The sequence below is a fragment of the Pyrus communis genome, chromosome 9 (genome assembly GCF_041283825.1).
Source record: "Pyrus communis isolate YQ-2024b chromosome 9, ASM4128382v1, whole genome shotgun sequence".
In the NCBI taxonomy this organism is placed as follows: Eukaryota; Viridiplantae; Streptophyta; class Magnoliopsida; order Rosales; family Rosaceae; genus Pyrus; species Pyrus communis.
In genome coordinates, this window is record NC_142573.1 from 518,629 (window position 1) to 628,120 (window position 109,492).

General features: G+C 38.1%; 22 protein-coding genes, 1 long non-coding RNA gene, 1 other non-coding gene and 3 pseudogenes across 32 annotated transcripts; 9 read left to right on the plus strand and 18 right to left on the minus strand.

Moving 5' to 3' along the window:
* Positions 1–614: 614 nt before the first annotated feature.
* LOC137739202 (uncharacterized) lies at positions 615–1,250 on the plus strand. The gene has a single exon (XM_068478748.2). It carries the CDS (start codon positions 712–714, stop codon positions 1,105–1,107), a length of 396 nt encoding a protein of 131 aa, XP_068334849.2. The 5' UTR covers positions 615–711; the 3' UTR covers positions 1,108–1,250.
* Positions 1,251–7,944: 6,694 nt separating this feature from the next.
* On the plus strand, positions 7,945–19,753 carry LOC137740818 (agamous-like MADS-box protein AP1). The gene is made up of 6 exons (XM_068480623.2): positions 7,945–8,562; positions 16,192–16,273; positions 18,115–18,173; positions 18,243–18,342; positions 19,186–19,227; positions 19,350–19,753. The coding sequence occupies exons 1-6, from the start codon at positions 8,378–8,380 to the stop codon at positions 19,509–19,511; spliced, it is 630 nt and encodes a 209-aa protein (XP_068336724.2). The 5' UTR covers positions 7,945–8,377; the 3' UTR covers positions 19,512–19,753.
* On the minus strand, positions 17,316–18,167 carry LOC148693976 (uncharacterized). The gene is made up of 2 exons (XR_015966486.1): positions 18,075–18,167; positions 17,316–17,735 (listed from the first exon to the last, which is right to left on the minus strand). It is a non-coding gene; the product is annotated as an uncharacterized LOC148693976 (long non-coding RNA).
* Positions 19,754–21,189: 1,436 nt separating the features above from the next.
* On the minus strand, positions 21,190–21,434 carry LOC137738819 (uncharacterized). Its single transcript, XM_068478292.2, has one exon. The coding sequence runs from the start codon at positions 21,397–21,399 to the stop codon at positions 21,190–21,192; it is 210 nt and encodes a 69-aa protein (XP_068334393.1). The 5' UTR covers positions 21,400–21,434.
* A 1,275-nt stretch (positions 21,435–22,709) lies between these two features.
* LOC137739485 (uncharacterized) lies at positions 22,710–23,570 on the plus strand. The gene has a single exon (XM_068479069.2). The coding sequence runs from the start codon at positions 23,031–23,033 to the stop codon at positions 23,241–23,243; it is 213 nt and encodes a 70-aa protein (XP_068335170.1). The 5' UTR covers positions 22,710–23,030; the 3' UTR covers positions 23,244–23,570.
* Positions 23,571–23,970: 400 nt separating this feature from the next.
* On the minus strand, positions 23,971–24,673 carry LOC148693977 (uncharacterized). Its single transcript, XM_088699920.1, has one exon. The coding sequence runs from the start codon at positions 24,418–24,420 to the stop codon at positions 24,211–24,213; it is 210 nt and encodes a 69-aa protein (XP_088556046.1). The 5' UTR covers positions 24,421–24,673; the 3' UTR covers positions 23,971–24,210.
* Positions 24,674–25,368: 695 nt separating this feature from the next.
* LOC137738772 (uncharacterized) lies at positions 25,369–25,814 on the plus strand. Its single transcript, XM_068478244.2, has one exon. It carries the CDS (start codon positions 25,459–25,461, stop codon positions 25,663–25,665), a length of 207 nt encoding a protein of 68 aa, XP_068334345.2. The 5' UTR covers positions 25,369–25,458; the 3' UTR covers positions 25,666–25,814.
* Positions 25,815–26,310: 496 nt separating this feature from the next.
* LOC137739486 (uncharacterized) lies at positions 26,311–27,044 on the minus strand. The gene has a single exon (XM_088699918.1). The coding sequence runs from the start codon at positions 26,705–26,707 to the stop codon at positions 26,495–26,497; it is 213 nt and encodes a 70-aa protein (XP_088556044.1). The 5' UTR covers positions 26,708–27,044; the 3' UTR covers positions 26,311–26,494.
* Positions 27,045–28,438: 1,394 nt separating this feature from the next.
* Positions 28,439–28,520, minus strand: TRNAS-UGA (transfer RNA serine (anticodon UGA)). The gene has a single exon. It is a non-coding gene; the product is annotated as a tRNA-Ser (tRNA).
* Positions 28,521–30,069: 1,549 nt separating this feature from the next.
* LOC137740071 (protein NUCLEAR FUSION DEFECTIVE 4) lies at positions 30,070–33,090 on the plus strand. Its single transcript, XM_068479868.2, has 3 exons — positions 30,070–30,767; positions 31,188–32,119; positions 32,219–33,090. Exons 1-3 carry the CDS (start codon positions 30,432–30,434, stop codon positions 32,736–32,738), a joined length of 1,788 nt encoding a protein of 595 aa, XP_068335969.2. The 5' UTR covers positions 30,070–30,431; the 3' UTR covers positions 32,739–33,090.
* A 51-nt stretch (positions 33,091–33,141) lies between these two features.
* Positions 33,142–34,720, minus strand: LOC148693978 (peroxidase 55-like; annotated as a pseudogene). The gene is made up of 4 exons (XR_015966594.1): positions 34,602–34,720; positions 34,265–34,507; positions 33,981–34,171; positions 33,142–33,893 (listed from the first exon to the last, which is right to left on the minus strand). The product of XR_015966594.1 is annotated as a peroxidase 55-like (transcript).
* A 1,388-nt stretch (positions 34,721–36,108) lies between these two features.
* LOC137741035 (peroxidase 55) lies at positions 36,109–37,393 on the minus strand. Its single transcript, XM_068480843.2, has 3 exons — positions 37,161–37,393; positions 36,882–37,073; positions 36,109–36,795 (listed from the first exon to the last, which is right to left on the minus strand). Exons 1-3 carry the CDS (start codon positions 37,371–37,373, stop codon positions 36,220–36,222), a joined length of 981 nt encoding a protein of 326 aa, XP_068336944.2. The 5' UTR covers positions 37,374–37,393; the 3' UTR covers positions 36,109–36,219.
* A 1,933-nt stretch (positions 37,394–39,326) lies between these two features.
* Positions 39,327–45,021, minus strand: LOC137740288 (large ribosomal subunit protein bL27c-like; annotated as a pseudogene). The gene is made up of 4 exons (XR_015966160.1): positions 44,549–45,021; positions 44,149–44,247; positions 44,006–44,054; positions 39,327–39,479 (listed from the first exon to the last, which is right to left on the minus strand). The product of XR_015966160.1 is annotated as a large ribosomal subunit protein bL27c-like (transcript).
* Positions 41,560–43,729, plus strand: LOC137740286 (nucleic acid binding / zinc ion binding protein). Its single transcript, XM_068480145.2, has 4 exons — positions 41,560–41,844; positions 42,060–42,124; positions 42,230–42,428; positions 43,180–43,729. Exons 1-4 carry the CDS (start codon positions 41,716–41,718, stop codon positions 43,528–43,530), a joined length of 744 nt encoding a protein of 247 aa, XP_068336246.1. The 5' UTR covers positions 41,560–41,715; the 3' UTR covers positions 43,531–43,729.
* Positions 45,022–45,389: 368 nt separating the features above from the next.
* On the minus strand, positions 45,390–47,445 carry LOC137739203 (melianol synthase CYP71BQ5-like; annotated as a pseudogene). Its single transcript, XR_015966891.1, has 2 exons — positions 46,384–47,445; positions 45,390–46,186 (listed from the first exon to the last, which is right to left on the minus strand). The product of XR_015966891.1 is annotated as a melianol synthase CYP71BQ5-like (transcript).
* Positions 47,446–49,954: 2,509 nt separating this feature from the next.
* On the minus strand, positions 49,955–52,393 carry LOC137740384 (plant/protein). Its single transcript, XM_068480260.2, has 7 exons — positions 52,220–52,393; positions 52,077–52,117; positions 51,754–51,811; positions 51,076–51,169; positions 50,498–50,582; positions 50,352–50,417; positions 49,955–50,157 (listed from the first exon to the last, which is right to left on the minus strand). The coding sequence occupies exons 1-7, from the start codon at positions 52,281–52,283 to the stop codon at positions 50,044–50,046; spliced, it is 522 nt and encodes a 173-aa protein (XP_068336361.1). The 5' UTR covers positions 52,284–52,393; the 3' UTR covers positions 49,955–50,043.
* A 424-nt stretch (positions 52,394–52,817) lies between these two features.
* Positions 52,818–54,528, minus strand: TSO2 (Ferritin/ribonucleotide reductase-like family protein). Its single transcript, XM_068479759.2, has one exon. The coding sequence runs from the start codon at positions 53,941–53,943 to the stop codon at positions 52,954–52,956; it is 990 nt and encodes a 329-aa protein (XP_068335860.2). The 5' UTR covers positions 53,944–54,528; the 3' UTR covers positions 52,818–52,953.
* A 3,142-nt stretch (positions 54,529–57,670) lies between these two features.
* On the minus strand, positions 57,671–61,509 carry LOC137739204 (F-box/FBD/LRR-repeat protein At5g22660-like). Its single transcript, XM_088700071.1, has 2 exons — positions 61,467–61,509; positions 57,671–58,992 (listed from the first exon to the last, which is right to left on the minus strand). The coding sequence occupies exons 1-2, from the start codon at positions 61,507–61,509 to the stop codon at positions 57,671–57,673; spliced, it is 1,365 nt and encodes a 454-aa protein (XP_088556197.1).
* A 2,905-nt stretch (positions 61,510–64,414) lies between these two features.
* LOC137739232 (DNA replication licensing factor MCM2-like) lies at positions 64,415–66,761 on the minus strand. Of its 2 annotated transcripts, none has more exons than XM_068478784.2 (6): positions 66,594–66,761; positions 65,825–66,193; positions 65,500–65,719; positions 65,280–65,358; positions 64,965–65,105; positions 64,415–64,813 (listed from the first exon to the last, which is right to left on the minus strand). In XM_068478784.2, exons 2-6 carry the CDS (start codon positions 66,189–66,191, stop codon positions 64,694–64,696), a joined length of 927 nt encoding a protein of 308 aa, XP_068334885.2. In that variant the 5' UTR covers positions 66,192–66,193; positions 66,594–66,761; the 3' UTR covers positions 64,415–64,693. The 2 variants fall into 2 exon arrangements, with proteins under 2 accessions (XP_068334885.2, XP_088555550.1); XM_088699424.1 differs by having other exon boundaries at positions 65,825–66,196.
* A 9,766-nt stretch (positions 66,762–76,527) lies between these two features.
* On the plus strand, positions 76,528–77,616 carry LOC137739235 (putative fasciclin-like arabinogalactan protein 20). Its single transcript, XM_068478787.2, has one exon. The coding sequence runs from the start codon at positions 76,528–76,530 to the stop codon at positions 77,614–77,616; it is 1,089 nt and encodes a 362-aa protein (XP_068334888.2).
* A 268-nt stretch (positions 77,617–77,884) lies between these two features.
* On the minus strand, positions 77,885–82,835 carry LOC148693979 (uncharacterized). The gene is made up of 13 exons (XM_088699325.1): positions 82,502–82,835; positions 82,180–82,321; positions 81,945–82,081; positions 81,588–81,789; positions 81,257–81,495; positions 81,059–81,170; positions 80,825–80,969; positions 80,570–80,715; positions 80,238–80,407; positions 79,784–80,128; positions 79,649–79,704; positions 79,345–79,547; positions 77,885–79,256 (listed from the first exon to the last, which is right to left on the minus strand). Exons 1-13 carry the CDS (start codon positions 82,721–82,723, stop codon positions 78,010–78,012), a joined length of 3,366 nt encoding a protein of 1,121 aa, XP_088555451.1. The 5' UTR covers positions 82,724–82,835; the 3' UTR covers positions 77,885–78,009.
* A 789-nt stretch (positions 82,836–83,624) lies between these two features.
* Positions 83,625–86,141, minus strand: LOC137740157 (DHBP synthase RibB-like alpha/beta domain-containing protein). Its single transcript, XM_068479975.2, has 9 exons — positions 85,828–86,141; positions 85,602–85,723; positions 85,436–85,489; positions 85,320–85,344; positions 85,102–85,224; positions 84,793–84,959; positions 84,491–84,560; positions 84,301–84,399; positions 83,625–84,059 (listed from the first exon to the last, which is right to left on the minus strand). The coding sequence occupies exons 1-9, from the start codon at positions 86,035–86,037 to the stop codon at positions 84,003–84,005; spliced, it is 927 nt and encodes a 308-aa protein (XP_068336076.2). The 5' UTR covers positions 86,038–86,141; the 3' UTR covers positions 83,625–84,002.
* Positions 86,142–86,684: 543 nt separating this feature from the next.
* Positions 86,685–88,730, minus strand: LOC137741076 (mitochondrial import receptor subunit TOM20). Its single transcript, XM_068480881.2, has 6 exons — positions 88,545–88,730; positions 88,312–88,390; positions 87,963–88,132; positions 87,831–87,878; positions 87,449–87,553; positions 86,685–86,967 (listed from the first exon to the last, which is right to left on the minus strand). Exons 1-6 carry the CDS (start codon positions 88,641–88,643, stop codon positions 86,839–86,841), a joined length of 630 nt encoding a protein of 209 aa, XP_068336982.2. The 5' UTR covers positions 88,644–88,730; the 3' UTR covers positions 86,685–86,838.
* Positions 88,731–93,114: 4,384 nt separating this feature from the next.
* LOC137739566 (DCD (Development and Cell Death) domain protein) lies at positions 93,115–96,965 on the plus strand. 3 transcript variants are annotated; one of them, XM_068479182.2, is made up of 6 exons: positions 93,115–93,222; positions 94,817–95,383; positions 95,808–95,908; positions 96,080–96,163; positions 96,268–96,378; positions 96,470–96,965. In XM_068479182.2, exons 2-6 carry the CDS (start codon positions 94,846–94,848, stop codon positions 96,515–96,517), a joined length of 882 nt encoding a protein of 293 aa, XP_068335283.1. In that variant the 5' UTR covers positions 93,115–93,222; positions 94,817–94,845; the 3' UTR covers positions 96,518–96,965. The 3 variants fall into 3 exon arrangements, with proteins under 3 accessions (XP_068335283.1, XP_068335282.1, XP_068335284.1); XM_068479181.2 differs by having other exon boundaries at positions 93,187–93,372; XM_068479183.2 differs by having other exon boundaries at positions 93,209–93,383.
* Positions 96,966–97,342: 377 nt separating this feature from the next.
* Positions 97,343–98,879, minus strand: LOC137739236 (uncharacterized). Its single transcript, XM_088699477.1, has 2 exons — positions 98,373–98,879; positions 97,343–97,985 (listed from the first exon to the last, which is right to left on the minus strand). The coding sequence occupies exons 1-2, from the start codon at positions 98,877–98,879 to the stop codon at positions 97,491–97,493; spliced, it is 1,002 nt and encodes a 333-aa protein (XP_088555603.1). The 3' UTR covers positions 97,343–97,490.
* A 478-nt stretch (positions 98,880–99,357) lies between these two features.
* LOC137740847 (transcription/mRNA export factor) lies at positions 99,358–102,114 on the minus strand. The gene is made up of 5 exons (XM_068480652.2): positions 101,975–102,114; positions 101,663–101,750; positions 101,436–101,530; positions 100,667–100,743; positions 99,358–99,747 (listed from the first exon to the last, which is right to left on the minus strand). Coding segments are annotated over exons 1-5 (336 nt in total). The 5' UTR covers positions 101,977–102,114; the 3' UTR covers positions 99,358–99,673.
* On the plus strand, positions 102,095–105,640 carry LOC137739774 (Peptidase family M48 family protein). 3 transcript variants are annotated; one of them, XR_015966212.1, is made up of 11 exons: positions 102,309–102,697; positions 103,069–103,126; positions 103,218–103,285; positions 103,396–103,575; positions 103,682–103,778; positions 103,872–103,981; positions 104,080–104,213; positions 104,302–104,483; positions 104,666–104,790; positions 105,127–105,224; positions 105,403–105,640. XR_015966212.1 is itself a non-coding variant. In XM_068479478.2 (9 exons), the coding sequence occupies exons 1-8, from the start codon at positions 102,464–102,466 to the stop codon at positions 104,477–104,479; spliced, it is 1,059 nt and encodes a 352-aa protein (XP_068335579.2). In that variant the 5' UTR covers positions 102,095–102,463; the 3' UTR covers positions 104,480–104,483; positions 104,666–105,008. The 3 variants fall into 3 exon arrangements, 2 of the variants coding, with proteins under 2 accessions (XP_068335579.2, XP_088555648.1); XM_068479478.2 differs by lacking the exons at positions 105,127–105,224; positions 105,403–105,640 and having other exon boundaries at positions 102,095–102,697; positions 104,666–105,008; XM_088699522.1 differs by lacking the exons at positions 104,302–104,483; positions 104,666–104,790; positions 105,127–105,224; positions 105,403–105,640 and having other exon boundaries at positions 104,080–104,217.
* Positions 105,641–109,492: the final 3,852 nt, after the last annotated feature.

The window sequence follows — 109,492 nt, forward strand, 5'->3', positions numbered from 1 at the left end:
ATTGGTTTTAGAAGAATAATTGTTGAAACTTCCACATGGAAAAATTGACAATACAAATTGCAATAGATAATATATGGTGTTATTTTTAAGGGTGTGCTATCCACACATCTCATTTTACTTCTCACACACCCCTTGATAATTTCTGTCCGTTGATCTTCTTTAATTCATCCAATATGACGGTCGAAAATTAAAAAGATGTGTGAGAAGTAAAATGGGATGTGTGGATATCACACCCCTATTTTTATTGCACCGGAAACTCTTATGATAAAACTCAGCTCCAACTGAGCTAGCAGCTGGGTAAGTTGTGAATGATATTGTGTTGTAAAATTAGTTCGTTTCTCTGAAATTTGGCAATAGTTAAAAAACAAATTCTCATATCTTATAAAGTATTTGTTAACTAATTAGCTGATAGTGATGATCCATACATCGGGATAAATGGAACACGTACATAATTAAAGATGATTCTTCCAGATATTTAGTAGAAGGACCACGATATATACTGTTCGACCATGTCCATCTGCTGCACCCATTTCAACTTGATCAGCAACTTTTTCGAAAGAAAAAGAAAATGCGTACCGCAACAAAAAATGTTACACATACATATATATATATATATATATATATAGACTCCTCAGTCGTTGCACTACAACATATTTGCTCTAACACATTTGATATAGAGCTACATAGAAAAAAGGGACTCAGATTACGAAAATGGAGTCGAATCGCAAACGCGGAGGTTTCATGAAGGGGAAGTTGATGCCGTTCTGCCGAGCTGCAAAACCTAATTCGGAAACCAGTACGCAATATAGTAGCATCGCCATAGCAACAAGCCAGGTGAAGCCGAGCCAGGCTACTAATTCACCAGCTTACTCAGTTGGGTATACAGTCCACGGCCAGGATTACGTGATTGCAGCAGCTCAGCCAAAGCAGAAGGTTTCGTTTATAGTTCCGGCAGGCGCTGCAGATCATCATACCAAAAACAGCCTCATCAAGCAGCAGTACTTTGATCATTATGGCGGTGCTGGTGACGAGGGTGTCGATACGAAGGCTGCCAGCTACATTTCCTCGGTTCAAGAACGTTTCAAGCTCGAACGGATCAACTCTTGATCACAAGGAGGGATAATCAAATAGTGACCAATACACGTACGATCCATCACACAATATGTATAATTACTATGTTCGATCTCATAATAAAAATCCCTAAACATGATTTAATATTTGTGCAGAGAGATCGAATTTCATTTGTTTAATTATGTGTATCACTAAATTTAAAAGTTACAAGTATGGCATCATTTGAGTCAGTATTGCATGCTTGCATGATTAATACGATGTTCGAATCAACGATCAATTGTTAATAATTCATTACATCTGTGCACCTGATCTTAATTAGTTATCACAGTCTTCATCACATGGCCCGAAATCAATGGATATGCACAGCCCAAATTTAGATGAATACTGCTGTGTATAATTTCGAATTTGGTGATTAATCGATGTGTACTGCTATTGATTTCCTGGAGAGTTGATCAACTGCAGAACAAAAGAAAATTAGTGTAAGCATTTTTATATTGGAGGATTTCAAACCCTAAATCAGTGTACGTTTTCCTATAACACATGCATGTCAGAAAAAACCTGAAAATTTATGTTTACTTTAAATAAATATGATATACGTCAACCAGGAACTAGAATTGAAAAACTTATTAGGAATGTATAATTAACAACCAGACCACATTAATTTTCATGATTGATTTCATTTTAATATTTTAATCTCACTACTAAATCACTCATATTGGAGGTTTAGAGTATAGACTAGTTTTTTTTCCGTTGCTTGTTGGTTTATTTGGTGTTGGAGAAATACATTTGTTTTAGCTAGATTTTGAATGACTGACAAACCTACAATTTCTATTTGTACTTACCTTCGTAAATGGTTGAATGCTAAGACTCACAAGATTAACAAAACCTATAGTATTGAATCTTTGCTCTGTTGGGAAGCTCCTTCTTCGGATTGGTTTAAGCTTAATGTTGATGGTTGCAATAAGGAAAATAATATTCTACTGGATTAGGTAGTGTTTTAAGAGATTCTTATGGTTAATGGATTTTTGAGTTTTGCGCCAATTTGGACACAAGTAAGATTCTCACTGTTGAGTTATCAGGACATTATTTGGATTACCATTGGCATGAAGATTACATATTGATAAATTACTAGTGGAATCAGACTCTAACCTTAAAGTTCATCAGGTGTTGCAAGTTGTGTCAATAATTATTCTTTGGTCCCCTTGTTTTGTCCTATCGGGTTTGCTTCAAGATCTTGGCGCCTATCTACTTGAAAAAAATTTGTGGCGGATAGTTTAGCGACTTATAGTCTTGATTTAAATTTAGGCAACTTTTACTTTGATAATTCTTCTTTCAGTTAATTTTGTTTGTGAAGATTAACTTGGGATTTTCATATCTAGATTTATTATTAACAAACTTTGTTTTTATTCTTTTATTCTTTTTTTTTTTTTTTGGGTAAAAGTTTCACTTTATTACCAACCAACTGAAACATTTACAAGCTAACTAAAGGCAGCCCAAAGTACACATATAAACAGCAAAAGATGGGCCAGAAACAAAATAAAACACAACAGGAGCCAATCAACAGATAGGCCCAAACCAAAGCTGCACAACAGAATCTGGAAACTTCTACAGTATTCACGACCTCCCTTGTTCCACAAGATCCATCCAATTCCTCTCCCACCACCAAGCGTTGCCTCATTGGATGCACCTTCCAACTCCGATCCGCTCCTCGAGCACTTCCATAAAAATAGGATAGCCGACCACTAAACAAGAGAAGCCAACTATTAGGATGAAGTTCGTGGAAACCCACGAACGACACTGCCTGTAAAAGTAGACAACATAGAGAAAATGATGGTGTTGGAAACACCTGAGCTGGTGTAAACACCGAAACTCTATGCACGATCTCAACAGTATGCATGACAAAAGTTCGGACTAGGAATTATTTAGGAGAAAGGGATACCCACAAGGGCAGAGGAATTGAAGACATTAGTAAAGCAATAAGAGGGACAACACTGTAGAAACCAAGAAGAAAGAAGAGGAAGAAAGAAAGGGAGGAAAGGCGACCGAACCCGGCCGAAGCTAGGATCGGCGCCATTGTAAATTTCTGAAGATTAAAACCCTCACACTAAAGTGAGAAAAACTCTCACCACTGAGAGAAAGGGATTATGTTAACCATTAAATAGCTTTGTTTGGGCTATTATTATTTAGCCCCCTTTTTCAAACCCAAAAAAATAATAATAATAATAAAAAAGGTTTGAAAACTTTGAGTTTTAACAATAAGGATAAAATAAAGAGTAAAACGAATAATACCAAAATTCACTTTTTAATGTAAAAATAAGATTTTTCATTTGAGTGAACAGTACCAGGTGTTTTTTATTACAGTTAAAATAAAAAAAAAAGCTTATTCGGAATTTAGGACAACTTTGAATTCAATTTCGTGATAACTTAATATGCGAAAATGAAAAATATGGAGCTCGACAAAATAATTTCTATTAAAGTTTTTAAATTCTTAGTTGAAAAGTTAATGGGTGAAAATGAAACATCGTAATGATTTATTTTCTTTACTTTTGCTTTTTCTTTCTAAAGTGGAATTAAGAATCGTACATTATCCTCTCCTTTTACTCTTTAGGCTGTGGATCTTACGGTCCTACCTTACAATTTTAGGTAAAAAAATATTTTCGGTACTACTTGGTTTTCAGTTCGTTCTTCAGGTTAATTATTTTTTATTAATTTGATCATTGTGTCTCATCTATTGGTAATAATGATTGTTTTTCCCTAAGTTGACCTTATTTATTTTAATGTGTGCTCATTTATGTGCGGCACATGAACACATTAATATTACTGAATTTGGACAAACGATCAAAACAGGAATATGTACACTAAAACACAAGGATTAAATTGACGGTTTTTCAAGTTAAAAATTCGATCAAACCACAAAGATCACGGTGGCCCAATAAGCTGCTAGAACATGCAACTTATTACGATTCAAGCTTATTGTAATTTGCAGCTACGTTGATACTCCAAGTTGATGTTAAATTATTGCCTTATTGGTTCACTTTCTAAATACTAGGGGCTACCTCTCTTACCACTTCTGTGAAAGCATATATTCGTGTCAAACATACTATATTAGCCCAAGGATGGATTAATTAAAAGGATATAAAGCCACAACCATCAAAACTAATTAGCAATGGAAAGTAACCCAATATTCTTGTAAAGTTACACTATGTTTGGAATTTCTGCGTGAAAAAAAAACTTAGAATTTGGGACCTCCAATTCTTAAGTTTAAATTTCATGTAAATATATGTCATTTTTTAATTTCTATGAATGAAAGTTTAAAAATAACAAATTCCGTATTCAATTTCATTGTTCTTTTAAGTTTACCAAACAAGAAAATTCGTAAATTCTAAATAAAAAAAAAATCTTGTCGTTTCAATTTCCGTCATTGTACGATTTATACATTTTATCTCTTTAAACGTTTAATCATCATCAAATTGATGAGTTTTTCTATCAATACAATGCAACACGTAACTAACATAATATCCCATATAAGAGTCTCAAAGTTCACAATACCATCCGAATCATCACAGAGTCAATTAGACGGCGTGCACAAAATGATATGCAATGTCAATTAAACCAAACATTTTTTCTTCTATGACCTATTGGGCTGTGAATCCGGCCACTGAGATGGAAGGCAATAGGCCCAAATTGACCATGGGGTCCAAAAAACAATCATGCCTTGGTATACGCCAGCGCCAAATGTTGGGCTAACCCTAAAATACACCGACCGCACTTGACATCACCGGTGTCAGTCCAATTCAACAAAAACCGGAGTCATGGAATTTTGTCCTACCGCCTTCTCTCTTGACATAACTTCAGGAATACGTTGCCCCTTTCTCTTTCTTCCTTATCGATTCATTCCAAGATCACATGCCGTCCACCCCCAGTCGAACGCCAAGTGTACATACTACAAACCGGTATATATTTTGGCTATCTGGAACACCATAGAAAACCTCGTGTACAGGGTATTTTTATCTGTATTTTATGCATATAAGTAACGATTGTCCATGCGAAAGAACATTTTTACAAATAACTTATGAACTATGACAACCATAACATAATTGGATTTTAGGCCTTTAAACTCTTACACATCTGTAGTAGACGATAAATTCTACATAATTAAATTTTATAGTTGAAATTTTTACGCATCTGTATTAGACGATAAATTTTATATAATTAAATTTTATAATCTCAATTTAGTCAATCAAACACCATATTATATTCGTTACAAATAGTTAAAGTAAGTAAGAATATATCTCGTTTGACCACCAAAATAGAAAAATATCTAAGCTCAGGAATTCAAGGCCAATTTTAAGTGGGGTTTCCACCCTGATAGGGATGGACTAGGAAAGCAGCAAAAGATATTTGCTGTGCACCGTGCAGATCGAGTTGGGAGAGTAAGGAGAGAGGATGTCGTGGAAAGAGGCACACCAGGGTGGGCAGAGGGTCTTTGGGCACAGCAGATCTGGACTCCATGCTCACCACCACGACAACCTACGGCCAATCCCAAAACGGGATAAAATTTGGTACACGTAAATACGGAAAAGGATGAGGACGTGGTTGATGCGACAAAAGCTTGTTTAAAATATCGAATAAATGAAAATATCATTATGTAAATTTATGAATATATTAATATTAGTTACTTTCGATTAAAATTGTAAAAATTTGCAATAGGTAGTATATCAATTTATTGAATTTAGTATAAGATTTCAGAATGAATTTCGAGAATAATGAGTTCGCAACTAATTTATTTTTTCACCTGTTTAGCATAATCATCTCATTCTGTAAAAATAATAATTTTAAGCAATATCAAACATAGAGTTAAAAAAACGCTTGAATAAACTAAAATTACACCTTTCTTTATATCATGTGAACTTATTTTAAGCCATTTAAAATGAGTCTTAAATTAACCGGCTCAACCCATGCCAAACTAATCCAAGCTAATCTATACAATTAGTCCAAGTCAAGTCAATCTTATGTATCAAATGCATGTATTCAAAAAGATTTGTAGCTTTGCTCATTTAGAATATTCACATTTGAACCGGTAGTTTGAGTTTAATTCCCCTTTCCTGTTTATTATCGCTTGAAAGAATAAAAAGCAGTAATAAACGAAAAGTAAACAAGGCACAATATAAAAGGTTTATTAGACGGCTAGATATGCACAAATGATGTTTGTGAATTCTAATCTAACTATTCAAACATATACATTTAATACTTCGGTGTAATCCTAGTAGTATATTTATAAATTTTTAGAACCGATTGAACATGTAATTGATCAACACTCACATAAGATTGAAATTTTTTTGGTGAACTGGAAATCGCATTACCAAGGCAAAGATGCTAAAAATTTACAAACGAGGCCTACATAGAGGCAAGCAACTACTAGCTAAAAAATAAAGTCGGGCAATGCAAGGGGATGCAGATTGAAAGGACGTTGCAACCTATGCTAACACGTCACCCCTTGCATTACCAATACAAAAGTTTAAGGAGGGCATGTAAGCCTATCGTTGTTAAGTACATGAACAAGGGAAATGGGGGCCGATCGACCCAGGTGTAATCGCACATCTCTCGACATTGTCGCGATGCAAGATGGTCTGTTGCCTTATTGACTGATCTTGGGATCCAAGACCAGCGACAGTCTTGAAATGACTCTCCAAGCTTCTTGCTCTTGATCAAAGCAGGAAAGGCCTCCTAACTGCCATTTGTCAGAACATTCCTCATCCAAGAGAAAGATTCTAGTGAGTCGAACTCAATAATCACCAAATTTAAGCCCAAGGGAATGCCCAGCTCAGACCCCTTTAGAACTGCCACCGCTTCTGCAATTGCTACAGAAGAAGCATGGAGAATATACGCTCATGTTGTCACAAACATACCATCAGAATCCCTTACAACCGCTCTAACAAACCCCGAGGCGGAAGAAGGCGCCCAGCTCGCATCCACATTGTACATTATCAAATACTACTTAATTCAAAAAAATAAAAATAAAAAACTATTTGACCAATCACGTGATCAGACTACCTTTATTTTTATTGCACAATGCTGAAACCAAATAGAAAGTTTACCTTTTAATAAAATAACGGATTCGGATCCAAATTGTGGAGATCCTAGGGACCCTCATATATGAGTTATTCATCGTACATCGAGCAGTCATAAATCATTTGAATTTTATTATTTTAAATACAAATAGTACCTAACGAAAATTGGTCGTACGATGTACGATGAACGTTTGGACAAAGTCTGGTGAATGTATGACTAAAAGAACAAAGTCTAGACAAACTAAACTTTCTATTTTCTTTCTTGTCTGAGAGTAAAGTGAGATGTATTTTGATTGATTAGTTGAGTGTTATTGTCTTTGGGATCCCTTTCTGCTTTTATAGACATTTTAGCCTGCCTGTCCAAGCTTTGCCTTTTGATGATGTCCTTCGAAACGTGGTGAGTCACCACTTTATTTACCCATCCATACAAGTACTTTTTGCTGGGATGAGCTGCCCTCTGTCACCCATCACTTCTAACATAAGCTTGTTACCTATTTATTAACAAAAATAATTTTTAATTCTTCTTGGACTGTTACCTTATCCGAGCCCAATCCTCCCTTTGCTTTTTATATTCTTAGGCCTTCACTCTCACCAAGACACATTAAATATCCACTCAAACACCAAAAACATAGCTTTCCTATTTTGCCATGGTACATTTCCAATTTTGTCCTAGAAACCAAAATAGTAATATTTTACATTAATTCAGCTTTAGTTGTTGTTTCGAATAAAGACACGTTATATAGTACGACTGCCAATATCTCCGAGAGTATCTATCCTCTGCTTCTCCCACTATATATATAATATCTCTCTCTCTCTCTTTCTTTCTTTTGAGTAGTATCCTCCATTCAAAATATCTCAACTGAGTCGAACCGAGTCGACACAGCCGAGTTGAATAAGCTACAGAAAGGAGAAGAGAGACGGGGTCGGTCAGTTTTGATGTTAAAACGGTAAATTCCTTGAATGGAAATGGTATCCAACAACACAAGTACAACAAGAAGCAAGAAGCAACGGCTGGGAGGAGTTACCGACTGACTGACTGACTGAGCTATCAGAGATAGAGCAAGCCGGTGGGGATTCTAATTTCTGTGTAATTAGTAGAAACCCCTCTTTCCTTTTCTTTTCTTTCGAATCCGCTGCTGCTTCTAGGGTTAGGGGTTTTACATTTCGCTCCCGGAAACTAGAGAGAAACAAGAGAGAGAGACAGAAATTGAGATCAAGCAAAGAGCAAGTAATTAATGGGGCGAGGGAAGGTGCAGCTGAAGCCAATCGCCGACAAGATCAGGCGGCAAGTGACGTTTTCCAAGCGGAGGAGCGGGCTTATCAAGAAGGCTCGTGAGCTGTCCGTGCTCTGCAGCGTGGAGGTCGGCCTCGTCATCTTCTCCGCCAAGGGGAGGCTCTACGAGTTCTGTAGCGCCGAGAGGTACGCACCCTTTAATTTCTTCTTCCTTCCAAGTTTCCACCGCCATAATTCTTTAGCAAATAGGAACGTGCCAGCTGGCTCTCGAATTATCTTTTCTTCCTTCTTCTGTATGTATCCATCTGTAGTGCTAGGCTGCTATGTAATTAAAAATTTTACCAATCAATGGATCCATTTATTTTATTTTATTATTTTCTGTTGTTGTTTGTGTCATCTGTTCACAAGCTTCTGTATAATTTTAGTTTGTGTATATCCTCGTCCTTTTGGGGATATGGATGGAAATTTGAAAGAACAAATATCGTTCCCGTATATCTTTAGCTTTCGATATTCTTTGTCTTTGCTTACATATATACTTTGTCCTTTGGTTACAAGTGAGGGTTTCGGATTCTGAATTTCCAGCCTTCTCCTATCCTACGCATCCAATGGTCGCCATTGGACCAAATATCCCACTGGCTTAGCTTTCAGTATTATTATTATTATTATTATTATCATCATCATCATCATCTGTTACCTCATCCCATGCATGCATGTACAACACTATGGTGTGTGTAGTATACAACAGAATAACTGGAGCATCCATCGTCAACCGTTGATAACTTGAACATCTTTACCTAATATATATACATTGAGATTGAAGCGATCGAAAGATGGTCATCATTAAAGTAATTAAAGTAAGTATTAAAATATGGGTTAGCAGAACCGCCACTACTCTATAATATGTTTGCATGTCACTATACTACCGACAGTAGTGTCGTTAGAGTAGGACATAGCAGCACTCTCTTCCAGGGGCCTGTGGAGGACCCGAATTGCTGTTATATGAGTACTGTAGATATAGTTAACAAGATAGTGAAGACGCGTGCTATGTATATCTATCTAATATTATCCTTTTCTTTGTATCGAGTTCTTACCTAAATAATGTGTGATTCAAATTTACAGTTTGATTATTGACTCCAATAGGACAATAGAACATTGCCCTCTATCGCATACCTCATCTTATCATCCACTACTTATCACGTACCTCAACCTTTCATAGATTGTCTAATCACATCTAATTTGTGAACACGATGTGATATGGAATCCAAAATGTGGAAAAGGAAGTAATACTAGCTCTCATAGGTATCTAAAATAGCGAATATTCAATATAATCAACATTTGATCCGAAAGGACGTTGTTGTGTGTGATAATTGTATTGTATGTCGAGATTATGGTACACACTCCTGTATTAATTGTTGTATGTATTGTAAGTAGAATTAGTTTGTGAGTGAATTTATAACACCACGTCAACATGTCAAGTAGTATTTTCAGTGCATGAAAGAATTCATTCGATAATTCACTGAAATAGTATAGGACGATATGTTGAGATGATAAGGAAAAGTTTACATACATGCACGTCGTGAGCATGTCTGAGTTGAAGTTTGTTTCGCGGCATGACGTGAGTTGGCGAAGCACGTAGTAGAATGGACCATCAGAGCAGTCAATGTCTACTTTTAAGCATATCTGATATCGTATTATAGGGTTAATAGGAGGCGAAGGTCTACGTCTATTCGTTCGATTTGCACGATTATAGGTGATTTTTGCGTCTTTTAGCTTTCTCGGGTTTGTTAACCATCTTGAACTTAAAAATAAAAAATAAAAAAAAATATTAAAGTTGCCCTGTAGTAAAGATATTTGTATAATGATGTTACCTACGAGAATTTAAACATCAACTCTTTCTGCAGAAAGAAGAAAGATGTAGTCAATTCTATGAAGGGCGAAGGTACATAAGTTTATAAAGTTCAATAAAATCTTACGTAGTGTTATAAATATATACCTAGGAAAGAAAGGACGAAGATCAAAATCTACTTCTATATATCGTAATAATATACCCAAGACAAAGGACGAAGATCAAAATCTACTTGTATGTTCTTATAATATATGTTGATGCACAAAATCGAGTTGACTTTAGAACAGCGTAAAGTATCAGGGTATGATATTTGCAAGGTTGCTTCAGTCACCAAGTATGTAAAAAGATAGATAGGGAAGCAAACACAAGATATACGTGGTGCATCCTAAGTTAGGCTACGTCCACGAGGGTAGAGCAGTTTTCTCTAGTAATATAGAATTTACATGATACAAAGGTTCAAGCACAATCATCATTCATGAGTTCTAACAATGAATTAAGTACGATAATAGCATTATAATTAATTGTAAGATAATGATCTCCTTTTATAGTTGAGGAGAGACGCATGCTTCCATCCGCAGTCATTGTGGACTTTAGGAGTTGTATTCTCATGTTAACACGTTTCGCATTGTGATTAGTTTCCTGGTTGGAGAAAAACTCTTGTACTTCGGCGACACCCCCTTAACATGAATCCTTCAGTGGGTCTCTGAATGTATAAAGTTGACCGGTGCTCGGTAGTTTCGAGATTGGTGAAGTATGGTACAAATAGTACTCTCGAAATTACCGACATCGATCAACTTTATACCTTCAGAGACCCATTGAAGGATTCGTGTTGAGGGGGTGTCGCCAAAGCACAAGAGTTTCTCTCCAACCAAAAGGCCAACCACAACGCAACACGTGTCAACATGAGAATAAAAATCCTAGAGTCTCACATCAACAGCGGACATGTGACTCTCCTCAGCTATGAAAGGAGACTATTGTCCTATAAATTAATCCCTAATGCTATTATTCTACTTAATTCATTATTAGAACTCACCAATGGTGATTGTGCTTGAATATTAATGAAAACTCCTCTACGGCTCTACCCTCGTGGACGTAGCCCAACTTAGGATAAACTACATATATCTTGCGTTTGCTTTCCTATCTCTATTTACATAATACTTACACTTGGTGACAGAAGTAACCTTTCAAAGATCATATATCTTGACACTTTACGTTGTTCCAAAATCAATTCGATTTTTTGCATTAACAACATACCTAAAAGAAAGGATCAAAATCAATGGCATCATTGTTTTTGAGAAGAGATCCTCTCCGAAACTCTTCCACCAAGGCCACCGGATCAAGTGATCCGGACCTTTCAAATTTCATCGAACGGTCAAAATTATAATAGCTTTTAAGGGATCAAAACAAGTAGGCCGTAGGATGTAATTTGAAAGGTCCATATCACTTGATTCGGTGGCCTTGGTGGAAGAGATCCGGAGAGGATGTCTTCTTATTGTTTTTTATGTTGGATATGGCATCATCATTAAAAAAATAATAATAAAATAAAATCTACTATAAAGATGACAATCTAATTAATTTTCTATAAAAAAAAATGCTTTTATAAATCCTTCTAATTTTTTTTTTTTTTTAAAAAAAAACCAGTCCTTTTAAAAAAAAAAAAATTCGTCTATTACATATGATCTGACTATAAATGTGAAATTAACTAGTATTTATAGGAAAGAACTTTAAGCGTATACTTCATAAAATACAATATATATGTAGATAAGTTATGCATGCATCTAAATAATGTGTATGATGATAATCCACTGACATAGTTAGCGTCCTAGCTTGACCTCATACCTCATGGTTTGCGATCTGGCGTCGAGTAAAACCAAAACAAATAGTAATTGAGGAATAAATCAACTCCTCACACACTTACTGATGTGTTCGCAAATTTTCAAGCTTAAAACATAGACAATGTAATTAATGACATGGAGCATAGAGAATTGTGAGGCTTCACACATGATTAACTTGCTTTAATACTATGAAAGAAGTTGACGTTCCACCTTAAAACAACTAATTAGAGGGATCAACTTAGCTCCTTATAAACCCTTGCATGGCAAGAAGGTTTTTACATATCCTTATGTGATATAATTGTTCACAATGTCACACATACAGTAACATGTGACTACACTCAAACCAAATACGTGGCAACACATATTAAATGAGTGAGCACATGTGACTGTTGACAACACATAGGTAATATATAGTATGTGTGACCGTTGTTTTCACACGTGAGCCAAAGTATTACGATACAATTAAGAAAATTTGAAGAATAGTCCAATTCCTTCGAAAGCCCTTACAAGGTTTATTAACTTTATGATGTGAGACAATATTCTCCAAACCAAGTACTCGATTGCATACCACGTCGTGAATGTCCTTTGGTCTACTATTTACATTATTGTTGCCCCAAACTTAGAGCCCATTTAAAAATATTCCTTCAGAAAGTACTTTTGCTCATAAATACTTTTATTAGAAGCAAATAAAAAGTTCTATCAAATTCAAGTGCTTCTTAAAAATGCAGTTGGAACTCTTGAAGAAGCACTTGCTAGGTGTTTTTTTCATAAAAGCATTTGTAAGTGGTTTTAAAATGTAAAAGCATTAGCTTTTCATGTCACACATTATTAAAACTTCACTTATCATCTGAAAGCGATTTTAGATATTCCTAAAACACTCAAAATATGCATTTAACTGCAATGTGAAGTTTAGATTTGATGTTTATGTCCAGTGGTGCAATATAGGGATTAGGCCCAACTATTTGATCCATCAGTTCTCCCTTGAATCAAGTTTTCATCCTTGGCCCGTCTATCTTGAAGTGTTGCCGTAATGGTCATGGCATTCACATTACTATGAGAATATTATCGCACATGTCACTTATTATAACCTTCTTGGGGGATTTACCATATGCATGGAATGGTGAAATACCAACAACAAAGTATTATTCTACTAAGTGGGGATAGTTGTATGAATTCTAAAACGTCAGTGCGCTCGATTTTACGCCAAGTCGTCAATTAGCTCCAAATACTTCATGTCTTTTCTTAAAGTCTATTTCCAAATCTTCCTAGATCTTCTTTCTCTATCCCTTTTACCTTGGGCATCTGTCTCATAATGCATGCAATGGTGAATACCTAAAATTCGTATTCTTCCAATAGTTACATGTATAGGCTTTGTAGGCACTGTCTTTCTTGGACACTCCTAGGGAAATGTCTAATATATAGGTCTCATAATCGAGACAGAGAGAGAGCAGTCCTCATGAGTTTTTAATTTTTTTTTTTTTTTTAATAAACGATATTATTTATACTAGAAAGGGGGTGTGTTTAGCCTCACAATGGACTAGCAATAATATGAAAACTTACAAGTGAAGAAGAATATTATTAGACCTGTAATACTAAGTGGCTACACGAGGTTTTATGAAAACACTAGTCGCATAAATTAGTCGGACAACTTTAAACCTACAACAAGGATACAAGAAAGAGCTCCCATAAAAATTAAAGAAAATGGATGAAAAGACTAGTTAATAAAGGATTGAGAAAGTAATGAAAAAGACACAAACACATATTGTCATGAAACTCATTTCCTCTTTTCCCAAAGAGCTAAAATCGATCTTTTGAGATTCTTCCAACTCATACGGGTTAACATCCACCAAATGTCATTCTTTGTAGAACAAAATTCTACTTCTATCCCTATTGTTTCAATTTTATTCTGTTTTGGTCCCTATTGTTTCCTATCATGTTTCAATTCAAGGATATCTATTAATTTTAGCTCTGATACCAAGTTAGATTATAAACGCTCGATGCACAATCAATTGGAAATACGTGAAAACGTCAAGTTCTTTTAAGTACCTAATGCAAAAGATACTCCCAGCATGCCACAACTCTCACTTACCTAGGAGCAAGTGTTTTTGTTCGACCTAACATGTGCTTAACCTACTATATATATTATAGTGTAAGCATCTAAAATACAATTGGCAATCGCGACGAGGTCCAAAGGACCTTTTAATACCTAATGCCAAACTTTCATCTCTAAGGTGAGACACTCTCAAGAAGGACACACACAAATGTCAAGGTTCATAGGTTAGAATGTCATATCTATTTGGAACATGGCGAAATTAGAAGGGAATATGGACATGTGTTGGAGAGTGGACCCACCATCAAAAAAGAAGCTTTATCTTCATTACTTATTTATCTTGTACCTTTTTGTTCTTAACAATTGATTTAGGTTGGATACCCACAATCTAATATTGTATCAAAGTTGCTATTCTTAAGTCCAATCATCACTTAATACGTTTTTTACGTGTTAGACTCTTAATCTCCACATGAGAGGGTCTGTGTTTTGAATTTTTCTACAATAGAAAAGGAAGCTTTGACCTCCCTCTTATTTCCATTCGGTTTTCCACAAGTTTGTGAATATTCGTGGTCGAACTCATTCACTAGCTGTCTCGCAACAAATGGAATCGTAGCAATGACAACGCTTGAGATCCGGACTCACTTGAGGGCAATTAGATTTTGGAGTTTAAAGCTTTTGGGCCACGAAGGAGCTGGCATTTAAATTGCGAATGACATTTTGAATTGGGATAGCTAGCTCCAAGCTCGCCATGTGAAGGTTGTGACTTAGGCTATGCTTGGATTAGGAATTTGCAAGTGTCAAGCAATTTAGGTTATATTAGCTAGAAATGCTCTACAACATATTAGACGAAGGATTTTGAATGAGTTAGATACAATGCATTAAGGTTATGTTTGTGTGATGAACTTGCAAGTAATTCTAATTGATCGAGGCCGAATTGTAAGAGAAAGACTATGAAATGGGAGAGGTGGAGGTTTAGAAATATACTTCGTCGGTATTATAAACGTATGTGAGAAGGATTTTCAAATCACTTTTGGAATGGGCATTAGCATACGAGACATGCCTTTGAATGACTACAAAAGATGTACAAATGGTTACTTCATATGAGTCATTTCTTAGTACTTTGTTTATCGTTATAACGATCATATACTGTATTTCAAATTCCTCATACTAATATTAGATAGTGCATTTTTATCTTTTTTTTTGTTCTAAATCCCTTGTTATCTCACATGCATGAACTCCATTATTAGGAACACTAAGCCGATTTCGTTTTTTGTTTTTTTCAAAGATCATTGAAATGCTTGACATGAGTAAGGAGTGGACCCTTTTGGGGCTTCATAATATCATAAAGGTTATCTGATTAGAATTTTAAATTTTCAGTCACTTTAAACTTCTGGTTTTAACGACGAAGTTTGTTTTGGATATACAGAGCATATATATGCATTACATAGCCAGCCCTAGGCCTCCTTTTCTATACAAGTGTGTGTTGAGAGTAATAATTTTATATATAAAAAAAAGAGATATTTTGCATGTGCGTATAAGTAATTGGCCTACTCCTATATTGCCAATTGATTTGTGGTGTAACCTCAACTTCTTCATAGTATCATAGTAGATTGTCTCATGTGTAAAGCTCAACGGCCACACGCTCTTAATGTCATCCTATTTGAAAAACCCACAGCACCTAAGGAGGCATGTTAAGAGTAACAATCCCACATTGAAAAAAGTAAGAACTTTGCATGTGCTTATAAGTAATTGGTCTACTTATCATATCGCCAATTGGATTTATGGTGAAACCTCAACTTACTCAAGATAGGGTTTTGGAGTTGGGGCGTGTGTGTTTGTGCATGCTTCTTGACAATTAGACTTATCTGCGAAATTCCACATTTCTTAATTTACTGTTAATCACTAGCCCTAGATGTTTTATTTCAATTTAATCCTACCTGTTAGATGAATTATATTCGTACAAATGGCATCTTTTGTCGTGTAAGTATATCATGGATTATTTGTTTCTGTCATATTAATCAGTGCATAAAATAATCTGGCTTCTGATATATATATTTTTTCCTTGTGACCCTTATCTACTTCAGTTTTGAAAAGCTTCTGGAGCGTTACCAGACACATAATGATGAGGAGATTGCTGCTTCCAAGACTGCTGATGGTACTGACAAGGTTAGTCAAACGTTTTACCCTGCGTAAAATTAACAGGATTATATCCTAGTAGTTAACAATTCTTGTTATTTTCACTTGTAAGATGTAATCTTCTTTGAAACCTTAGTGTATGAGACACCTGCCAGGAATCAAACACGCAATCACCATCTGAGCAAGATTGGATTAATAAGCATACTTATCAACAGTGTGTTGAATTTGAAATCATAAATTGGATTCACCTATATGTTAATCTACCAAGTTATCGAGCTCAGTGAAAAACTAAGCTTGATATATATTGTTGGTCAATTTTTCATCCATTTAAGCTTTTGTGGTCACTGTCTACATGGTAACACAGCCCTCTGTGCAAGTGTCCTGTATTAGCTCCCCTCCTCAACTTCACTGTTTGTTTGTAAGGTGCAGGTGAAAAAGTAAGCTTGTCCATTGCTTCCCAATTATGTGTAGTTTCACTCCATAACTGTGAGAATCGAAAGATTTGTCCCACAGAGCTTATTAGAAGTTGGGGCCTCTACCCTTATTTCCAATTGATTTCAGGATTAAACTTCCACTTCCTTCATGGTATCGGAGTTTGTTAGTCTATATGCGAAGCCCAAAGATCATACCTGTTCTAGGTCACCCGGTTAACTTGTCCATGCATTGTGCTTAAAGTTTCATCAATGTTAGAAGGTGTGTGAGGATGAGATGAGTTCCTTCTAGTCACAACCTATTTAGGAATAGACAGAGTCTTTGTCGTGGCAGCCTTATTTCGGGAGTCCAACTTGGCTCACATGTAAAACTCTATAATTACATGTGCTCCAAGTCACTTCATATGTGTTGTCCACATGATTAGCTTGACTGCCTCCAGACATTGGAGGCATGTGAGGATATGCGAAAGCTATTTCTTAGAAAGTTAAGGGTGAAGCTCAACTTCTTCCATGATATAAGTGCAACTTAGCCCACTTTTGACCTTACCTAGCCACACGTGCTCAAGCGAGTCCTTCAATTTCAATATGTGATGCTCCTGTGTTTTACTTGATCGTCGTCACACGTGAAGCACATGTGAAGATATAAAAAGGTGTCTCATATTGAAAAGTTTAGAAATCCTAAACATCCTTATAATGAGTTAGACTGTTTCTCCCGTAATCTCAACTTCCATCATAGTATAGAATAAGTTATCCAACATTTGAAGCCATATGGCCACATGTGCTCCAAATTAGATACTGTTCTTATGTATTGTGCGAACCTTGCTACAGGTGAGGAGCATGTGAAGATGTGACACTTTGTAGAGTAAAGAAACCGTGCATAAGCTTATAAGAGGTTGGCCTACTTACCCCCTGCCGTTAGGTTTCCTGATAGAATCTCAAGGCCCGTCATTCCGGTCGCTTCTTAGTCTCCAGATGGTCTCAAGCCCTTGCCCTTGTGTTAGATGGGGAGTACCAATTGCTTCCCAATCATGCCTAATTTCACTCCACCAATGTGGTAAACTCTGCCAAGCCAATGTGGTAAACTCTGTCAAGTCTCAAGACTCTCAACCAACTCTACTAGTCTTCTTAACCTACATCATGCATGATTTTTCCCTTGATCTAATTTCTAGTATGTCTTGTCACTCTAAATTCGATACTTTGCACCTCAATAAATATGAAAAATATCATTTTCCAGTCTTTTTAACAGAAGTCACTCTTAACATTTGTATCAGATCCAGACAACCAATTTACTGTATTTGTTAGGACTTAAAGTTTTGTATCACTGTCAAAATAATTACAAAAGCCAGTAGTAATACTTTCAGCCTATGTTCTCTGGATAAGAATAGAGGTTTATCATTTACCACATCGTCTCTTCTCACATCCTGCTAATCTCGGCTGCAGAACCATAATTCAGAAAGCAGTGGTCTCCGCACTAACCGAGTTCTGAAAATATTTAAAAGGTAAGTATCATGTACAGAAGCTTCATTACATTTCACACACGTGACTTATATCTGATTATGTTCTTGCAGCGATATGGAAACACAAGACATTGATAATCTAGATGTTCCAGAGCTCAACCAGCTTGAGAAGGAATTGGATGCAGTTCTAAGACAAACAAGATCACTAAAGGTTTGTCAACTAGTACATATTCTGGTTTATTGAGACAGAACATGGAAAAAGAACCCAAAAATAGCATTATGGTTTCACTCAGACTGGTTTCAATGGCTCAAGTACCTATTTCCGAATACAAACCTGCATATATAGTTTCTTTTTCTAGCTGGGATTTCGTCGATGATCAATAATGTTTGAAATGTCTGTTCTCTTTTGTTATGCTATTGTCCTTGAGTTTTGGAAGTCGGTAAATCCTGTGAAGAGTATTAATTTCTGGACAATTGTGATGCTGGTAAGTTCTGTTGTTTCCATGATATCCAGGTATTTCTTCAGGTTTTGAGTAAAGTTTGAACTACAAAATATATGATTCATCCATATTAGCGAGATTTTCTCACTCTCCAAAATCTCTTCGTAATCTTCTAGATTAGGTTCACTGAATCTTCTACAATAGGTTCATTGTATGCTGTATCTTTGTGAATGAATGAAACATAAAAGACCTTTTTCTACATAGTATCAGCTTAGATTTAGGCTCTCTCTCATCAGACACCCTAGTCGATCCTCCCTGTTCAATCTTATGGCTAACCTACAATTCTTCCTCATCTTTCTCCCCTGCCCCAGTTCACAGTTCGTGCAGGGACTTGCATTTTTGTTGCTTCATTTTTTTGTGGTGTGTACATTAAGATCGACTATGTTGGTTCACTTAATATTTTTCTTATATTCTCAGTTGTTTGATCACTGAATTTCTGCTGGTGCCATATATATATATATATATATATCCATATTTTCTATGTCACTGAATTTTAATTTGGTGCAATTTATATGTTGGTGTAAATATTTATGCCTGTCTCTAAATCTGAACAGGAAAAACAGATGAAAGAAGAGAAGGTTCGCTTGGAAAATGAGGTATATAAATATAATTATATATTTTTGGAGTTATTGAAGAAATTAAGGTAGAATTTGTGACAGAAAAGCAAGTTAAATATATATACCTAGTACTCAGTCACTTGATGGCTTTAATTTTTCAGATTGCAGCGCTGAAGCTGAAGGAGCAGCAGAGCAAGGACCGAGCTGCCGATGAGGAAGCGGATCGGCAGAGCACTTCCGCCGCTAATAACACCACCACCACCACCAACAACAGCCGCAGCAGCGACGACTATGTTCCGGCCACCATACTACAATTGTTTTGACTACTTTTCCAAGGGTGTAGGCAACTTATGTACTATATTGTACATGTGGCAATAACTCAGGTTGCCCCGTCCACCAACTGTGGTGACATCTGTCGAGACTGAGACGTCCCGCCGAGTGGACCCCGCCGCTCTGTGTTTTAGATTATGTGTGTGATATCGTGTGTGACTTGTATGAGATCCCGACTTGACTTTGTAATGTAAGGCCACTATGTTTTATTATTAATATTTTATTTTAATATTTATGGATTTGGGTACGTATGTATATGTAGTGTTTAAAATATTAATACTCGTCAAGATATCTGTAAATTTGTGAAAATATTGACGGATATATTGATACCGGTTGCTTTTGATGTAAATAATAGGAATTTAAAATGAAAATTTAGAGAATGTCAAACACTGGTTTAGACGAAATATAAGAACTTTTTCTATATTTAACTGACATATCAGAAATATAGACGAAATATGTTGATCTTAGCAAGTATGTCCTATTCAAGTATGATCTATGAATTAAGACTTACAAAATAGACAGTTCAGATTGTTGAAGTTCGTTGTAGAGTGGGTCCCATAACTAATTAAAATGAGAATCTTTTTCTTTAAAGAGTGTATTTTGTAACTACATTACGTGATGGTTGGTAGATAGATTTTATTTACAAATTTTAAAGAAAAAATTTAATCATTAACCATCACATCGTATGGTCTAAAAATGAACCAATAAGAAGGACTGAAAATGAACCACTAAGAAATCGATCACATCATGTTGGTGGAGTTGCTTTGCCACTCAAAAACAAACGTGACCACATATCAGTCCCTGTACATTTGTTCAAAACATATGACGTCAACCCAATAAGATGACTGAATGTGTGGGAATATGAAACCTCTTCGGAGTCGGTCCAACAAAAAAAGGGGAACAAAATACACCTCTCTCGTGTTGGGCTGTTGGGTTACTAACAATTAAAGGCAAAATTGATGAGACTTGTATGGCCCAACATAATTTAGACGTGAAATCTTCTATATGTGGGCCCAGATCAAGATCTAGCCTAGCCCTCCCAAGATTGAATTGATTTTTTTATGACGAGGAATAACGATATTTTATTAATCAACAAGACACGAATACAACATTGATATATTGTTTTCAGTGACCAATATACTGATATAGGGATAATTTGTATAAACAGATGTAATGAGTAAGCTTGTACACGGTTACCAAAGCCAAATGTGCCTCAAAAATGAAAAACATAACGCCTTGTATAGAGATACGTACAATGTTATCGCGATTATAACAAAACCATCGTTGATTGGGGATACCATATCACTCTAATCGAGACAACAATTGCAGAGAATATTACGAGCAGCAAAAGGTCATATCGTGTTGAATTTTTATTTTGGTGCACAAAATATGTGTTAACGTTTTATTCATCTTGCTTTGGCTTATGTGAATTCATTTTTGAAGAACCAGTTCCGCGAGTGAACCAAACACGCACTTAATTAGTGAGACTGATCCAAGTAGCTTGCTTTCAAGTTTTCAAACATGTAACATTCATAGACAGCAGGTGCTGATAAATTTAATCAAACACACTCAACTCTTACTAAAATCACAAAACAATTCTTTCATGCATCCCCTTGCATGCGCGCGGATCGGAAAAATGTAAATGTTGCAGATGGATAGCGTGCATATAAGCTAGCCAGTGGAGATGTGAACGCCGATAGCGATGAGGAAAATGGTGACGAGGCCAAAGTAAATGATGGTGTGAACCAAGATGGAAACCCCGCTGGTCTGCATGTTGTTGAACTCCGCCACCCGGCTGTTCCCGGGCAGCTGAAACAGCAGCCCCGGCGTCAACAACACAAACAGCACCACGGCTATCACCACTGGCCCCCAATCCGCCATGCTTTCAACTAACTAGTTTCGCAGTAAGGTCGAGGCTCCCAGCAACGTTGATGGCTAGAATAATAAAGAAGACGATGACTGGTACGGTGGAAGTGGAAATGAAAGGGCAACGAGAAGGAAGGAGCATAAAAAGGGTGAGTCCGGGCGGGAAAGGGACAAAATGGGAATTCAACGAGACAAAAAGAGGTAGAATACTCCGGCCTCCACGACGAAGCAAAGAGTTAGAAAACAGCCGACGGTATCTTTCCTTCGGACAAAGACGGCTTCCTCGTTTTACTCATTGAATGGCATTACGTGGCACTTTTATTTGGACTTTTTGAAAATATGGGCTACGGTGATTTGATTTTGGGCTCTTGTTTCTTGCCCAAATCCAATTATTCTTGGGCCTAAACATAGGCCCACTAAGTTATCATTTGTGGATCCAATTTGTTGCCAACATAACCGAAGTACTCGAACATCATCGTATTAATTTGTAGCCAAAAAACTTTGGCTAAATTACAGATAAAGTAATGTTATTCATACTATATTTTTATACCACATTTCTATATCACCTTAGGTGGCATCTGATGTGGACAACCACATCATTTGAAAAATTTGCAAATCCCAAGAAAATGAAGGAGAAAAACTCATCGTATACCACAATCATCATATAATTAAATAATTTTTTTTAATTATTAGTTTATTAAATAATGAACTAAATTTAAAAATCTGATTAATTCAAATAATGTGGCTATCCACATCAAATGCCACCTAAGGTGGTATGAAAATATGATACAAAAACATAGTATGAACAGGAGTACTCTTACAAATGTGAAAAAAAACTCGTGTAAGGATGCTTCAATCGTGTCATTTGTGGCCCTCTTACAAAACATGACGGCTCACAATCCTTAATCTGTGTGAGAGTTGCCCTATTTAGACAATCCTATTGAATACTTGCTCATAGAAGTGAGCCCCATGTGGTAAAAAAAAACTGTTAAATCAAACCCATACAGTGGAGCCGGTTACCAATCTCGGTCAAAATTAAGAAATGAAATTCTTTACCATTGTGAAACCCATGTGCACTTTTTGGATGAAAATATCGATTTTGATCGAGGTTGATCCCCCACGTGAATATAACACTATTTTTACCACATACGGTCAACATGAGACAACACGGGGACGATTTATGCAATTCCGTCTGTTTTCCTTATCGACCGCAGTCAACTCAAGTAGCGGACATGATAATTCCTTGATGTATGCATTCTAGCTTTTTCCTGTAGAAAGTTAGACCAAACAAGAAAAGCATTCCAAACATATGCATATACCAACTCAACTTTATACTTCATTCTCCCACATATTACTTTACGATATTTCTGGAAACGAACAATTATTGGAAGCTTATGAAAGCAAACATCTTTGTTTTGCTGTCCATAAAGCAATCCGCCACCTTCTCCTAATACCTTTCTCCTCTTTTAATCCCACTCTCTTCTTTCTCACTAAGTTTAGCATCCGTCTCTCCTTCTTCGCTAAGACATTAGGCTCCGTCCTTCTACATATTCGGAAACAGCACAACGCTCTGTTTATCTATTTCGAGAGAAAGAAGCCTCAAAGTTTTCATACCTCTTCATTCCAACTTACCTAGAGAGAGAAAGATGAGTGCTGATTGGGGGCCAGTCGTTGTTGCAGTTGTTTTGTTCATCCTCCTGTCGCCTGGGCTGCTATTCCAACTACCGGCAAGACATAGGGTGATGGAGTTCGGAAACATGGCCACAAGCGGGATTGCTATTCTTGTTCATGCCGTCATATACTTCTGCATAATCACCATCTTGATCATTGCAATTGGTATTCACATACATTTCAACTAATCCATATTGTTTTCAGCCACCACCCACAATTGGAGTAGTTTGTTCTTTTCTTTTTATATTGCGATATATTTTCATCTTTTTGTAAACCAACTCCTTATTCGGATTTTCTTCTTCCCTTATGGCTTATACTGTGTTCCTAGTTTAACGGTGTAGTGCTACATGATTGGTTTGGTTCACATTCACACTTGACACGGACATTGTAAAGGAGCATCTCAATGAATTTGCTAATAGTGATGCTAAGTTTTCGGTCCATTATGTTTAAGTTTTATAGCATCATGAACATTGCAATAAACCTAATTTTATGGAATTGACTTACAATTTTATTGAGTATTATTGTCATCCAAGCACGTGCAAACGTCCTAAGGGGGAAAGTTCTAGATAAAAACCTACCGTTTCTATCTGCGCAATGTGAAGCTTAACAAAATGAATCCCCTAAGCGTCAACAGATCCGACTCTGGAATTTTGCATATCAACGACTAGCAAACGGATTTTTGACACCAATAAGCCTCGACATTCATAGCCTTCTAAACGAGTAGCGATTCAAAATTCCGAACACCACTCTAGATGTCTCATTCAAAGCTCGAGCGATATTCTAATCTAATCTAATTAACCTAATCCACTGGCAGAAAGATTCTAATCCAACTTGGCTACAATCAAGTAAACAAGTTCAGACCACTATTCTACAACATTTAACAAATAAAACAGCAGTAATTAAATTGCACCTTAATTAGTTGGTAAACAGAATTTAATTAAAAAAAAAGGGGTTTCTTATAACTCAGACCAGAGCAGAATTCATAAGCAAGCAACTGCATCTTCTTCTTCAAGTCAGAAAAAAGATTTGTGCTTTACATTTATATGGAGCTCAAAAGAAAATTGTACAAATACTAAGTTACAACAAGCCAGCCCAGAAGAGAGACAGACCAACGTACATATGAGATCCAAAGCGGCGGAGGGTAGCGGTACCGGATCAACCGGTATAGATGTGGACGTGGACGGCCAGGATGAGAATGGCGTACAGAGCGAAGAAGATGAGAGTGTGGACAGCTATGGCCTTGCCGTTGGTCTTCATGTGCCCAAACTCCACCTGCTTGCTGTTTCCCGGTAACGCGAAGAGCAGCCCCGGTTGCAGCAGGATGAACAGCACCACCCCTATCAGTATTGGGCCCCAGTCCGCCATTGTTGCGTCCTCAAAAAATTAGTTTTCGGATCAAATGTTGGATTTTTGGATTTGGGTTTTTGAGCTGGGGGTTAAAGTTGCGAGCTTTCGGTTGCTGTGACGAAATGGGGAATTGGGGATGAATTGCTTTGCGTATTTTATTAGGGTTTTTGAGTGAGTGAGAGTGACACTTGGGATTCGGAATTTGGGAAGCGATTTTGTAATTTTGTGATTGTAATTTTTAAGCAACCACGGCGAGCGGTGGAGATAAGGAAGCTACTAGCCCACTGGCTACTGATGAATGTTCGATTCTCTGCTTTGGGTTACAGAGTAGATTTTTGCAATCTGGACCCCACCATCCACTAGTTCAAAGCTTCTATTTTTTTAATTATTCTTTACACCTTTGACTAATCCTTAGCAGACATTGAAATGTGGTTGTAAAACCTTAAGCTTTTTTTACGATAAAATTTTTTGTGCGTTTAGAACACGGTTTAGATAAAGTAATTGTCCATTCAAAATTTAAAAGGTGTGATCGAGAGGATGGTGGATGAGATTGGAATACAGGGACTAATCCTTAGCGGACATTGAAATGTGATTGTAAAACCTTAAGCTTTTTGGACGATAAAATTTTTAATGCGTCAAGAACACGGTTTAAATAAAGTAATTGTCCACTCAAAATTTAAAAGGTGTGATCGAGAGGATGGTGGATGAGATTGGAATGCAGGGAGATGTTTCGAAGAAATATTTTTGTACTAGCAATAGTCATAAAGATGAGATGATCTGCCGTATTCTAAAATTTCCTCTAATCAAACATCTCATTTCTACTTAAACAATTTAACAACTGCAACATCAAAGCATTTAAAATTCAAATAAAAAGGCTAATTAAAGTGGAATAAATATGTTCTTTCTAGCTTTAAGGGATTCTTATTCCCCTCTTTCAAGGGCATAAATCCAAATTATAAAGCATCGAAAGCTCCTTTTTTTATATGTACTTTTCCTACATTCTTCCCCTCCTCCTCCTCCTCCCTTATTCTTCTGCTGTGACATCTTGTTTTGACAATGAAAAATTGGGCAGCTCCGCTGATAGCATCCGCGCTATTTGCGTTTCTGTCGCCAGGATTGGTGTTTCAGATGCCCGGCAGGGAACGTCCCTTCGAACTCATGAACATGAAAACGAGCATCGCATCGATATTGTTGCACGCCGTGATCTATGGTTTGCTCATCATTCTGTTTCTCGTTATTCTTGACATTCACATCTATGCTTAGGATCCAAGAAATGTTGTGGTTTTGGCACACCAGCTGAAGGGTGGAGTTAATTCTGTAGTTTTACTTGCTTTTATTTACTATTTTCTATTTACCTTTTTACCTTCCTGAATTCTGCTATGTGAAATGAAGAACTCATAGCAATCTTTCTATTTTTCAAGGGTCTTTATGCTTTCATTTACCTTCCATAATCTGCATAAATGTAATTATTTCATGAAGAAATATCGCTAACAAGGATCTCAGCAATAAACATGATCTTAGACATGTAACGGAGAGATCAGCATATTATTTCACATTTTTTCCGTTTAATTAATTTTGTTTAGTTGGTTAATCAATTTAGAAGTTCCCCAGTTAAAGCCTTAGCTAGGAACTCACCTAGAAGGAACATGGAGGCTAATTAATTAAGCTCGTTGCTTTAATTCTTAGCAACTTCGGTTAATTCTACGCTAAATATTCGCATAATTCTCGGCTCAGCTACTGATTAATCTTGCGTGTTTTGATTACCTATCCACAGATTCTGAATCACGTGTCGTTAAATGGTTATAAAACAGAAAATTATACGAATTATTTGACCATCTGTACTGATGTTTCTTGTTAAAATCCAGCACCCAGCAAACCTAAAAATCAACGGCACAAACAATGTAGACGGAGAGAAATCTTTACCTTCACTACTTGACAATCATTTAACAATGAACACGATCCTAACGAGCAATTTAAATCTCCGAAACGAAGGAAGGAAAATCCAAACATTAGTACAAGATCAAATCCAGATGCAGAGACAAACAAGCAAATTAAGGGATAATACACTGGTGGTAGTTTAACCAAGTGATAATTAAGAGCCAAAATACATGTGGACACCAATAGCTAATAAGAAGATGCAAATGAGAGCAAAGTAGATTATGGAATGAACCAGTATGGACACTCCACTCGTCTGAAAGTTTCCGAACTCCACGAACCGGCTCTTTCCCGGCATCTGAATCAGCAGTCCTGGTGTCAGCAGTACAAACAAAAGCACTGCTATGAAAACCGGCCCCCAATCCGACATCTTCTTCCTTCGATATGTCACGCGCTTGATCGCTTGACCTCTCCCAAAACTTAAGAAATGTGTTCAGCTGTGATCTGATTGTGATTTGCTAGTATAATGAGTGGGATAAGGATTGTTTGGTAATGGTATGAGGGAAAGAAAGATGAAAGGTATGCATGATTATAAAGTTGAGCATTTGGGAGGAAGAGACAAGGGATTGATGACTAGGGAAAAAAGGTTAAGTGTAAGGTTAGAGTATCAAGCTATTCCAATTTCCACATTCACAACAACCATTGCGTGGCTCAGTGGTTGGAAATGAATTCCTGATCCGAATTTTACGCGACGCATTCTGGGTTCAATTTTCCGACGTCAAAATTAAAAAATTAAAAAAAAAAATCCACATTCACATTTTCTAGTACTTTGGTAGTTTACACCTCACATCACGTGCATCCTAATTAAAGGAAGCTTCCCGCATGACAACAAAACCCTACAAGAATGCTACTCAACCGTACTTTTGCCGTAGATGCTGATACCCACAATTTACAGAAAATACATATCTTACTATTATGTATTTATATCTCTGGTGTCATGTGATCATAGCGATGAATTCTTAATTATACAGTCAGTAGCATTTAAGAATCTCTCATTAGTTTAACCCGACTTCTGATGTCAGTGTTTTTTAGGAACCATTAGAAATTGAGATAATAAGATTGATGGTAGGGAGCTTTCTTGTCACTGAGGCATTATGTATAAAAATAGTTGTTTTCCTATTCCTTTTCTGAAATCCTATTAAGTATTAGCCCCCTTTCTTTCAACCAAATTTGATTCTGGTGGAGCATTTGGATCTCAAAGACACTTTTCAATTGCTTAAGAGATCAATTTGGTATTTAACAAAAAGACCTTTGTTGCCTTGTGGCCGGGTTTTACCGGCCAGTCACATACGGATATACAATCGGAATACCGGCAAAGATCAATCTGCTTCAACCGAAGTATCCCGAGTTCAAATTTTTGGTGACTTAGATCAACTGGAGGAGTTAAAATGACCAACTCTAGTTAATCGAGTGAGCCTAAGTTCAAATTTCCCTCCCCCGAGGTCTTGAGTTCGATTTTTCCTGACTATATCGCTTGCATCCAAATATTACCCAACACAAACCAAAATCTTTATAGGTAAATAGTAAATACCATATACTCCGTTGTCTGAGATTATCTGCTATCTTTAGAGCATCTTCAAAGGAGATGTCAAAATTGTCACATAGGCATACAATACTAAAAAATGGCAACAAACTCTCTCCAAACGAGCCTTCAATTTCTTAGGTGGCGCTGAGTCATTTGATGGCAAAGCCCTTTGCTGTCAAATTTGACAGTAGATGTCAAATTTTTGAAATGAGATTTTAAGAAATTAATATAATATATAATAAATGTTGTTATATTTTTTAAATATTTGATTGGTTGCTTTAATCATTGGACTCCACAAAAGATAAAAAAAATTATTAAATGACATTATTATTTAACATATCGGATGAAGCAAAATATTGTACAAAATGTCAAATTACCACATAAGCTATCAACTATCATTTTGATGTTTAAAATTTAACATCTCCTATAGAGGTGTTCTTAAATTTGTATTAATAAACGAAAAAAAATAGACTATTAGCTCAAACGAGCCCAAAGATGCAAAGCCAACAAACCCAACAGAGCAAATGGATGTGGGCCGAGCCCAAATAATAAAATATGTATAATGAAAAAGAAAATCGTCGACAGCAGGGTTCGAACCTGCGCGGGCGAAGCCCAACAGATTTCAAGTCTGTCTCCTTAACCACTCGGACATATCGACCTTCTTGTTATGAAGTGCCTGGATGTATTTCTTAACTCATCTATCTTTTATTAAACATCTTTTTTGGTTTTTTGATAGTTTTATTTGTTTATAAAAATTACAAAGTAAAAAAATCCATGAGCACGCACAAGCCACAATTAAATTTGAAATTAATTTAGATTATTTTTCACTTTTATAATAACCACTATAAAGTTAGTTTCACAAAAAATATGATGAAAAACATAAATTTTCAAAATAAAAATTCACACATTGAATATCATTAATTAAGAGAATCTCATACCCACGGTGGGTCTCTCTACCCCACCCACGATGGTCTCCCCCGACTCACATGTGGGTGGCACTGAATAATCAAGACAAGCTGAGTGGTGTGGAGGTGGTGCTGATATTGGAGCTGTATGGAGTGAGGTATGGCTTGCAGATGGCTCAGCAGCAAGGTTCCCAACAAGTCGTGGTAGAGAGTGACTGCATGAAGGCCATTGCAACTCTCAATCAGACTCATTCAGACTCATCAGCGATTAGTATGATAGCGGACAATGTACTGCAGCTAGCATCCACTTTCCCTATGGTGAGGTTTATTCATGTCTCTCGCTTATGTAATGGTGTTGCACACCGGCTTGCGAAGTTTGCTTTGTCTTGTAGCAATAATTTAGTTTGGTTTGAGGAGCCTCCTATTCTTATTCAGGAGCTTCTATTCCAAGACATATGTAACTTTTCATGAGTTTGATTAATGAATACATCGCTTCCAATTCAATAAAATAAAAATAAAAAATAAAAATAAAAGAGAGAATCTCATACCCAAAATTAATATTATCAATGAAGATTTTAGAATCTTGTTCACTCTCTTACTTCTAAAGTTATTTACTAATATGAAATACCGTCATAAAAGATAACTACCTTTCAGCCACTATAACATTGTATCTAAGTGATTCCTTACACCCATATACATCGGAACTCCGCATAAACTTTAAAGCAAACCATCAAGCTAAGCTTGAACAAAAGAGTTCATGAGGGTTGAATGTAATGAGATGTTTCTTCTGACATGTAGTCATGTGATCATTATTCGAAGATGCGACTCTGCTCGTTCATTTTGGATTGATACCAAGGAGAAAGACAACTCTTTGATAAGAAGATATCGAAAAATATTACTTTCTAATTATTTCAGGATTAGTATATTAGTATATTACTAGTCATGATCAAGCAAAATATTAACTGGGGTCCTTACATAAGGACATGAGTTCTCTTCGGATCCATGTATCATAATCCATTAAATTCATGTATCCGGACCATTGAAATTTAATCAAACGGCTATAAACAGGGGTTCACTTTAAAAGTTATAATAACTTTAACCGTTGGATCAAATTTCAATAGTTTGAATATATGAATTTGATGGATTAAGATACATGTATCCGGAGAGGATCCATGTCCCTTACATAATTATTGAGGAAACGACATAATTCATCAAGTGGAAGAATAAAGAGCAGACCACATGGTCCATGTCGTTTTCCTTTTCCATTTTTATATAAGCTAGTCCACCGACCGCATGTTACGCAGCACTTCCTTATGCAACAAATGCTAAAACGACAACCTACTTCATCGCAAAAGGCTGCACTTTGTTTGGTTCTCGTTATTCTTAATTTTCTCAAAATTCGCTGGGACGGGTATCCACGAACCAATGAAAGATCGACAAATTTTCGGTCACATGGACAAATTTAAATTAATATAAAAACCTGTCACTGAGTGTCCCAGACCAGCACAGCACCATCAGCCGCCCCCAGCCTACTACCGTCACCGGAGTACATATCTTCTTCTTCTTCCTCCTCCTAATCTTCTCATAAATTGTGAATAAATAAAAACCCAACAAAAAAAATCATCTCTTTAACTGAAAATCATCGAAAATATCACTTTTCTGTGATGGGTCGGGTGCAGGAGAAGCTGCGGTCCTTCTTCAGCAACCGATGGCTGGTTTTCGTGGCGGCAATGTGGGTGCAGTCCTGTGCGGGAATCGGCTACTTGTTCGGGAGCATATCGCCGGTGATCAAGAGCTCCATGGATTACAATCAGCGGCAGATTTCGCGGCTGGGGGTGGCTAAAGATCTCGGGGACAGCGTTGGGTTTTTGGCGGGGAGTTTGTGCGAGGTGCTGCCTCTGTGGGCGGCGCTGCTCGTTGGCGCTCTGATGAATTTTGTTGGGTACGGTTGGGTGTGGCTTGTTGTTACTGGTCGAGCTCCTTCGTTGAACTTGTGGGCTGTGAGTATCATATCTAACCAAAGTTCTTTGCTTTTCTTGTATTTCTTTTACTTTAGTTACTTTTTTTTTTTATTGCTTGATCGTGTGTTTTGCCGTTGTGGATGGTTTTTGGTGATTTTCTCACTCCCTTTTTCTTGTTCTGCACTCTCTGCCCTATTTATGTCTCTTTATTTCCTTTGGTAATCCAATCCAAAGGCTAAAAGAGAAGGAGGAGGGTAGGCGGAGAAAAAGGAGAGTGCGAAAATCAGTTCTTTTCGTTCATTTTGCGGATATATACTGATTGAAACTCTGGAAATGGATAGAGTGTTTCTTGGTATATATGGTTTGAGAAGTTGAGTTGATAAGACGGAGTCCTGTTACTTTCTATCATCTTTCTTGCCTTGGTTTAATCTTTAACAAATACAATTTTCAATTTCGCAGATGTGCATTCTTATATTCGTGGGAACAAACGGCGAGACCTTCTTCAACACAGTTGCTCTGGTCTCTTGTGTGCAAAACTTCCCAAAAAGTCGGGGTCCCGTGGTTGGAATACTCAAGGGCTTTGCTGGGTTGAGCGGCGCAATTCTGACTCAGATATATGTGATGATCCATTCCCCAGACCATGCATCTTTGATTTTCATGGTTGCGGTTGGTCCAGCAATGGTGGTTATTGCATTAATGTTTATAGTCAGACCGGTTGGAGGTCACAGACAAGTCCGGCCAACCGATGCCATGAGCTTCACGTTTATTTATAGCCTGTGCCTCCTATTAGCTGCTTATTTGATGGGGGTCATGCTAGTTGAAGATCTAATTGATTTGAGCCACACCGTGATGGTTATATTTACAGCGGTTTTGTTTGTGCTCCTGTTGATTCCCATTGTGATTCCCATTTCGTTGAGCATTTCCTCCGAGGCAAGATCTCTAGAAGAAGAGGCACTCCTACCCGAGCCACAGACACAAGACCGCGGGAAATCTGGGCACGATGCAAATGAGGTAATATTTAGTGAGGTGGAAGACGAGAAGCCTAAGGAAATGGACTTACTTCCAGCATCCGAAAGGCAAAAACGAATTGCTCAATTGCAATCGAAACTATTCCAAGCAGCTGCCGATGGAGCAGTTAGGGTTAAGAGGAGGAGAGGTCCACATAGAGGGGAGGACTTCACATTGACACAAGCTTTGATCAAAGCTGACTTTTGGCTTATGTTTTTCTCACTTCTCTTGGGTTCTGGATCTGGTTTAACGGTGATTGATAACCTCGGTCAGATGAGCCAGTCTCTCGGGTATGACAATACGCATATATTTGTATCCCTGATCAGCATCTGGAACTTTCTTGGTCGGGTTGGTGGCGGTTACTTCTCTGAGATTATTGTGAGGTATGAACTGATTACATTCTCATCTAGAGTTTCTGTAGAAATTATTTAAACTTGGCTTTGTGACTTCTCAATTCTCATACATCGCTATGCATTCAATAGGGACTTTGCTTATCCAAGACCGGTAGCAATGGCTGTGGCACAACTCCTTATGGCAGTTGGGCATATCTTCATTGCTTTCGGATGGCCTGGGGCAATGCACATTGCCACCATCTTGGTTGGACTAGGCTACGGGGCTCATTGGGCGATTGTGCCAGCTGCTGCTTCTGAATTGTTTGGCTTGAAAAAGTTTGGGGCTTTATACAATTTCCTCACGATTGCAAACCCTGCTGGTTCGTTGCTCTTTTCTGGTGTGATTGCTAGCAGTATATACGACTTTGAAGCTGAGAAGCAAGCTCATCAGCACCATCACCCGCTTATGAGTCCAGGAACATCAGTTTTCCAAGGCATGCTTCGAATGGACGCACCAAAGTGTGACGGTTCTATATGCTTCTTCTTAACTTCGTTAATCATGTCCGGATTATGCATTGTTGCCTTTGTTTTAAGCATGATTCTGGTACATCGGACTAAGATTGTATATGCCCACCTGTATGGAAAATCACGTCCAGCTGGGCTTTCATGAGCTGAGGTTTCCATCCAATACATCCTGTATTTTTTTCTGAGTTGCCCTTTTCGAACGACATTGTATTTCTTCCAAATTGTTTGATGTTTCTATACTTTGTCTGAGGTTGTGTAGATTCTTTGTGTGTTTCTGTAACCACATTTCAAGGATGATGGAGGCAAATATGCGCCTCTTCAGAACTCTCGAGGATCAGTGTCCCAATTCAGTGCTATGTTTGGTCATGTAAGATTGTCTTTTTGGAGTATCAGAACGTTGTATTGAATTTTGCCTGTCAATTGACATTGAAATTTTTTGTTTCATGATCAGTTGTGTCCATAAGTTTCCCATTAATTGATAGTAAGATTGTCTCTTATTTTGTTGTTGCCGGTGTTTTGTTTCATTAGCTTCAAATACTTACTTGTTTTGCAAGGATCATATTTATGTCGCAGATTTTCGTCGAAATAAGGAACAATTACAATAAACAATGAAAAACTTAAATTCCTGAGAAATAAATTCTTCTTCGGAGATTATCGGGTGCTTATTAATCCTACTGATTAGAACCAGTAGGTCATACCATGATGAATATTTCTTGGCTTTCGATGATCATGAATTGAAGGTGGTGCAGTCTCTCCTGATCTCCCCTTGATTACCAGTCTTAACACCGACTCTTCCAAGCTTCCTCATGGCAGCGACGAAGGCTCCATTGAAGTTACTTGGGTTCTTAGCAAAATCAAGGACAGTGGGCTGTGATGCAGAGTCGAAGAAAAGAACCTGATCTGAGCTCAACAACCCTTTCCCGCCAACCAAGTTTTTGCAATAAACATTGTCAAATGTGAATGGGGTACCAGGGTCCAAGTCGCTGATTGTGTCGGGGTCTGCCTCTTTGGAGCAGGTTACCATCAACCGCTTGGCATAATCAGGATTCAGAGAAGGGTCGACAGGAGAGGACGATGTGAAGTTGTAGAGGCGGTCTGAGAAGCGATTGCAGTGTGAAACGCCTAGAGTATGAGCTCCGGACAATGCAATGACATCAGTTAGGGAAACATTGTGTTTGGCAAACATGGTATTGAGTTGCAAATCAAAGAAAGGTTCTGGCAAGTTCCCAGCAACCCGTCAGACCTTCGAAATGAGTCCATCACGGCGTCCCAATTCTACGGGGAAGGAAGGGCCTCCTGCCTGCAGAAAATTTGAATGTGGAACATGAGAGAAGGAGTACATTGTCCAGTGGATGTGACAACTTAGGAGTCTCAAGACAACACTTACAAAGAATACACAATCCCGGGCAGCCATAGCCAAGATGTCAGCACAAGAGACGACACCAGGGCATTGTGCTTCCACTGCTTGCTTTGCCTTGATCACGGTGTCAAACCCGTCTCCTGGTAACGACAGATTTCGGTGAAGTTCTTCTCTGCATCCCCGTTTGGTGACACGATCATGATCGATGCATCGCATCCCTGCCATTGAATATTGCAAAGTTCAAATGAAGTTGGGGACTTTGACTCTAACAATTTAGACATGACGCTTGGCTTGCAAGTTTGCAACGTTACCTCAACAAAGCAGTCATGGAAAAATAATCTCAGAGTGCTGGCGATTGTGGGAGGCGCTTGGCGTCTCTTTATATCGACTGTCTGCTTCACGATGGATTCAACATTTGGACAACTAGAGCTGTAGAAGTTCTCTGCTACTCTGAATCCCTCCCCTGCAGAATCATCAAAGCAAGGACCAAAAACAACCCTCTCCATACGGAACCGGATCCACACATCATGAGCCTGCTGAGCAAGCGATCCGGCCTGTTTAAATTTGATCCAACGTCAACAAGTATTATAACTTTTAGAGGGCTCCTTGTTTGTTGCTGTTGGATCAAATGTCAATGGACCAGATCACCTGCTCAGCAGGCTCATGATGTGTGGATCCGGAGAGGATCCGGTTCCCTCTCCATACCTCCATTTTCTCTCTCTAGCTCTGTTTTTCTCTGTCTCTGCTTCTCTGTGCCTAATCTCCATTCACTTATGAACCTTTTTATAGTGATAGAAGATTTAAGGGAGATGACAAGGAAAGACAATGACATTTATCTATCCCTATCACAACGCATCTTGGAAAAATGGGTAGAGGAAGATGAAAGAAGACTTGATAACATAATTATTAGAAGATGCGAATAACCTACTGATGCTCCGTTAGAAGATGTAACTATGGGACGGATGCTTAAGGCAAAATGAGTAGAGGAAGACTTGGACAGAGACTTTAAGAAAGAAAAAAATATGTAGCAAAATCGAGCGCATCCTATGATTGATCCAGCTGACTCCACTTAATAAGATAAGACTTAATTATTATTGTTGTTAATTCAACACACTCTTAATATGACTATCACGCTAAGAAGTTCGAACTTTTTGTTTCACACTTGAAGTCATATGTTCATACATTTATTTGATCATTTGATTGAATTAGGTGATATTCATTTTTAGTTCATAAATCATTTATAGTTCATGTTTTGAAATTTTAAACGTGGTATGAAAGGGACACTCTGCCGTTTTAAAAAAGTATTTTATTTTATTTAGTAAATATGTTAATTTAAATATTAGCAATAGCATGTTACTGTCATGCCCTGCCTGGCATTGTGTATAAACGTACTCTGTAAAAGACCATAATTTTTCTACCAACTCTTAATTATTTACCCTAATTTTAATTTTTAATCATTTCAAAAGTGATACTCTTCTTTCTTTCTTTCTTCTTTTTATTTTTATTTTTATTTTTTATTTTTTTATGTTTTTTTAAGATAGTGTGGACCGTGGAGGGTGAATCGAAGCTAGGATTACAAACGCATGCATGGGTAAATTCTATTTAACCACTTGAACTAAAGGTTCCTTGCAACATATTACATCAAAGGACCGGAGTTGGCTAGGCCAGCACCCAACCAAAAAACCGGCCTGGCACCTAGGCTATCTGCTCCAGCCTAGCATTTCGACCGGCACCCAACCCAAGCCAGGCAAGAGACCGGCCTAAAATTTTTAGGGGTGTAATTGCTCTTAACAGGGGCTGGGTTTTGGGTTTGGACCGAGTCTTGAGCCGGTTCAGAGCGTAAATTGCAGTTATGCAATAACCAAATCTTGTCAAAACGGGTCCAATAAAGCCTGACTCTGAATTCGGAACATCCCACAGCCTAAAGAAAGAAGGTGAACTCGTGGCGGCCCTTTGAGGGTAGACCGTTTTTACATGCATAAGCGTGACACTTTATTTCTCGTTATGGGGCGTACAATTAGACATGTAACATAATTAAATTTTGATCGAATTGGTCTCGTCTCATATCTAATTTATTATTAATTGGATTATTTGGTTGCCATCGTTTTCGGATTATCAAATTCAACTTCTCAATCCATAAACATTAACAATTAGATTTAGATTGAATCGATGTAACTTGTTATTAATCGGATTATTGGGTTCGTATTGGATTGAACCGAAATCTGATCTATTGACAGCTCTACGTACAACGTGGAATCCTGCTATCTCATGAATTGAAGGTGGTGCAGTCTCTCCTGATCTCCCCTTGATTACCAGTCTTGACGCCGAACCTTCCGAGTTTCCTCATGGCGGTGACAAACGCTCCGTTGAAGTTATCTGCGTTGTTAGCGAAATCGAGGACAGTAGACCGAGATGCGGAGTCAGAGAATAGAACCTGGTCTGAACTCAACAACCCTTTCCCGGCAACCAAGTTTCTGTAATAAGCGTTGTCAAATGTGAAGGAAGTGTCAGGATCCAAGGTCATGACAATGTTGGGGTCTACCACTTTGGGGCAGGTTGCCATCAACTGCTTGGCGTAGTCAGGATTAAGAGAAGGGTCGACAGGAGAGGACGACGAGAAGTTGTAGAGGCGGTTTGAGAAGCGATTGCAGTGTGAAAAGCCAAGAGTATGTGCTCCAGACAACGCAATGACATCCGTTAGGGAAAGATTGTGTATGGCAAACATGGTGGTGAGTTGGTTGAGATTAAAGGTCGGTTCTGGCAAGTTCCCAGCCACACGGGAAGCTTTCGAGATGAGTCCATCACGGCGTCCCAATTCCACAGGGAATGAAGGGCCTCCTGCCTGCAGAGAATTTGAATGCAGAACATGAGATAAGTGGTACACTGTGTTGTGGAACATTAGTCATTGAGTCTAATGTCAAGACTTACAAGGACTACACAGTCGCGGGCAGCGACAGCCAGAATGTCAGCGCAAGACACGACGCCAGGGCATTGTGCTTCCACTGCTTGCTTTGCCTTGATCACGGTGTCAAACCCGTCTCCTGCTAATGAAAGATTATCGGCAAAATCCTTCTCTGCGTCCCCATTTGGCGAAGCAATAATGATCGATGCATCGCATCCCTAAATTGGTCAAACGATGTAGGGAACTTAGATCACTATTTGGAACATTTTAAACACAATGCTTGGGATGCAAGTTTGCAACATTACCTCAACAAAGCAGTCATGGAAAAATAATCGCAGAGTCGCCGCGAGTGTGATAATCGTTTGATCTCTTTTCCGAGAGACTGCCTGGTTCACTATGGATTCAACATTTGGACAACTAGCGCTGTAGAAGTTTTCTACTAACTGTCCCTCTGATTCCTTCCCCTGCATAAACATCATAACCAACACCACAAACAACCCTCTCCTCCATAACTTCATTTTCTCCTCTCTCTCTCTCTGCTTGTAATCTCCATTGATTTATGATTCTTATTTTATAGTTACAAAAGATAGAGGGGAGTTGAGAGAGACAATGACAGCCCTTCAAACCCTATTTTATCAGAAAATTCTAAAGCTTCCAAATTCCACCACTTTGATTAATGTTTCTAGTGTTTGGTTATTGGTCATTGTCTTGTAGAGCCATCTATGCATCCAAGTAACTTTGTATGTCAAACTTTGTAGCTATGAATATTTCAATGACTATGACTCTTGCATGCTTACACGAATTTGGACACGTGCTCTCATGTGTATGGATAAAACGTTGTTAACTATTTAAGTTGCATATCCGTAAAATTGAAATCATGTTGTCTTTTCTGTATCATAACATGTAAATTTGTAACACAACGTGACCATGCGATTCTCAATACTCAAAGATTCCCCCTCCCCCCCCCCCCCAATTGTTGAACCATGCAAGTCATAAATAAACACACACACACATACAGGCCCTTTATGCAAAGAGATCCTCATTTTTTGAAAAAAAAAAAAAAAAGGGAATTAGGTCTGGGGTTCATTCCACATCGAATTTCAACGATCCGAACCGTCTATTTTGTTAGTTTCGATTCATAGATCATCCTTGCAAAAATTCAATTCAATCTAAAACCATTTGCCTATTAATTATCAAGATCAAATTTCATTATTTCTTATATAACAAAGTATTCGTTCATTTTTTTGAACCCAATTAGATGTCTTAAATATTTCCGATTTGACTAATATTTTGCAAGGATGATCTATGAGGTACAACTTGAAAAATAGACGTTTGGATCATTAAAGTTCGATGTGATGTGGACCTCACAACTAATCCTTATTTTTATAATAAAAAATAAAGATCCCTTCCCTTAAAAGCTTCCTATATATATATATTTAACGTTATGTGCATGTCTTTGACCATTTGCTTGAATTGGGTCTCGTTGGCATTAGTTATTTTGGAAGGCAACAACTCCTCTTAGTCACTACTTGCTCCCTTAGTCATTACTTGCTAGCTTGAAATGAAAATGACAATAGGAAGGTGACTTTCATATAAATTAAGTTCGTATTTTCAAATTTTAAAAGTCGTGTAGTTACGAAATTCATCCATATTAAACAAGTGTATTTTCTTAGCAAATGTGTTAAATAAGTCTTATGCAATACTCAATCAGCTATGTGGAGATTTTGTAGAAGACATTATCTCTCTACCAACTCTTATTTACCCTAATTTTAATTATTTCCAAAGTGATTGATGACTTAAAATCAAAGAAATGATAGGAACCCTAATGTTTTTTGTGGATTCCTTGCACCCATCAAATTGAAATGTAAGCAGAGGCTGAGAATGTTTTGCAGGGAGCCAAATTATGTGGCGGCATGGCTGCCTAATCAGCTAGTTAGTTCGATCATTTAAAATCGACAAGTATACTGGCACGCTATCAACAAACATGTTATTTATATTATTCATATTTTGATTACATAAATGATAATATATTTGTTAGTGGAATTTTATGTGGCAGTAACTAATGACGTGACATTATTTACTAGGTGGCCAATCTAGTCAGCTAGTCAAGCAATATGACCCAAATTTCTCTTGTGATAGCACTCACAAGCTGTCAACTTGCATTTTGTACTGGATTCTCAATTATGTACCCCAAACACGATCTGTTACACCAAGTGTAATAATATAATTGGTTGAAATTATCTCTTTCATGTTTTTATAAGTGCGTTTATTTGAAGTATACTGAAATCCAAGCATTTGTAAAAGAGTTGTCAAAGCGCTTCCTTGACACATGCTTCTTTTGAAAGTACTTATGTGATGCAGAAACGCTTGTAAGTTCTTTTACTCATGCCTGCTAAACAAAAAGCAAAGGCGAATCATCTGCAAAGGTTGCTCACAATTTTGAGTAAATTAGCATCAAGGACAACCTCATTCTCTAAAGATCAGCAAGAATCAACAAACTGGATAGGCATCTGCAGCATCGGCAGACGCGAGTAGTAGCTCGGGTTTGTTTTGAAGGATGTAGCCTTCCTTTTTTGCTTTCTTACGTTCACGCTGTAGCCCGAAGTTCTCCCTCATTTTAACCCCTGTTAGGGTTATCTGGCTGCACTTCTTGAGGGTAAACACTAACAATTCGTGTTAGCCTACAACACACACCCTATCAAACCACCAACCATGACGAGTTGTGGAACTCCAGATCATACCTTCTTCTTGTCGGGTCCGAACTTCTCGAACTTAATTAACCAGGCGGTCAACTAAAGAGAATATGGTGTGGTCCTTGCCAAGCCCCACATTCTTCCCTGCATGGAACTGATAGTTTGATGCTAAGAATCTTTGGATTATTCAATGAGTAGGAGTAGCCATAGTATGGTGAATTATTTCATGTAATTTAGACTGGCGTCATCCTAAATTAATCACAAGAAGTCATGTAAAAATATTAAAAATATTTTGAAATGCGAGACGTGCTTAATATACTGTCTCCATCAGTCCATATATAGCATCTTAATTGCATGAAGAAAAAAAATTATGAGTTAAGAGTATAATTTATATGATACCGGTATCCTTTCGGCCTCAATGCCACATCTTTCTCCATAACCCCAAATTTGTTAACTAGTAGTCCCAACACTTATGGTTGCTTATGTAATTCAACTTAATAAGCAAAAGGTGTAATATATTGCAAGGTTGAAATGAACTTATTACTTATGTAGTCTTTCTTTTTCTTCTATGAATTCTAAATTGTTAGTATGATACGATTCATTAACCATTTTCATATTTTAATTGTTAGTATGTAAGATTGATTGATCATTTTCTAATTTTAAATTGTTAGTAGATAAGATTGATTGATCATCTTCCACCTAGGCCAACTCAACCCATTTCTCCTTAGTTTCCTTCCCCTTCCTAGTACAAATTAATTAGTGTATAATTCATGTGATTGTCGTTTGCTAGAATTATGGCTCCGTCACTATTTCCACATGCATGCAATTCATCATAAAATAAGTATGAATGGAGCCTATAACAAGGCGATGCCTATCCCTGTCTAACAAACTCGGAATATTTTGGAGGAGATTCATTCAAGATGTATAGGCATATCTCTTTCTCATGACTCAAATAAGCTAGATAATCGCAAGTGTTTTGTAGCTCAGTTATTAAAAACAATATTCGTCCATACACTTGAGGTTCATGTCCAAATTCTCTTTCCCATAATTTAATGTAAATTATCCGTAAGATGCAACTTTAATCACTTTGTATATGCGTTTGATATGAAATGGATCACATTCACACCAGGAGAAAAATCAGATTCAACAATAATTTTATCAAAATTCAAACTGTTATTTTCAATGATGGAATCTTTACAAAACAAACCCAATAATAATAATAATAATAAATTAAAACATAGTAAATGTGGAGAGTGGGATTTGCAGCCGACCTTTAATATAAAAACTAATCGATGAGCTATAATTCAAACGAAGATTGTTAGTGCATGGATTAAATTATAGTCGATTATTGCTAATCATTCTTAAATATTTAGCAACAAAGTCGGCCTGTTTCTGTTTGCTTGCGTATTGTATCAACTAACATTAAGTATTTTGGATCTTTGACTTAGTTAACGAGTAGAAATTAGTGACAGAGAGTCTATCATGATTCTTACTTTTGAGAGAGTTTTTTTAGCATTTTTCATTCAACGAATAGGTATGATCGAAAAATTGAATTACATCCTGACCAACTAGTAATTATAATACAATTGTTTTTATGGAGAATAATTACATGTAACTGAGGCGTAAAGTGTGACTTTATCCCAAATCAATTATATAATGTCATATGAAAAATAAAAAATATTTTGAAACACGGTACTAACTTCATAGCATCTCATATCATAAAAAAAAAAAATTAAAATTCATAACACATCATGTAATTTACAAATTTGATCTCTCAAGCATTATTTAAAATATATATATATATATATATATATATATATATATATATCCATAAAATTTAATGGACTTTCATGAAGTCCATGTGAATTTTGAGTGAAATTATTAAAAATAGGCCTGATTTAGAGGGCCAAAAATCAAAGACGACGTAAGCAAATTGGCCCATAAATAGATGGGCTATCTTTTGGTTCATATAGTCAATCATCGAGCCCAAATATCTCATGACGTGGACTGACGAGGACGAAGCCCGAAAGGAGTAGGCGGTTAGAAGCCGCTCAACGTTCCGTTCGGTTGAAGCATTGGAATCTGGCGATACGCGATCAAAATTCAAACCAGTCTCTTCGCTCGGGGCTCACAGTAGAAGACCAACAGTCAGTCTAGCACAACGGCCATGGCGTCGATGGATGTAGAAGAAGCACAATTAGGGTTTCCGCACTGGAAACCCCTCCGTCGGAAGTTCGCTCCCGAATCTCCTTTCTTCGCATCTGGAAACATCGAGAGGGAACTGCTCGCCAAACAGGTTTGCATTTCTGTGTAATTTGGTTAAATTTTATGAATTTTGATGTTATCTCAGCTGATTTACGTCGCTCGGTCCGAATTTGAACTGGGGTTTTTAATCATCAAACGCAATTAGGAATTAGCATTTCAAAATTTTGCTTGCACATTCGGCTGAAATGAATTTGAATTTCAAATTTGGTTGCTTTTTGCTTAATGATTTACTGTAATATTGCGTAGATTGCGTTGGATTTAACGGAAGACGAAAAGCATCAGCTTCGAGAAATGGTAGATGGGGAAGGCAGGTAGTCATATGTCCTGGTTATAAAATATTTGTGTACTACAGTAAGACACTTGTTTTGTGTTGCTTTTTTTTTCCCGAAAGTGAAGTGTGTGGTTTGATTTTGCAGGGGGTGTTTCTGTCCGATTGTTGGTTGCGGTGCTCGCTTGAGTTCCTTGGAGGACTTTGAAGATCACTACAATGCACGGCACACTGCGTCGTGTTCTGTGTGCTCTAGAGCCTACCCAACGTCACGGTTGCTCAGCATACATGTATCTGAAGCACACGATTCTTTCTTTCAGGCAAAAGTTGCACGCGGCTATCTCATGGTATTTGCTCTTTATTTTCCTCCTTGATCTGTGTTGGCATTGTCTGATTGAGTATGATCATATGTCATATGTCCTTCTGTTGAATTTGAGGAAGTAATGGCATAGTGACAGTTCCTCTTTCATTTTTACCAAACGTCGTTGATTTTTAACTACCGAGAACTAAAAACAGAAGACAAACATGACGGTAGAAGTCATTTCATGGTTATATGTTTTTACTGATAATGAATTGGCTAATAGCTTGAATCCTTACCCTAAACTGCATATCATTATCCTTCAAAGTTTCAAAGAACTCTTTAAGTACAGATTTGGATTGTACTTAAGGATGAAGAATTGATCTGCTATCTGTCAAAGCTCATGGATTTTCTAGATAATATCTTTGTTAACATACAATCTTGTCTATAGAGACGCTTCCAGGTTTATTACTGAAGGAATGCTTTAATTTTACGTTTCTATAAATGTTTTTCATTTTTAAAAATATTCGAGTTTTGTGTGAAGCAAACACAAAATACAAACATTGCCATAGAATACGATTCATATGTTTCTTCTTCCCTTGAATTCCTCGTATTACACCTTGACTTATGCTCATGGTTTTTGCTAGATGATATGGTTGTCTACACCTAATTACCTATGCTTTGTTATTTGCGTCCTGAAGCGATCATCTTAGTTCAAAGATGAAAGATTTCTCTATCTTGTGTTTGAGCAGACACCGGTTTAGTTGTTTTAATTTTGTTTGGATGTCTGTGTTTAACAGTATGAATGCCTTGTGGAAGGCTGTGGTTTGAAGTTCAAGAACTACAAAAGTCGGCAGCAACATCTGGTGGACAAGCATAAATTCCCCACTTCATTTGAGTTTTTCAAGAAGGCTCTTCCTTCAAAAAAACAGAGGCAGAAGAACCAACGCAGACAAGCTAGTTCGAAGAAGGCAGAGTCATCTAGTATGCAAGTAGATAACGAAACCATGGATGGCCTTGTTTCTGGCGTCTCCAAATTAAGCACATCAGACTCGACCCCTTCAGCCATCAGCTTTGGTCGTAGACCCACTCGTGGCATGACATTCGTCCCAAGAGCTGTTCAACGTGAGAAAAAACCGGACTCCACATAAGTTGGAATTCAGGGAAGGATGTTTGGAAGATTTTGAATGTTGTAGGTGATGATTATTAATTGTTCTCTAGAAATTTTCCGTGTATCCATCCAAAGTTGACCAGTTAGGAGTCAACAGCTTACGTAGAAACATTCTTCTTTTGAAAGTGTTGTTGAAACTCAGCAACTATCGCTAAAACTTTCTTTTCTTTTCTTTTTCATCGTTTGAGATTGCTTACGTAGAAACATTTGTGTTCATAAGTGCTTTTTATTTGAAGTACACTGAAATCGAAGCACTTAGAAGAAAAGTCGTCACGGCGCTTCTTTGACACATGCTTCTTTTGAAAGTGCTTATATGATGCAGAAACGCTTCTAAGTTCTTTTACTAAAAGATGAGCAAAAAACAACAGACTGGATCAGCATCGGCAGACGCGAGTATTAGCTGGGGTTTGTTCTGGAGGATGTAGCCTTCCTTCCTTGCTTTCTTACGTTCACGCTGTAGCTGTTGGGGTTCTCTGGCTGCACTTCTCGCGGGTCAAAACTAATCTGCAGATGGTACAAATCCACGATTCGTGTTAGTATGCAACACGCAGCCAATCAAACCACCAGCTACGACGGGTTTCGGAACTCCAGATCATACCTTCTTGTCGGGTCCAAACTTCTCGAACTTCACCATGCCATCGATCAAAGAGAAGATGGTGTGGTCCTTGCCAAGCCCCACATTCTTCCCTGCATGGAACTGATAATTTGATGCCAAAGAAAACACACACGTCACAACAACATTCTATATTTCTAAGTGAAACACTTATCAAGAAATATGATTTCCGCACGTCCATTTCTCTTTCTATACAATCGCATTTATTTTTGTTTATTGATTCTCTTTTGATTTATTAAATCCGAATGCCGAAATAAACATGCGTCTAAACGAAATGAACACGACACGTATATAAATTAGTAAATCCGAACACGACCCATTGCCACAAGTACCCAAATTCGAGTTCGACACAGTTCATTTCCTTGTCAAGTTGTTTTGAAGTTACCATGGTGCCGCGCTGGCGGACAATGATGGAGCCAGCCTTGGCGACCTGGTCGCCGTAAATCTTGACGCCGAGCCTCTGTCCTTTGGAATCGCGGCCGTTCTTGGTACTCCCGCCTCCTTTCTTGTGCGCGTTTTGAATCGTCAATGGCAGTCGCTGAGGGCCCCGACGACACTAACGACAGCTTGGGACCCACTTGCAGAGAACCCAAGTCGCCTCTGAGGAAGGACGAGGAGGACGAGCTGGAGGTGGAGGTGGAGATTGGGCGGAGAGACAGCCCTCTGAAAGCCCCGACGACGTTGAAAGCCATGGACGCAACCGCCATTTCTGAGAAATTATTAAGCTTTCATAAACAGAAGAACGTGAATTTGTAGACACTTGACAGCCTTATCCTGCTGGCTGCTGATTGGGTATCCCCGCTGGAATCTTCACCGCAAAGCCCGAGTCCAGTTCCTTCATGTGTTCTAATTTTTATTTGGGCCGCTTATACTAGTCCACTGGGCTTGAGCTACCAGCCTTCATCCGCGATAAGGTTTTTTGTGTGCTATAGTTGGGCTTTGAATAATTTAATTTGAAGACCTTTATTCTTCTCTCTTTTATAATTGTTCAAGCGATCATAATTAGCCATTCTGATAAAGGAGATAAACTTGAGTAGAGATGTCTTGCCAACTCATAAGGGTTAGGTCCGTGTGAGTTGGGAAGTTGTAGCAACTTTAGGTCAGATAATACTCAAATACAATAAGTCTGCTTATTTGTAAGAGAGTCTTATCATACAGCTGATTAGGCTGCCCTACTCAAGTTTTTCTCTGTATCAAGTTAAGATTTAAGAACTTAAGGATACAAAGTTTTCTATTTCATAACATCTCCTAAGTTGTTGACGAATATTATTCATATACAAAGTTGATAATTGTTTTGGCACAAACATGCAAACAGTAGCAAACCAAACACTTGTGACCAAACGGAAAAAAAAACCAAAGCAAAAGCCATAGGCTGGTGGACGTCAGGAGCGGTTGACTCCGCCATGGCGAACAACCAGCACACAGAGCCACTCCGACTTACTGAGTGAAGCAAAACGCGGGGTTGCAATCAGGTACAAGTCCTTCCTTTTCCTACATGTCACTCCAAAAGTCTCAGTCATGTCAACTTCATCGGGCTTGATCCCGTTGGCCAGTTCCCAATCAAAGTCGCAGAGCAACTGACAAAGAGCAAGTTCAATCATCGAAGTAGCAAATGATATTCCCGGACAGATTCTCCTGGCGGCCCCAAACGGAATGAACTCAAAGTCAAACCCTCGAAAGTCAACGGAGGAACCCTCAAACCTCTCAGGCCTAAAAGACTCAGCATCCACTCCCCAACTCTCTTGATCTCTTCCTAATGCCCATTCATTAACAATAACCTTTGATTTGGTCGGCAAATCGTATCTGCCGATTCGACACATCTCCCTTGCTTCTCTTGGGAGCAATGGGGTTGGAGGGTGCAGCCTTAGGGTTTCTTTCACCACTGATTTCAAATACTCCATTTTATGAACATCTGTTTCTTCAAATCTTCCGGTTGTCCTTCCTTGAAGTACTTGTCTCACCTCAGCTTGGACCTTCTTCATGATTCTAGGGTTTCTCATCAGCTCCCGGCAGAAAAAACGTCCTGCATGCCAATAACATCGATATATTAGTGATGGCAAATCGCAATCTATTATTTAATTGAACATTCGTTTCTACGGCTCATAGTAACATCTTTGATCACTGATACAAAGCAGAATGACATTAAATAAAGAACAAACGTCAATATAGCCGGACTAGATAATCCATGAACATTCATAATTAATAGTAGGGTTTACATACCATAACAACATCTTTGATCTGATTGACTGTGAAGTTGAATTCCAACTTATTAGACTCCTGAAGGTTTAGAAGCACATCAACGAAATCTTCTTCCTCCTTTGCTTTGTCATTACCTGCTGTACTGCTGAAAACTTCTGATCTTTTGATCTTGTGATCGTCGACGATACTTTCGAGGATTTTCCCGATCTTGTCACGCAACTTTATCATCGCGGGGATTGTCCCGGTAAGATAACCAACAAATCTAAGTAAAGGAAACAAATCAGGTATGTCAAACCCTCCTGCCAGTTTAATTGCTTCCTCCAACAACGACGTGAACTCCTTTTGGTCTTTGCACTTCTTCCCAAATGCTGCTCTGGACACAACGCCATCTGTAAATCCGAAGCACTTCTCCCTGAAATTAAAGCCTAGTCGTCCTTAACGTGATACCGAAGCAATCGACTCGACAAGAATCCGCACCTCTTCCTCTCTTATCGACCTGAAAGACTGCACGCGCTTTGGTTTTAAGAGCTCGGAAACACAAATCTTCCTCAGCTCTCTCCAGACATCTCCATAAGGAGCACAGGCAATGCTAGCTTGTCCATATGACATGACTTCCACAGCCAAAACCTGAGGCCTCTGAGCAAATGTGAGCTCATGTGTTTTCAACACCTCTTGTGCTGCTTTGGAGGATGAAACTATCACTGCCTCTAATTGTCCCAGCTTTAGGTGCATGATGGGTCCATGCTTCTTGGCTAAGTCTGCCAATATGTGATGTGGCAATGCACCCACCATATGATGCAGGTTTCCTATAACAGGTAGCTTCCATGGCCCTGGGGGAGACTTTAAGGTTCGAGCTTGAGATCTCTTATGAAAAATAACAAGGATGCAGAGAAGGACAGAAGTGAAAAGAGGAAAATAGCCTAAATCGGGTGCTTGGATTACAAGAGACATAACTGAATGTGGATATGATGAAATGTGGTTCTGGGTTCAACTTAAATACTTGTTTTTGAACAATAAAAAATAAACCTATGCTTTTAAATTCAGTATATAATATATGTGAAGATTTGGAGTGAGGATCATATGTATATAAAAATTAATTGATGAGCAATAATTCAAACGAGGATGGTTCGTGCATGGATATTTATAGTTGATTATCGCTAATCATTCTTCTTAATATACATCATCAATGAATCAACTAACATGGACTATTTTAAATACCTCGTGATCGAGAAATTTTTAGTTGTGACGGGAATATAAGTGGTACACTACATATTTTAATAGAAGTGGTGGAAAATTTTATTTTTTAAGTTATCAACTTTTTAGCTCGCATATCCCACCATTTGTATAGTGACACATGGTGTACCACCCCGTGTATTGGTCACATTGAAAAATCTCTTTTTGTGATCAACGAGTAGTCATTATGAAACAATTCAATTACAATATATGTCTTTACATGAGGAGGAGGACCAATTAGTTGGAGAGCACAACTGCAAAATGTGAAGAATAATTACACGTAATTGAGGCGTAAAGTGTGGCATTATCTCAAATTAGTCACACAATGTCACGTGAAAAAATTAAAAATATTTTGAAACATGAGACCGTTAGCCTTTTGGTTTCAATTTCACAACTTTCTCCATAACCACAAATTTGTTAATTAGTAATCCCAACACTTATTAGTTGCTTATGTAATTCAACTTTACAAGCAAAAAGTGTAAAATATACGAAATGTTGAAATGAACTTATTAAAATTCAACAGTAATTTTATCAAAATTCAAACTGTTATTTGGGATGATGGAATCTTTACGTAACAACCCCAAAAATTGTAAATAAACCTTTCGGTCCAACTTGGCCATCTGTTTTTGAAATTTGGTGTGCTATAATTTAAACGAACATGTTATATATAATATGTATTAGGCACACAAAGTCAGACTAATTTTGTTTGCTAGCGTATTGAACATTGTATCTTTTGCATACCTTGTATCTTTGAGTTATTCAACAAGTAGCACAATACAATTATATCATGAACTAGTAATCACAATACAATTATATCATGAAGCATCTTAATTGCATGAAATTTCTCTATGAGTTAAGAGTGTAAATTAGGAATATTTTTGCTCACCACCCTCGAGTGATAGCGATGCTCACTACCTTATTTATGATCGTTGAATGAGTTTAAATTTTAACACATGTGTAGTGGATACACCTTGTAAATTTATATGTGCCGTTCGACTTTTGGCCTCAATGCCACGTCTTTCTCCATAACCACAAGTTTGGTAATTAGTAGTCTCAACGCTTATTGGTTGCTTGTGTAATCCAACATAACAAGCAAAAAGTGTAATAAATGTATGTGTGTGTGTGTGTGTATTGGTTGCTTGTCCAAGGTTTCGTTTGAATATTTGAATCTCGTTTTGTTTTGGGTTGGTGAACTAATAATTTAAAAACTAAATCAAAGTAAAAAACTTCTTTCGTCCCGAAGCGTTTGTTCCTAACAAGTAACATCTATGCATTTATTTTTTTAAATCTTCTTTTTGTTCCTCTATCCTTTTTCATATGCAATAATGAAAAAAAAAATGAAAAAAAAAAAGAAAAAAGAAGAAGAAGAAAACCCACACGGAGGAAGGGGAGGGAGAGAGAGGGAATTGAGGGGAGAGTCACGGGTAGGGGAAGAAGAAAGAAGGGTTTCATGCGTTAGATTAATCCAAGAGTTCAAATTAAAACGAATTTCATATGTTCTCAAAATGAGGATTTTAGATGAGCAACGCTTATATATAAAGTTGAAATGAATTTATTACTTAGTCTTCTTATTTTCTTCTAATAATTCTAGATTGTCAATCAGACAAGATTGATTGATCATTTTCCAATTCTAAATCCGTCACTGCTTCCATGCACGCATTTCATCATAAATGAGTATGAAAGGAGCTTATAACAAGGTCATGTATATTCCTGTCTAAAATCTCAAAATATTTTAGCGGAGATTCATTCAAGATGTGAAAGCACATCGCTTTTGCATGACTCAAATAAGTAAGATAATCGCAAGTGGTTTGTAATTCAGTTAGTTAAAAGTATTTACTCAAGCAACTAAAGTTCCGTGTTCGAATCCCTCTCCCCAAATGTAATGCATATTATCCAATCATTTATAAAATAAAAAATTAATCCGCGACATGCAACCCTAGTCACTTTGTATACGTGTTTGATGATGAAATGGATCAGATAAACACCAGGAGAAAAATCAGATTCAACAATAACTTTACCAAAATTTAAACTGTTACTTTACCACTCTTTTGTTCATATAAATAAGAGGTCCAGTTTTTACAAACTTGGTCCCATGGTCAGGACATTGGACATTGGACCCGAGTTCAAATCTCGGTGGGACCTTTTTCGGGTTCATTTTCCCTTCCTTTTTCTTCCTATTATTTTTCACTCGGGAAGGTCTTTGGCATTTGTATTCAGACGTAGTTGTCCAGAAACACCTCTGGTAACTTTTTTTTCAGGCATTTCAGAAATCCAACGCACCACATCCTCAATTTCGATCCCAAAGGAATTAGATACTTTCTCTAACGCCGCAGCTCATAACTCGAATTTGGTTTCCAAGTTACTCAATAACTAAAATGCATTGATACTTAAACTGGAGTCTGGAATACAAAGTACAAACTACATTGCATCACCGATGCATATCCCAATCTATCTCGGGTTAAATAAAGGAGACACCCTCCTTCGAACAATCTCCTGAATCTGCTCCGGTGACAAAACAGATGCGGCACCATCAAAGTTGGCGTTTTCCATCTGCTGATGCAACTGTGATAACAAAACAACATACATTGGCTTTGTTCTTTGTAAATCACATGCCAAATAGCCATTAGAATTTCGACAAGACGTTTGCATTCGCCTTCTTAATCTCTAATTTAGTCAGATGAAACCAATCTTTCGGTCATTTAGGTTCCAAATTTTTGATCCAGCGGAAGCTAAGAGATTATATACAGCCAACATACCTTCTTGAGGATTGCAGATTGATCATCCATGGGAAATTTACGCATGTGCTTTAGCATCTCCAGTTGCTGAAAAAGAAAATTTACTTGTGGTGCTTTAGAAACATAAACATTTAACATTTCAATTGTCATATTTGGACATACATTACCTGTTCCTGTAATTGTTCTTGACTATGCATCCTTTCAGCAAATTCATCTGCTCCAAGCTCAGCTTCATCGCAGGCCATCTCCTCCCTGCCATTTTGCAGATGAGTACTTACAGCAACATACTACATAAATATCAGAACCTTTGTTTTTGTCCTTCCCCACATTTTAAAGGTAAGATTTGCGCTTTCAACCCAATATCTAAGGTAACGCATACTACCACAAGGTTTACTAAGTTACAACTCACTAGACTCTAGAATCCTTCACCAGCTAAACTCAGACAACTTTCAAATCGATAACGGAAGTTACAGAGTAAAAAAAACAGCACCTTAACATATCCTAAAAATGGTGCAGAGATTTACTTACTTAAGAACAAAATGTAGTCACGATGAACAAAATGCAAGAAACAAAAACACAAGCACAAGGTTTAGGTGGCCATAAAAACTTTGGCCTTGTACAACTTCATCACTTGGTTGAATCCTCATATAAACTAAAAAAAGGAAACAACTACTTATCCGAGCAGGCTATTTGAATGCTATTTCCAATTACAAGTTTAAATTCATAAATGGGCAGAAGAGGTTACCTTGCAATGAATTTATAGAACTGAATCATCACATCCTGATCATTCTCGTATTCAACATTCACCTTTCCCAGGCACGATAGGCCAAATCTTGGATCTGCGGTAAAGAAAACATTTACTTTGAAGTTCAATAAGATTGTAGGTTGTACCTTGATTGTTGTATGAAGCTTATAAGTGGCATAAATTCATTTGATTGTTAAAAACACCATTGCTGGATCGATGTTTTCCAGTAAGTAGCAGGCACATGTACATACAAGATCTGATCTCAACTCGACATAAAGAAGAAATTGAACCAATAGATGTATAACTGCAGCATGATAATTTACTCTTGTCGAGATTTCCAATCAAATATACATGAACACAATCGACTAGTGAACCAAAGTGAGTATTGAGTAATCGCTTAAAGAATCACTATGTATAAGGCTTTTACTATTCAACATAGCAACGATGAACTGAGGAAGAGAGAACCAAGTGAAGGATCCACTTGGTTTAGAGATATCCTAAAACTTAACCGGTATCAGTATCAAGAGAGACGGGTAAGTAAATTCAGCATAGGGCTTAGCGATACCAATAACGCAGCAATTTTAGATCACAAACTACTACCAAAGTTAATGAAAAACGAGTACTTGCAGTTCATCATTTGGATGAAATATATGCTTGGCATTTGAAGATAAAACTTACCAATCCCCATCTCCAAAAATATCTCCTCCTGGATCGCAGTAGTTACAGCTACAGCTTCCTGCACAATACTTAATAATCACATTCAACAACTAAAACAAAAACACCATTGCCAAAAGTTCAGCCGGAACAATATACTAGCCGGGTTTCTGCGGCGAGGGGAAGAAACCCGGCATTCCCCTCGATTTGATCCCCAGAAGAACTGGTTACTCGGACCAAAAACAATTGCACCACAAAGAATTTCAAACAACCACAAATGTATAAAAACTATACCAAAATTACAGAACCCGGTTCACTAATTCATAACATAATGGTGACTCACTCACCTGCTTGTCCTCAACACCATCTGCGATTCTTTTCTTCACCTCTGCAAATCCAAATAAAGAAATGGAAGAAAAATTCACCAAAAAAAAAAAAAAAAAAAAAAAAAAGGAAAGTACGCGCGAGAACAATAGCGGGGGAAATGTACCAGGCTGAGATGTGAGGAAAGAGAATCGATCGAAAAGATGAAGCAGCTGTTCCCTCGACAGCATTTCGGAGGAGCTCTGCAACTTCGAACTCAGTTTTCAAGCTTCGGCTATGGCCGCTAAGGATGAGGTCGATAAAAAGACACCTTGGCTTTTCCTAAGCCATTTCATTTTTGTTCTTAATTATTTTCTCACTCAAAAAGTAACAAATAAAAAAATAAAAAGTAATAATTCTGTTCACACAATTCAAAAATTAAATTAGGAAAAAAAAAATATAAGAAGTTTTAACAAAAGATTAAAAAATTCACAGTATTATTTAATTTTTATTATATTTTTATATTCAAAAATTAAGTCTAATATTATTCACTTATTTTTTATTTTGTTCTTATCATTAAAATTTAAATTTTTTAAACTATTTTCATTAATTTTTTAAAAATAAAATAACCTTTAAAAAAACATTCTCATTACTATTTATTTTTTAAAAAAATCTTATTTTTATATTAAAAAATCAATTATAATACTATTCATTTTATTTTTTATTTTATCTTTTTCATTAAAATTCAAGATTTTTTTATTAATTTTTCTAAAAATAAACTGAGATTATGGGAATATCGCATCTTTCATTTATAATTTCGAACATGACACTGAAAAATCAACAAAAAAACAAACCTAATTTTAAAATTATATAAAAAAACAAAGATATTACAAAAGCGATATCCATCACTCAATCAGACGATCAGAAATCCTCGTCCATCTTGAACTCATGCGACCCACCGTTGCCGTTGATGCTGTTCATCACCGACGCCTTCTGATACTCGCCAACGCGTTTCTCGAAGAAGTTGGTCTTCCCCTGGAGGCTGATCAGCTCCATCCAATCGAACGGGTTCTGGACGTTGTACTTCTTCCCGTATCCCAACGCGCCAAGCAAACGATCCGCCACGAACTCGATGTAGGTGCTCATCAGATCGCCGTTCATCCCCACCAGGGCACAAGGCAGCGCGTCGCACACGAACTCCTTCTCGATCTCCACCGCGTTCCGAACTATCGACTTTACCCGATCCTCGCTCAGCTTCTTCCTCAGCAGCGAGTACAGCAAACACGCGAAGTCGCAGTGCAAGCCCTCGTCTCGTGAGATCAGCTCGTTCGAGAAAGTCAGTCCCGGCATTAAACCGCGCTTTTTTAGCCAAAATATCGCGCAAAAACTCCCAGAGAAGAAAATCCCTTCCACGCAGGCAAAGGCCACGATTCGCTCCGCGAAAGACTCAGAGCCGTCGATCCATCTCAGGGCCCACTGGGCCTTCTTCGTGACGCAGGGGATGGTGTCGATCGCGTGGAAGAGGCGGTGCTTCTCGTCGGAGTCCTTGATGTAAGTCTCGAGAAGGAGGCTGTACATCTCGGAGTGGATGTTCTCAATGGCGATCTGGAACCCATAGAAGGCGCGGGCCTCGGCGACCTGGACCTCCTTCATGAACCTTCCGGCGAGATTCTCCAGGACAATTCCATCGGAAGCGGCGAAGAAGGCGAGGATGTGCGAGACGAAGTGCCTCTCGCCGTCGGATAGAGCTTCCCAGTGGCGGACGTCCTGGCAAAGGTCGACCTCCTCGGCGGTCCAGAAGGAGGCTTCCGCCTTCTTGTACATTTCCCAGATTTCAGGGTACTGGATTGGGAACATGCAGAAGCGGTCCGGGTTCGGGGCTAGCAGCGGCTCTTCTGGGAAGGCAGGCATTTTTGTGATGAAACTCGATTTGGGATTTTTCAGAAACGAAATCAAATTTTGTGAATATTTGTGGTTTAGGGTTGATTATTTAGGGTGGGATTGGACTGAATATATATAGAGAGGGCGGAGGGTTTTTGAATTTTTTGAATTGGGGTTTTGGGAGCGGGTGATTTCAAATTTACGAGAAGCTTGCGGGAGAATGAACCGAACACGAGGGTACTTTGGGAAATTCAGGAGGGTGAATAGGCGCGCAGTCCGATTTCGGTGGTTTGCGTTTGCGGCTACCGGATGAGGATGGTGTGAACTGTGAACTGTGAACTGTGAAGAGGGGTGTAACGGTCATTTGAAATCTCTGTTGGTAAAATACCCTTTTGGTGAGTGTTAGACCAGTGGTGGTTCGAAGATTGGGTTTGGTGAAGGGCTTTATGGTAAATGAAGAAGGACGTTTATGGAAATAAGGTTTTAAGGGAAAGAAGCTTGCGAGGGAAGCCTTGGCTGGACATTTTTCAAAGTTTTAATATTGTAGCGGGAATCTTTTTTGGCGCCAGTTTTGGAATTTGGAAGTGAAAGGCTTCAATAAACATTTGGCTCCTAAATCTATATATTGCTTCCAAATTTTTATACCATGTGTAGTCCTTATCAAGTAATATGGTCCCCACGAATAAAACAAAATGTAAATTCATTACCTGTTTTTTTTTTTTTTTTTAAGACCAAAGATCAGATGAGTAGCTTCGCCACAACAATCATTCCAAGAAGTCAGAAAGATCGATAAAAGCAATTTAGCCTTCTTTTGATTACCATCGTGTGATGAGTCAAAAACGAACCCAAAATATGCTAGGCCTAAAATTTATCTCTAGCCACTAGACCATCTCGTGGTGAATATAATTAATTACCAATTAACTTTTCTTAACTTTGTATTTATATTTTATATTAACTTACAATTTTCGGATGGTAATTGAGTCAATTAAAGTGAGAGTGAGAAACACGTGACCACACACGCTTGAAGACTGGCACATATAATCCGCACACACGCTCCAATGTGGCCTTCCATGCAATTGTGTGTGGAGAGCACACAATGCAACACAATTTTGTTTTTGGTCAAACACTATGCAGCACTAATACGTATTCTATGATTATAGTAGATGTGAACGTCTATCGTCCGCAGTTTTATTTATACTTTGCAAAAATGTTGTTTTCACGACTTGAACTTCGTGACTTTTTTGTCACAAAAAAATAACTTTTCCGTTGCATCAACGCTCGCCTTCATATAAGACTAAAACCTTCTTCACATATTAGATTAGCATAACTTCTTAATATATTATATTTGTATACCTTCTTCATATATTAGATTAGGATTAGTATAGAGCATAATATTGTGGGTCGAATCGTATTTGACATTGCTGCATCATGGAGCACGTGATTGCTAGGAAGTTTACAAACTGGGGATGAGGTGGCAGTTAAGCTGGTATGCATTTGACGAGCTAGTTTATTTTCCAAATTCCAGAACCTGTGAAGACTTAGGTTGAAAGGACACTCCAAAATCTCGAAATATCGGAGGGTTTGACATGTCTCAGATCCATCCTGAATACGGCTTGGACATGGTCAACGTTTTGAATATGGTCAAGACGATTTGGAAACTACCCAAATACAGTATAAACATATATACCACCCAATGACCAGATCATTCTTTCATTTACTTTTCTAAACAATTGCTAAAACTGGAGTTGCCGACCAAGCAAGGAAGAGGGCGTTTACAAACTTTCATTAAATGATGGAGATCGAGTGATTGGACATAGTCTTGCTGCTACTGGAACGCTGGGTTTCAGATGTTATAAGTGTTATCTGAAACGCAGCATTTCCACGTGGACAACCCTAATTGGTTTCTTTCTACATAGACAACTCTGAATCTCTCTCTTTCTCTCTCTATCCATCCCTCATTTTGTCATCGTGATTTTCTCGCTCTCAATCGTTTTCTTGATTATTTGTGATAGTGATTTTCTGAGTCTCCGTGTTCTTGATTTCTCGATCTCTATCGAGTTTGAACAGCTATGATGAACCCAGTGACTCAGGAGGAGGTGCAAGGTATCTTTGATTTTCTTTTTCAGTACATTGTGTAATTCCACTACTTAATTTTTACTGTATTTAATTAGAGGGTTGGGGTTTGAGATTTACGTTCTTGTCTGTTGAGAATTCAGAGAGATGTAGAAATCAAGAACATGTAAATCTCAAACCCCAACCCTCTAATTAAATACAGTAAAAATTAAGTAGTGGAATTGCACAATGTACTAAAAAATTAAGTATATTTTTTGAAAACTATACTTGTTTTATGGCGAGGGGTTATTATGTTTTCGAAAAGGTTTTTACAAAGCTTTATTTTTAGGCACACTCACCCTTGTTTTTCGCCCTCCAAGTTTTAGTAGCAGAGCTTTCGTGTTGATGAGGATTCTTGGCAAATCTTGGTGTAGGAGATTCCCTTCGTTCGTATAATTTTCATTCTACTTACTTTACTTATGCTTTGACATCACTTGTGAAATGAGTTCATTCTCGCTCACAGGCGCACTCTTGCATTTAGGCACTTTTAGGTTTAAATTTACTCACATTTTCCACCTCGCTACACTTTATGACTTCGGCCGACATAGCTCGATTCGGAATCCAAGTGAACATTCTGGGTCGGGGTGTGTCAATTAACATTCCTTAGTTAGAAACGTTTCAAGAATGAATCTATTCCAGGAAAAAATTGTAATTTTCAGAATGTCTACTTTTCTTTTTTATTAAAAACATTCCACTATTAATTATTAAATGGAGTTTTGATGAAGTCGTTCACGAACCGTCCCGAAATGTCAACGAAAGAAAATGGAAAACAAATGCCGAAGAGGATTTGGGGTTAGAATCAAAGTCTATGTTTGGACCTAATCCAAACTTATTTCTGTCAAGTTATGATTTTGGGCTTTTGCCCCGTGTGCCGAAGATGTTATTGGGCTTAATTCGGATTGAGTGCAAACTCAAAGACGGTGCGTTTAGTCATTCCATTCTATCACTGACAAATGAAGCCTCGAGGAGGAGTCAATCCTTTTCTCTCGCTTGGTCAAAAGCACGTACACACAGGATGTGGATATCCACTCAACATTTAACCAAAAATTCAGCATGGACCAAGCGATATCCATATCGCAATAGTTTTACATCATTTTCTCTCAATTGAGAGATTGGAGGCTATCGGGAATCCCATCAACACAAGTCCAATCCTCTAGTCAACTAGGGTTTAGAGTTTTACTGCAGGTACAATACAAAGCTAGGGTTTAGTCCTTTGTCCAACATGGCTTCTTATGTTGTAATTAGCCTAAAATTAAGGAATCATGTTCTCCTTGTTATTGTAAATAGATTAGGAAACAAGAAAAACAAAAAGTGGTAAAAAGATGATGATTACGAGGCCGACCGTTATATTGTTTTCCAAATTTGCCTCAACAATTTTTAGAATTTGGATTTTACTAAATAGGACGTCATATAATATTTGTCATGACAACATGTCCACGTAAAAATGTGAATCTAATATATATATATATATATATATATATATATATATATATATTAGATTCACATTTATTTATAAAAATTAAAACGCTTTTGGAGCGTAATTGCATTCACAATAAGAAAATATCATGATGTCTAAATTACAACTTTGAGAGTATACGAACCCGGCCCTTCTCTTACCAGAGAGGCTAAAACTGCTTGCATTCTTCTAGATAACTTCAACTTGGCATGTCTCTGAACCCTTTTGAAACAACAAAATTTCCTTGCACAAGTCCTCTTTTGTAAGACATGCGGGATTACCTACGAAATTCCTTGTAGAAATAGTAATCTTATTCAAAACCTCACCGTAGTTTAACAAGTACTTGAGCACTTGAACCTCCTCCTGTTCTCCGTGGAATCCACGCATAGAGACAGTCTTAAGGTGTGACGAGAGACACCCCGGCACAAGCGTTGGTGGATTGACTGGCTTGTAATCGTGATTCCATGCCGTACGATGAAGGTTTAAGATCAAGTGTTTCATACTAGGACATTTCTTGAGCAACTCTATTACAAGGTCCCAGCAAAAGCAACGAAGATCTAACTCCAGTTGGTTCAGATTCTCATAATCCGGCAGATAGCGTGCTTCCAGATACTGAGGAGCTAAAAATGTTAAATATTTAACACTTGAAGTACCTGCAAGTAACTTAGATATATTGGGAACATAAGATGGATATCGATGCTTATGTTTTGGTGCTATATATTTGACGTGAACTTTGGCCTTGACCAAAGATTTAGAATTGTCCAAAACATAATTCGACGTCAAAGAAGGCCAATCGATGTTGACATTGAGGTTTTCAAGTCTCGGGGCATCAACGAAAAACTTGCAGTCGAGATTATCAGTTGTTAACGTCTTCAGCTGAGGTGCGGAGATGTTAAGTTCCAAAACATCTCCACCCACGTTTTCAACTATAGTCAAATCTTCAAGAGCAGGGCAGTTCAGAAAGATCTTTACCCTTCTCTCATTAATATAGTCCCGAAACGTAACATGAAGGTACTTGAGGCTTGGGAAACAACCTGATGTAGATGGACTATAGGTAAGACAATTTGTGTCCAACTTCAGACTCACCAATGATCTGCACTGGAAAACGCTAGGAGGCATTTCAAATTTCTCGAAGGAATCATAATTATTATTACTAAACAAATAAAGATCAAGGTCAATGACATTGTTTTTTATGGCAGTGGATATCCATCTATGAATGCGAGAGAAATCTTCATCTTTGAAAGCGAAAGAGTGACAGTGAAGACATAGTCTTCTAATGTTGCATGATGAGCCGCATAATTTAATCACGCAGTCAACAAATCTCATAAACCTCGTTTGTTGTTGAGGTCCAGAAGAAAAATCTCTGCTATCAAACTGTAGGCTAATGGGAGCACTGGTACACCATACGTTGTTCCATCTTGTAGACAAAATCGTGGTCCGCACGGCATGTAAAGTTGGAAGGAACGAAAGTAAGTGACAAAGAATTGCATCCGGTAATTCACTGATCCTATCTCCAGGAGGAGTTTGGCGTTTTGCTTTCGAATCCATTGCTCCTTAAAGACGATCTTGTTGGTTTTGGAGTTCTGATCATACGAACATATGAATGGTATATATAGGCTAAAGACTAAGTTAGAGTTATCGGTTTTCTTGTAGTCCGGTTAGAGATTAAGTCCAACACATCTAAGGGCTTACTTGTGAAACAAGGGATTAAAATTAGCGAGAGAACTAACTCCTTGCGGTATTGGTATATTTAAATTTGATACCGATCCTATATAGATATATATCCGGATTACGTACTGTGTGAGAAAGTAAAGGAATTTGGAGCTAAAATTATTTATTCAAAATCAATGAAATCTTTGTAAGTTAGTCATATATCAGTGATCGATTATTGTTTTGAACCTCAATAAAATATTTTGATTAATTAGGCACAAATTAACGAGCAATGCTATAGTGAGAAAGTGACTCTTCTACCCTTCTCTCTTTCACTTTGCTACTCTCCCCGTGCAAGAACTTCCACCCAACAAATTAAATTTACCAAAATAATTGAATTAACACCCCACACTACAAAAAAATGGGCCTTTTCGGACGGACAAAAAGCGTTGCGAAAGCGGCTAAAAGCGTCGCAATAGTCCTTTTACGACAGGCCTGCGACGGGTAGCAACGCGTCGCAACAAAGTGGCGTCGTAAATGTTTGGTCGATTATATACAACGCTTTAAGCGCGTCGCAAATAGTATTAACTACGGACTTGCGACGTCAACTTACGCGTCGCAAATAAGTGGCCTCAGGTTTATAAAAATAAAAAAAATAAATGGATCGTCAAATGAGATGCCACAATGACATTATTTTTAACAGCTTCACCAAATTATTTCATTTGAAATTCTACTGCAGGTTCAAACTTAAATAAAATCCAAAAGCATTGATATAATTCATAATTCACAAAACAAAAAAACACTTATTTGGTTTCTTTGATATTAAAGAAAATATTTCACTTCCAGTATTTAAACATTTATACCGTCTACAATCCTACAGGAAATATGTCACTCCTTGCTAGGAAGTTAGTTCGACAACTAAATTCCTCCCCTCGAACCTGCGAGAAATTATGTCACCCCTTGCAGCAGCTCTACTCTCAGTCCTTTGAATAGAGGCTCAAATTAAAACAGAGGTATGTCCACCTCGGCAACAGTGCAAGAATTAGAGTTATTACAAACACAAAGTCTGCAAATAATTTGGGAAACAAAAAGAAAAGAAATGCATCTCTGCTCACCAATCGGAGGTACGAGTGTTCTTGAAATACAATCGAATGTGAAAGTTACCGAGTTGAACACCAATAAACTAGGCAAGCGCTCCAAAAGGCCCATCACCACGAACAAAGAATCTGCAGTCAGAAGCACAGGATGGGCATTAAAACCATGAAAGAACACTTTCGTATAAGACAAGCTATGAACAAAAAAGAGTTCCCCTTTGCAGTAACAAGTGTGCACTCCCATCTGTGCAAACCATGCGAGAACATTTTCATATACATAGGCAACCAATTTGTGTAAACCATGATACAATCAAGACCAATCTTAGAACTTCACGAGCAATCCCCCTTCTTCCGTGTACTTTTTATTTTGGTAAAATGCTGATTGTAAAAGAAAAAACATGACAAGATCCTATATGTTGGGATGCAAAGAAGAAAATATACGTATTCGATGCAGTGACATTCTTACAGGTAGATAATCTGGTTCCCTCTTCGTCAACTTACAAGCATCTGTATCATGTGTTGCGTACATCATCCGAATAATCCCTGAACATATATAAAAAACGCAAATGAAAAAACAACAATCTTATTTCATTGTAGCAATACAAATCAAGATAAGTAAGGGAAGGGGTAGCTATCTAAAACAAAGAACAATCTTATTTCATTCTAGCAATACAAATCAAGATTACTTCACTGTAGTACTATTGATCGACAACAGAACAAAAAACAAGAATGAAGTGGAACCCTGATTCGAATGACAAAAGCAAGACCCTAACTAGAATAATAACTATCTAAAAACAAAGAAGCAAAGCAGCTTAAGATAGCAAAAAATACTCACCGAGATGATCTTCAATTCTTTTCAATTTACTACACCAGTAATGACTCTGTCGCCCAAAAAATCAGTGAACGAATATAGTACTAGTTCACCCATGAGGATAGCAGTTTATACAATCCAAAACCTAGACCTTGGAAGCACCATTCCGCCCTCCACGACAGCACAAATACAACTTATAGAACTCGCTATTTTTTCTTTTGCCTTGTAAAGTTGGGCTATTTCAAGAAACCCCAGCAGCAAGTTACTTACTTGTACTCCACATACGACATTTTCGAGAGCCTGAGCAAGTTAAAGCCATAGGAAAAGGGTTGTATAAATATACACATATCTACCCAGCATAATTAAGATTAAGGAACATACCATCTCGGGCATAACCTCAACCACAACGCGTTCTACAACTCGAGCTCACCGATACTTTGGCCAGAATCCGCGATCGCTAACTCACTTTTCATTGCCACTACTTAGACGTATTACATATAAACCCCATGAATTAATACAACTACAATGTCCGAACTTTCAGGACTCGTAAAATCAGTCATATAAACAACATTATGTGAGGTTTACTTTAACAGACAATGCAAGTAAACAGAGCCAGCGGAGAAAACTAACCTTTGAATTTATTAACCAACCATTTCGCTCCTCCTTCGACACTGGCTTGCAATGACTAATCATCACACAAACAATGTTAGCGAAAGGAATGTCATAAAACCAAAAACCCCAAATTCTCCAAAGTATTAATCTTGACAATTAACATATAGTATCAATCACTATTCAGATTTAACAAAACAACAATTAAATGAAAAATTAATCTAAATACGATTACGAAAGTGGGTTCCACACAAAAAATTCAGATTGCGTAAAGAAATCAACTTTGTGAACCAAAATCCTGAATCAGATTAAAATACTCAATTGAATACCATAATTAAATTAAATTGAGATCCACAGATTCCTTTCCTTCTTCGAATCATTCGCTGTTCTGGTCTTTTTTTTCTTGTTGGGTGTTGTGGTGATAGAACATGAATAAAATCTCAATCGCATGTGGTTTTTTTCGTACGGATTTTGATTTTAAAGTTAAATTGATCAAATGGGTGTTGCTTAATTTTCGATTTTAGTAGAACCCATGTCTCGAAATCGATAAATTCATGCATAAATGCAGGGATTTGGGTAAGGGTAATGCTTTGGTGCTTGTTTGTCTTGAAGTTTCCGGAATTAGATAGAGGTATCGAAATGTGCGAATAGATCAAGTTATTTGATCATTCATTAGGGTTTGAGCTGCTTTTCGTGTGGAAAAAAGTATGCATTGTTGGGAATTATTTGCATGAGATCGCCAGAGCACGACAAACGAAGAATGTTCTTGATCGGAAATTCTCTCCTACAGACCCTAATGGTGCGCATAAGAGACTAGATCGTCCTTGACGTAGGTTGCAAAGTAGTACACGTAGCTAAAACAGTTGGGAGAGTTCATCTAAACACAATACTACAAAAGTAATGTCTTACAAGAGGTAGTTTGACCAAGTGTTCATCCTCTGTAATTATCTACACGAGTAGAAAACTACTATTTCTAAAACAAGAAGGTGCTAACAAGTGCATTATAAATAAAGAAACAAGTGCAAAAACATTAAATGTTGTATGCTCAACATTTTATCTCCCTCGTTCTTTCTTGGCGGGAAAAACTCAATTTTGGTATTATAACCTAAAATTACATTGCAAGTTTATTTTAAACTTACTTACATAGAAGACCCAAACTCAAGTCTCATAAGAACCCCAATTTTGCTTCCAAATACCTAACAATGCATACTTTTTTCACACCAATAGCAACTTAAAGGCTAATGAAAGATCAAATAATTTGCTTTATGGATGCGTTTTGATTCCTCTATCTAATTCCGGAAACTTAGAGACAATTGTCCATCAAAGAAACTACCCTTATCCAAATGGGCAAAAACATTAAATGTTGTATGATCAACATTTTAGCTTCTAGTTCTTTCTAACTTTACCAAAAATTGAAAGCGGTGAAATACGTTTCATCGAAAGATAGGGCGTGCTATGAAAAACCAGACGCCAAATTAAAAATTTTGGGGAGGGTGTCGTATCAAATGTCATCTTTTGCGACATTACCTAAAGTAGAGTCGCAAAAGTTTTTTTTCCAAAAAACCTTACGATCTATATTACTAAGAATTTGCGATGGTTGTGTTGTGACATCCCACATCGCCCAGGGGAGTGATCCTTATATGTATATTCCCATCTCCACCTAGCACGAGGCCTTTTGGGAGCTCACTGGTTTCGGGTTTCGTAGGAACTCCGAAGTTAAGCGAGTAGAGCACGAGAGCATTCCGAGGATGGGTGACCCATCGGAAAGTTATCGTGTGAGTTCCCAAAAACAAAAACGTGAGGGCATGGTCGGGGCACAAAGCGAACAATATCGTGCTACGGTGGAGTCGAGCCCGGGATGTGGTGGGGGCCCGGACCGGGATGTGACGTGTGTGCTCTGTCGCAAATAGAGGGTCGCAAAAGAGTCTTTTTCTTGTAGTGCCAAGACCCGATCTCTCCCTCTCAACCATTGTCTGAGCCAAATCTCATTTGGTATTAATATTATATTAAATTTTGTTGTAGGTCTATTTAACTGAAAAATTATAGGGTGGGAGAGAGAGCGGTGCGGTGTAAGGATCAAATACCAATTCCCCGCACCCCTCCCCCCACCAAAAAAAAGAGAGGATATATTATGTAGAGTGATTGGATATGATTTGGTTTGGTAGGTCGGTTTCATTTGTAATTTTCTTTTTCTTTTTTTCAATTTAAATATTGTTCCTCTTGGAATGCGGAAGAATGTGAAACTTATTTTTTGGGGGATTTTAGTTGGATGAAGACAGAGTTCAGGGTTTGGGATGTTGGGCGGAAGAGAGATTGGATTTTGGCTTGTTTTAGTTTAGGGTAATGCTAGGTAAACTTAATTTGTACATAAAATTTTGCAAACTCAATGGCATGGAAGACAATGGTTGATTATTACATAAGCACTGATAAACGTGGTATCTCCTATTGATGACACATCATTTAGTTTACAAACTAAATAAATGACATGGAAGGTGATGATTGAGTTGTTACTGAAACATTGATAAACGTGCTCGTTTCTATTGATGACACATCATTTAGTTTACAAATTTAGTCTCCCTAGCATCGCCCTTTAGTTGAAGCCCACTACTAATCTAGTAATTATGTAAACCATTTACCCGCGAATGTGGAAATTGATTTGTGCAATATAAGCATAGATCTGGGTATAGACACGAGTTTATGCAATAATACTAGGCAGAAAAATAATATTTCAACTAGGAACATTATAGAAGATGCTTAGCGTCGCACAATATAGAGATTAGCCCATTTTCGGGAAGAACATGGAATGGTAAAGGATCCAGCATGCGGAACAGTGAATTTCAAATGGAAATCGAGAGATGGGTTCAAAGTGTTATCTAATTGCTCACAAATAATGAATGCATTGACGATTTGCATTAATATGAATAACATAATAGACGAATTTCCAAGTTCGAAATACCCATTTCATGTTAACTTTTAAGAATCAAAATGACTTCTTTTCTTGCATTGTAAGGCGACCGCGACGGAGATGGATATGGAGATGCCTAATCATCAATCCCGGCTCTTGGTCTTGGCGATATAATTTGCTTCAACCACAGTGGCAAACTCCGGAGTTCCATTGTTTGCATTCAACGATAAGTCGAATTTATCTGTATAAATGCCGGTGACCTCCTATAATTAGAAATATAAATCAAAATTAATTAAGGAGGTATATAGAAACATAATAAGGTGAGTAAATATCATTCACTGAAACAAATAACAAGCTAAATGGGCATTAAAGCAAACAAATCAATCAAGGTGGGGAGGAATAAGTATATCTCACTATCTCGTCCCCAGAAAGGGCAGAATCAATCAGATCATTCGATACTATCACTTCCACGCATCTCGGAAGTCGACATGCAGGCACACTTCCGGAGCTCTCTTGGAGTGTGAGTATCTGATAATTCCTGGACGACGATGTTGCCTAATGCAAGAAACAAACGGAAATGAATAATTAAAACACTTTCAACCTCTTTCTGCCAAATGATTTCAGAAGCATTTTTTGTTGTTAGAAAGTTTTTTTTTTAGCTAAAAACAAGGCAAGGTTTTGTATTTTTACTCGTTCTAAAACACTACCAAACAAGGCCTAATTAATTACCTGTTGCAACTTAGGAAATATGTTAGAGCATCGGGTCACAAGCCCTCGAATGCAAATCAAGGCATCCAAATGGGTTTCGCTGCGTTCAACAACATCATGTTAGAGATTCGGGAACAAAATTGAAATCAATATCATCAAAAAAGACGGACAATAGCCACTAAAGTAAAATTGGTTGCCCAAAGGCAAGGTGAAAAAATGAGAGTGGTTGTTCCATAAATACCTAATGTTGCGAATGGAAACGCACTTGCGGAGGTTGGTTATGCGAACGTAGATGCTTGGATGGACATTTTTGTAGTTTGGGTGTAAATTAAGCACAACATTTTTGGCAGCATCTTCAAAGGTTTCCAGAATAAGTCGGGGGGATTTGATCATCCAACGGGCAATTTGGATTTGAACGGGGAGAAGCTGCTCGTAATTGATCACCAGACTACACTTGTTGGCTGCAACAAAACAAATGGAGCATAAATCTTTTATCTTTGTGATCCAGATTTTTAAGAGGGACAATATACATATACTTATATATATATATATATATTGATGTTTACCTGACACCATCTGATTGATGAGGCGCACGTACTCAACTTCAGTTTCATCATGTTGCTGCTGAACATTTTTACTGTGATGATTGACAAAGGTGAGTAGAAATTTTTTGAATTTCTCAGCTATAAATCTTCGCACTTCATCTTTAGCAACCCACTCTTTGATCGTCCCCTCAGGAAATAACATCTTCTCAAACTTGAGATCTTGGCCGAACTCGAAGCAGTAGTACTGGTCGCAGTGGTATTCGTCTCCAAAGTAGTCGTCCTCTTCCTCGATGCCGCTAAAGTATCCGTCGTCGTCGTCAACATTGTCGTCGTCGCTAATGTATTCGTCCTCATCGAAATCCATGATTAGCTGGTCATGCCCATTCATTCCTACTGCCATGCATTGCATGCATAATCATTAGCTTTCAGTATTCTTAGAGAAAGCTGAATAATCACGACTTAGCGAAAACTTGAAAAGCAAACAAACAATATGTTTAACCCTAAACCCTATATATACACTCCCTCGGAACTAGTGGAAGCCCATATGCTCAAACCGTTCAATATCCCTTAAGATCCTCCAGCGGTTAAAATTCAAGAAATCTAAAATATTTGTTAGTATATCTAAAAATCTCGGAAGAGGTAGTGTTGAAGATTTCACAATCAATTCATATGAAAACATCGGGTACGTACTACAATCAGAATTACAAAATTATAACAACAACAATTAAAAACAAGGAGAGAGAGAGAGAGAGAGAGAGAGAGAGGGAGTAATTATTTAAGTGTTACGCACTCTTAGCATGTGAAGATGGTGTGGTGCGGTGCTGCAGCTGATCGATCGGTTTTGATCAACCCTTTGCTCCTTCTGAAAACTGTGACTGAGAAGCTAGCGGAATCCAGATGATGTGATCAATTTCTTTAGCCTTAAGTTAGGTTTTCAAGTCCAAGGAGGGAGAGATTAATTAAAGTCCTTTAAGAGTCAGGAGTTTTGATTGATGTTGGGACCCCTCCAATAAGCTTTATACGCCCGAGGTCCTCATTCCATTTAGTTTACTCTCCTAATCCAACTCAACCTTTTTTTTTAATTTTTTTTTTCTTTTTCCGTCTCTTTTTCGAAGATGGGGACATATTTGCAGTGGCACTAGAGCCAAGAAAACTCTCACCTCACCGAAGTTCGATTCCCCCCATCCTCAAATCTAACTAATGACCTTTTTTTTTCTTTTTTCTTTTTTTTTTTTTTTTTTAAATCCCTTTCTATCACCAATTCGAGACGAACAGTCGAAGTAGAAGGATCATCAATGCGGAAACAATCTGAATTAAATTGCTCTCAAAATCAATATTTTGTAAACCTTTTTGATAACCAATTCGAGACCAAAGCCAGGCAAAAGGGCCACGTTTTGTACCCAGCTCGAAGGATCAGAGCTTCAGCAGAGAGAGGAGCTGAGTATGGAGAAGTCACTAACCGCCTTTGTACCCAGCTCGAAGGAGAGACGGTTATCCACGTGGAACCGGCTGCAACGGATTTGATATTTTGCAATTGGTGTACCGTTTTGGTTTCCTAAATGTAAGTGACCTATCTTAAATTGTTTTAAAATTTTAAATTCGTTTATAATACATTTTTTTTATGATTTGTTAAAATTGTTTCTCTTAAAACTATGCAAAACCAATATAGACGTACATGCATGTTTTTCACGTTATTTTCATATGTACTGAGTTTTGTCGATTCCTCAAATCTTTATTCTTAGTTTGGTGTGGAAGCATATTTTTCAATCTTGATATGTATTTCAGACTGCTCTAATGCAGGTGGTCAAAGTTTCAAATTCGTATGTAAGTGCAGCAAGCACGCTACCTCGAAAAATTACTGACCTAATCAACGTATGTGAGCTTATTATGTAAATTTCCACACTTCATCCATCCCTAACCACGGAAGGAGAGTTTCTTTTTACCAAAAACGTTTGCTTCTATCTCTTTGTGGTACATGTTTGAACATATGTTTTCGTAACTAGACCTCCAAAACGGTAATTATTAGGCACATGCACGTACAAGTTCTAGATCTCGACTCGACATACAGAAGAAATTTAACTAACAAATATATCAATGTAGCATGATAAATAAATTACATTTGTCGATATTTACCAAAAATTTATCCGGTATAAGTATCAAGAGAGACTTGCAAGTAAATTCAGCACAGGTTGGGCAATATCAAATATCCTAGTAGTTTCAAGGACGATGTCGTCCGAAGCGGCAAAGAAGGCGAGGATGTGCGAGACGAAGGGCCTCTCGCCGTCGAATAAGGCTTCCCATAGGCGGATGTCGTGGCAGAGGTCGACCTCTTCGGCGGTCCAGAATGAGGCTTCCGCCTTCTTGCACATTACCTAGATTTCGGGTATTGGCAAGCTCCGTCATGGCCTAGTGCAGACAGTGCAACTGTCCAGGGCCCAGAATGTTATGGGGCACTAAAATTTGCTATACTAACAAATGTGGGGATATATAAGAAAAATAAATAAAAATTTTCAAACCCAGAAGTCGCGTCTTCTGAGTCTGACTCTTATCTTCGTATTCCTTCTTCACAACTCGGAAGTCGCGTCGTGACACCTCACAGATCATAAAGTCATTATTAGGTATTATTATATATATATATATATATATATTTTTGGACGAGAGGTATTATTTGATATTATATATTTGGTTTTCTGACTCTTTTCTTAGGAATGTATTAATTTTTACAATATATGTTTGTTGGAATGATTGCGGTCTGGCCTCTCCTCCGATTTGGCCTCTTTCTTTTTAATGGATTTATTTTTTATTGCAGTTTGATAATGGATTTATGGCTCTATTTTGCAGCCAAATGTGAGACTGCATTTTGAGACGTCTGCAAAACCCGATTGGCGACTGCAAATTGCAAAACTCCTCGTCTACGAATTTCAGATTGGCATGGTTTGCTAGCTTGGGTTGATAATATTAGGTACTTTTTATAATGTATATTAGTAATTTTCTATTATATAGTTGGAATGATATGTGCAATGATAATTGTCACATCCCGGCCCGGGCCCCCATCACATCCTTGGCTCGACTCCATCGTAACACGATATTGTCCGGTTTGGGCCCCAAACACACTCTCACGATTTTGTTTCTAGGAACTCACGAGCAACTTCCCAAGAGATCACCTATCTTGGGATTGCTCTAACCCAAACTCGCTTAACTTTGGAGTTCCTACAGAACCCGAAGCCAGTGAGCTCTCAAAAGGCCTCGTGCTAAGTAGAGACAGGAATATACATATAAGGCTTACAGGATCGTCACCCCTAGGCGATGTGGGATCTTACAATAATTGATATGTTAATGATTTTTTTAATATATATTGGAATGATAGGTTAGTATTTTTTATAATATATATTGGAATTATAATTTGATATTGAAAAATTTTTAAAATTAAAATTATTAAAATCTTACTTGTGACCATTATAACTCAAGGTAGCCTAAATAAATTAGCAATTTTATGCATTTGGAGACTTGAATTATGATCATATGATTGATGATTTGACTTCAATAAATGATGAAGATGATTTCTTAAAGGTTGAAATTTCAAGAGAGTTTTGCTTGGAGTGGTTGAATATGATTTTGCTTTTGATGGTCGGCGTTTAGGTATTATGTCCCCATGTGTTTTTTTTCTTCAAAGTAATATAATACGAGCGTGAGGGTCTAATCTCCCAACTTCAATTAGATTCCAACCATCTTTAAATATTCATTTTAATACATGTTCTTGTATTTAAAAAAAGGGCATATTTTGAGTGTGACAGCCCGTCTCGGATTTTTCGTACCGTAGGGGTAAAATGATGATTTTGCCCCTAGTATTTTTGTTTCGTTGTGTGGTTATTTTAGGGTTTTGGTTGGTTGTTTTGGACCACACACACACACCTACACTCATCATCTTCTCTGCTCTGTCCCGTATCTGTCTCTCTCTCTCTCTCTTTCCCTTCTTCTTCATATGTACGGACAAGAGTCCAATTGCTCGCAAACGTGGTAGATCAAGGAAGAAAACTACATATTTGTGTTTGTGAGCTCTTTAGGAGTTCAACCACACCCATTTCAGGTAAGGATACCTTCATTTTCACGTCGAACTCGTGATCCCCGATTTGTTCACTGTTCATGCACACGTAAAATCTTGTGTTTTTGGGATTTTCAGGCTTGTAGGAAGCTTGGTGAGGTCCTTAGGAGGCTCGGGGTGGTTCGTTTGAAGGTTTTGGACGTCAGGATCGTGAGTTGCAGGTTTGGTCGGTTTTGGTGGAGTTTTCCCGGCGAGATTCCATTGGCTTTAGTGCTTGAAAGTGGTAAGGATTTGTTCCTCTAGTTGTAAACTTCATTTTGGTACCAATTTCGTGAAATTTGGGTGAAAAACGAGTGAGATATTAAGTTTAGAAATTTTCCCGGTTTTTCGGCGACAGCCACGGCGCCGGAGTTTGGCCGAAGAAGACGACGAAATATTCCGTCAGTTTGGACGGAATATACCTAACGGCGTTAACGAAATCTGTCAGAGTTAACGAAATATTCCTGACGGCGTTAACTGACGTTGTCAGTGTGCTAGGCACGTGCCTGCGCGTGGGCGGCGTGTGTGGCGGTGCCTTGGCCGGCGCGTGATGGCACGTGCGGTGTCAGAAAATTATTTTTAAAATATGGGGATGTTCGTGAGGTTGAGTAGATCACGTTGGTGTATTCACACACCCAATTTAAGCATTGTATGAGAAGTTTTTACCTAGTTTGGGTTATGTGCTTTAAATTAACGTTTTTATAGTTGTTTCACATATAGGTGAGACCTATCCGGAGGACGAGCGCAGTCACTCGAGACAAGGGGGTTACAACCCTTCTACATACCAGTGAGTGGGCTTTTGGTTTTCCATATATACCTATATACTTGCGATTTTCCCAGAAAATGAAATTAAGCGTCTATATGTTTTATATGCCATGCATTATGTTTGCCCATTTAATTATGCATTATTAGTTGCATATATACATATGTTTGGTGTTGCGAACGCACAGGTAAGTGCCAGGTAAGTTATGGTTTATGTTTATGTTTAGTAGCGATTTGAGATACATAGAGAGCTCATAACATGCACCTACGGTGTTAGTGCTCCCGCCCAAAGTAGGGCACAGTCCTTCGCATGATGTTCACCTCCTGCACCACACGCTCATCTTGGATCCAAGTTAGGTGCACAATCCTGTCGTACAGACCACTATAGGCGGTTCCGACTCGTTGGTGACCCGCGATTATTCGCCCAGTCTTCACGTGATCGTAGCACTTGAGTGCATTTATTTACACCCAGTCCTGTCGTACAGATCACTTTAGGTGGTTCCGACTCGTGTGCAGGTATAGTTATTGAGTTGGGGATTTGAGCTCTAGATTCAGCCGTATATGTCATGTTAGGTGACTCCGGCTGACAGATTATATGGCATTGATTTGACATTACCTGAGTACTTGCATTTTGTTTTGAGGCATTTGACATGACATATTTCTGAGCATGTTTTATATATATGTGCATACTCTATTTTCTGGGAAACTATACAGGTTTTACGGCGAGGGGTTACTTTTGATATTGAAATGATTTTGAAAAGCTTTGTTTTTGCCCACTCACGCTTTCTGTTTTGCGCCCCTCTAGGTTCTAGTTTGGATAGCTCTGTTGGTGGCTCTCGAGGGATTCACGGCATATTTGACAGATTATCATCAATGTAGGACCACATTTGGGTGTGTTATTTAGTGTTTGTTTCTCCCGGACTGCACTAGGTCTTCCGTGCTCCGATTATTGTTTTTCACACTTACGCTACACATGTATGTTTCTACTGTGCACATGGTTACATCAATTCCACGTGACGGCCAGCATGCCCTGACTTCGGTCGGGGTGTGTCATTGAACGTTCGTCCTGGGCACGAAAAAACTCTGGACCGGCCCTGGGTATTGGATTGGTAAGATACATAATCAGTTCAGGTTCGGAGCTAGCAGCGGGTCTTCTGGGAAGGCCGGCATTTTTGTGATGAAATTTGGATTGGGATTTTGAGAGTTTTCGAAATTAGTGTTTTGGGGGGTTGGACTGAATATATAGAGAATTTCTTGAATTGGGGTTTTGGGAGCGTGTAATTTCGAATCTACGAGAAGCTTGCGGGAGAATGAACCGAACACGAGGGTACCTTGGGTAATTTAGGAAGCTGAGTAGGCGTGCAATTCGACTTGTCTCCTTTGCGTTTGCAATTGCGGCTACCAGATGAGAATGGTGTGGAGAAGGCAATGGTCATTTTATGGTAACTGAAGAAGGACGTTTGTGGAATGAGGGTTTTAAGGGAAAGAAGCTTGCGAAGGAAGCCTTGGTTGGATATTTTCAAAGTTAACATTTGTAGCGGGAATCTTTTTGGCGCTAGTTTTGGAATTTGGAAATGAAAGGCTTAATAAAAGCACTTGGCTCCTAATCTATCCAAATATTTTTGGAATTTGTAGTACGATTAAAATATTTTTAAAAGTTTGTAGTGATGGTTGAATGCAGAACTAACTCTGGGAAATCTCTCCAGTTTTCTAGCAAAGGACCCGCGAGTTGCAGGCCATTTTCCAGTCACTACTTGACCCAACATTGGCATGACTTGAATCTTTACTTTCCTAGCTACACTATGGTATTTAAATGGCAAGTTTTGGTTGAGTTTTTGGAGCTAAACAGAGCCGTGGTAGTTTCTTGGCCAAAATACTCAGCTCTCAACGGTTACAGCGGCAATCGAGGAAATAAAAAAGCCCAAGTCGAATCTATGACCCAGCCCAAACCTTCGGCCAGTTGACTCGATCTAGCCTATTTCCGAAAATGCATCTGGAACCTGGAATTTTCTTGGGATATTCTTTAGAATATTCCTTGTGTTGACTTTTACGAAATTTTCTCTAAAATCTTCTGAGGCTAATTTCAATGCCTTGAGTCCATTTTGGACATCCATTTAGTGAAATTTCGAAGTTTTAACGTAATTGACCGCTGCGGCTTAATTGACTTTTTAAGGTTGATCGTTGACTTTTTACAAAAATTGCCTAGAACCATTCCTACTGTATGTCGTCGCCATGATTCCAAATCCGCACTCTGTTTTCCGAAGTTTAATCGTTCTAGTTGAGTTTTACTAATGGGTCACAATATTATGCTTAGGTGCGATTCCTATCGGAGACTCTGGCCTTCCTAGTCCGAACGGCTGCAACCTTGTATCTGTGAGGAGATCTTTTCTTTTATATAGTATTTGTACTTATTGAGTTTCGATATATCTATATTTACTATTAAATTTTCTACGTGATGCCATAATTAAACTAACGTCTATGAGAAATGTCTTACGATTGGGAAATTATAAAATAATCCTACGGGATGCTCATGTAAGAGGACTATAATGGATGCTTTAATTAAATGTACGGCTATGGATAGTATTATGTTGACTAAAGTTATTGAATTATTGTGGTATGACCATATTTACGTTATCTACTTATCGTGTGCTACACTAGCGTTTGTACTTACCTGGACCAGGGCTAGGCTTCACGTCACGCTCACTTTGGATTCACTGTAAGTGCCAGTCCTATCCTAAATTGCTATAGGCAATTAGGACTCGTATGTGATGCGCATATCGCTTATCTTCACATGATTGTAGTACTAGAGCATAAATCATTATTGTACCCAGTCATGTTCATGTCAGAATACCTCTGCATGAACTCGTGTGTCAGCATATGTGAATAAGCACTCGATACGATATGTTTGTTTATGCGAGATTATGTGATTACCGGACGTTAGTTGTTTATTTTCAAAATATTGTGAAGTATTGAAATCTAGAGATATTGAGGTTATGGTAAGTATTTTCATAATATACATAGTATGTTATTTTTTGAAAACTATACTTGTTTTATGGCGAGGGGTTATTATGTTTTCGAAAAGGTTTTTACAAAGCTTTATTTTTAGGCACACTCACCCTTGATTTTCGCCCTCCAGGTTTTAGTAGCAGAGCTTTCGTGTTGATGAGGATTCTTGGCAAATCTTGGTGTAGGAGATTCCCTTCCTTTGTATAATTTTCATTCTACTTACTTTACTTATGTTTTGACATCACTTGTGAACTGGGTTCATTCCCGCTTACAGGCGCACTCTTGCATTTAGGCACTTTTAGGTTTAAATTTACTTACATTTTCCATCTCGCTACACTTTATGACTTCGGCCGACATAGCTCGATTCGGAATCCAAGTGAACACTCTGGGTTGGGGTGTGTCAATTAACATTCCTTAGTTAGAAACGTTTCAAGAATGAATCTATTCCAGGAAAAATTTGTAATTTTCAGAATGTCTACTTTTTTTTATTATTATTAAAAACATTCCACTATTAATTATTAAATGGAGTTTTGATGAAGTCGTTCACGAACCGTCCCGAAATGCCAACGAAAGAAAATGGAAAACAAATGTCGAAGAGAATTTGGGGTTAGAATCAAAGTCTATGTTTGGACCTAATCCAAACTTATTTCTGTCAAGTTATGATTTTGGGCTTTTGCCCCGTGTGCTGAAGATGTTATTGGGCTTAATTCGGATTGAGTGCAAACTCAAAGACGGTGCGTTTAGTCACTCCATTCTATCACTGACAAATGAAGCCTCGAGGAGGAGTCAAGCCTTTTCTCTCGCTTGGTCAAAAGCACGTACACACAGGATGTGGATCTCCACTCGACATTTTACCAAAAATTCAGTATGGACCAAGCGATATCCATATCGCAGTAGTTTTACATCCTAAACCATGAAAGAGAATCTGCAGGACGATGTCGTCCGAAGCCGCGAAGAAGGCGTGGATGTTTCGAGACGGAGGGCCTCTCGCCGTCGAATAGGGCTTCACATATATATAACACTATTAAATATGCAGACAAACGGATTACTGCTTAGCTTAGGTCGTGAATACTCACCCATCTTGACAGCAGAAATGCAAATCTCCTCCTCTGAAATACAGTCTGAAAATGAAGATCCAATAGCCGCTAGTTTCATAGCTTCATGACGTTTCTATTCCCTCCACCATCTTTTAATTCACAGACTAACACTTGTGAGAATAGACAATGACTTTCCTGGGAACCATCCCATAAGCGATTCACCATAAAGCATCAGCGCGCCGTCTCACTGCTTCAGAAACACCAGCCACTTCGGCTCTGGTTAAACTATTAAATCGAACACAATCGATTGACGGAAGAGATATAAAAAGATGAAAAAAAGCATTAATTCAAATTTTGAAAAACTTGGTCTCTGCAATTTTCTTCTCTAGTTCCGCAAAGACATGAGAAGATGAAAGTCAACATACTGATTCCTTTTATCTGTTACGTACGGTTCCAACATTCCCAGAGAAAAGACAAACAAAATTAATCAGATAATACGTAGCGAACCTAGTTAAGAAGAATTTGAAACGATTTTGGAGAGAGAATGTTGGAAGATTGAGAGATTGGAGGCTATCGGGAATCCCATCAACACAAGTCCAATCCTCTAGTCAACTAGGGTTAGAGTTTTACTCCAGGTACAATACAAAGCTAGGGTTTAGTCCTTTGTCCAACATGTCTTCTTATGTTGTATTAAGGAATTATGTTCTCCTTGTTATTGTAAATAGATTAGGAAACAAGAAAAACAAAAAGTGGTAAAAGGATGATGATTAAGAGGCCGGCCATTATATTGATTTCCAAATTTTCCTCAACAATTTTTAGAATTCAAATTTTACTAAATAAGATGTCATATAATGTTGTCATGATAACATATCTACGTAAAAATGTGGATTATGTAACACGAGAAAGAGAAAAAATGGAAGGTAATACTATCACGCATCATACATCTAACATATATACAACTCTTGAAGAAGGTGTGTTGTACGAATCTCTAGTTCACATTTATTTATAAAAATTAAAACGTTTTTGAGCATAATTGAATTCAAAATAAGAAAATGTCATGATGTCTAAATTACAACTTTGACAGTATACGAACCCGGCCCTTCTCTTATCAAAGAAGCTAAAATTGCTTGCATTATTCTAGATAACTTCAACTTGGCAGGTCTCTGAACCCTTTTGAGACAACAAAATTTTCTTACACAAGTCCTCTATTGTAAGACACACGGGATTACCTACGAAATTCCTTGTAGAAATAGTAATCTTATTCAAAACCTCACCGTAGTTTAACAAGTACTTCAGCACTTGAGCCTCCTCCAGTTCTCCATGGAATCCACGCATGGAGAGAGTCTTACGGTGTGACGAGAGACACACCGGCACAAGCATTGGTGGATTGACTGGCTTGTAATCGTGATTCCATGCTGCACAAGCCCAAGAGGATTTGGGTTTATAGAATCCACGTCTACTTTTGGACCTAAGCCAGACTTATTCCCGTCAGGATTGATTTTTGGGATTTTGCCCATGTGACAAAGATGGTGTTGGGCTTTAATTCGGATTTACTGCAAACTCCAAGACGGTGCGTTTAGTCGCCCTATTATATCGTCGACGGATGAGGCCTCGAGAAGGAAGAGTCAAACCATTTCTCTTGTTTGGTCAAAGCTCTAACCACCCGAACAAACTAACCGCCTCCGTTCTAAATTTCCCGCCGCTTTTTAACTGAATACTTCAGCACTCACTTCACCTCCTCTCTGCTCAAATCTCCAACAACCAGACTCTCTCTCTCTCTCTCTCTCTCTCTGTGAAAACTCAAGATTCCGAAACCCAAAGGTTTTTGCGACTCTGCAATGGCGACCTCCGCCGCTACTCTCTTGATCTTCCTCACCATCCTTTCCCTCTCCGTTTCCTCCGCCCTCGCAACCTCCGTGACCCTCTTGAACGCCGCCAAGGTTCTCTCGAACTCCGGCTTCCTCTCCATGTCCCTTACCCTCCAACTCGTCTCCAACTCCATCGAATTCGAATCCCCCGCTGCCACCATCTTCGCTCCGCCGGACGCCGCCTTCATGCGCCTGGGCCAGCCCTCACTCCCCCTCCTCCTCTACCACATCTCCCCGAGAAGAATCTCCGTCAACACCCTCAAGTACCTCCGCCCCAATACAAAGATCCCGACTTTGCTTACCAATTACTCCCTCACCGTCACCGCCTCCCCAAATTTCCAGGGCTATTTGTCGATCAACGATCTGGGTATTAATCCTAACGCCGTTCTGGATGATGGGTCGGTGATCGTTTATGCAATCGACGAGTTTTTCAATTCGTCTTTCTTGGCCGCCGACGCCCCTCAAGAACGGGCGGCAGATCCTCCATTGATGAGCTCTGTTTCCGGTGTTCAACCGCCGAGCCCTGCTCCGAGTGCGACTGTGATGGAGGCTGAACCTCGCCGGCCCGGTCCCGAATCTTTCGGTTTCGTAGCTGATTTGCTGAGGTCCAAAGGGTACTCAATCTTTGCCGCATTTCTTGATGCGCAGCTGGTGGGGTTCAATCGGAAGACCCGGCTCACAGTTTTCGCTCCGATCGACGAGGCGATTGATGATTACCAGAGGAACAGCACCGACTACTCGCTGATATTTCGGCAGCATGCTCTTCCGAGATTGCTTATGTGGCAAGATTTGGTGGCGCTTGAAGATGGAACAATGCTGCCCACTTTTGAAGAAGGGTTTATGATCAATGTGGTCAAGTTTGGAGATGTTCCCGCGCTGAATGAAGTGCCGGTGGTGGGTCAAGATTTGTTTCTGAATCGGTGGCTGGCTGTGCACGGCCTGAACCGGCTGCTGACAGCACCTGCCGCGAAGCAAGAACCGGTTGAAGATGTTTTCACTGATGGGTATGTTGCCAATGTTGCTCAGGGTATGCCTCATGATTATGGTGACTACCACTGAAGCAAGATTTCTTGGAGGCTCTTTGTTCCCTTTACTGTTTTACTGCACCGTTTCCCTTTCACATCAAGAATTGGGTAAATAGTTTTCACCTCAGTGAAGAAACCACTGTTAATTTCCTTCTCTGATTGTATATTTTCGTCTTAAAAGTTTCGAAAGTTTTGATGTATGTAATTGTTACGTTGATGAACTTGTTTTGGTGTAATCCTTAGGTTGATGAACTTGTTTTGTTGTAATGAAGAAACTATTTTCTGTTGAATCTTCAGTAAAATTTTTGGGTTTCGAAATGCAATTATTTCTGTTAATTGTCTACAAATTCAGCATAAAAATGTCTATCAGATTGTAAACCACAGGAACTACATTAATAGATCAGAAAATTTGATGCTAGTTTTTATACTACTGTTTTGTTCTAGAAGTAGAGGCTCGAGGAGTTTGCATCCTAGTACCATAGCTAGTACTGGCTTCCTCAAGATTCGAATATCCCGAAAAGCTTGCCATTGCCAACTCCCTCAGTTTCTTCAGATCACTTGTCGGCTCTAATTTAAGACCCTTTTGCCGTTTTGCTTCTGCTGCTGTCTGTGTGCTAAGGGCCGTCTCCACATTAGTGGAACCTATGATTTGTACAACATTAGGGCCAGGTGATCCCGGACTGAGCACAGGGACTACGGTTGCAGTCATAGCGCTAATAGGGTCAGCATGCGGTGCTCTTGTATCCGGAAGGAGTGGAGCTAGGCCTGTTGTAGGCTGAGAGGATGCAGCTGTGAGTCTTGACCATTGTTTCCTTGGAAGGAACGGGAGGATCAGACCCTTAGCAACAAACTTCAATCCGAGCTTGAATGAATTTTTTTGAGGCTGTGAGAGTCCGAGTGTGGATTTTACCAAAGTATACCATTCGTTTATCATGTGGGCAACGAAGGTAACGAATAGGAGAGCTAGCATTATAAATCCGAAGCTTCTTGATTTAATAGGATTTGAGCCATTAATAACAATCAATAGCGAAAATATGCCCACCTCACACAGTAGAGAAACACTTTCCACCAGATGGACTGCCCCCTTGATGTAGGGTTTCAGAGTAAATAGATAGATGAACTGTACCAGGGTAATGGCCAATGCTAATATGCTTTGGCTTGATTTCGTTGATGAGTAAGCTCCGGATATGATGCCCAAACAGACCCGTCTTAAAAGATCGAGAATAATATAGGAGGATCTAGCACAACCCAAGAGCCTTTTGGATATAGGAATTGTTGTTTCTGCTGTGCCTTCATCCAAGCTGACCGGTCCCATTCTCCCAATACCACTATGGCCACTTCCAGTGCATTTGGATACGCTATTCGGTTCATTTTGATCAGCAGAGATGAACAATGGAGGACCCCGCAAACTTATGAAGAGAATCCCAAATTGTTGAAGGAAAGACGAAGGAAGCCCTTCCTTATGAAACCATTTTCCGGCTCTGGGTCTCCCTGTGAATAAATACCAGAGCTTTGCATACCACGGATCTTTTCTAGCTACATGCTTGACTTCCTTGTACTGAACAAAATTGCTGGAGAAGATTGCAATGATTTGAAAAAGGCACACCGATAAGATAAGGGCTGCGGGGATAGCTAGCAATAAAGCCCCAATAATTATTCCCCCTGTCGTACCACCTGTAAATTAGAGTAGTCTTGAGTTCAAAACACGCTTGAGTGGCAATCAAAACAATTGGGTTTTGAGAGAACAAAATTGGCTGCTTACCTTTAATAACAAATGCAGAGGACTGAGAGATACAAGGCAGCATGAGAATCAAAAGAAAGAGCTCGAATCTGGGCACTGAGAGTATTCCGTGAACTGGTGCCCCTAGTCTCCACCGTAGGAAAAGTACTACCAACACATGGATTACGACTAAACTGCCTCCTCCAATGCCAAGCCAAAAAAGGTTCATCTGCAAGTCTTCCCACCTGTTACAATTTAGTTAGATATTGTGTTTTGTATAATCTTTCAACCAGTCTTCAGATTTTAGTGTAAAAGCACCAAAATAAAGGTAAAACGCGGAGCTTACCCTCTGTAATTCTCCATTCCCTTGATGACACTGCTAGCAGACAACGGCTCTCCTCTCTGTAACATAAATGATTAGCAGTCGAGTGGTTTTCATCAGTGAGGAACATAAGTGTTGAATGCTGAAATATACACTCACCAAGAAATATGTGAAGTATTCATTCGAATTAAGAGGTTGTCCATAAGGTGGCATACGCATACTATGCTGTCCATGAAGCCAACCCGACTTGGGGTACACCTCAATTGGCACTGGTAGATCATACCACATATAAGATGAGTTGGTAAAACATATGTCAATTTCAGTTGAAGTCGTTGTCTCAAGCTTCTCTTGGTGTGGCCAATCTGAAGAGTTGTCGTTTTTCCATGGAAGCTCTTGGCGAGGTATGAGCCACCTAAGACCTTTCGTTGTCTCCAAATATTCAATTGGCTGATTAACTGGGAGCCAGTCTGCGAGAACAAAAACTTGAAGGTGTCCGACCATACCCTACGTTAAAAACAAACAGATATTATAACTGAAGAAATGCAAAATTACAGATATCAAAATCTGTGCACTTGGATATTGTATCTGCTGAACAGTTTAATTCTTTACTTACATGAAGGTTCATTGAGTCAGAAGCAACGGCGTTGGAACTCTCAGAAGCAAGAGTTCCCACTGCTCCAAGATTTGCAGAAGAAACGGAGAAAATAGCAGCTGCTAATGATGTCGCTAATATACCCACAGTAACAAAAGAGTGCAATGCGATTGATATTGCAGGGGTTGAGTCTGCACAGATTTAGAGGGTCAAGCAGGGAAGTAGCCATGTGAAAAGGTGTCTGTTTTTTCGTTTTAATATAGCTTTTTCTCCAAGTCTCTGGCTACAGAGTACAATATATGAACCATCACGAATAAATCTAGGAAAAAAGATGTGCGAAGAATGATACATACAGTATTTCACTTCGAGTTGGTTAGATGCCATGTTTGGATTTCCTGATATATCATATACTTTCCCTGCTGGAATTGCAACTGACACTACATTCTCCGTGGCTGGCAAAACTTTCAACGAGTACAGAGCTCTCGAGAGTTCCCTAAACCTAAAATTAAAAGAAACATTTTATTCAAACGTATGTGTATGCAGCAAGCTACTGATTGGACAAATAGTATTATGATATCAGAAGTTTTTGAGTCACCATATGCACCTGCCTTGTTATTCTACCCCCGAACACATTTACCATGGAGGCCTGAAAGCCAAAGACCGGCTTTGTAAACTCAACTACCACACTGATGACACGGTCCTTTGTAAAATTTTGAGAACCGGTACTCAACCCTACACCAGTCTCCACAGAATCTGAAAGAAAGTAAATAGTTAGCTCGACAAAGCTACTAAAGTACTCCCATTACTATCTTTGGAACGTATTGAGCTGTGGAATATACTACCATAAAGAAATGTAACCGAGGGAACCAATGTGACAGGAGTGCCTGTCCTCCCGAGTATAAATCCAGCTCGTAATTTAACCGTGATGATTTCAGTTGCAGATGTATTTCTGAGCTACAACATGAAAGGTTAAACATAAATGCGCTATGCTAACACACCATACTCACAAAAAAGGTTATGTGAAAGACGTAGTTGCTTACTTGGAATTTAAACCCGCGGTTTCCTTGATTTCTACCATGACTAGGTACTAAGATACCCGAATTTACAACCAATGCATTCTGGACCTGCTCTGTTGTGTTCATAACGGGAATGCTGAAGTCCAAAAATATTTCCAAGTCCTCCATTTTGTTAGTAGCACGGACAGTTCGTGGAACCCCATTAATCGCCAACTCATAGGCTGGAACGGAGGTCCAAAAATCTGCGAGAACTGGCCTTCTATCTAAGAGATTCATTACAAATGTGATCAGTACATTCTCCCCAAGCTTATGCAGCAAGCGGCTAATTGAAGTAAACTTTTGGTTTATGTATTACCAAAGCGAACGATGATTGTGGAACCATTTGTCCTTGTAAATCCGTTTCCAGCCTGATCTGTACAAAAACAATCTGCCATTCTGATGGCAACACGCCCGTATAAACTTTTCGGGGAGAGAATTACATCAAGGCTGTAACTGATACTAGGTTTAATCATGCGTAACGAAGATGCTTGTACATGGCCAGGACCATTTACTATGACCTACAAAAGCACAAAACGCAATTAAGTTTTCAAATTTTAACCCTTGTCAATCGTTGAAGCACAAAATTTACCTTCTCGATCACTTTCCGTGGTAATACTAAGAATGTTCTTGAATAACATCATGCAAGGGTGATAAAAAGAAGAAATCCACTTACATCACAGCTTGATGAGTTCAAACACGTGAAGCCGCCCTTTCCAGTGCAAGCTTCACTAAATGTGACATCAACGGCTATTTTTGCAGCACTTGTGTAATTCTGTTCACTAAAAATTGTTGCAGTTGGTGGTATTGTATCTGTCATAAAAACGACGAAAACATCTCAGAGTCCCCCCGTTCAAAAATTTAGAAAAAGGAAACAAATTTCAGGGCTGGCATTGCCGGAAGATACTCACCAATGAACCAAGAATAAGCTGATGAGTTTCTCCGTCCATCCCGAGTTGTGACGTTGAGACGAAATTCGTGATGGCAGTTAACGGTCAAGTTTTTGAATACAATGGCACGAGCCGGACATGGACTCAAAATTTGGCCATCAAGCTGTTCATAAACAGATTTCATCACACAAATGGACTAATTTTTTTTATTTATTTAATTGGTATTCGAATAAAATCTAATCTAAATTACAGGAAGTGAGATTGTAACTTGAATGCAGAGGCGCACGCTGTTCTAGCCAACTAATTAAGCGAACTGATAACGCAAAATTATTGAAATACATACCTGACAGAAAATGGAACACACGTTGTGCTTGCATGCATTGGAACCATCCGGCGTGACAACGGAGTAGCGGAAAACAGCGGAAGAATACCTCGACTCTGCCGGCGGAGCTCTGTTGAAACGAACGAGGACCATGGACTCAGCTGCATCTTGTAGATACAGCAAACTAAGCACAATAAAGGCATACCGAGGAAACATGAGGAAACCACCTCCAAGGACGGCCATATAAATCGCATTAAAGCTCTCAAATCTTGAAGGAGGGAAAGGAAAAAAAAAAAAATTAAGAGAAGGGTGTGGTAATTGCAGGGGAAAGTAAATGTTGAGAGAGTAATTGTGTTTATTATTTCACAGCTTTAAATTGAAGGGAAACGTACAGAAAAGGGCAGGGCAACCACACCAGTGTCCATCTTGAGAGTCTCATAACTGCACCTTTAATGGTGTTCACAGAAACCTCATTAACTACCTCTCAACCAACCCTTTGCTTTTGAGGTAAGAGGCCTCCACTTTGGTGCATTTTTTTCAAAGTCCCAAGTCTAACCGTTTTCGAAACACAATGATTTCTTCGCACCCATTTTCTTTTTTTTCGATAAAAAAAAAAAACCGTGTGCAGAAAATATTTCTCTTTTAGTACTTGCTTACTATCACCTTAATGGCTTGTTTGGAACTGCTATAAGAAACATTTCTGCTCATAAGAATTTTTTACTAGAAGTATGTCAAAATCTACTAACTAGGCATTTGTTTGGAAGTATTTAAAAGTGCTTTTAGATAACCAAAACAACTGATTCGTTTGGAAGTACTTTTAAAATGATCGAAAACTCTTTTAGAGAAAATATTTTGGACACAAAAACACTTCACGTGCTTTCTGCAAGAAATATCAGCTATCTGCTTCTTCCAAAAAGCATTTTAAATGTTTTTCCAGGATTTACTTGTATTTTTACTAAATATTGGTTCCAAAAATATTTTCACCAGAAGCGCTTTTAGCCATTATAAAAGTACTTCCAAACAAGTTCAAGTGTTTGGCAGAAACTTTAAAAATGATCATGAATTATAAAAGCACTACCAAGTACCAAGTATGAATTATAAAATTTCACATGCTTCTGATAAAAGCACTTCTAGAAAATAAACATTTCCAAACTGGCCCTAAGCGAGCTTGAACCAAATTGTTTTCATTGTAGTTGCTGTGAATAAGGTTCTGCAGTCTACTTACAAATCACATTGCTAAAGGAAAGCTAGTGCTGACCATAGGATGCACTCTTAGCTCTCCTTTTCGGTGTTCACTTTCACACTGTTAACTTTCTACTGAAGCACTTCTTAACACTATATAGAACATACAAATTTCTTTTGTTTCCTCTTGCACATGGAGGTAAATCTATAGCCCAAATCCTCGACTGAGCAGAAAAAGTGGCAAAACCGGTGCAACATTCGACATGCCCACATCCAGATTCTCCAAAGGACTTATCGAGATGAATGATTATCTTCGGACTGATAGAGGAGAGGAGCTTTCCTACGACTGAGCAGATTCATTGTCATCTTCTGTCACCATCCAGTGTAATTTAGGTCCCTGAATACATACACACAAAGATATGCTGAGTCTCACTACTTTAAAAGTCAACAAGATTTCAGAGCCTACAAAATTGCAAATGAAACAGCCGTCTCTAGTCGCATCAATATTACAACATAAGGTTAACAGATGGTAACATGGAAAAAACCCAACACCATCACGTTCGAGGAGTGCTAGGTTCATATTATTATGAGAAAGGACTCGTGCATGCTGAAACCTTAATTAATGGATGGCCCAATACCTTTCCTTGTCGAATGATTTTGGGAGGGATCACCTTCATGTCAACTACAGTTGATGGTTCAGCCACTCTTACCCCGCCATCAACGATAAAATCAAGGCCCTGTAATGAATTTGAACACGCAATTTAAGGGCTATAATAAGAAAGAATTAATACAAACTAAAAAACCTTCATGAGAGTGGCAAAAGCATACCTCTGGTCCATATGTATCAGCTATAATGACTGGATCTATCAACCACTCATTCTCTTTTGGGCACTTGACACTGACAACACGGAAAAAAATTCAGTATAACATCATTTGGAGTAGAACAGAAGAACCTCTAGAAGAAGCTCTTGTGGCTGCTTATAATGCAAGTATGGAAAGAGCTTCTCATCTTCTTACAGTGTATTCAAATCATTAACGAAAAGTAGGTACAAATCATATCTATTTCGAACCATCACCCTCACTAACAACGGAACAAGTATGCAAACGTATACAAATCAAGTTAGAGTTACCTTGTGGATATCAATGGTGAGCCCATCTTCTCCAGAATCGCTTGACATATGGGATCATCAGGCATACGAACACCCACATCTTTCCTTAATTTGTATTTGGCATCTGCCATCCCATACCTTATACAATTTTTAGGTAGTTGTTTGGTTGCAGTTAAGATGAAAGTATACTGTTACATGAAAAGCTCTGTCATAGGGCATATTTGAGGAAAATACAGCTACAGGCAACAATGTAACATTGTCCAAAATTTGTTCCTAGTTCCTACAGCTACAGGCAACAATGATAGTAAGAGAAGCAAAGAAGAAACTTACAGGGCCGGGTATGCATTGCTTAACATATCGGAACAAATTTGCGTGACCTTGGCCATCACCGCGGGGAAACCCTGTCGTATACGTATCAATGTCGTGGAAGGAGTGGCATAAGATGCCAAGGGGCTGCGCCAGCAACTCAGTCACAAAGACACACTAGTTAAAAACTAAATATCGAAATCTAAAAGAACCAAAACAAAATAAAACCCATGATGCTTTACCTTTAGAGGGTCGATGTTCTTGATTCTGCAACGAAACAAGGACTGCATTTTTAACAACAAATTGATACTTTTGAACGAATTCGAACAAATGGAGCTAAAAACTGAAAGGGTTTTACCGGCGAAGACGTTCAATTGCCGAGTTGTTTCTCAAATCACAGACTAATGCATACCTACAATGCAATTACTGTTAAAAGTTACAAACTTTTCTTTCCATTCGAGCGATATTCTAATCTAATTTAAACCGCGAGCATTCAAATTTGTGTGCTAAATTTACAAACTTACACAGTATCAGTAGGAACAACACCAACAGCTCCTTGTTTCAGAAGATCAACAACTGGTTCCAATTTCCAGCTGTCAGCTCCCGATTGCGACGGATCAACTTCAACGTAAAGCATTTCATCCTCCTGATCATATCATCACTCAATCAATTTCATAATCTTTGCAAATTCACCCCAAAGTTTTGTTTAATTTACATTTCAACAGAGAGAGAGAGAGAGAGAGAGAGGACCTTGGTGAAGCGAGGAGCGGCGTATTTGAGGCGCTTGGGGCTGCGCTTAACGGAGAGAGCTAAGACTGGGAAACGGCGGGGTTTCGGAGCGTCGAAGTATACGCGGCCGAAAGTTGCAGGCGCCGCCGAAGACCGCGGGAAGCTGGAGGAGGAAGCTAGGTGGCCGCCGTTATACACTTTCGTCTGGCAACCGTAACAGTACGCGGCCATTATCTCAAATTTTTAGAGATAGAAAATTACAAAGAGCCTTTAATTCTTGGCTTTTACTTTGTTTTGGATTTTCTCGCACCGAAACGGCGGTCGGTGCAAGCCTAGAACGTGTTGTTACTAATTCACATATTATTAGATTTTTTTGATTTACCATTCTCTGCAAAAAATTTAAAATGCTTTCTGAATGAGCTAATATGATTTAAAAGCACTTTTAAAATTTATCTATCAAACGAGTTATAAGTCATTTTGTTTGTCGGAATTGACATTTATCCTCTTCTAATAGTCATCAATGATCGTAATATAGGCATGACTACCATATTGAAAAATTACTCCATAGCTTAGAAAAAGGAAATCTTATGAGTTGAACCTCCCAAAGTATACATCCAACCCCAGGCTTTGGGCTTAATTAACTAATTTTCAGATTAAGATGAGCTTAATGTGGTACCTTAGCTTAATTAATAGCGTTAACCCGGCCGCAAGGAATGAAAATTTCGTATTAAGAGCCAAAACAACATCACATACACAACCAATTGGCATTCAGAGCTCAGGAGAACACACGATCACAATAAGACATAAAAACTTAGTCATGATCGGCATTTGAAACCGAGGAATTGAATCTTCCAACACAAACCAACATCCACAAAAACTAGCTGCAAAATCATCATTTATATTTCACTCGATAAAATATTCAACATCGTTAATGTATTATATCAGTCACGTTGTCATCGCTACTGTAAATGTTAACTTGATCTCCAAACTGCCTTCCAGAGTACGAAAAGTTATGACCAGTTACTGCTATGCTCACTGCGGAAGCGGAGGAGGAGGCATATGCGACCTCGCATATCTGAGCCAAGCAAAAATTCCGACACCAAGGATTATCCAACCAAATATGTCATACTTCAGATTGCTGTTCTTGTTTTTCTTTGTAGTCTGCAGAGCAAGGTGAGGAAGACAAAGTAACAAACCGTCGACAGATCAAGTAGAAATAAAAAGCATCCATCATAAACCATCATAAAAGATACTAGGACTCCGCTGTAAATCATTGAACATGTAAAAATATCACGATACTAGATGGATGAAAATGAATCCCAAATGTTGGATACCAAGTGAAACTTGTTTTACTTTCACTGAAGAAATTGTACTATATCATCTGTCTCATTGCCTAATATTCAATATTTAAGAGTCTGGGACCTATTATTCGTAATAACATTCGTTTTGGACCAGAAGTTCAAATTCGATGAGCTGAGTTACTATTGAATGGCATCTTAGCAACATCCAGGATTTTCAATAACTCAACAGATGCATGCATAAAAAATTAACTTGGCAAAACGTAATAACTTTTAGTAAGGAAAACACGAACATAAAAGAACAAAGGTATCGGAAAAAGGGAACTGTGAGACGAAAAAAGTACCTTTCCACCAATTGAAGTAGAAGGTCCAGTTCCTGCTCCAGCAGCAGCCTCCATCCCCAGTTGACCCAAACCACGCTTGTGTAGATCCAAATGCAGTTGCGGGGCCTATAAACACAGTAATTAGTAACTTTGCAATTTAGGTCTAACTGTAACATACATGACATAAACTAGTAGAGCAGATAAAAGAGTATAAGAGAATACAGATCTAGAAATATTGTCATCAAGAACAGCTGACATCTCAACAAAACCAACTGACACTACATTAAACCTGAGACAATTTGAAATTTCTATGCACGTCTTGCTACCGCAAAATGGATGCCAACACACGATTTCAACAACAAAACCAAGCATTGTCAAGAGATCAGGTTAGAAAGCAGTGCACCTTAGCAGCCACTTCTAAAGACTTCCGATACAGATCATTTCCCGGCTCCTGTAAAAAGAACATAAGATACTTATTTCACATCGAAAGTTGAAAAACAATGCGGTATTGTTTGAGATTTTTCAGGGGAAGTACCTCATCGAGAGCCTTCTGGAAACACCGAGACGCCTTTTGGAAATAAACCCTTGCCTCATTGTGGTCCGGAGTAAAAAATCCGCGAGCAGTTTGAGCATTTCCCAGACACCACAGAGCATCATGTTTCCTAGGATTAATCATCAAGGCCTCCTCCAGCTTCGAAATACCATCTGGGCAAACAAACACAAACCCGCATTTGCAAATTCGAAACTCTCAAATAACCATATGAAAAACAGTCCCAAATTTCAAATTTTCAAGGCTACCAGATAAATACATGGAGAATTCCAACATCTAAAATAATTAAAACCAAAATTAAAAAAGATATATTGGGGAAATTTAAAGTTAGCACCTTGAGTCATCTTCTTTGACTCCAAAACATTCTGAAACTGGGAAAGCTGCAGCAGAGCTCCAGCCCACCTCGTCAAGTTCTGCAAATTACAAAATACGAAAAACCCAGATCAAAATTTAACTTCTTTTTTTTAAAAAAAAAAACTCGTAAGCTAGCAAATTTATTAGCTTAGAAAAGATGGAAAAAAGAAAAAGGGGGGGTGGCAAATTAGGAAGATAGAGATATATACGAACATCGGCATCGAGAGGGTTCTTAATGTAGGTGGCTTCGGAGATCTTGCGGGCGTGTTCGAAGAAAAGAATGCGATCGAAGTCGTTGTGCTGCAAATCCATGGCACTGGAAATTTGCCAGGGGTTTTGCGTGCTCTATACGGATAGTAGGGTTTTAGGAGATGCTTAGAGTGACGCCATTTCTCTTTTTTTTTTTCTTTTCATATTTTTCTAGCTTTTTAGCTCTACGTGTTAAAAAATTATGACTACAATATGTTTTTTCTTAAAAATAAAAACAACTAGAGTTGTGCTCGTATTTTTGTAAAACTGTTTGATCATGTAGCTAATCACGTGACTTAAGTTATATCCAATTTTTCTCTTGAATTTAACATCTTCTCTTGACTTGCCTTTCTCAAATTTGAATTTGGTTATGAAGCTCTATAAGAGCAACTCCACCCCTATCCACTTTGTGCCAGCACCCAGCCCATTTATCCACTTAATTGAACAGTAACAGACTCAATGAACAGTAATAGGCCAAAGCATCTCCACCCAAAAAAAAAAATGTGCTGGCACCTAGTCTAAAAATGCGCTGGCACAAACGATCTCCACCCCTACAAAATGCGCTGGCACCCAGTCCATTTAAAATATTAAATAATTTTTTTATAAAATAATAAAAAAAAAATAGTTTTAATTTCGGATAGGATTTTTAACCAATCTCGTCACGCCACGTGTCATTATCCGAACGTACTATTTTTTGAATAGATTTCCGCTAAGATTTTCAACCAATCCCGACAACCCACGTGTCACTTCCTGTTTACAATAATTTAGGCAAGATTTCGATAAGATTTTTAACCAATCTCGTCACGCCACGTGTCATTATCCGAACGTACTATTTTTTGAATAGATTTCCGCTAAGATTTTCAACCAATCACGTAGTGCCACCACGTAACATCTTCACTGAGCTTCCACGAAGTCATTTTTTTCTCTCAAAGTGTACAAAATATTCAAATGTAGAAAGTGTAGAAAGTGTAGAAAATATTGAAATGTGGTGTAAGGTGGAAGATGAGGGTTAGGTATTTATAGAAAAAAAAAATTAATTTTTTAAAATTTTTCTGTATTTTTTAAAAAAATTTTGACATTTTTTAATTAATTTTTAATAAATTTTAATGTTGTAATTAATCGGGACCGTTGGATTTGAAAAATAATCAAATCCAACAGCACTCATTACGCCACGTGGCCAACGGTCAAATTTCTGACCGTTGGGCCTTTTTTTTTTTTTTTTTTAAATTTTTGGTGAAATAAACGTGGACCGTTGATCTATGATCGGACGGTCCAATTTAAAATTGAAATTGAAATTTTTTTTACCGTTGGAAATCCAACGGCCTAAAAAACTAGCCGTTGGAAATCCAACGGCTCTGAGGAGGCCATGTATCCTTCACCCCGGACGACTGCAAGTTGCCCTGCCGCGCGGGCCCCACCGCCTGCAAAGCTGTCGGCTACTCGCCTGGCCTCCCGCGTGTTGTGCACGCGCCAGAAACAGACCGGGGAATGGGTCTGTCCATTTTGGGCTGGGCTCTTGACTGGCACGGGCTGGGTGCCAGGCAAGTTGGCGGGCTGGAGCACTTTCCCTGCATGCCGGGCTGTTATTTGGACTTGGTGCTGGGCAAAAAAAGCTCCGGTGGAGCTGCTCTAAGAATTTGAAATGCGTTCATTAGTTTCTTACTTTCAATTAGATAGTTATCTCGTTGCATGAAGGATTATTTTAGTGTACTTGAGTAGAAGTTCTTAAGTAAGAAAAACTAATGAAAAACGTGATAAAATTGACCATTTTGTAGCATATGCACTTCAGTAGAAAAAAACTATAAAAAAAAGGTTACATTTGACTCGTTTTAATAGACTAAGGGGCTTTAGAATCAAACTTATAGTATTATAAGTTTGTGACATTGCTAATTGTTCACTAAATATAAAGTAAAAGGGAATACCAACAACTTTTGCGTTTAGACATTTTCACTTATCAAATACCACAGGTCATTTTGTACACAAAAATCAAGGAACTTTTAATTCTTTTAGCTAGAGATTAAAGATGAAAAGTATAAAATAAAATTTCAAAGGCATTAAACGTCTTATGTTTTGTGTAATAAATAACACACAACTTTTGATAAAGTAAAAAAAAAATCCAAATATAAACGTTAGTGCTAAGTTTGCTAGAAAGCATCTTATTGTTTGACACTCTCCTTGTAATATTTATTGCAAATTTCAAAAGAAAGAGAGAAATAATAAAGGGACTCTTTGGTAACTTACAATTTAACGTCAATTTACGAGTTAATATTATAAAATAGTATAAAAAAACATAAAGTGTCAAAGAATCATATAAAGTTCTTTTGAGAGTATCTTCTTAGTATTTCTCAAAGAAAAATATGACTTTGTGGCACATCCCTGCAAATGAGGCGCCAGAGCCCAAGCCAATTTTGAAGTTCGGACCAAAATCAACTATTTGAAGGGTTGGTCCATTACAATGCTCGTGAACCATGAAAAGGCCCAAAACTTAAAGGATTTTTTATTTATGTTTAATACTAACACATTGATGAACAAAGAAGTTTTAACGAAACATTCTCAGTACTGTTCACTTTTAACGAAATTAATTTTTCTGAGGAACAATGTATTTATTTAATTTTTGGTAAAAAAGCGATGTATTTTTTTAAAATAAAACGCTCTTAATATTTGTAAGACCTCACACGTTACGTGGCAACCAACCCCACCAACTATGTTATAAAATAGACACTGAACACATAGAATATTGTTCATATAAAAATATCGTTACAAGTTGATGATATTTAAGCCGGCTTGGTCTGCAGCTCAACAGACATAACAGGGGGATTTCTTGTTCATAATTTCAAATCAATATTATTGTAATTCTGTTTGGTAGAAAGACAAATATTATCTGGATTACAATTGATAAATTATACGCCAACAATTACATAGCACATTATTTTTTTTTCTTTGATACATACACTCTCAAAAGTTGAAGATTCAAACACAAAACTTCACATATAACGACAAACACACTTAATCACTTGGACTACAAATTCATAATACTTGTCATCAAGTATGACGCAAGTCATTGCCGATACAAAAGCCAGAACATTCCGACAAGCGGTGGAATCTAATTTCGAACTCATCTGACCCAGAAATAAAACAATAAACAAATAAAAACTAGAAGTCATGTCAATTGGATGAGTATGTTGGGTAAAAGACGTGAACGGTGGAAGCAGGGAAGTTTGTGACAAAGGACTACGGCCCGGCTCAGGCCCCGCCTGCTGTTGTCACATTTTTCCCCGTTGGACTCATCCCGTGCCATTTGTCAAGCACACCGACTGGGTTGTTCCGTTGTTGAATCCGGATCCTTACTAGATTCTCTTTATGAGAATTTAGGAGATTCGTTAATCTTTTATGTTTATCGTACATTGTGCGATAAAAAATTATTTTAAATATTTTATTTAAAATTAAACACAATACATGATAAAAACATATATGACTCATGAATCTTCAAGATCATCTCCAAAAGCATCGATTCTGTTGGTGGTTTGTTTCACTCGAGTTTGAGGGTGGTTATTAAATTCCAACCTCTTTCATGTATAATATGTAAGTACGGGAAAGACCACCAATTTAACAATTCCATAGTTTTGGGCGTTGGAGAATTGAACTTGATACTACTCTCGATCTTAGGATGAGAGATATCGCTACGTTAATAGCTAGTTGATTATTCGATTATAATTTGAACTAAAAATTCAAGTTACCATTTATATCCATAATGTAGTGTTGCAAATACATGTGATTAGGTATGATTGTCAAACCATTCTAATTCACTATTTTCGTATCTTTCACTACGTATGCTAATTCTGCTATCATTTTGTCTCAAAAAATTATTTCCAAACAAATTTATTGTTCATGTCAAACAAACAAGAACAAATCAAGCAACCCACGTTTACTTATAGGAACGAGGAATCTCTCCGAATTCTATTTGTGAGAATCCTAGAAATCTTCAAATCATGTATGTTCATCGTAAATCATACAACTAGTTTTTGTCAGGTACGGTTTATGTTTAATTTAAATAAAAATATTTAAAATGATTTATGATCGCACGATGTATGATGAACGGACACAATTTAAGAATTCTCATGATCCTCACAAAAAGGATCTGGAGGGGATCCTCATTCGACTTATAGTTGAAATTTTATAACTTAATCATAAAAAATATATATATAAATTTAAGTTTTGGGATAATTTAAGTAATTAATTCAATCATTTTTTTCTTCATGTTATTCAATTTCTTATGCAGGTGAGTAACATGATGATGTTTATAAAAAGACTGAAATGTCTATATGAGTCTTTTCAAACTTCAAAAAAGTTCGTAACAAAATCACTAGTTAATCTCCTAAAATAAACTTTGAATCGTATGAAAAATCATGTGAACCTTTCCATGTAACCGATACATCCCATGGATCGTGACACTCATGAGTCATGTGTCATGAGACTCATGACCACCGAAAAAGATTCAAAACCCCAATTGGCAACAAATGTAATTCAGCAAACACTCGAGGGCATTATCGGTAAAGTGCAGCATATATACAACACTAAAAGTCCAGCTGCTGTGCTGTCTTCTGTCGCATCTTCCGGTTTCACATCGCACGGCAGATAAAAGGTAAAGCCTTCCCCTCTGATCCCCAAATCTAGGGTTCTTCTAGCCAGTCGAAAATTCACTCTCACTCCACAAAATTAAAGCCCTCGAGTCCCCCACTTCCTCTTTAAACCTAAAAATTGAAGCTTTATTTGCTTAATCTCAGTTTAGTTGGTAATTATTTGGTACATTTCACTAATTGCATCTCGTTCTCTTTAATCTCTGTTGCTCTGCTCTTTTTCTTGTTTTAATATCAAATGCGAGTTCTGGATCTTTGATTTTGCAGTTTATATGTTGATTTTATGGATTTAGGTTTTTGTTAACTGATTAGCTTATTTTTTTTCACGATTGGGAATTAATTTATATTTATATTTATGTATTTTGGTTGACTTTGTAGCTGCAATTGTTGTTCCCTGCTTGTCTGGTTGGCTGGAAAATGGTGTTTCTGGGTCTTTTAGTTTAATTTTCTATCGCGAGAAGTCTGTAAGGCAAAATTTGAAAGCTTCGTTTTTTGAACCTTCTGTTTATTTTCAAATACTTCAAATTTTGAGAAGAACTTCAAAAAAAAAAAAAAAAAAAATATTGGAAAACGCTGAGAAATGGCTTCCCATGCCAGATTTTGTAGTGGATGTGTGTTTCTGCAAACCCAATTGGGTAATACTTTAGGAAGCCAAATTGTGAAATGAATTTTAGAGTTTCAAACTTTTTTATGTGATTTTAACATTCCATTTTTAAAACTATCCTTGCAAAAATTTGGGTAAATTCTAAACTTAGTTACTGAGAAGTCTTTGTTTTCCTAATTTCAAAAGGCATAAATGTCCTTTCATAAAATTATTTTCATTTAAACGTGTGCACTCTTTCCCATTTCTGTGGTTATGTAGACTCAGCTTCAGAGATTTGTATATGGTTATTTTCGGTAAATTGATAGCAATATCTCAAAATTATCTTGTTGGACTTTGAATATTGAGTGCCTGTGTTTAAACAACCACCGAAATAAATTTGTTTAAAGATTTGTATTTTTCTATTGATTAACAGTCTGCATTTATAAATGGTAATATAGCATGCTGATTCCAACGCGAAGGTTATTAATATCTTATATGCCAATTGATCGCGTATATCTTTATTTTCATCCACTTCTCAAAGTTTTTCAGGCTTGTTTCTCTAGCTCATGTATATGAGGGTGCCACAACTCTCTTGTGAATAGATTAGCTGTTTTATTGATTCCCTTATCCTCTTTACTTTCTTTTTAGGGTTTGGTTCTCAATTTAAGTGCATTAATTGAATCCAGCATTCTTGTTTCTTTTCAAAAAAAAAAAAAAAAAAAAAAGTAATAGATTTCATGTTTCGGTATGTCTGCGATCCAATTGTGGATGTTCTCTTTTGTTCTTGCTTAATTTGTGGAATCTGCGATCGGTGCTCGATAACTAAAGTTCCTTTTGGCATTTGTATAGTTATTACTGCCTTTGTGCAATTTTGTTATTAGATAAGCTTTTCCTTATCATACATATTTGCTATATGTTTTAACATTTTAAGTTTAACTGGTTTCCTAGTCTCAACCCCATTTTTAAGTTTTCTAACTCATCTATTAATTTCGTTTTCTTTGAACACTGTTTTACAGGATCTGTCGATCTGAGTAGAGTTTGCAAGATGGAGAGCTTGAACAGCTTTTGGCAACTGGGTGATGAGCTCCGAGGGCAGTCAAAAGTCGCAGAAGATCACAAATGGTTAATGGCTGCTTCAAAATTGGCTGAGCAGACAAGGGTAAAGGGCGAGCGTATGAATAACCTTGATCTTTCAAAGGGCCCAGCTGAACAAAGGGCAAGGGATAAATTTGGGTTCCAGGAAGATAACAAATTTGAAGGCCAATACTTTAACATGCTGAGCTTGGATTCTAAAGTAAATGAAAATGTGAGCAAAAGTTCCTTCAGGAATGGTATTTATAACATGAATGCAGTTTACCAGAAAAACAGTGCAAGTATTGTGGGAAACATGACTGGAAACAAGTACAGCAACAAAGAAATCAACAACAGCAACAATAACAACAACGAATCTGCAAATACAGTTGAGAAAAGGTTCAAGACCTTGCCGGCAACTGAGACGCTCCCAAGAAATGAGGTGCTTGGAGGTTACATCTTTGTATGCAACAATGACACAATGCAGGAAGATTTGAAGCGACAACTATTTGGTAAGTTTGACTAATTCTTAGCTCACTTAAGAATCTGTTTTTGTGTTTTAAACTTTTTTTATAAGTTAAATTTCAGTCTACAACTTAAGGTCCAGGTATAAATGACTGACATCTAGCTGGCATTCCCTGCACGATGCATTTGCAATCTTTACTGAGATGCTAGTTCATGTAAAGGGTCCTTGAGTTTATGCTAGTGCTTATTAGGGATTTCCATAGGGATCTGAATTCTTAAAAGTTATAAGTAGGATTATGATATATTCGACAAAATGATTTGTGATTTTAGTATGTATTCCTCTAGCCATGCAACTTAATTCCTGAGTTAACAATAAATGCAGATTATGCTTTTGAATTATATATTTTATATTCCTTCTTTGACACTCCCAAGTAATTCTCTTTTGTATTAATCATTATATGTATATGGTAGGTTTACCTCCAAGGTATAGGGATTCTGTTCGGGCAATAACACCAGGCCTGCCGCTGTTTCTCTACAATTATACGACACACCAGCTGCATGGCATTTTCGAGGTTTGTTCTCAAACTTACCATATAGTAATATTCTTATGTCAAACTTTAGTCTGCAATATTCTTTGCAGTATAGAAAGTATACAGATTGGACTATGATATTAGCTTATTCAAGTAAGGTTGCTGTGATATTATTAGCTTATTGTTCCTCCTTTTTCAATTGGTTTTGTGCAGGCAGCAAGCTTTGGTGGTTCAAACATTGATCCAACTGCTTGGGAAGACAAGAAGTGTAAAGGCGAATCTAGGTTTCCTGCTCAGGTAAATTTGAAATGATGAAGTGGAAAGTTCTGTTTCTTTCGATTTTTTGCACTTATCCAATTTATTGATGGACACCGTCTCCCTTTGTTATAATTGGTTACTAGGTAAGGATCTGTGTTAGAAAAATCTGCAAGGCTTTGGAAGAAGATGCCTTCAGGCCAGTTTTGCACCACTATGATGGTCCCAAGTTCCGTCTTGAGCTGTCAGTTCCTGAGGTATGACGGCTGAGTCATTGTCTGCATTGCTTTTTTTGGTTTAATTGTAATTACCTCGTATAAACTCATTTGATGTTTAATGATTTTGCAGACCCTGGAGCTATTGGACCTATGCGAACAAGCGGGCTCTGCAGCATAAGCTAAATGTTGGCAGCAATATGTCGATGTAGTAGGTTTTTGTGGTGCATGTCAGCTGTGTGCTTTCAACAGATTTTCCATGGAGCGCAAGCTTGGGGGGTTAAGTCTGGTGGGTTTTTTTTTCTTTTTTTCCTTTATCGTCTGGAGTTATATAGTGTTCTCGTGAGTGAGCGCTGCTGAATAAGTGATCTCGTCTCGTGAAGTTGCTTGTTTTAAGTTGTACAACACTTGATAGCTTTGATAACGATGAAAAGCAGTCGGAAGATGTAAAAGAGAACCGACTGCACTGTCGCTGTGTAATGTAATGATAAAACCTCCTTAAGGTCAAGTCCTTAGTTGATGGTGTGCCTCAAATTTGTACCCATAAACTTGAGTTGGGGATGCCCGTCTCTTGTTCCTAGTGTTGGTTTTTGGTAAAAATAAAGAGCATCTACCATGTTGTTTACTAATGTAGCTTCTTCTAGCTCAATGCTTGCTTGCCCTTGTGATTTCTTTCAATTCTCAATCGTTTGCGAAGCGGATGCATGCAATAACTGTAACGGTAGCATTGCCTGAACCCTAAACCCTAAACCCTAATCAAACGTCCGTTAATCATGTATATATTAACTTTTGTACTACTCTGCTAGATGTCATCCTAATTTTGTTTCGTTCACTAACAAGGAATTAAAAGACAGTAATTAGAATCTCCTACATTTTCTTCAACGAAATTGAAAAACGAGGCATCTATATCAAAAAGCTTGTTAAAAAACTGCTACCAAGTTAGCCTTCTACATGCACAACATATATAAGATGCAAAATATATTAACAAGATATGTACTTCCCATAATTTTAGTATCCATTAAACCACTTGCATATATAAGAGATAAGCAGAACACAAAATCCAGCCTATATGTAGTAGTGTTTAAATATTTAATCTACTTTTAAAACCCTCGAACATGCATCGATCGAGTATCCTGAGCCTTCCAAATGCTGTTTTATTCGAAATGCGCCATGTTGTCGAAGAATACGTTGTCGTAAAACATGTGCTGTGATTGAAATGCACCAAACTGTTGTTCATATTCGGATGACAAACCAAAAGCACTTGCTGAAATCGGACATTCCAGATAACTCGGCTGCATGGTTAGCGACAGCATTGGCTGATCGTACGAAACGCTCAACGGAACAATGCCAATAGTGTTAGGGTTTTCAACACTTGGAACAACTGCTTCTTGTTGTTGTTGAGATGCAGCACTTGAAAATATTGAGTCGTACATGCATGGCTGCTGCTGCTGCTGCTGCTGCATGGGATTATAGAAGGTTGAGTTCCCATCCATATTTCCATATGGCGCAGGAATATCCCACGTAGATGTTTTGATGTTGGAGTTGGAAGTAGTAGCTGAAGAACAAGTGTACTGAATGTTGTTGTTATTAGCCCAGAATGTGCTTGCAGATTGCATCTGAGAATACTCTTGGTTGCTTTCAAACGTGGCCTGCACATTATTTTTAAAAGTAGATTATTGTTAATTTCGAGTTTTGCCAGCTTTGATTAATTAATAACGCTTAGACCTTGGTCTTAACGATTGGATTGGATTTGATCTCGCTAAAGTCGTGTATGCTAAATGAAAAAACAGATGCCGACTTCCAAAACCCGTCCAATCTTCACGAAATTGTTATGACGGAAAAATTTCTTTCATGGCTAATCCATCTTAATTATATATATACCTTCAACAAAATTTGAATGTTAACGACAATTTCTTCCTTCAACATACATCAAATTTAGTTAGTTATCTGATCAATTATAATCCTAGATGCCAAAGGAGGCCCTAAAAACTACAAAACAAAAATTCGACAAAGATTTGGTAATTAAAGGCGCTCACCTTTGGTGGTATTGTCTCTTGCACAACAATTTGCTTTGATTCCTTCATCATGCCATGCATCTTATGAGTATCTACAATTTTGTTCTCCAAATTTGTCAAAAGGTCGAGCATTTGTTCTACTGAAAACGCATCGAGACGATCTTCCCATGCAGGATACTTCTCTTCACAGCTCTTGCTGCGTAGCTTCCCAAACTCCTCCTTCACTTGAACCGTTTGCGTGGCGTAGAAGTCTCCCAAACTTTGGACATTCTTTACCTTTGATGAATTTGATTTGTACTTATCAATTATTTCCTTGACATCTTTAAATTCCTCAGGGAACGTCGCTAATCTGCTCACTTTGCCCTTGGATTTCCTCTCGTAAACGATTGTACACACCTTCACATCACAAAGTGTGTGCAATTCAACTGCCTTCTTCAACAATCCGTTCCTTCTCTTTCGAAAAGTAACCTTACGTGAGCGTTCGTTAGGAATTAACTCTAAAGGTAACTTTGATTTGCTTCGACCCATGTTAGTGTAATTTTTAGAACCAATGCAGAAAAACGAAGTTTTAGGGTTCTTTAGGTCATGGTTGTTTATATAAGAGATTGAGATTTCCTCTGATCACAAAAAAGGTAACAAAATCTTACCGATTGAATTTTTTTGTTTTACTTTCTTTACTGATACATTAATCATTGATTAATCACCAAAAAAATCTATTTGAGATACCGAATCTTCATTCTTTCTTATTCTAACATCCACCATTAATTAAGAAGTTGACTACGGTATTTATTACATTTATCTAATACAATCACCATATGACGGTAAAAAATATTCTTGTGAAAGTATCTAAGGAGGTTTTTTGTACACCCAAATTTCGTTTCTGAACATTCAATTTAGAGTTTATGTGTTTATTATGCTATTTGAGTTTCCACCACGGGCACCGCGTCCTCGGCCTCGGCCTCGGCCTCGAACGACTAGTCGGGAGCCTTAGGGACGAAGAAATCAGTACTACAAAGTCACATTTGTGTCTTGTTTCAATTCATCAAACAATTAGAAGTTTGAGGCATCTCCATGGATGGCTTTTACATGATAAACTTGACAAATGTAGAAGCTCGATAGAAAATATGAATGTTAGCTTAAGTTGCCTTCCATAACATCAATTAATTATACAATTCTCCGAGGAAAAAAAAGAGAGTTGCCTCCCGCCGCCCTCCAAGCTATTCACTAGTGAGTTTCATTCAGAAAAAGCTTCTTCATCACCAAAACCATCATCATCATCATCATATCCCTAGATTTGTCACAATCAGGAACCACACGGTGCATCAAAGAGCTGCTGACACAAGAAATGTACGAATTCTTTGCAAAAGCTCCGCCTTCACGGAATCGGGGACGGAGGCTGTGTGGAAAAGAGCCGAGACAAACTTACAATTGTTAGAGCAACACAATGGAAAAAGAAATACATGGCAAATTTAAACAGTGAGATCAGTTGATTCGAAGATAGAAATGAAGTGAGTACTAAATGGCAAACGGGGGATTAACATCTGGTTCACATGAAATTGGACGAAACTATGTCAAGGTCAAATGAGATCCAGGTAACTTGAATCTCTTTTAACTCCAATACTACTTTCCTTGATTGTCAATATACGTGCAGTCAGTTTCGTTTCATTTTCCCAAATGAAGCTCAGTCACACTTAGAGAGGATAACATTATGAAGGAACCGATTAATTTTTACTACAGAGGATAAGTGTAGTATTAGTAATGCCAAAACAGAAGCCTCGCTCGAGCCACAGTGAAGGGGTTTTAATGACACTAATGATCAGTATCACAAGAAAACAGCCACACCATGACCACAACACAAGGTCCAGAAAACCACCTTCCCTGGCTCTGACAAAACCTACAACTGCGGGCTTGTAGCTTCCTAACCCACCTATTCTACAGAATACGAGACTACCACTCTGACCCGCACCACCCACCCGACTTCATTACAAATGCTCAAAAACACCATCATCTAGACAATCCATACTCCCTCATGAACACCACCAGCCCATTTTTACAGAGACGTCCAACTCCTCCCACACCATCCATCATGCTACCTGCTCCCATGAAGACACCATCATCTAGTATACTCTCAATACTACCTTTGCATTACGCACACCAAACACAGTATGCCATAGGAGAATTGGTAAAATAAGACATGGAAGTTTTCCACGAAGATGATATTTTTAGCAAATTATGCAGACAAACAAGGCCTTTTATGCAAACCATTGTGAGTCTCAGACAATCAGAAGAATATGAAGAAAGAAAGAAAGAGTTACCTCTGCCCTTTGGGGTCATTACATGTACAAGATCATCAACTGTAACATTGTTCCTCCCTTTTTTCTTTATAAACGTCCTAACGATACAAAGATATTAAAAGATTAGCAACCTTGATATGTGAACACTTGGTTGAGTCCATGAAAAACATTATGGTAAATATACAGAAACGATTTTGCAACATAGAAAGTAATGGATGATTCGATGTACGAGTTATCAAATAGTTCATGACTGAAGCTATCTTAGCATCCAATTCCATTTGCAAACATCAAGGCTAGAACAGTTGGCTTTTGCATACAATTGCATAATCGAGGTTGCTGTAATCCCAAAGACAAGATTCAGCCGCAACCTCCAAGAGGAGAGTGTGGAGATCAGCCAAAATCAATGACCTCAAAACAATCTTGTATGAGTATATGGCAACAGAGCCTAGGTAAATTTACTGAGTGTTTCTTAAATTGATCAACATTGTAACTGGGTTTGTTGAATTTCTAACAAATGCCATACTTCTGATGCATCACAAATCCAGTGAGGGCGCATTTTAAAAGATTTCCAATTGTCCCGAACCTTCAGGTTCATATGACAAGACGATAAACATTCTAAACTACTCTGGTTGAAGGGGAGGGTGATTCGAACTTGGGTGCAAGAGGGCGGGAACACTATCCAGGTCAACTCGCCTAACCCACATCAACCTCGAAATTACTAATCGAATAACGAGACATTGCTTTTTACTGAAATTCCATACAGTAATTGATGAATGGATCACAGAAATACCTGCAAAGTGCTTTCATTTCATCCTTCCACCCGCACTCTATCAGCCTTTCCCTCAGAAGCTCCATTAACCTCTCCCTTTCACCGCTCTCAATCAACTGTAAAAACCAGGCGGTAAATTCGAACCAGAAACCGGAATAATCTAACTCAGCTCAGTAAAATCAACCCCTCAGTTCCAAAAATAAATAAATAACTATAACAATTAATTAAATTAAAATAAAACACCACACCTCGATGTTGATAAGCTCTTGAAGAGTGGGCTCTTTTTCTTGATTTTCTGCAACATCCGGCGTCGGCGGACGATTCACAGATTTCCTCCTTAATTTTCCAACAAAACATGCAGAAAAATTATACTAAAAATCCGTTCTTTTTCACACAAAATTTGCAAAATACAAATTAAAAAAAACCCACAAATAATAAAATCGGATAAAACCCAAATGAGCTGGCTAAAATTTTAATTCATTAATTTTTTTTCCCGGGAAAGTTTTTTCCACGAAAGTTAGAAAAGCCCTAGCTAGCTGAGCTCAGGGTAGGGGACTGACATGGTTGTAGGAATCGGAGACCAAGTAAATCTCGACCGTCGAACACTCTGCGACTTGAAGGAGGAAAGTAGATTGATTGATTGATCAGGTTTATCGATGATGGTGAACAAACGAACATCCCAGACTGGTTAAACTGCAAATTAACGATTTCGTCTCCTACAGTCAAACGGTGATGCAGGTTTAATATTGGGCCCTTGGGCCCTTTTTTATTGAATAATTTTGGGCCGGGTATTCTGTCCTTTTTTGGTTGATTACCGTCTTTGCCCCTACCCGGGATAAAAAAAAATCACGAACGCCGGTCAACGAAAGCGAAATGGCGCCTAAGGACCACCATAAGAACGGCTGTGGACACAATCGTACAAACGGTGGAGGTCTGGAGAACGCATGCCCAATCCCTCCAATTACACCTCCCTAATCAGCAAACATGGAGTTTAGATTTTAATATTCTCCTCCGCCGTTGCTCTCCTGAGGCTCCGTCTCTGCGCTTCCATGGCTTCCGCTGCCGCGCCCTTGATCTCTTCTCTCTGCCTAACACAGAACCTTAGTTCTCTTAGTTTTAGCTCCGTGGCTTCGGATCATTTGCGGTTCGGTTCGCCCACCGTCGAATTCGCCGCCGTCAAGAAGTACCGGAGAGTTGGAATTCGAGTTCCTGTGTGCAGAGCTGCCTCCGTTGTGTTTAGCAACCTCGATGCCGATGATTTTCGGCACCCTTTGGATAAACAGGTGCGATTAATTGTTTACTGGAAAGTGATTTTACTATAAACATGTAGAAATTTCATTCAAAATTTAAGTGCTTTCTGGAAAAGTAATTGGGAGTTCTTTTTGGAGAAGCATAACATTGCAAGTGTATCTCCAGACGGTATTGTATTCGACGTGCTTTTCTCGAAAGTACTTCTACGAACTAAAGCCCTTTTAAGTTTTCATCCAAATGTAGTCAGAAGTGCTTTTGATTGTGTAAAAACACTCTTTCAGAAGTTGTACAAAAACATGCATTTACATTGTATGTTCAGTTGTATACTTGCATTTGTCTCTTCAGATTAAAAATAAAACACTCTTTTAGCATCTGAGTGTAAATTTATCAACTTGTTCTGCAGAACACGCTGATTTTGAGAGCGATTCCGGGATTGAATGAGTTTGGAAAGATTCTGCTAGGTAATATTCATCCAATTTGGGTAGGATTAAACCTATGTAAAATGGTGTTTGTTTACTAATTTGTGCATATATTATTTTATGAGCATTGCAGGATCTGTTGCAGAGCAAGTCATGCTTCTTGAGAACATCGGAACGTCCCTTCTTGTTTCGAAAGATCAGGTTGTGCAGTTGCGGAAAATATAAGCGGAAAACTTGTTCTTCTTTTGTAAGTCCAGGTTCTGCATTAAAGTTAATGTCGTCAGCTTATGTGTTGCCTTTTATTTTATCAGCTTTCTGGCCTACATCAATTGATGGTGGAGGCTGCGGAGATTCTCAGCATAGATGCTCCTGATTTATATGTTCGTCAAAGTCCTGTACCAAATGCGTATACTTTAGCAATAAGTGGTAAAAAGCCGTTTGTTGTTGTTCATACTAGTCTCGTGGAGCTTTTGACACAAGAAGAGCTGCAGGTGATAAGTTATCTCTTGGATTTTAATTGTTTACCTTTTGTTTTAAAGTGTTACCCTTATCATCTCTCGGTTCTCAGTTAACTTCTGCTATTTAACTTGAAATTAGGCTGTTTTGGCTCATGAGTTGGGTCATTTGAAATGCGACCATGGTGTGTGGCTTACGTTTGCAAATATTCTTACCCTTGGAGCTTATACAATACCTGGTTTGATACTTAATATCATTGGTTGACCTTTTTTGGTTACTTGTGTTATGTTTCATTGTGTTTGATGCGTTTGAATATTTGTGTTATTCATAGGGCTAGGTGGGATGATTGCTCAGAGGTTGGAAGAACAGTTATTTCGTTGGCTTCGAGCAGCAGAGCTAACTTGTGATCGTGCAGCTCTTCTTGTTGCACAAAACCCAAAGGTATACAACCTCCGGAAGCTACATGTTTTCGAATAAACTTGCTGTTTCATATTGGTTATCCTGATTACCTGATATCCATTTTGATGTGCCCACAAGAGGTGGTCGTCTCTGTTCTAATGAAATTAGCTGGGGGCTGCCCATCTCTGGCTGATCAACTAAATGTGGATGCATTTTTGGAACAAGCTCGCTCCTATGACAAAGCTTCTTCAAACCCTGTGGGGTGGTATATAAGGTAAGTGACAGCATAGGTTTATCACCCTTTGTTAGGTTAGGTACATGTTAGATTTGCCTGTTTTAACTCATGCTCTCGTGCTGTCCAGAAATGCTCAAACGAGGCAACTTTCACATCCTCTGCCAGTTCTACGTGCTCGTGAAATTGATGAATGGTCAAGAAGTCAAGATTACAAAACTCTTCTGAGCCAGGCAACACGGATCTCTGGCTCAAAGAAGGGGTTAACAACACCTGGAAAGATAGAGTCAAAATCCATAGTACTGTGAAAAGGTGTCGCCTCTTCTCTGTTTCATTTCCACTGTACTTGTCTTTCGAATATATAGTCTCACGTAGAATTTTGGAATTTAGGACACGACCAATCAACTTTGGCATGCACATTGGGTTCTACTTTCGTTTTGTTAGACTTCTTTGTTATATATGTTAAGTTTCTCCTTTACGTTTCATTTATGTAGCCCTGCGTGTGCGTCTCATGGCAAAGAACTTGGGAGTTAAGAGGAGGATATGCTAAGACTTCATCTGCTTTAAAAGTCTTGCTGCAACTAAATTCTACAGACTGAAGATGCACGAGTAGTAACACGTAAGCTGAGTACTTTCGCCTGTCCATCTTGTGCAAAAGTCAAACACATATAGGTTCTCAAGTCATACAGTTAGGTTGTTTATAAATCATAAACTTTTTATTTGGTAATTACTGGATGGAGTCAGGCTCGCTGATTCTTCTTGTTTCGGTTAAATAAACTGTATATACATCGTGTACTCCTTTCTTTGTTGTATCGCAAATTTTTACTTGTACAATTACTTGACATGCCTCTCCAACGGAAGGTAGTATCAGCACGCTCTGTCGAACCTGCTGCAGTTTTGACTGTTACGATATGTGCTCCTAACATTTTTATGTACTGAAACTTTTGTGTTGAAGCATAGAAAGGGGAAAACAAGAAAAGAGTGAGAGTTCGAAAAGTTTGTTGTTGCTAGCACTGTTTCAAGCCGAAATTTCGGGGGCATGATTCGCATGAAGTTAGCTTCTTCCCTATAAATACCTTGCCCCTTCAGTTAACTAAACACACACACACAAATTTCCCGTTAGTTTCCTTAGCAAGCATGGCTTCCACCATTTCCCACTTCCCAGCATTTTACTCTGCTCTAGTTTTCCTTCTCCTTCTGAACGCCCTCATTCCTCTTGATTGTGCTTCAGCTCATCAACCATCGCATGTCGTCCCTCCTAGGCCGCCACTGCGTTCAGCCTCGGCTCTGGATGGCAGAATTCCTCTGACGGGAACACCTCCGACTCCTGTTCTGTGCGACAAGGAGGCACCTATTCAACAACAGCCAACGTCTCGGAAGCTTGGGGTTTAACTTTTACATGGAAGATGAATGATGAACTTATGCCGTTTAATACTATGAATAATAATACCGACTAAATAATCGACATTGATCGACTTGTATTTCGATAGCTAATAAGCAGTTGGATGCTGAAAACTTGAAATCATACACATTTCCATGCCTAAGGTTGTTTCTTCAAAGCGTTTTGGCATTAAAATTGAACTTGGATCGGTTTTGGGAATTTTTGCAAGATTAATTATAAGTTATAAGTTAAAATTTCAAGTCATTCTCATCGCACCACATATTTCTTAAAATTAATTTGGGATATTCCAAAGATTTTTTACACTTAAAAAAAATAGGGAACTTTAACGAAAAGCTTCAGGTATTGTTCACTTTAACGAAAAATCACATTTTTACACTAAAAAGTCAATCCTGGTACTATTCACTTTACCCTTTATTTTGTTCTTTTCGTTAAAACTCAAGTTTTTAAGTCTCTTTCATTAGTTTTCCTAAAAAAATATTTGGGATCTCATTATTAGTTTATATTTTTTTTTTTCAACTTTAAAACTCAATAAAAAATAGTTTTGGGACCTAATAAATGATAGGATTACATCTAAACGTTCTTGCGACATTTTCCTAAGCTCTTGCGAAAAATATTTCTTAAAACTAAAAATATAAATTCTTTTCAGAAAAACTGTGAGTTATAACCCAAGTTTTCTAATCGATTTATAGAATTTTTGCAAGATTAATAATAAACCTAAACTTGAGTCATTCATGTCGCACCATATGTTTACTAAAATTAATTTTGGGACTTTCCGAGTATTTTCAGCATATTAAAAATAAAAAAATTGGGGACCCAGTTGTAGTTTATACGATTTTTTTTCTATTTTTCAAATTTAAAATGGTTTCGGACCTAATAAATCGTAGGATCACATCCAAATCCAAAGGTTTTGTGACACTTTCCTAAGCTCCCACTCAAAATATTTCTTAAAACTAAAAATTTCAATTTTTTTCACAAAAATTGTGAGTAACCCATGTTTTCAAATTGATTTTTGCAATTTTTACAAGATTAATTATAAGCCATAATTCAAATCATTGTCGTCGCACCACGCGTTTCCTAAATTAATTTAGGACATTCAAAAAATTGTTTACATATAAAAATAGTTACGTGCCCACTATTAGTTTACAATATTTTATGTATTTTTTAACTTTAAAAATCAATTAAAAAAAGCTTCACGATCTAATAAATAATAGGATCACATCCAAAGGTCTTGCAATATTTTCCTAAGCTCCCGTGAAAAATATTTCCTAAAACTACGTATTTCATTTTTTTTTTCTTCATAAAAACTATGATTTATAACTCTATGCAAATGTGACATCCCGTCCCGAAAATATCGAACGTGCGTGTGAAATGACCATTTTACCCCTAGTTCGTTTTGTTATGTTGTTTGGTTGGTTGTGTGGTGTTGGCATGTGTTGGGCCACACACACACACACTGTCCCTATCTTTCTCCCTCTGTCTTCTCCCTGTCTCTCCCGTGTTCTCTTTCCTTTCCCTTTCCAAACACAAACGTACGGACACACACACAACTCACTCAAATCGTCACAGATCGAAGGAACCAAGACCACAGTCGAGTTCGTGAGGCTAAGAGGAGTACAACTATACCATTTTCAGGTGAAAATCTTAACGTTTTCACGTCGATTCGAAGTGGTCCGATTTGAGTACTATTCATGCAAGTTTAACCTGGCATGTTTTTGGGATTTTGAAGTTCATAGCTGACTTAGTGAGGTCCCAAGGAGACTCGGAGTGCTTCGTTGGAAGAGTTTGGAAGTCGAGATCGCCCTGTTCGAACTTGGCCGGTTTTGGTGGTTGGTGACAGGTGAGATTTTGTAGGTTTTAACTCTTAAAATTTGTTGGGACGTGTTCTACTAGTCTAGGGCTTCAATTTGGTGCAAAAATCATGAAAAACGGTTGAAAAATGAGTGAGAAATCACGATTTACAGGTTTTCCAGTTTTCCGGCGCCGGCGACGGCGCCGGAGCCTCGCCGGAGGTTCGCCGGAGAAGGTGATGGAATATTCCTGACGCCGTTAACGGAATCTGTCAAAAACTGACGGAATATTCCTAACGGCGTCAGTTGACGCCGTCAGCGTGCCAGGCGCGTGTGGCGGAGGAAAATTTTTCTAAAAATATGGTTGTGATCCTGAGGTTGTGTAGAGCACGTTGGTATATTCATTTGTCCAATTTGAGCAATGTATGAGAAGTTATTACGAGAAGTTGGTTAGGTGCTTTAAAATTGACGTTTTTATAGTTGTTTCGCATATAGGTGACACGTATTCCGAGGACGAGCGTGCGCACTCGAGGCAGGGGGCTACGACCCTTCCACTTACCAGTGAGTGGGCTTTTGGTTTTCCGTATATACCTATATACAATTATATTCCCAGAAATTGTTTAAAAAGGGTTATTTATTTTATGCCATGCACCTTATTATTATCGTATATGCATTATCACATGCATTAGTAGTGGCATACATATACATATGCATATTGGGTGCTGTGGACGCACAGGTAAGTGCCAGGTAAGTATTATTCATGTTTATATTCAGTAGTGGTTTGAGATGCTTAGAGAGCTCATAACCTGTACCCCCGGTGTTAGTGTTCCCGCCCAGAGTAGGGCACATTCCTTCACGTGATGTTCACCTCCCGCACCACACGCTCAGCTTGGATCCAAGTTAGGTGCACAGTCCTGTCGTACAGACCACTTTAGGTGGTTCCGACTCGTAGGTGACCCGCGATTATTCGCACAGCCTTCACGTGATCGTAGCACTAGAGCGTATATATATGTTATACCCAGGCCTGTTGTACAGACCACTTTAGGTGGTTCCGACTCGTGGGCAGGTTCAGTTATTGAGTTTGAGATTTGAGCTCTATATGCAGCCGTACAGGTCACGTTAGGTGACTCCGGCTGCCAGATTTTTTTATGTTATGATCATGATTTATACCTGAGCACTTGCATTCTATTATGAGATTTTGACATGGCATATCCCTGAGCATGATTGGCATATATACTATACGTATATCTATTTTCTGGGAAGTATACAGGTTTTACGGCGAGGGGTTAGAAAGTATTTTTTATACATGGTTTTCGAAAGATTTGTTTTTGCCCACTCACGCTTTTGTTTTGCGCCCCTCCAGGTTCTAGTTGCTTAGCAGTTTCGGTGGTTTCCCAGAGGGCGTTCTCGGCATTTCTGACAGACACTCACCATTGTAGGACCACCTCCGGGTGTACTATTGTTGTATTTTTTCTTTGGACTGCTGTAGACTTGCTCTGAATTTGTGTTTCACTTACGCTAGCACTTGTCTTAGTACTTTGTATGCTAGTTTTTAATTATTCGTACTTTTTATACTAATATTTTATTAGCTTCCGCACGTGCACATGGCTACGTCACCTCCGTGTGATGGCCAGCACGCCCTGATTTCGGTCGGGGTGTGTCACAAAGGTCTTGGCTTCTATGCAAATATCATTTTGTTTTTCTTCATAAAAACTATCATTTTTTTTTCTTCACATCCAAAGGTCTTAGCTTCCATGCAAAATATTTTCCAAAACTATTTTTTTCACAAAAAACTATGAGTTATAACTTACGTTTTCAAATTTATTTTGAGAATTTTTACTAGATTCACTATAAACCAAAATTTGAGTTATTCTCGTTGCACCACATGTTCCTAAAATTAATTCAGGACATTCCAACAATTTTCTACGCATAAAAAAATATTTAGGGGTCCACTATTAGTTTATGTTATTTTTCTATTTTTAAAATCAATAAAAATAGTTTCAAGACCCAATAAATGGTAGGATCACCTCCAAAGATCTTGCACCATTTTCCTAAGCTTCCATGCAAAATATTTTTGGAAACTAAAAGTTTCAGTTTTTTGTGTGTGAGTTATATATATATATATATATATA

Excerpts from the sequence above, each read along its gene's own strand:
- LOC137739202 (XM_068478748.2), top strand. The coding sequence starts at position 712 with ATGGAGTCGAATCGCAAACGCGGAGGTTTCATGAAGGGGAAGTTGATG.
- LOC137740818 (XM_068480623.2), top strand. The coding sequence starts at position 8,378 with ATGGGGCGAGGGAAGGTGCAGCTGAAGCCAATCGCCGACAAGATCAGG. Across the intron at positions 8,563-16,191 it reads GAGTTCTGTAGCGCCGAGAG|TTTTGAAAAGCTTCTGGAGC; the intron begins GTACGCACCCTT and ends TATCTACTTCAG. Across the intron at positions 16,274-18,114 it reads CTGCTGATGGTACTGACAAG|AACCATAATTCAGAAAGCAG; the intron begins GTTAGTCAAACG and ends TCTCGGCTGCAG.
- LOC137738819 (XM_068478292.2), bottom strand. The coding sequence starts at position 21,399 with ATGGCGGATTGGGGGCCAGTGGTGATAGCCGTGGTGCTGTTTGTGTTG.
- LOC137739485 (XM_068479069.2), top strand. The coding sequence starts at position 23,031 with ATGAGTGCTGATTGGGGGCCAGTCGTTGTTGCAGTTGTTTTGTTCATC.
- LOC148693977 (XM_088699920.1), bottom strand. The coding sequence starts at position 24,420 with ATGGCGGACTGGGGCCCAATACTGATAGGGGTGGTGCTGTTCATCCTG.
- LOC137738772 (XM_068478244.2), top strand. The coding sequence starts at position 25,459 with ATGAAAAATTGGGCAGCTCCGCTGATAGCATCCGCGCTATTTGCGTTT.
- LOC137739486 (XM_088699918.1), bottom strand. The coding sequence starts at position 26,707 with ATGTCGGATTGGGGGCCGGTTTTCATAGCAGTGCTTTTGTTTGTACTG.
- LOC137740071 (XM_068479868.2), top strand. The coding sequence starts at position 30,432 with ATGGGTCGGGTGCAGGAGAAGCTGCGGTCCTTCTTCAGCAACCGATGG. Across the intron at positions 30,768-31,187 it reads CTTCGTTGAACTTGTGGGCT|ATGTGCATTCTTATATTCGT; the intron begins GTGAGTATCATA and ends TCAATTTCGCAG. Across the intron at positions 32,120-32,218 it reads TTCTCTGAGATTATTGTGAG|GGACTTTGCTTATCCAAGAC; the intron begins GTATGAACTGAT and ends TGCATTCAATAG.
- LOC137741035 (XM_068480843.2), bottom strand. The coding sequence starts at position 37,373 with ATGAAGTTATGGAGGAGAGGGTTGTTTGTGGTGTTGGTTATGATGTTT. Across the intron at positions 37,074-37,160 it reads TCCATGACTGCTTTGTTGAG|GGATGCGATGCATCGATCAT; the intron begins GTAATGTTGCAA and ends TGACCAATTTAG. Across the intron at positions 36,796-36,881 it reads CCCGCGACTGTGTAGTCCTT|GCAGGAGGCCCTTCATTCCC; the intron begins GTAAGTCTTGAC and ends AATTCTCTGCAG.
- LOC137740286 (XM_068480145.2), top strand. The coding sequence starts at position 41,716 with ATGGCGTCGATGGATGTAGAAGAAGCACAATTAGGGTTTCCGCACTGG. Across the intron at positions 41,845-42,059 it reads GGGAACTGCTCGCCAAACAG|ATTGCGTTGGATTTAACGGA; the intron begins GTTTGCATTTCT and ends AATATTGCGTAG. Across the intron at positions 42,125-42,229 it reads ATGGTAGATGGGGAAGGCAG|GGGGTGTTTCTGTCCGATTG; the intron begins GTAGTCATATGT and ends TTGATTTTGCAG.
- LOC137740384 (XM_068480260.2), bottom strand. The coding sequence starts at position 52,283 with ATGCTGTCGAGGGAACAGCTGCTTCATCTTTTCGATCGATTCTCTTTC. Across the intron at positions 51,812-52,076 it reads ATGGTGTTGAGGACAAGCAG|GAAGCTGTAGCTGTAACTAC; the intron begins GTGAGTGAGTCA and ends AGTATTGTGCAG. Across the intron at positions 50,583-51,075 it reads TTCTATAAATTCATTGCAAG|GGAGGAGATGGCCTGCGATG; the intron begins GTAACCTCTTCT and ends GCAAAATGGCAG.
- TSO2 (XM_068479759.2), bottom strand. The coding sequence starts at position 53,943 with ATGCCTGCCTTCCCAGAAGAGCCGCTGCTAGCCCCGAACCCGGACCGC.
- LOC137739204 (XM_088700071.1), bottom strand. The coding sequence starts at position 61,509 with ATGAAAAGTGAGTTAGCGATCGCGGATTCTGGCCAAAGTATCG. Across the intron at positions 58,993-61,466 it reads GGATTCTGGCCAAAGTATCG|ATAGGATCAGTGAATTACCG; the intron begins GTGAGCTCGAGT and ends CTCCTCCTGGAG.
- LOC137739232 (XM_068478784.2), bottom strand. The coding sequence starts at position 66,191 with ATGAATGGGCATGACCAGCTAATCATGGATTTCGATGAGGACGAATAC. Across the intron at positions 65,359-65,499 it reads GTTTCCATTCGCAACATTAG|CGAAACCCATTTGGATGCCT; the intron begins GTATTTATGGAA and ends TGTTGAACGCAG. Across the intron at positions 65,106-65,279 it reads TATTTCCTAAGTTGCAACAG|GCAACATCGTCGTCCAGGAA; the intron begins GTAATTAATTAG and ends TTCTTGCATTAG.
- LOC137739235 (XM_068478787.2), top strand. The coding sequence starts at position 76,528 with ATGGCGACCTCCGCCGCTACTCTCTTGATCTTCCTCACCATCCTTTCC.
- LOC148693979 (XM_088699325.1), bottom strand. The coding sequence starts at position 82,723 with ATGGCCGTCCTTGGAGGTGGTTTCCTCATGTTTCCTCGGTATGCCTTT. Across the intron at positions 81,496-81,587 it reads CACAATCATCGTTCGCTTTG|ATAGAAGGCCAGTTCTCGCA; the intron begins GTAATACATAAA and ends TGAATCTCTTAG. Across the intron at positions 80,970-81,058 it reads CTCGGTTACATTTCTTTATG|ATTCTGTGGAGACTGGTGTA; the intron begins GTAGTATATTCC and ends ACTTTCTTTCAG.
- LOC137740157 (XM_068479975.2), bottom strand. The coding sequence starts at position 86,037 with ATGGCCGCGTACTGTTACGGTTGCCAGACGAAAGTGTATAACGGCGGC. Across the intron at positions 85,345-85,435 it reads GCAATTGAACGTCTTCGCCG|AATCAAGAACATCGACCCTC; the intron begins GTAAAACCCTTT and ends GTTTCGTTGCAG. Across the intron at positions 85,225-85,319 it reads AGAACATCGACCCTCTAAAG|CCCCTTGGCATCTTATGCCA; the intron begins GTAAAGCATCAT and ends TTGCTGGCGCAG.
- LOC137741076 (XM_068480881.2), bottom strand. The coding sequence starts at position 88,643 with ATGGATTTGCAGCACAACGACTTCGATCGCATTCTTTTCTTCGAACAC. Across the intron at positions 87,879-87,962 it reads TCCAGAAGGCTCTCGATGAG|GAGCCGGGAAATGATCTGTA; the intron begins GTACTTCCCCTG and ends TTCTTTTTACAG. Across the intron at positions 87,554-87,830 it reads CTTTAGAAGTGGCTGCTAAG|GCCCCGCAACTGCATTTGGA; the intron begins GTGCACTGCTTT and ends CTGTGTTTATAG.
- LOC137739566 (XM_068479182.2), top strand. The coding sequence starts at position 94,846 with ATGGAGAGCTTGAACAGCTTTTGGCAACTGGGTGATGAGCTCCGAGGG. Across the intron at positions 95,909-96,079 it reads AGCTGCATGGCATTTTCGAG|GCAGCAAGCTTTGGTGGTTC; the intron begins GTTTGTTCTCAA and ends GGTTTTGTGCAG. Across the intron at positions 96,379-96,469 it reads TTGAGCTGTCAGTTCCTGAG|ACCCTGGAGCTATTGGACCT; the intron begins GTATGACGGCTG and ends ATGATTTTGCAG.
- LOC137739236 (XM_088699477.1), bottom strand. The coding sequence starts at position 98,879 with ATGGGTCGAAGCAAATCAAAGTTACCTTTAGAGTTAATTCCTAACGAA. Across the intron at positions 97,986-98,372 it reads AAGAGACAATACCACCAAAG|GCCACGTTTGAAAGCAACCA; the intron begins GTGAGCGCCTTT and ends AATAATGTGCAG.
- LOC137740847 (XM_068480652.2), bottom strand. Across the intron at positions 101,531-101,662 it reads AAGAGCTTATCAACATCGAG|TTGATTGAGAGCGGTGAAAG; the intron begins GTGTGGTGTTTT and ends TGGTTTTTACAG. Across the intron at positions 99,748-100,666 it reads AATGACCCCAAAGGGCAGAG|CCTCCGTCCCCGATTCCGTG; the intron begins GTAACTCTTTCT and ends TTTTCCACACAG.
- LOC137739774 (XM_068479478.2), top strand. The coding sequence starts at position 102,464 with ATGGCTTCCGCTGCCGCGCCCTTGATCTCTTCTCTCTGCCTAACACAG. Across the intron at positions 103,127-103,217 it reads GTTTGGAAAGATTCTGCTAG|GATCTGTTGCAGAGCAAGTC; the intron begins GTAATATTCATC and ends TGAGCATTGCAG. Across the intron at positions 103,982-104,079 it reads TTGTTGCACAAAACCCAAAG|GTGGTCGTCTCTGTTCTAAT; the intron begins GTATACAACCTC and ends TGCCCACAAGAG.